This window comes from Cupressus sempervirens, chromosome 8 (assembly GCF_028749045.1).
Source record: "Cupressus sempervirens isolate cs-2001-9-10 chromosome 8, ASM2874904v1, whole genome shotgun sequence".
Taxonomy (NCBI): Eukaryota; Viridiplantae; Streptophyta; class Pinopsida; order Cupressales; family Cupressaceae; genus Cupressus; species Cupressus sempervirens.
In genome coordinates, this window is record NC_143125.1 from 242265291 (window position 1) to 242409469 (window position 144179).

Consider the following 144179-nt stretch of genomic DNA (forward strand, 5'->3'; position numbering starts at 1 on the left):
TAACTCCTGGATGCTTGCTAAATTTGATAGTGTGATCTAACCAGGCATCTTGAAGGGCTTTGTCAACAGCTTTATCTTCTGCTTTGTGGATTTTGGAAATCTGAGGGCTTGGTGTTACTTCCTTTTTCTTAGTTGTAATTTCTTGGTATGCCTGAGATGGCTTGAGTTTGGCTTTGTGAAACTTCTGTTTGGGTTTGGGTTGTTCTGACATAAATTCCTAAATCTTCTTGGCTTAGAGAGATTTTGGTTTTTTTTCTTCAACGTGTTCAACTTCTGAAATAGCTAGTGACTACGCTAAGTGTGCCCTAAGCTAGGATTGACCAAGTTTGGAAAACATTCATTCAACAAGTAAAAGATCAAGCAATAGATAGGAACAACTAGATAGAAGTTTTTGATTCTCAGAATGTGATACGTGTGCCTAGGAGTGTGTATATTCTACAAATGTTTTGATTAGTCACTTCAAACACATTAACATCCTAGATGGTTGTCTACAAGGTTGACAATTGGTTTAGCTAGGGAGTCCTCAATATACCCAAGGTACATGAGGCCCAAATCCATAGATGAAACCAAAATAATGTCATACAGCCGAGAGGAACAGTAACCCACTTCTCCTCTTTCACTTCTCAAGGGTATAAAGTTCCTTGAGGCTTAGCCCGAGTGACAGAATTTTGATCCCAAGAGATTTTTCTTTGGATTCACCTCCTGATCTTTATACTCTGCCAAAACGTTGGAGTTGAGGTCATCCCAAGGGGTGATGAAATCCCCAAGCAGGCCTCCTAAAAGCTAAGACAAGATTTTGGATCCTACTCTTATGCACCCAAGATGGTCTCAAAAGATGACAAGGGGAGAGAAGACTTGGATGATCTTGGGCTAAAAGACAGAGTTCTTTTCCAACTGACACTTAAGTTTTTCGAATCTAGACCTTGCAAACACACATGTTTAGGATGCAAATGTTCAATTCCAACTCAAAGCATTAACAAAAGTAAAATCTATTGAAGAATGAATACACCAAGAAGATTTAGGGTCAACAAAAGTAAACTCATGCGCCCGAAGGCCCTCCACGTCAAGTATCGATTGATTTTTCTTTAAGGCATTCAAGATTGAGTGTGATTTTTTTTTAAGCCCAAAATAAAGATGTGTAAAACTTGGTTTCAAGTGCATGCTCGGAGGCCCTCCACGTCAAGATTTGTTCAATTTGTATGCCCAAATGAAGTGTTAGTGAGACTAATGTGCATTCAAAAAAATTTCTATCTTAGAAAAACCAATAAAAACTCAAGTGAGTGGAATTTGATCTTTGTGGAGCACTTAACACCTTCTTAGGTAGACCCATCCCCATATATGGCACTGATATTTCAACCAATGGTTAGAATGATGGGTGATTAAATAGGGTGAGTCCAAAAAATTCACTCAAATTGTCTTTATTTGTTTTTATAACTTAGAAAGTTTCTAAAATGTAGATTCTTTTTATGCCTCAAAAGATGAAGTGTGAGATATTGTAATGATTAATTGACCTTTTGCATTCAAGATTGGATATTTTTTAAAGGATTTAGGTGTCTACAGTCAGGAAGCAGTATAAAAGCATAGGAACTGCATGGAGCATTATTGTTGGAAGTCCATGCCAAAGGAATTTTCAAATTTACAAGGCATATAACCCACACAATTGAAGAGGGAAGTTGGTAGTGGAAGTAGAGTTCCACACTTGAGAAGAAGATAACAAAGGAAGTAGCTTTAGAAGTGGTTGTCTTAGAAATTCAGTCAAAGGTAATTGAAGACTCCATCTATAGTAGGGCAGCCTACGTGGAGGGGTAGAGACATTTGAAAAAATAAAACACATACAAGGCAAATCACCAGTCAAAGAAATCTCCATGCATTGATTAAAGAAAAAGAGTTGCCAATCAAAAGAGAGGTGGTCATCAGCAAAGCCAGTTAGAGGAGCTTGAAGAGCTGACTAAAAAAAATCCCATGCATGTTAGAGAAGAAGTCATGCAATGGAAAAGAGAAAACTTGTGCATTAAAGGGCTACTGTAGTTAAAGATACACATGAGCAAGGAAGACAACAATGAGCATCAAGAAAAGGGGTAGTCTAGGGCATGAAAGTTGACCATGGCTTGGAAAAGCCATAGAATGTAACACCTCATGCATAAAGATAGGGGAAGTATAGCCCCATGCTAAGAAAAAATCTATAGGTTATTACAAAGGGAAGAAAAAATGCACTCAACCATGTGGAAAGAAGGCAACATCTAATCAAAGAAGACCATGGTAGGAAAACACAAAGAAGAAGTCTTCACACTTGAAGAAAAGGGGAGCTCCATGGCATTAGGAAATAATGGAATAAAAGAACATAACTAGCACCATCAGTGAAAGGATCATCCATGCATTTTAAAAGAGGAAGCCAGTCCACGTTTCAAGGCAAGGAATTACACACTATTGAAAGAGAGAGCAGCAATTTATGTGCCTCTAGTTTCTTTTGACTTCCTCCAGATATTGTGCTTTGCAAAATGGAAGCATGGGTTTAGGTTCTTAATCCCACATTCATGAATCAGAAAGTTTTTCAAATGATTAAATATGAAAGCAGACGTCATGTATTGTGTCTCAAGACACCAAATTTTTTAAGCCACACACTCATGCATGAGGACCCCACCTTGCAGCTGACCTAGACATGACAGCTGGCACAAAATGTAAGCCAAAATTTAGATGAAGATACAGGCTTGCTGATGTGGCAATGCAGTTCTGAATGATGACACATGGCTGCATCAGATGGCAGGGGCATACCTGCAATAATAAGATGTACACATGATAAAGAATGCGGGAATCTGGGATGCCACCATGTGGAAGTGAGTCTCGCACACGGTGACATTGAAATTAAGGGTAGTTTAAGATGGAGCCATTAGATCTCAACACGTGTCATGATTTGATGGTCAACGCATGCCTACTTTCTGTAGGTGCCCAAAGTTTAAGCAATGCAGGTAAGTGAGCTACTGACACATGTCAGTGGGCCCACTCAAATGATGATGCGGAACTCAATGAAAGGAGTGGATGAATCACGGATCAAAATGTGCCATCAGGTCTAGGTAGATGGTGACATGGCAGATGATGTAGATCAAGTAGCCAGTCAAGAAGTGCCACATGGCACTTGGTCAATAGAGGGTTGACCACGAATTTGAAGCAAAGGGAAATTTTTAAGGTCATAAAATTTTATTATTATACCTTTTCAAGTGGGTGACATGTAGATCTCTTTTAATTCAAATGACTTTTAAACTAAAGTTTAAACTTTAGTTTAATTTAAATTTTCAAATTTTAAATTCAAAAGATGTTGCAGACCAGGTTCTTATAACTAAAGAGGGTCATTTTTTCAAATTGACTTTAGAGGGGTTTCTGGTAGGCAAATATAGCAATGTTATATATCGCCAAAATTGGGATGAGACAAACTTTCCAAATCTGATGTCAATTTTTGCATAGGTCCTCACTAGTTCACATTATAGGCCAATTTGTAAAATTTGTGGCACTGGTGGCAGAACAAGCAAGTTTGATCACTAAGTGTCACGGTTTGTTGAAGAGCATATTTGAAGATCTTTTGAATTTTGAATGTGGTAAAAGTAAGCTAGGAAAGATTATCTTGCATTCTTGAGGCCACTTTCAACTAATTTGTTACTTTTACCTTGTGAATTTATTTTAACATCAGAATTAGTTATGATCTTTCATCATGATGTTTTTGAGATATTTGATGCCTCTGAAAGAAAATTGAAAAGGGATCCGATAGAAAATTGAGGAGAGAGATTAGAGAGAGTCTTTTCATGGAAAAGAGAGGTAATTTCATGTAGACAGATGTTAATTGCAGATTCAATCTGGGAATTCCTTGCTCTATATCAATCTCATTATTTCTCATTATACAGGTTCAAGTCTTTTTGAAAAAAATTGCACATTACTATGATACCAAGGTTTTGGTTCTAGTCTTGATGCATTCCCAATACTAAGACACTATATTTTTCAGCATAATTATCTCATGTGAATAGCTATAGGAAGGAATATACAGATAGTTTAGATCTATTAGGTTGTTTCATGTTTTTCATTTCATGCATATGACTATATAATTTCAAGGAAATAATACAAAGAGCAGTAGCAGGTTGAGTTTCATCTTGAATCTTGTCTCCTATCTTAGTGAACTTCAATGTTTTATGATCTTTGAACAAAGAGCCTAGATTGTAGTTGTCGTCCCTTGAGGCTATATGTTGTCTTATTGTTTTTTGTAACTCAAGGGGTTATGTAAATGCTTTAGTGAATCAGCATGGTTGTAGGTTTATTGAGAAGGATATCATGTAAGAATGAGGTTTGGATTGAGCACTAATGTTTATTTACAAGGAAAATAGATGGATCCTATATTTAAATATATACATAAGTATCAGATATCCATATGTATGCATTTGATTCATGGATTTGCCCAATGGATTAGGCACTGGTCAGCTATAGGATCATTAATGTCTTACTACTGCATATTTGAGGGTTTGTTGAATTCAACATTATTAATCAAATGTTCTTTCCCTTTTATGTTGAATAGCTATCAAAGTTTAACCCTCACTCAGCTTGTGGATTTTGTAGAGTTGCAATTAGCTACTGTACAAGGCTTTAGGAGATATAAGGGGTTTTCATCTACTTTAATAGATTAAGGGATATGTTTTTGCACTAGTATGGTATCAATTGAATCTGAGGTCTACCTGCCTAGGTTTAGCAGAGCCTAAAGTAGAAGAAGGGTCATGCCTTATAGTTGGCCTGTTGTTAGAAATTGCATCTTGAAAATGGGAGCTAGCTGCCCCTAGATATGTCAGTTTCTCAGTGGGATAACTGAAAACCCTCCAGCATTTTCAAATAGCCAATAATATGAATACCCACCATCAATAATCCATATACCATTTTTTCTAACATGAGAGATAAGTACCATTTTATCTCCTTCATCATTAGATTCATCTTTTACTACAATATATACCATTTCATCTTCACTCTTATGAAAATATTTAGCCATAAAACAAGATTTCTTACCTTTTCCCTTGTAGTACTTGTAGTTCTTGGAATTTTTCTTGCCTTATTTCTTATTTCTTTTCTTTTCATCTTTGTTTTCTTTATTTGGACATCTTGTAGCAATGTGACCAACTTCTTTGCAAGAAAAATAGATCAGAGGAACTTTACCTTTGTCCTTTCCTCTACCTTTGGAATACTTTCTTGCAAGTAGGGCTTCAACAACTTCAAGATCACTATCTAAGCTTTCCTCTATTTCTTCTTCACTTCCTAATTAACTAGACTTTGATTTCTTATTCTTTTTCTTAAGTGAGACTTTAGCTTCAAATGCAGGCTCAATACCTTTTGAGCTAGGAACATAGTTATCAAAGTTATCTAACTCAAAAGCTATCAATATTCCAACTAGAGCACCCAAAGATATTTTATTATTTGGATCACATCTCATCTCTTGAATAGTAGGAACTCTAACTACATAAATCAGGAGAAGAGTTCTAAGTACCTTGCTTACAAATATTTTTTCTTGAATGTCTGCTCTAGATGCTTTGATTGCGCTTACACTTGCTTTGATTCTTTCTACATATTTTGCAATGTTCTCACCTTCTCTCATGTTCATTTGATCGAAATGACCTCTAAGACTTTCAGCCTTAGCTCTTCTTACATTGTCATCTCCTCTATAGATGTTTTTTAGCTTGATCCACATTTCATGAGCAGTTTTACAATCTTTAACTTCATCAAATTCATCATAATTGATAGTAGATGTAATATCAATCATCATGATATTATGATTTTTCTTTTTAGCAATATCTTCAATTGATCATGTTCTAGTGGGAGTCTTGTATTCAAGATCAAGATATTTGCAAGCTAAATCATTGATGGTAGCCAAATGTAGCCTCATAAGTCCTTGTCATGCTATAAAATTGTCTATATTCAACTTGGGAATTTCTCTTCTAAAAGACATCCTAATCTTTAGCTTAGGTCCTTGAAACCTTCTCTATAAGTACTGAAAGCTTTGATACTAATTGTTGTAAATATAAGAGGAGTAACTAAGAGGGGAGTGAAAAATTAGTTACCACAAAAATAAATCTTAGATCCCTTAGATGTCAGTACAAAACAAACTCTGAAAACTATTGGTGCTTAACAAACATACATAAAATGTTGTAACTTGGAAAATACTTAATATGAAAATCTTATATGTTATCTATGATTACCATTATCTTAATTTAAATACAAGGACATAATAGAAAATAGCATGAACACATTTGGAACAAATATTTAACATGAAAACCCATTTTGGGAAAAACTGCCAATTGAAACTAGTTATTGTTTTCACTCTTCTGAAGTGAGCTTTGTTAGGAGCCAGCCCTGTTAAAGGTTACAAAACAAATTGTTAGGTGTGACCTTATTAAATTATTTAATCACCCTATTATGAGTGGCCTTTTTAGAGGTCTTTAGAAAATTCAATAGAACTACCACCTTATTAGAGGTTTTATAAATAGTTGTTAAACCAACTCTGTTGAGAGATTTAGATCATTGCTATAATGGTTAGAGAGTAACAATAAGATGACCTAATTTTTGATGTGAATAAATTGCTAATTACTAATATCTATTATGGCTTGTACTTGATCCTTCCTAATTGAATATATCTTTTTAGCTTCAGAAGGATATTATGCGTATCCTTTTTATTTTCTTCATTACTGCATCATTGGATCTTCAAAATCTTCCATGCATTCACATTCTTACATACTTTCAAATTCTCAACTTGACTTTATTCTTATATCATTAATATAGTCATGTCAACTCATATACAACTTAGAATAATTAATATTCATCTCTTCAGTTAGCTAGAGCCAATAGATAAATCAATTGAACTCAATATGCCAAAATAAGAAAATTATTTGATAGCTAAACTCGCTTGGTAGACACTAACTCAAAAACAATTTTCCTGTGTTAACAAGGTGAACTTGGTTAATACTGCATATTTGTGAAGATCCTTTGGTAACCAATTGAGCTTAGTTAACATTGGTTTCATCCAACATTTTCTTCATTAACTGATTGAGTTCAGTTAACACTCATCTTCTACAAACTTTCCTTTAACACCCAAGTGAACTTGGTAGACACTACCTTCTAAACTAGGAAAACACAAGAATGCTTGGTAGGCATAGAAAACTCTCTTCATTGCGTGAGTGAGCTCAGAATGCACTAAGTGATAATGACATGAATTTTTTTTAATCATCAAGGACAATACACAATTAGTTAATTGTATCCAACAAGGAATTGGTCCCCAAACTAATAGACAAGAATGTGATAGGAAAAAAATGGGTATTCAGGAGCAAGATGAATTAACAAGGTGAAGTTGTAAGGATCAAAGAAAGATTGGTATGTAAAGATTACTCATAACAAGAAGGAATAGAGTATGAAAAAACCTATGCTCCTGTGGGAAGAATACAAACAATAAGGTTATTCTTGGCCTATGCAACACATAAGAAATTTAAAGTGTATCAAATGGATGTCAAATTAGCATTTCTGAATGGAGAACTTGAAGAAGAGGTATACATAGAATAGTCTAAAGGTTTTGCTTTAACAGATGACAATGACATAGTATGCAGATTGAAGAAAGCATTGTATGGCTTAAAGAAAGCACCCAGAACTTGGTATGCAAGGTTGGACAAGCATTTAACAAAGCTTGGATTTAGCAAAGGCATGGTAGACAATAATCTATATTGGAAATAAATAGATGATGGATTGTTGATTTTGGTAATATTTGTTGATGATATCATATTTGGATAAAATGATCATGAAAGTGAAAAATTTATAGAAGAAATGAAGAAGTAATTTGAAATGAGCATGATAGGAGAGATGAAATACTTCCTAGGATTATAGATTATGCAAGATAAAAATGGAATCTTTATTTCTTAGACTAATTATTTGAAAGATCTACTAAAAAGGTTTGGTTTGGAAATGTGTAAACTGGTTGGAACACCTATGGTTACTAGACAAAAGTTATCTACAAAATATGGGACACCTAATGTTGAGTAGAAGAAGTATAGATCTATGATTGGAGTGTTGCAATAGCTAACTCACACAAGGCTGGATATTGAAAATGTGGTTGGAATTGTTACAATATTTTAAGCTAATCCCAAAGAAGCACATTATGTAGTATCCAAAAGAATATTTAGATACCTAAAAGGAACACTAGAGTTTGGATTGTCATATGAAAAATCTAATGATTTAACTTTATATGCTTATACTTGTTGGTGCTCAAAATTGTAGCCCCGATTTTGAATACCATTGATAAACTAAGCCCTATAAATACTTTTTGATGCCTATGTACCTGAATGTACTTGAAAAGCTTATAAGGTGTTTAATGCTTCTAACACCTTCCATCAATGCAATCTATATGTTTCATAAAGTTAAATTGACATTCTGAGCTATTTCATGGTCTTGTTTTGACTAGTTTCCAATTTTTCATTTTTACTCAAGTGTCAAACAGTGGCGGGAGGCTATGTTTGCAACTAAATATCTTACACCCAATAATGTTTCATTACTTGCTGCTTTGGGAGTGTTTAGTATCCATACTTGAGAGCCTATATTTCAGATTTTGAGTCATTTCAAATACATTTGACTAGGTTTTGAATTCCTCAAAGTTGGTTATTTACTGATGTCATGATGATGCAAAATGTTCTAAATTTTGGGAAGCCCTATTTGATGAGTTATAACTTTTGACCAATTGACCCAAATGAGAAAATTCCCATTGCATTGAATTTTAGAGGTTAGAGACCTTCTATGTTTCAATTTTCAGCTTATGAAAAATTTGTTTGATTAGTTTTCAAACATGATTCCAATTGCAATTTTTAACTTTTTAGTGGTGTCAGCACATGTAGATTTGTCAGTACCCCTGTTCATGATGTCATATTTCAAAATCCATGATAGATGAGATTGAATGGATTTTACCACTATGTTTTACTCTAAAAATACCTTAAGTGTGTCAATTTTCAAGTCTTGACGAATCTATTTGCACACTTTCCTAGGTCAATTCCATTCGCAATAAATGTTTTCTTTCATTATTTCTAGTCTACAAAATTCTGAGTAGCCCACTTTGACCACTTGCAAAATATGCCCTGATATTCATCATGAGCCCAAATCCTAGATTTATACTCTCATCGTGATAGTGAACGAACATCCCAGTTTTTGTCTTCCCAAGTGTTAGTTTGCCAAATTTTTGAAGCCAAATCTGAATGCAATTTATTGTTTTCTGACATGTTTTCTTCCAGGTAGTTCTGAGAGGTCAAATTTGATGGTCAATATATTTTGACACCAAAATTTTCATGAGACAAGATTCAACATGGTACAAGTGTTCAGAACAAAGAATCAATGTGCCAATTTTTGGAGCCTAGTCTGATGTTTAGGTTAGTTTTTAAAGCCAGCCAACAGGCCCTATTAGTAGAAATTTGAAATTTGCAGATAAGTGATAAATGAGTTTTAATGATTTTTTAGTGATGTATGTCAATTCAAATATGTGTTAGATGTTCTATGGATCAGTTTGGTACTTTAGTCATTTGAAAACAAATTTTTTTTAGCTAGACCCACCTAGGGCCTGATAGATCTCATCATAACAATGCAATTATGTGTGGACTCAAGATTCTCAAAGGGTTTTAAAGTAGGCATGAGATATAAATAGGGACTTAAAGGTTACCAAATCCTCCATTGATTTCAAGGAAGAAAACTCAAACAATGAAGGGACAGTGCATGCCTTTGTGGTAGGGAATGAAGCATAGCTTTAAATAGAGCAATTTGTGAACATGTTTTGATCCCAAATGTCGATGCTCAAAATGTAGACACAATTAAATTTAAAAGGGAAACTTTCATAGGCACAATCTAATGCAAGTCGAGGACATCAAAATTCAAAGTCAGATTTAGGGTGTTTTCTAAGAAACCAAACTTTGAACATATAGAGAATGTGCTCCCACCTTCCACAGAATGATTACACTTGGTTTTTGGATGTATAGGCTTAGCCTATCATCTATATGTTTGGAGTGTTTCCTCTAGATCTTATGTAAACTTTTGGAAGGCTTAAATATTCAGAGGAGAGAAATCACTAAAAATATTTAAATGATGTCAAATGTTACAACATAAAGAATTGTTATGCCCCCAGGTGAAAGTGCATGGAGCAAGAATAGAACAGAGCATCTCACTTACGGTGAGAAGAAATGATGTGTTTGAGCTGCATGGCATGCTCCTCATGAGTAATATGTAACACTTCTCTAATATTTGTAAGAAGAACTTCAATTTCCCAAGAATGATTTCCTTGAAGATACAATGCCTCTAGAAGTGAATAATATGCATGAAGCTCAATCTTTTTCAAATTTGCATTTGTACTTGTCTCTGGAATATTAGTAGGATTCTCAATAGTTATATCCATATCCTCAAAAAAAAATTATCCTATCATCTATCTATGTTCTTTGATGAAGATAGGAGAGCTACCAAGTTTAGTCAGAGAGCTGGTTATAGGTGGAAGTCCCAATTTGTCTGTGCTCCCCAATTTTTCACAATTAATTTCTCATAGTGATTTTAATTGTAGAGAATTGGAGGTGCCATGTGTAGAGAGTGTGGAGTGCATGGAATGACTAAGGATGGTGAAAATCACAGCAATGACAAAATTAGTTGACGAAGGTCGCATTTGGAGCTTCAAGAAAGTAATTTACATGTTGAGTGAAGCAGTCAAAGTAGTTGAAACCCTCATGGCACTTACTATACAAGTTGTACAATGCTAAAGGTAGAGCAATAGGGGAAGGAGATCCCAAAAAGCACAACATAATAGAGGAACCCATGTGGTTGGAAAGAGTAGGTAGAGTAACACGCAATGTATAGAAAAGGAGCCACAATTTTTGAAAGAGACTTGCACCAGAAAGGGAGAGAAGCCATGGCATGATAGTAAGAGTGGTAGTATCACATAAAGGAGAAGAGTAGTTGGGAAAGGGAGTCCACAGCAAAGCATGGAATAAGGCCTCCCATCCATCATATAGGGTAGACCAATGATGAAGAAGGTAGACTCACATACACATAGAAGAAAGAAGTTGACTATGTAATAGAGGAATGCATCAGAAAAATAGGAATAGGGGAATAAGTTGCAGAAACATGGAGGAGTCTACTAGAAAACCATGTTGGAGAGTAAAATGGTTGGAGGGAGAGACTAGCATATAAAGAGCAATAAAAGACCAAGCCATAAGGGAGGGGTCATAGTTCATATGCAAGGAATGGGTGTGAGCATGGGAGATGTCATGGCTACTCTACCTTTGTAGTTAACACTCATGATGGTAATCTCTGGGGATTCATGTGAAAAGAATGAAGAGGAACAGGATTAAGAGAATGCCTTTAGATGCACCATGTGATTAAATAGCCATCAAACACATGAAAAAGGAGAAAAACCATTAAGGGTTTAGTTCCACATTGAGTGGGCAATGATTTCATTAACCTTTTAAATACTAAAACACTCAACATGCATGGTGTCTAAGGACACATGGTTTTTTTCGGCTAAGGAGGTGATGAGTTTCCTGTTTGGATGCCTAGCTAGCATGATAAATAAGGAGAATTTTAAACAAAGGCCCTCATACATTGATGTGGGGAGATGCACCTAGATTGTGATATGTGTCTGCATTGGAGGGCTGGTGCATGCCCATAAAAGGAAGCTACTCACCAATTAACAAATGCAAGCATGTGGAAATGTGACACATGGCAGTGGGTCTCAGTGCATGGTGACATAACAAAGGCACTAGATGATGACACGTGGCCTGAATCAATGGCCTATGGATTCACACTTTGAGAAGTTGCAAGATGGTTAAGAAATATGGTTAAGTAGGAAAGTACCATGTGGCAATGAGGTGGCAAGAGTGCAAAGATGAACCAATCATGAAGTGCCATGTATCATAGAGGTCAAACCAAGTTTGACCTAAATTCAAAGGGTAGGGGAAAATTTGAAAGAAATAAAAATAATTTTTAATTATTTTTGAAAAGGAATTGCACATTCAAACACTTTTAAATCAAAAGTGGTTTTATTCTAAAGTTTATACTTTAGAATATTTTAAATTTTTGAAAAATGAGTTGTAGACCTAAGTCTTATAACAAGGGGGGAAATTTTTTCAAACTAATATTTTGGAGGTTTCTGAGAGGCAAATATAGGCATATTATATATCATTGGAATTAAGAGAAGATGAAATTTTTGATTATGGAGTTCATTTTTGCACAAGAATTTACTGGTTTGAGTTATAGGCAAAAGCATAAAATTTGGGGCCTTCTCAGTGAAAAGAGCTAAAATTGAAAATGCAGTTATAGGCATGGTAAAAACACTTGGTAAAAGGCCTATTGGATTAATTTTGAGGATATTATGTCATTCTAGTATAATTTGGCTCCAATTTTCAGTTAGAAAACAAAAATGATCAAGGATTTGATTGCTCAGTTGTAGAGAGAGATTAGAGAGATTCTTTTCATTGCTAGGAGAGGGAATTTCAAGTGGACACATGTCAGATGTAGATCAAATCTAAGAATTCCTTCCTCTATATCATTCCTTCTCTCTTTCATTGTCAGGGTTGGTAATTTTTTCTGTGATACCAATAGGGTTCCAGTGTTCTACTGTGAAACTAGGATTTTTGATAGTTTTTCTTCCTGTCTATTGAGTTGTACTCTAGTAGTGAAGGCTAGACATTTACCCTTGTGTAGATTTTCCTTTCATTTTCATGTTTTGCATCTAAGATAATGGAAATTGATGTGTGATCTAGTAATATATCTTCAGTTGCATTTAGTATTACTAGTTTAATGTATTTAGTCTTTCTAAGGATAAATCCAAAAGGGGATTTACAATTAATTATCTGGGTTTTCTTATTCTATCTCCTGATTCTTCATATGCCATTAACTTTGTAATTGAGGGAATAAGGTTTATTTGATTTAAGACATCTTGGATGAGTTGTGTGTCAGATCTGTTGTTCCTTTTGACTCAAGGAGTGAAGTAAATTCTTCAATGTTTTGATAGGGTTTCTTGGTGTATGGAGGTGATATTTCATAAGAATGGAATGTGTGAATTTCAATTGACAAACTTAATTGCAAGGCAATTAAGTTAGGTCATCTTGTTGGTAATGACTCTGTAGTGCCAACCCCTAGTTCACATTTCTGTTATCATTGTCAAATTCCTTAGGCTGATTTTATGCATTGATTAGTTTTAGAGATACTAGATTTATAATATTACAATATTATTTCATGTCTTGAATTACAAATATATCGGTTATAATTGTTTAGTTGATTTTATTTCACATGACGTTAATGATGTTTTCATGATTCCTAGTTAGTAAATGTGGTTTCTTTCATAAAAATGTTAACATGATGTCTTTAATGATGATTATGTTGTATTGATAGATATGCATTATTATGTGTATGCATTTGATGTTAGACTTGTGATTTTTACGATACTTACCCCATACTTGCATGTGTATGGTGTGCATGTTTATTTTATCTTTCTATTTGACATGTTTGATGTGGTTAAGGGAGGGAGTCGTAGTCACTTGCTAGTCAAGATCTACACAATGAACCACTCCCTGCCATTGTCTATTTAGTTTAGATATAACTATATACATGTACATGCTCGTCTTTTATGCAGGATGTAGGTATCGGACATCAACTTCCCTGAATTGCTAGGATGAGCATGCCCTATTACATATACTCAAATGGTGAGAATGGGAAGATAATGATCAGGTCCAATCCTAGCCATAGCCTAAAATACTTGTCCTACAAGGAGGACTCGTAACAAACTGTCTACCCTTTTTAAAACTCATGAGTATTTTGTGCGTATGTTGTTTTGTGAGTCTTTGATGAATTTTTTATTAATTAAGTCTAATTTAAAGATTTAATTAATGATTTAATTTAATAGAGAATTATTATAACATTTTAATATTTAATTATATTTAATTAATTGAGAAATTAAATAAATAAAAAGAATTGAATTTGAGATAAAACTTGTAAGATTAAATTTAGAACGTGATGATATTTATTCAATTTAATAATAATATATTTAGAGTTCATTTCTAAGCAAATGCTAAATATTATTGTTATGTAAGTTAATAAATATTTATCAAATTAAAACGTTCAAAAATAAATTAAGAAGTTCAAAGATATTAGTTTACGGAAAAGATCTAAGTTCACATGATGCCTACATGAGACTATAATATAGGAAATTAATCAAGAGATAAAATATGTGAATTTAATAAAGATATGTGAACTTGATTAAGATATTTTAATAAAATGTGCATGAGATTAAAGTTATAAATTTATTAAAGTCAAGTCAAGTGGAAAATTAAATACAGTAATTTAATAATTCATTTGTCTTAATTAAAAGAAAATTAATTGTGCGTTAAAGAATTAATTAAATTAAATAATTATAATTTTAGAAGTGGTGATGACAAAAACCCTAAAAGGTAATTAGATTCTATATTAGAGGGTTTTTGGGTCATTATTATGGACATGAGTTATAGATGCAAGTTTTAAAAAGATACAGGTTTGAAGAGAAAATTAGAGGGTTTGAAAAAGAAGGGAAGTTTTTCGTAGCTTGAAGGATTTCGCTTGTAGTAGGAATCTTTACCTAGCTGCTAGAGTTTAGCATCAGATCCGGGTAGGATCTTGTGGTTTAATTGTATATTAGTTTTTGCTCTCCAAACTTTTGTCTACTTCGTGTCTGTTGCATGTGTTGTCTTTTTTCTAGTATGCAAATAATTGTTCTTGATTGAAAAATATCTGTACATGGCTTAGATGGATACTTCATTGAGTTTATTTTAGAGTATTGTATTTGAATAAGAAATTAATTAAATATGAGAATCTATTGGATATTGAAATCAAGCTTGAGATTTAAAAGATAAACGTCCTCTTTCAATAGATTTTAAGAACGAAAATTAATTTGGGAAAAAGTTTGAAATGAAAAGAAAATTTGAATGGTCAAACTTAGTTTTCCTATCAGACTAACAATGTATATATATATATATATATATATATATATATATATATATATATATATATATATATATATATATATATATATATATATATATATATATAATAATTCTATTGTAAAGTTTGTTTGAAATGGATATCATAAATTTTAATGAAATAGGAATTTATCAAATTATAAAATAGTTGTTAAATTTTCAAATATAATAATTTGAAAAAAATCTATCGTTGGACGTTGGCGATTTAATTATTATAAAAATACATACATACATACATACATATATATATATATATATATATATATATATATATATATATATATATATATATATATATATATATATATATATATATATATATAAAATAGGGAGGGGCAAGTTTTACCCACCCCCTACCCCCGTGTCCTTCATAATATGGTGGTTAGCCACTATCACAGTAGTGATTGCTGCAACAGAAGCAATACTATGTACTGCTGCTGCGGCAGCAGCCTACTACGGCAGAGCTGGTACAAATTATAATAAGGGTGTGGCCAGTTTTAATAGCCGACGGGCTATACATGTTTTTTTTAATATATGTTTTTAATTTTATTTGAATTATAATTTAGTTTTATTATATTTTAATTATATTAAAATTTTAAATTATTAAATTTAAATTATATTAAATTTTTAATAATACTAAATTTATATTATCATTTATTGATAATTTTGCGATTAAATAAATTATTTATAAATATAAAATAGATTTATAAGAAAAATATTAATTAGTTTAATTAAAATTTGATTAAATTGAGAAAGGAAGTTGTTTAAATTAAGGTTAAAGATTTATTAAATTATTATAATACCAATTTTGATGAAAACGTAGATTATTATATCGATAGATCAATAAGTGTTATTAATAATTTAAATATTACCCTTGAGTTGTTTTGGGGATGTAACTTGAAATCAATTATGGGTAATTGTGTGTTTCATTTGGATATAGGAAAAAGATATTTTTGTAAGGGTAAAATTATGAGATTTATCTGATTTAAACATACGTTCAACTAGAAATGGAAATCTTAGATTAACTCAAAAGTATATTATTAAACAATTGAACTATGAGACTAGTCAGATAAACACAAACTTTGAAAAACTAAATCTTTACTTGTAACCCGATTATGAATTTTTAAATCAAACCCAACTATGAACTGTACTATATTGTTTTGCATATATTGTCTATGCTTTTAAATTTTGGAGTCAATTAGATGTTGACCAGTCTAGGATGTACACCAGAGGCTTTGTCGGATTTTATTTATACCATTTATGTGGCTGGATGTCATGATGTGTTTTGTGATTCATATTGGAGATTATATTTATGAGGTTTACTTTTAGAAGCATTTATGTGTTCTTGGATGGGAGAACCATCTTATTATTAGATTTCCTATTGAGGAACTGAGTTTGATCTTTATGGGTGTTGTGGTATGGGACACAACTATTTTTTATGTGCTTAGGAGAGGTTGTCTAGGTACGTGACTTGGGAGTGGCTTGCATAGGGGTCCGGGACCCAAAGTGGTCAATTCCAGGGTAACCTAATGCAAGTTATGTAATAAGTGATAATCTAGTAAGTAAAATTTATGGGGCGAAACACACTAAAAAATATAAGTTAGAGATATTTGACCCAACCATGCCTTGAGTGCTTGTATAGACTAAGGATGGGAATGGGATGAGTGCCTCGTCTTCTTGAGAGGGCTTTTTGGTTTCCACATGTGTGATGTTGAAGGTTCGGGGTTCAGAGTAACTAGTCCAAGGTAACTCAATGCTTGAGGGTCTAGGGTCTATTAAGAGACCAGTCCAGGGTAACTCAAGCAGCCATGTGATGACACTCCCTAGTATATAGCCTGAGTCTCCTCTGTAGATTTGTGTACCTCTGGTGGTGTATTTATTGTTGGATGTGTTTATTGTGGTTATTACTTTCATTGAGGATGATTGGTGATTCATGGATGACGTACTTTTGACATGTGGTTACTGACTTGAGGAGGATATCTTTTGTTGACTTTATCTTATAATCTTGGTATTTGGTTTATACTTGGTTCATGTATGATGTTTGGTTATGTGGAGTTGGTATTGGATTGAATGTTCTTACTTTTGGATTATTTTATCTTCTTGAGTAGCATGTGTTACCTTTGAGGTATTTTTGGCTATTAGAGGTACCTTGCCTAGGAATGTTTTATGTTTGATAGCCATTTGTGGATCGTTCATTATCTTCCCTGCACAGTGGTAGTGGAAGCCTGACTAGGTAACCACGTGGTTGAGAGGTAGTGTCTTCTTACCATTTGGGTTCCCCTCACATTGCCAGTTGTTGGATTTTCATTGTAGAAGATGTACCTTTATCATTCTTATTTCTAATCTCAGAGGCTTCTTTTTAGATGATGTATATATGTTATCATGTATTCTGATGTATTGTATCTATTTTCACATACCCTGCGACATGTGTAGTGGATGTTATTTGGTGGATGTACTATCATTGTATTAGATATACTTATGCTTTGCTTAAGTGATTATGTATCTGGTATTTCTTTACGATCTTGAGACATTGTACTTGGAACTTAAACTAATTAATTTTAAATTATTAAATGTGACTCAACATAAAGGAACCCTTGAGGAATTGAAATTGTATCTGTAATTGCAAATGTGTATCTGATGTGTATGTTCATGTTGGTTCCGCATTAATGTTATCTTGATGTTGTTTAAATTCTTTTTTTTTAAATAGTTTAGTAAACATTGTAACATGTTAGGTTTATTTCTCTTGCATTCTCGAGCAAGGCATTACATCTGGTATCAGAGCCTGAGTTTCAACATTGGGAACTATGGGCATTATGTGCGCCATCACTTGAGAAATTAGTAAACTTGCAACTTATTTAAATGAAAAACTTATATTGACATCAAACTTGAAACCAAACTGTTGAACAAAAAACTTTGAAATGATACAAATTCTGAACATGGAACTAGAAAACTTATAAAACTTTTCAAATTATTGCTTTATGTTAGTTAGTTATGACCCTATGGTTATGATGGATTCTTAGATGTTGTTGTTGTGTTTGGGTGTTGTAGGAGAGATGACTTCTAGTTCTAGATCCATTGCTAGGGGTCGTAGCTCAGGATGTGGTAGAAGTCATGGGAGAGTTAGTCACTGTATTCCTTCCTTGGTCCATTCAGGAGACCCTATTCAGGAAGAGGCTAGAGAGGATGATAGTGTTAAACATCATGCTAAGACAGAAGGACCGGTCACTAGAGACTTGGTCAAGGAGATCCTAGCACGCCTACCCTTGCAGGATAGAGCTCATCATTCAGAGCATGGAGATAGAGATAGGTCCATTAGTCCTAGAGGGAGGAACCTAGAGAGCATAAGGTGGTCTAGCTAGTCCATCTAGATGAAGGACCTATTATGGGTCAAGATCAAACCTTTTAATGGAGAAGGTACTGGATATGATGCTGAGAATTGGTTGATTGCACTAGATAGATGTTTTTCCATGCAAGACTTTGATTCCAACATCAAAGAAAGATATGCCATCACCCACTTAGAGCTCTTTGCAGCAAATTGGTGGAATATAGAGGAGAAGAAACTTAGGATAAATATGCAGACTGTCACACGGGAGTTGTTCCACGAACACTTACATGAGCGATTTCTATCAGAGCAGTGGCAACTTTTGAGGGCATATGAGTTTCATGACTAGAGACAGGGTTCTAAGACTGTGGTGGCGTATGAGCGTAAGTTCTTCGAGCTTATGTCTTATGCAGGAGTTAGTGATAGCTCGCCATTGATGGTCCAACGTTTCATTAAAGGACTTAATGTTAACATCATTGGGGGTGTTAAGGTTTTTCAACCTAAAACCCTTAAGGATGCAATTTTGTGAGCTACTTTGGTTGAGATGAGTGTGACTTTGGGTCAAGGTGGCCTACCAAGTGTTCAGGCTAGAGGGGCACTTTATTCAGGAGCATTGAGGGATAACCAGTCTCAAGGGGCTAGAAGTTTTAGAAATTCTCCTAACTTCTCTAAAGGTAATCAGGAGAAGCCAAGAAGAAAGTTCTTCCATGGTAATAGTGGTGGTTCGCAGTTAGGGAACTATCGCAACTAGAAGCGTAGTATGCGCAATAGGTTGGATTGAGTTCCTCAAGATTATAGTCAGGATGCTAGTGTTGGTAGTTTTGATCAGTCGCGTGCACTTGGAGCTCAGGGAGGCTTTAGTGGAGATTGCTACTTTTGTGGACAATATGGTCATAGAGCGACCAATTGCCCCGATCATGGACCTTAGTTTTGAGTTTTTTGAGTTTGATTCATGTCTCTTAGTAATGGGCTTCTAGGAGTAAGCCTAATTCTAGGGGGGGTGGATGTAGTGCCTGCCCCTAGTTCGCATTTCTGTTATCATTGTCAAATTCCTTAGGCTGATTTTATGCATTGATTAGTTTTAGAGATACTAGATTTACAATATTACGATATTATTTCACGTCTTGAATTACAAATATATCGGTTATAATTGTTTAGTTGATTTCATTTCACATGATGTTAATGATGTTTTGATGATTCCTAGTTAGTAAATGTGGTTTCTTTCATAAAAATGTTAACATGATGTCTTTAATGATGATTATGTTGTATTGATAGAGATGCATTATTATATGAACGCATTTGATGTTAGACTTGTGATTTTTATGATACTTACCCCATACTTGCATGTGTATGGTGTGCGTATTTATTTTATCTTTATGTCTGACATGTTTGATGTGGTTAAGGGAGGGAGTCATAGTCACCTGCTAGTCGGGATCTAGACGATGAACCACTCCCTACCATTGCCTATTTAGTTTAGATATAATTATATACATGTACATGGTCGTCTTTTATGCAGGATGTAGGTACCAGGCATTGACTTCCCTGAATTGCCAGGATGAGCATGCCCTATTACATATACTCAAATGGTGAGAATGGGAAGATAATGATCAGGTCCAATCCTAGCCATAGCCTAAAATACTTGTCCTGGAAGGAGGACTCGTAACAGACTGTCTACCCTTTTTAAAACCCTTGAGTATTTTGTGTGTATGTTGTTTTGTGAGTCTTTGACGAATTTTCTATTAATTAAGTCTAATTTAGAGATTAAATTAATGATTTAATTTAATGGAGAATTATTATAACATTTTAATATTTAATTATATTTAATTAATTGAAAAATTAATTAAATAAAAAGAATTGAATTTGAAGATAAAACTTATAAGATTAAATTTAGAACGTGATGATATTTATTCAATTTAATATTAATATATTTAGAGTTCATTTCTAAGTAAATGCTAAATATTATTGTTATGTAAGTTAATAAATATTTATCAAATTAAAATATTCAAAAATAAATTAAGAAGTTAAAAGATATTAATTTATGGAAGAGATCTATGTTCGCATGATGCCTACATGAGACTATAATATAGGAAATTAATCAAGAGATAAAAAATGTGAATTTAATAAAGATATGTGAACTTGATTAAGATATTTTAATAAAGTGTGCATGAGATTAAAGTTATAAATTTATTAAAGTGAAGTCAAGTGGAAAATTAAATAAAGTAATTTAATAATTCATTTGTCTTAATTAAAAGAAAATTAATTGTGCGTTAAAGAATTAATTAAATAAAATAATTATAATTTTAGAAGTGGTGGTGACAGAAACCCTAAAAGGTAATTAGATTCTATATTAGAGGGTTTTTGGGTCATTATTATGGACACGAGTTACAGACGCAAGTTTTAAAAAGGCACAGGTTTGAAGAGAAAATTAGAGGGTTTGAAAAAGAAGGGAAGTTTTTTGTAGCTTGAAGGATTTTGCTTGCAATAGGAATCTTTATCTAGCTGCTAGAGTTTAACATCAGATCCAGGTAGGATCTTGTGGTTTAATTGTATATTAGTTTTTGCTCTCCAAACTTCTGTCTGCTTCATGTCTATTACATGTGTTGTTTTTTTTTTTGGTATGCAAATAATTGTTCTTGATTGAGAAATATATGTACATGGCTTAGATGGATACTTCATTGAGTTTATTTTAGAGGATTGTATTTGAATAAGAAATTAATTAAATACGAGAATCTATTGGATATTGAAATCAAGCTTGAGATTTAAAAGATAAATGTCCTCTTTCAATATATTTTAAGAACGAAAATTAATTTGGGAAAAAGTTTGAAATGAAAAGAAAATTTGAATTAGAAATTTGAATGGTCAAACTTAGTTTTCCTATCAGACTAATAATGTAAAGCTTATTATATATATATATTTAAAATAATTCTATTGTAAAGCTTGTTTGAAATGGATATCATAAATTTTAATGAAATAGGAATTCATCAAATTATAAAATAGTTGTTGAATTTTCAAATATAATAATTTGAAAAAAATCTATCGCTGGATGTTGGTGATTTAATTATTATAAAATATATATATATATAAAACATGGGGAGGGGCAGGTTTTACCCATCCCCTACCCCCATGTCCTCCATAATACGACAGTTAGCCACTATTGTAGCAGTGACTGTTGCAACAATAGTAGCTTGCTACGGCAGAGCTGCTATAGATTTTAATGAGGCTACGGCTAGTTTTAATAGCTGACGGGCTATAAACGTGTTTTTTTTAATATATGTTTTTAATTTTATTTGAATTATAATTTAGTTTTATTGTATTTTAATTATATTAAAATTTTAAATTATTAAATTTAAATTATATTAAATTTTTAATAATACTGAATTTATATTATCATTTATTAATAATTTTGTGATTAAATAAATTATTTATAAATATAATACAGATTTATAAGAAAAATATTAATTAGTTTAATTAAAATTTAATTAAATTGAGAAAGGAAGTTGTTTAAATTAAGGTTAAAGATTTATTAAATTGTTATAATATCAATTTTGATGAAAATGTAGATTATTATATCAATCGATCAATAAGTGTTATTAATAACTTAATTATTACCCTTGAGTTGTTTAGGGGATGTAACTTGAAATCAATTACGAGTAATTGTGTGTTTCATTTGGATATAGGAACAAGATATTTTTGCAAGGGTAAAACTATAAGATTTATCTAATTTAAACATACATTCAACTAGAAATGGAAATCTTAGATTAACTCATAAGTATATTATCAAACAATTGAACTATGAGACTAGTCACGTAAACACAAACTTTGAAAAACTAAATCTTTACTTGTAACCCAATTATGAATTTTTAAATCAAACCAACTATGAATTGTACTATATTGTTTTGCATGTATTGTCTATGCTTTTGAATTTTGGAGTCAATTAAATGTTGACCAATCTAGGATGTACACCAGAGGCTTTGTCGAATTTTATTTATACCATTTATGTGGCTGGATGTCATGATGTGTTTTGTGATTCATATTGGAGATTATATTTATGATGTTTACTTTTAGAAGCATTTATGTGTTCTTAGATGGGAGAACCATCTTATTATTAGGTTTCCTATTGAGGAACTCAGTTTGATCTTTATGGGTGTTGTGGTATGGGACACGACTACGTTTTTATGTGCTTAGGAGAGGTTGTCTAGGTAGGTGACTTGGGAGTGGCTTGCATAGGGGTCCGGGACCCAAAGTGGTCAGTGCCAGTGTAACCTAATGCAAGTTATGTAATAAGTGATAATCTAGTAAGTAAAATTTATGGGGGGAAACACACTAAAAAAGATAAGTTAGAGATATTTGACCCAACCATGCCTTGAGTGCTTGTATAGACTAAGGTTGGGAATGGGATGAGTGCCTCGTCTTCTTGAGAGGGTTTTTTGGTTTCCACATGTGTGATGTTGAGGGTCTAGGGTTCAAAGTAACTAGTCCAGGGTAACTCAACGCTTGAGGGTCTCGGGTCTATTAAGAGACCAGTCTAGGGTAACTCAAGCGGCCATATGATGACACTCCCTAGTATGTAGCCTAAGTCTCCTCTATAGATTTGTGTACCTCTGGTGCTGTATTTATTGTTGGATGTGTTTATTGTGGTTATTACTTTCATTGAGGATGATTGGTGATTCATGGATGATGTACTTTTGACATGTGGTTATTGACTTGAGGAGGATATCTTTCATTGACTTTATCTTATAATCTTGGTATTTCGTTTATACTTGGTTTGTGTATGATGTTTGGTTATGTGGAGTTGGTATTGGATTGAGTGTTCTTACTTTTGGATTATTTTATCTTCTTGAGTAGCATGTGTTACCTTTGAGGTAGTTTTGGCTATTAGGGGTACCTTGCCTAGGAATGTTTTATGTTTGATAGCCATTTGTGGATCATTCATTATCTTCCCTACATGGTGGGAGTGGAAGCCTGACTAGGTAGCCATGCAATTGGGAGGTAGTGTCTTCTTACCATTTGGGTTCCCCTCACATTGCCAGTTGTTGGATGTTCATTGCAAAAGATGTACCTTTATCATTCTTATTTCTTATCTCAGAGGCTTCTTTTCAGATGATGTATATATGTTATCATGTATTCTGATGTATTGTATCTATTTTTACATACCCTGCGACATGTGCAGTGGATGTTATTTGGTGGATGTACTATCATTGTATTAGATATACTTATGCTTTGCTTAGGTGATTATGTATCTAGTATTTCTTTACAATCTTGAGACATTGTACTTGGAACTTAAACTAATTAATTTTAAATTATTAAATGTGACTCAATGTAAAGGAACCCTTGAGGAATTGAAACTGTATCTGTAATTGCAAATGTGTATCTGATGTGTATGTTCATGTTGCTTTCACATTAATGTTATCTTGTTTTTTTTTAAATATTTTTTTTAAAAATAGTTCAGTAAACATTGGAACATGTTAGGTTTATTTCTCTTAGGTTCCCGTGCAGGGCATTACAGACTCTATGTTTCAATGGATAAGGCACTGATCACTAAATCAAATGCAAGCTGATATGAAGCTCAATTGCACAAATCTTTTAATCAAAATCAATTCAATTTTTCATGTTTTGTACTGGGTTGAAAAGAATTAACCCTCACTTAGCTTATGGATTCATGGGATATGATTTGTAGCTATCTCATTCCTATGTCATTGCATAAGTATTAGAAGATAAAAAGAGTTGCATTTGCTATTAATAGGTTCAGATTTATGTTTTAATTGCATTGGTACCATATATTAGAACATCAAGGTTAACCCACCTAGGTCTTGCAGATCCTGAAGCAAAGAAAGATGTCATGCCCAATTTTTACGAGGTAAAACACTGCCAATTTTTTTTAAATTTAAAATTTAATATTATTAATATATAGAACTTTATCCATTTACATGAGACATTATTCATAGCCCATTTGATCAAAGGAACTTTTCACATAACATTAGTGAAAGAACAAAATTGAATTTGAATTACTTAATTCTCTTAGCCTTTGAAATCTATTACATTACATTTCATTTCTAGCAATGATGGTTACACATCATACCCAATTTATTTTATTCACGATATTGATACCAATCAATTTTCAAATCCAACTACTACCATATAACTACTTGCTTACAATTACCTTTGTGAACGTTAGAATACTAATGACTTCAATATTTTGCCTAAATCCCAAGTCAATTCATTACGTCATAGTTACTTGATTAGTACAATATATATCTCCGATAATTCCAAGCAAATGACATGCCTTACAATTATTTATTAATGGTGACTAAATACTTTTGTCATGTATTTGATTTGTATACATGTGTTGGCTTTCTATAGATGATTTTCTAGATTATTTACCAAAACATATTTATTACATACCTATATTATTACTATTATTATTGTTGTTGTTGTTGTTACTATTGTTATAAGTATTCTCATAAATTTAGTTATTAATTAAAAACCTTACTAGCCTACTTGATTTCATCACCCTTAAAGCTAATTGAAAACTCTTCCCCAACCTATGCTTTAATCCACTCCAGTAAAATAAATTATATATATATATATATATATATTCAATGGTACATACTCTATATTCTTTCAATTCATTATCCTAATCAAATAGTAACTTTAACCATTTTAATCCTTTGCTTATGAATACATATTTAAAAAAATAAGAATTTAAAACTTCACCCATATTGCTCCTATCCCACTATCCTAAGTCCTAAGCTCTATAGGCTTCTACCCATTTCCTACCTATATTTATTCCTTTTACATCTATTAACATTCATAATATAACATCCCTCTACCCACAACTTCTGCTCATGATGAAATCTAAAAATAAATAAATAAAGTAAAATACTTTACTTCATACTTGTACGTGATCCCATAACAATTAATCTCTCCATTCCTCATAAATAGCAAGTGGGTGGCTAAATGGCTTTCGTTTCTCCCTAGGTACATGCATGTCTATAGCTCTGAATGGCCACATGAAAGGTGACAAGGCCTCATCATATTCCAAGGTACCTTGATCTGACTCGGGTCTTACCAAAATCTAATCCTGTCCCTCCTTAGAATTTGTATGCTCTCCTCCCTAGTCGAGATGGAAGGGATGTAAATCTATTTTTTCTTTTAAAATTAGAATCATTCTTTTTATATGATTACTATTGGAGGAATATATTGACTTTTTTTATTATTTTATCCATTAATGTCTTTTCTGATTAATATTCAATCCTTGTATAGAATTAGACTTATTTATTGTTTGTGACAAGGAAATCAAATCATAGAGGATTTGTTTTCTTTTGAAAACAAGACATATCTTATTATTTGAATGTAGGTTAATTTTTCTTCAATTATTTTATTCAAGTGTATTATTTGAGAATTTATTTCCACATCCCATACAAATTCCAGAGTGTAGAAATTTCATCTACAGCAAGTCTATTTTTCTCACACAATATACTTCTTTGTTCTCTATGGATTTCTTACTTCTAAGTCTGTAATATTCTTATAGGATATTACTATGCAAATTTGGAGTAATTTTTTTGAATAATTGTACAGTTTAAGTTGATGAACAATTAACCATTAAACTCAATGCATTGAATATACTTTTCATGACAAGGTTTAATAAGAAACCATTAGAATTGTTCTTGTAGGACAAGAAAAATGGGCTAAAAGCATAACATACTATGAGCAAATCACAAACTCAATAATCATACGTTAGCACCCACTAGTCTACCATGAAAGCCAAACTAAACAAAAGAAAGAAAACATAATCAAAAACTCCCTTTTCCATTTGTAGCTCCCATGTCCTTCTTTCTTCTCCAAATGATTGTAGCTCCAAAGTTGCCTATAGTGCACACAAAATTGAAGCAAAAGCCTATGATAGTGATAATGCCATGAGATACTTGAAGTGTGATTTTATGTGAGAGCGATAATGCAAAATGCAAATTAGTAGAGACTCAAAAACTCAAAGATTCAAGGACTCAAGACTTAAGCATTCTAGATTCAAGAGACCCAAAATGAGAGAAAGAGTGTTCATTTTATAATTTTCATGTAGGGTGAGAGCATTGGATTTATCACCCACAGACATGTGATGTGGCAAGAGATTCCTATAACGCATATGATAGAATATGCCAAATGTAAGATTCTATGACACATGCAAGTCAAATTGGCTAAATGTGGAAGAGAATCTATGACGTGTCATAAGTTTCCTCAACCCACTTAAAGCCAAGAATCTATGATGAATAAGCCAAATAGGGACATGTGTAAGAGGTAATAATAATTCCTATGACGAATATGATAGAATATGCCAATTTTAAGATTCTATGACACATGCAAGTCAAATTTGGAAGAGAATCTATGACGCATCATAAGATTTCTCAACCCACTTAAAGCCAAGAATCTATGATGTATAAAGCCAAATAGGGACATGCGTAAGAGGTAATAATATTTGATTATGAAAAATCTCAGCCAAGTGTCAAAGGAGAATCCACGAGGTGTCATAGCCAAGTGTCATGATGATGGAATATTTTATGGAATATTTGAATTAAAAATCCTCTTATTCCACAAAATAAGAATTAATAGAAAATGAAATTAATGATGGAAAATGGAACTTAGGAAATTGTAAATTTCCATGGTTTGCAGATAATGAATCAATTAATTAATAAAATTAATTAATTGAGGATGATAATTTGGAAGAAAAATTAGAAAGAATAGGATTAAATTATGGGTTATTTAATCCTATAGAGAAATTAGTAGATGATTGGCTAAATTGATTAAATGAATGCGACCATATCTTTTGATGAAAATGTGATGATGATGGATATTGAATAAGATGATGAAAAGGTAGACCAAATCCATGGTCAAATTAATTGATAGATCAAAATTGATAACATGCCAAGGACACATGACATGAATTAATTGATATGTAACATTTAACCAACATTGTAAATGCTACAGGATTGAAATTGATTGATAAGGTTTGATCATAATAACACTGACGGACACTGTCAATATTATTAAAGTGGTTGATGATGCCATGATCTAACATTGAAAGCCTCAACAACATCAAATATTGAATGACATGAATGATAGTTCGACCTAGCACTGAGAGCCACGACAGTACTAAGGTCAAATTGATAAGATTGATAGGTTGATAGGTTTCCAAGGCACTAAAAGCCACAAAAATGCCTAGGAGTGGATAAATGATGATTGATTTGGGATGTTTGATATGTTTTGGGTTGATTAGGACCAATTTTGAGTGATTCTAAGTTGATTTGAAATGGTTTCGAGTTGATATGAAATTGATGTGAAAGGGGATACAAATGACGAAATATGGTCAATCTGGTCAAAAGATCAAAGTTAGTAGAATGAGAAAATGAGACAAATTAGTATGAAGAAGTGATGAAATTGTAGATGTGAACCATTTTTGAGTGTCTACAGTTCCTAACTATGGATTACAAAATTTACAAATTCATTTGCCCAAGGATTAACATTATATTCTCATGCAGGTTTCAATTTGAATGTACTCTCACAACTCTTATGCAATTAACTAAATTGATAATAATACTCAACAAGGATTATCCTTTCTATCAAAATAATTTCTTTCATGACATCAAATTTGGATTTGGTACTTTTTGCATACCACTCAAGAACATCAGTCTTTTAAATCCTTAATAGATATTCCTATCTAGGACAGTGAAGCTACAATATCATTACATTAAGATCCTCTTCAATGATACTCTCTTGCAACACCAAAAGGTGATGGAATCAATATTAAATTTACGCAATAGACATACCTTCCACAAAACAAGGATACCACCTTTCCAATCAATAACATTTCATTTACAATTCATTTAGACTCACAAACAAAATGAGGTTTGCTCTTTATCTCAACTCAAACACAATAACATCTCCTTCACCTATGTACATGGGGAGACAACACAAAAAGAATCTCCAAGTTTCCAAGCTCCTCCACAAGAACTTGCAAAAGAGGGAGAACCATGGAGGCTCACCTCCCAACCTAGGCCTCAAAGAGACCACCCCCGTGCTAGGGGAAACAAGGCTCAATGGGGATACATTCAAACATCATCATAATAACAAGAATCCAACATGAAAATCACAATTTAACAACACATTTACAATTCCCAACCAAGGCTTGCACAATGATTCAAAAATGGAATCATAAACATTGGGTGAAGGTGGAAACACAAGGAGGTTTACCATTTCATATCATATCTACCATAAAAATCATGCCCTTTTGGGGCTAAATCAACAAAATACAAGGCCCTTTTGGGGCTTCATAATATCATGCCCTTTTAGGACTTCATAAACATCTTCCACCACACACACTACCAACACAACATCCTCCACCACACACAACCAATAGCTTTAGCTTCCTACAAACCCATACTTTAGTTATTTCCTTCCTCACCATTTCTCCTTTTCTTTTTTCTCCCCCAAGGCAAAATATGAATATGAAAATGGCATACAATGGAGCCCATACTCCAGGGTCCTCAACTATGCAATCCAACTACTGCCCATTCACCTTGGACTCCTCTTCCCTTCCCACAAGGGTGAGTGCAAGTCCCACACCCATAACAACACTCAAGCACAAAGAAGAAAACAAAACCAAGTAGAAATAAAACAAGAAATTTTCAAGAGTACATCACATTATCACAACACAAGAATACCAAGAACACTCCTACCAAAGGCACTCTTACAATTTTCCATTTCAGCTATAAGATATAAAGAAAGCATGGCATGAAGGACTAACCTACTTACAAGCTATGGCAATGGAATGAAGACCTCTTCCTGCTTGGATTTCAAACTTCTCCTTTCCATTCCTTGGTTGTCTCTAAAATTAGAGAGTGGGTGAATGATCCCAAAGGTTGGAACAAGCTCCCTATAAAGACCTCCACTTTCATCCTCACCTACCCCTCTTTACTTCCTTGTATCTTTCCACCAATGAGAACTTAACCAAGTGGTGTAATCAGGGAAGAAGTCATGTGATAATATGATTTTCGAATTGGCTTGGAAATGACTTTTTTTGAGGGTCTCCTAGGTCCCCTAGACCCACTTATGATTATATTTAAACCCCTAACCCATACTATTACCATGTGGGTAACTTATTTTCAAAAAATTAACACTTAGGACTCACTTTAGGCTCTCTAAAGTTCCTGTCATCTTATAACTTGAATCCCGTCAAGAAGGTGACTCTTCCTAACACTTCTCCAAGGTGGTTTAATTGATTTCAAAATGAGGATTAGGCTTAGGTTAAGTAACTTCATGCCAAAGAATCCTATCTGACATGTCATTTACACACAAACAACACAAGTGTCAAATGACACACACACTCACACATGTTAAAACACTTTTCACATCACGATGACATGTCTCTAATTAATCATGCTCTTTAACTATAACACTCGTGCACAATCACATTATGAAGGAAACACAATACAACAAGGTTTAGAATCTTCCAAATATTCACCTTGGCTTAACTGTGTTCACATAAGGTTGAACCTTGTTTCCCCATTAATCTCCATGGTTCCACTTTCCTGCACACTCAACTTAAACATCAGTAACACAATAAAATAGTATAGATTACATGTAACACGTACAACATAAATCCACTATCTCATACTTCTCATTAACGTATACAAGTATCATCTAATCATGTTTGTTCTAAGTACTATCAATAAAACATTGCAATATCATATTCCATTTAATTTTCATCTAAGTGTGTATTCAAAACATTACATTCTCATAAAATATTTAAAACACTGAAATATCAAACATTTGTAACTACAGTAGTCTTTCTTAACATAAATCATTTTCAATTAGAGTATCATCACAACACTTCCTCACATAATAATGAAACTCTAAGTCATCTTTAGTAAATTTAAAAAAAACAATATAAAATGGATATGTACAGATCGGTTAATTGGTAACTTGAATCAAGTTAAACATAAAGGTCAAACATAGTGATGTTCTGAGCAATATCCCCTTATCAGATTATGAAGGGTTTGTGTGATTTTCCAAGTTTAACTCCACAGACTGTTAGAATGTTTCAGTAATTATGTCATAATAATTTAAAACCAATTTTCAAACATATCCATGTATCTGATTAGCATCATAATCTATACTCATAGTTGTTCTTAGTAGGCTGAATGTTATTTTATCCTTCCTAACTACCCAGAAGATCATCCCTAGTGTCTCATGGTCAGGTTCTTGTCTCGAATATTTTAAATCTCGTTTCCATGTGGTCTTATCTTATCGACCTAATGTTACTCGATAAAGTATCAAAACCTATATTAGTCTCCTATAGGATCCCAAAATGTAAATCATAACTCAATTAACTCCTAAACATAATTAGTTCATCCGGACCTAAAAGAGAGTAATAGTGGGGCCTTACAGAAGAGTTATGCCTTATAGTTGGTCCAAGACTACAATTGAGTGTACCCATCATAGGAATTTTCTAGCCTTAAATGCATTGGTCTAGTTTCTTGGTTAATTTCAAAACTATTAAATCAGGAGCCAACAAAATGGCGACTCTACTGGGGAATTGTGTTGAGATTCATGATAGACAAACCTTGAGAATTTAAAGGGATTCAACACAAAAGAAGGGAATCTTTGAAGAAATTCTAGTATAAGAAGCAATGTCATGAAGTGTTTTCCATTTCTTTGCTGAAGATTTATGTTCCCCAGTTAAGTTTTATCCATTTGCAGCAGTAACTTTGAGGTTGAATATAAATTGTATTGCTAAAAGGTGTTCATCTTTAATCAATTCAGCTAGTTGATGTTTTCAAAGTCCTGTTGTAGTTTCAAAGTCAAAATAGATCAAAAGTGTTTTCTCTCTTCCAAGTGTTTAAATATTTGCAAAGTTCTACAAGTTGAAAATCTAGTTCAAATTTGTCATGTTACAAATTATGTTTTAAATCTTTCTCACAATTGTGAGTGGTGACTCTCTAAAGGATCTCTGTACCAGTGTAGATTGGTTATGTATAAGTGTTTTCAAAGAGTTTTCAGCTTGGTAATGTAAACCTGAAGGTTAAGCTTAAGCAAGAAGAGAGATATAATGAGTTTCTAACTAATAAGTTTCAAAGTGTTGTTTGATCTATTGTCGTAAGAGTTTTTAAATGTTAAATTAATTCATAACAGTGATTTCATTTTTTTCTCCTCAAAGAGATGGCAGCTCTATAAGGATTCTTTTAGTGGTGTGAGGAATTGAGATCAGCACCAGTGCCAAATCAGCAGATCAAAGGTTTTATTCAGCAACACTAAAAGTATTTTTCCACTTTCATGAGGTTTCATTTCCATGAAAGTAAGCTCTACAAAAGTTTCTTTGTCAAGTGGTGATTGTAGCACTAAGTAGGAGATTGGTTTAATTCATCTCAACATACTTTGTGAAGAATAGATTTAACAACTATTCTCATATTTTTACTATACTTCCACTTTACTCAGATTCTATTGGAGTTTTCCAACTCGGCATCAGTTATCAGCTCGATTGCTGTTGGGAGCTTGGCATCTATTTTAACTCAGCATCCAAAGACAGCTCGGCAAAAATATTTAGTTTTTGTCTTGACATCTTGTTTCATGTGGATTTATACCTTGCTTAGCTTCTTTGTCTTGAGACTGATGTGTGATATAGCTTTATATATCAGTCCTATGTTCTTCTCATGCTTAGTTTGATGAAGTGTGATCACTTGACCCATTGGGTGAAGTGATCCCTCCACTTGATGTGTTGCACTCATCTTTCTTTTTCCAAGTCTTATTCGTTTGCCCCCTTATCTTTTCGATGTCAATCTTTTGTTTTCCTTTGTTATCTTTAGTCTTCAGTGCCTTTGATCTTGTAGGACAGTTTTTGCTAATATGACCAGTTTTCAAACAACTGAAGCATGTAGTTTGATTCAACCATCTTTTGTAGTTCCCTTTGAAATGTGTTCTTATACAGTTCTATGGTATATGTCCATATTCTTGGCAATAGTGACAACTATACCTAGTGTTGTAATCCTAATGATAATGACTTTCATTCCCTTCTATTTTTGCTGGATGATTTGATGTCGACATAGGTTTTGCTCTACATTCAAATGCCCTATGTTCATACTTTTTGCAATTATAACAATGTCCATCAAATCTCTGAGTCCTTGTGACATTGGATCTGCAATTTTGTGTCATATGTCCTTGCATGTTGCACTTGTGACAAAAACTTTTGGGTATGTTTGATTGATTGAATCTTCTACTCCTGCACACATTAGCTGTATGCCCCTTCTTATTATAGTAATGACAAGTGGGTTTTGAATTCTTACCTTTGTCACTTCTTTGTTCAGCACTTTTTGATGATTCTCCAACTTCAATGCTATTGTATCCTAGTCCTAATGTATCATGGGAAGATTTTGGTGACTTCAGCAACTGTTCAAAATACTTGATGGCTTCACTTGATTTATTGAGATTCTCTGCTACCTCTTTTTCTCTATTCAATTCATTTTGTATTTGTTCATTCTGCATCTTCAAGGTGGAGATCTCAATATCTTTTACATTGAGTTCATGATGAAGGTTCATCATTTGGGCAAGTGTATCCATCTGCATGTTTGAGATCCTTGTCAGTTCAATACATTTTTCTTCAAGTCTATTTGCAAGATTTCTTTTATCATTTTCCAACATCACTTTGTCTTCAACTACTCTTTTCTTGTGTTCAATAATTTCACATATCATTATGGCCTGTGATTCATGTTCCATCTTGAGAGATCTTATCTCATCTACTTGAATTTTATTTTTCTCCATCAGTTATGCTATTGCTGCATCAAGCTCTTTAGTGTCTCCACTAGAAAATATGTTGGTGGTATCAATCTCCTTGTAGTGTATATCATTTTCAGCTATGGCTAGATCCTTCTTCTTTTTTAATGAGTTTCTCAATTTGTTTCTGAATTCCTCCAAGCTATGTAGAGCAAGTTGCACATCTATTACCTGATTTTCAATGATCTTTCCAAGTTTGAAAGCTTCCATCTTTAGATCTTTTCCTCCAAGCTGTTAGGCTTTTCTTTGTGAGAACCTGGATTAGCTCTGATACCAATTGTTGGAATATTCAAATATGGAAAGAGTACTTATGAGAGGGGGGGGGGGTGTGAATCATAAGTATCACACTTTAGCCAATAAAAATTTTAACTAAAAGTAAACTGCATGCATGTAAATACATCAAATAAACTTGAAACTAAACACATGCATCAATAACTCATAACACTGGAATTTTGGTAACCTAGAAACTCTCCAGGAATAAGAAGGTAAAACTAGGGTGGGGATGATACCCACAAAAATTACTGCAGCAATATTGTTCAACTACTTCTAATGGTCTGCCTTGTTAAAGGCTTTACACTATGTCAATAGTGACCTGGTTAGAGGATTTCAAACACTTAACATGAAGTGTCACCCTGTTAAAGGATTTAATCACCTAATTAAGGATTTACAAAATAGTTGTTAAGCTAACCTATCACCATAGGACTTTCATTCTAATACAATTGCTAGAAAGTATTAGGTATCATGAACCTGATTGATTACAATCCTTGATTGCTGAATGCAGACACCTATTCTACTTTCTCTAATCTTGATCCTTTTTGTGATCTGATAATCCTCACTTCTGAAAATAAAATTCCTTGCAAACCCTTGTATGTCTTCTCATACCTCTCACCTACTTTACAATGAAATTTCATCTTCCTTATAAAGACATTTGAGAATTTAGGGTTAGGTATGATCTACGATCCACATTCAATCTTCATTTTCCACTCAATACTTATCTTTTGCTAATTGGTTGCATGCCTTCATCATTTTTCTTATTGGCTGCATGTAAATTGCATAGGAAAAATAAAAGATTTGATCTCATCATTAAATCCTTGGAGATTTACCTTGTGTTAGCTATAAAAACTATTTGCATCATAGTTTGTGCAATTTTAAACTCTTATGCTGATCTACTGAGTTACTCGGCTCCTGAAGTGTGTTGGCACTCAATTGTCAAAAACCATTATGAGGTTAACAAGCAATGACGAAAGTGAGTGCTCTTATAGAAGTAAAGGTATGAGTACTTTTTCTAAATTTGAAAGTGGAATTCCATTTCAGAATTGTGGAAATCAGTTTGAGGTTGAAAGTTGTGAAGAAAACTTGTCTATACAATATGAAGATAAAGGGATTATCTATAAGAATAGATTACCTAATTGTGTAGATTAATGACTTGAGGAGGTATGCAGTAGTAACCAACAATATGAAAATGATTTTAAGGTTAATGCATCAACACTTAACAATGTTTGGTCTGTAAGACATTTGAATCACCTTGATGAAGACAATGAGAAAAATATGAATCTAATTTCTACATGCTTCATTGATGGAGTGGATGTTGAGTCTTCATATGGTTCTGATTTTTCTTCTTCATATGTTGAAAGTGTCCATGACAATGATGTAGGAAATGGTTTTAAAGTTTTCACTAATCCATTATATGGTGAGAAGTTTGATGTTGATCAGCACATCACTTGTCATAATGTCTACAAAGGCACTTTGCATGGAGTTATCAATCCTCTTTTTGAAGAACACATGGATAGTTCAGATTTAGTTGGGGTTGATCTTAACAATGATACTTTATCCTACTACTGTGAGAGATCAGAATTTTTCTTCTTCTGAGTTTGAAAGTGAAAATGATGATTATGTTGCTTCTCATGATATGAATAACAAGGTGTTTGATGAGGTTGTTAATGAAAATCATCATGCACCTTGCAATGAGTTTTATGATGAACTTTCTAATGTGAAGACTAATCTATTTGCTGATTGTGAAAAACCATTTGAAGATTATGGATTAGTTTTAGATTTTGACATTGATGACATGTGTGAGTACTAATCAGATTGTTCATTTGAGTATAATCCAGTTATGCATAAGGATACACATTTTCAAGGTATGTGTGATCCCTTTCCCTATGTTGAATATGATGCCTTCATATTCGAGACTAGTAGCATGCATGATTTATTTGTTAGAGAAGATCTTTAGTTTAAGTCTGATATTTTTGAGCATGTTGATTAGTAATTTCATAATGGGCAAGTTGTTGAAGAAAGAGAATCAAATTTTTATATGCATTGTGAAAGTCAAGGTTTAGATTCAGTTTTGGTAAGTGAGTTGATTCAAAATAATATTCTAACTAGTGAAGTTGATAAGTGTGAGGCCTCACCCCAACCCTTCGTAGCCTTAGTTATTACACTATTATTTTGATACTCACGACTTGAGATGTCGAGACATTATTTGATGATTAGAACATATTATATTATTTCATGCTATGTGATGTTACTTCCAAATATTTGATGTTTGTCATTTAAGGTTTTAGGTATATGTATGTTGATGAATTAAGTAAAATATAGGATTAACACATTGATTTTGGAATCTTTATGATTAAGGATATAAGTAGGATGAAAGAAACCTTGATTGATGTATGTTTCAATTTATGTGAATTTTTGATACGTATGTACATATGTACATGTGATTTTATGGGGCTACTAATGTGTGCAATGAATGTGTAGGATATTTAGCTGAGAAACTTGACAGAGGAACAAAACTGATCTCTATGTGCTAAATTTTGGAAACCTTGTTGTTCGTAATTAAATTGAGATGTATGTATAAATGTTAATGTTCGTAACTATGGTTTTTAGTGTCACTTGACACTCATGAATTTTTTATGTTCTTCATCGTGCTAGCTAGGGTTAGCTATGTAACCTTTGGACCTAAGTTGGACTAAGTTAGTGTCTCTTTGCTAATTTGGTTCTTAATCGAGTTTAGTCACCCTTAATCCGTATTAATGCTTAATTTGTATTTTAGAGTTGTTAGTTGGTCATTATTATTTCCTAGGCTTTGTTTGGCTCTAAACCTATTCCTAAGGCTTTAAAACTTGAAATATTTATACCCAAGGGGTATGGGTATGGGTTGTGGGTCTTTTCCAACCCCTAAGCCCCTTTTATTGACTTTTGAGATCACTCAAAAAGTCTCTTTTTGCCTTTGTGCGAAAATTGACTATGGCTGCCATGAGTTGCATCACCTCACCTCCACTTAGTGATTTAACCATAGTGTGGGTTGAGTTAGGAGCTTCTAGATTTTTAGGTGGGTGGAAGAAGTTATTGATCCTTTTGTTGGTTGAGTTGGAGGCTTATTTAGAGGCCCTTCTTAGAGTAGTTTAGGTTGTTACCCAATCTCTACATTTAGAGAGGAGTCTTGGAAGATTGAAGCAAGGAAGGGAAAAGCTCTACTCAAACTTGTTCATTTTCCATTACCTCTTTGTGAAGGTAGGAATTTTCATCTCTCTTGTTCAAATTTCACTCTTGTTTCATGTTTATGCTACCTTGTTTTTGTTTGAATGTTTGTATGTTTGTGGGTATGTTGGGAAGATTTGAAAGCCATATCATTTTGAGTGATTTCCTTTCATGTTTATTTTTGAATTTTGAGATTTTCTTGCATGGGTGTTTTGGTATTACTCACCCTTGGATAGGGTAGAAGTGACCAATTTTGGGAAAGGTCTTTTTAGTTGGACTCCAACCAATGTAGAGTCTCTTTTCAAGATGATAAGAGGGAGAGAGGGTATGGTGTTATGGGCCCCTATTTATCAGCACAAACCTCGTATGAGTATGGCATGTTTAAATGGAAGAACAAAAGTTCTTGGTTAATAGCCCCGATTGGGCATCTATTTTGGTGTTGTGCCTGACTTCTTCTATTGGAAGAATCCACCTTTCTCTAGTTTTGATTCATTGTGAATTCTATTGTGAAAACTTTGTATGAATATGCATGTTTGAACTGTTTCTTGGTCATGTCTGTTGTCACCTGATCAGATTCTGTTCTCTCCACGATTCTGGAAATGTATTGCAAAAATTGTTATGAATCCCTTGATGAGGGTCACGAAGAAAATTCAATTAAATTGTTGAATTTTGGGATCGAAATCCTATGTAATCGTATTTCAAAACTTTGTTGTAATGGCAATGATATCGAGTTTTCTTCCTGGTTCTTTCCCGGTTGAGCCTTTGAATCAGGTTTGCCAATAAAATTGGTGATTGAGTATAATTGTTTATCATGTGATTTAATTGTAATTTTAAATTAGATGGATGCACATCAAAAATAGGATGGAAATGATGTTGATTCAATTAGGAAAATTTTAAATTTTCTTATATGTTGGAAACGAAAATCATATTATGAATGCAAATTCAGTTTGCATTTTTATTAGAATCAAACAATTCTTGCATTATTGATTTAAAATAGATAATTCAAATTCTTGGTATATTAAGTTTCTAACAATTCCTTATAGATTTTCTTTAAAAATAAAAATGTAATCCCCTCTTGGTAATATATCAACTATAAAATTTATACTTAGAAAAAAATATGATAAAAAAAAATGCACTCCCAGGAGCAAATTGCTCACTAGAATTTGTAAGGGAGACCAATTTAATTTGCAATAGACAACAAAGTATATCCTCAAAAAGATTCTCCAAAATATATATATATATATATTTCATGAAATAATTCCCTTTAAAGCTTCTTAATAATTAAAAAAAAAGAGACAAAGTAATTTCTATGACTAAATATTTATTTTAAACAATAAACATAGTCCTTTCAAAAAGTCAGCCAACAACAAAACTTTATGGGTTTAATGCATTTCCATCTCCCTTGGTGGACATTAGTTTGAAGCTATACTTTAAAAGGTTTTAAAAAAAAAGTTTGTTTAGCAAAGTCAATACTGTCATCATGGAAGATGACGTCACTTGCAACTATCCCATCCCATCCCTTCTCTCCCACTGGGCACTCACATGAAGGAATGCAATAAAGTTGGTTTTGAAACAAAGTTTGCAAGAAAATTTTATTACTTTACTCCCCCTTCCATCCACCTTGGTTTCCTATTTTGGGGGACTGTCAGCACATACCCCACTGGGCAGCACGCTATCCCAAGTACAACGCTTGGGAACCACAGTTGGATTGTGTTGGGGATTTGGAGAAAGAGTCAATTTGACCTTGGGAGTAGGGGGTGTATGGGGTGTACGGGGAAAAGGGTAGAGTAGGGTGTGGTTAGTAAGTAGAGTTAGGTGTTAGGTGTTAGTGGTGTAGTTAGTATAGGTGTTTTGTGTTAGTAGTTAGTTTAGTTTTTTTTTTAAATTGTAAATTAGTTTAGTTTATTAAAATTGTTTTTAGTTAATAGTATGTAGTATGTTTTGTAGTTATTCATGTTGTTTTTTAATAATTTTAATTAGTTAGTTTAATTATTTATGTTGTTTAAAATTGTTATTGTTGAAAAGTTATTTGGTTTTTAAATGCTAATATATATTTTATAGTAATAGTTCAATTATATGTATTGAAGTTAAGTTTTATTTAAAGTTTAGTCACTATTTTGTATATAGTTAGATCAGAATTTAGAATTAGTTAGTTGTTAGTCAATTTAGTTTATGTCTAGTTTAAGCTTCACATTAATAACTTTAATTTAAATATTGGTATAGTGTTTTGTTTCTTATTATTATAATTTTTTTAGTGCTTAGATTTTAAGATGAAGTTAGAAGATTAGTCCTAATTTAGTAAAATCCTTTTATCAATTTATTTGATAATGTTCGTTTAGTTAAAATCTAGGGCAGGTTGCATTGTCAATCATTTAATCTCTTTATATTGTGATAAATCTTAATCTAATAACGAGAGTTTCAAAATCTTAACGATGTATTCCTCCACAAGAGTTTATAAACTTAAGACATAATGTAGAGAACCTTTACTTAAAATGTTATCACAATCATTTCAAACTTAGAGCATTTTAATTATTAATTTAAAAAACAAAATTTGTGTTCTTGCCCTCGTAGTTTTGGCATGACAATAAGGGAAATATTTCTAGTTTACCTCATGAAAGTTTAGATGAGAATTAGATTTACGATAGAGGTAAACAGTTTTGTTGAAGTTTGGTGGCTCGGAGCCATCATTTGTACATAAGTAGGTGGTAGTTTCTTTTCTTTCAATAAAGCTATGAAAGAGGAAGTTTTTGTTGTCAAGTGTTTGGTTTGCTTCTACTAGAGGTCAAAATCCTTTCCATGCCAACAAGGGACATGAATCCCCAGACAAAGCCACTGTTGGCACTAAAAATTGTAGCCCCGATTTTGAATACCATTGATAATTTTTTAACTTTTGCTTCTGGATTTGATTGTGTTTATTTTTTTAGCATCAATGTTTAGGATCACACTCTGTGATCCATCATCAGGATGAGAGAATGCAAGAATGAAAAAATGTGATCCATTGATAAACTAAGCCCTATAAATGCTTTTTGATGCTTATGTACTTGGCTATAATTGAGAAGCTTATAAGGTGTTTAATGCTTCTAAAACCTTCCATTTAGTGTGTCTATATATTTCAACTTTGATGGTCAATATCTTTTGACCCCAAATTTTTCATGAGATGATATTTTACATGGTATAAGTGTACAGAACAAAGAATTAGTGTGCAAGTTTTTGGAGCTCGATCATATGTTTGGGTCAGTTTTTAAAGTCAACCAATAGGCCCTATTAGTATAAAGTCAAAATTTGTAGATAATTGATCAATGAGTTGTAATGATGTTTTAGTGATGGATTTTGATTCAAATCAGTTAGATGTTCTATGGATCAGTTTGCCACTTTAGTCGTTTGAAAATGACAATTTTTTTAGTTGGACCTGCCTAGGGCCTAACAAATCTCATGATAAAAATGCAATTTTGTGTGCACTCAAGATTCTTAAAGGGTTTTAAAGAAGGCATGAGATATAAATACAGACTTAAAGGTTAACAAAGCCTCCATTGATTTCAACGAAGAAAACTTAACCGACGAAGGGATAGTGCATGTCTTTGTGGTAGGGGATGAAGCATAGCTTTAAATGGAGCAATTTGTGAACATGTTGTGATCCCAAATGTCAATGCTCAAAAAAATAATTTAATTAAAAAGAGAAACTTGCATAGGCACAATCCAATGCAAGTCGAGGACATGAGAATTAGAAGTCAAATTTTAGGGTGCTTTTTGAGAAACCAAACTTTAAGCATATAGAGAATGTGCTCCCACCTTCCATAGAATGATTACCCTTGATTTTGGATGTATAGTCTTATCCTATCATCTATATGTTTGGAGTGTTTCCTCTAGATCTTATGTTAACTTTTGGAAGGTTTAAATGTTCAGAGGAGAGAAATCACTAAAAATATTTAAATGTCATCAAATGTTACAACATAAAGAATCGTTATGGCCCTAGGTGAAACTAGATGGAGCAAGAATAGAACAAAGCATCTCATTAATAGTGAGAAGAAATGATGTGTTTGAGCTGGGTGGCATGCTCCTCAATTTTCCAAGAATGATTTCCCTAAGGATACAATGAGTTTAGAAGTGAATAATATGCATGAAGCTCAATCTTTTTCAAATTTTCATTTGCACTTGTCTCTAGACTATTAGAAGGATGCTCAATATTTTTCTCCATATCCTTATAAAGTGTTTATCCTATCATCTATCTATGATCTCTAATGAAGATAAGAGAGCTGCCAAGTTCAGTCAGAGAACTGGTTAGAGGTGGAAGTCCCAATTTGTTTGTGCTCCCCAATTTTTCACAATTAATTTCTTACAGTGATTTTAATCGTAGAGAATTGGAGGTGCCATGTGCACTGAGTGCGGAGTGCATGGAAATATTGAGGATGGTGCAAATCACAAAAATGAGGAAATCAGTTGATGAAGATCACATTCGAAGCTTCAAGAAAGTAATTTGCATGGTGTGTAAAGTAGTCAAAGTAGTTGAAACCCTCACAGTAGTTACTATACAAGTTCTACAATGTTGAAGGTAGAGCAATAGGGGAAGGAGCTCCCACCAAGTGCAACATAATAGAGGAACCCACGTGGTTAGAAGGAGTAGGCAGAATAACACTCAATGTATAGAAAAAGAGCCACAATTTTTGAAAGAGACTTGTGTCATAAAAGGGAGAGAAGCCATGGCATGATAGTAAGAGCGACAATCTAATGCAAAGGAGAAGAGTAGTTGGGCATAGGAGTCCATGACTAAGCATGGAACAGAGCCTCCCATGCATCATATAGGGAAAACCAATTATGAAGAAGGTAGACCCACATATGCATGGAAGAAAGAGGCTGACTATGTAATAGAGGAATGCATTAGCAAAATAGGAACATGGGAATAAGTTGTAGATGCATGGAGGAATCCACTAGAAAACCATGTAGGAGAGTAAAATGGTTGGAGGGAGAGACCAGTGTATAAAGAGCAACAAAAGACCAAGTTGCAAGAGAGGGGTCATAGTTCATACACAAGGAATGGCTGTGATCATGGGAGATGTCATGGCTACTCTGCCTTTGCAATTAACACTCATCATGGAAATCTCAAGGGATCCATGTGAAAAGAAATAAGAGGAGTAGGATTAAGAGAATGTCTTCAGGTGCAACATGTGATTAAAGAGCCATCCACCATGTGAAAAAGGAGGAAAACCATTAAAGGTTTAGGCCCACATTGAGTGGGCAATGATTTCCTTAGCCTTTTAAATACTAAAACACTCAACATGCATGGTGTCTAAGGACACACAAATTTTTTTAGCTAAGGAGGTTATGAGGGGCCGTTTGGATGCGTAGCTAGTGCAAGAAATAAGGATAATTTTAAACAAAGGTGCTCATACACTAATGTGGCAAGATGCACCTAGATCACATCGAAGGGCTGGCACATGCCTGCAAAAGGAAGTTTCTCACTAGTTAAGAAATTTGGGCATGCAAAAATGTCACATGTAGCAATGGGTCTCGGTGCATGGTGATATGGCAAGATTAAAGCAGAGGCACCAGATGATGACACGTGGCTTGGATCAATGGCTAGCGCATTCCTACTTTGAGAAGTTGCAAGGTGTTTAAGAAATGTGGGTAAGCAAGAGATCACCACGTGGAGGTGACAAGGCAATGTTGATTAAGTGCTAATGTGGCATTCTAGGTGGTGATGTGGTGATCAGACGAGCCAATCACAAAGTACCACGTGGTGCTTGATCAAACTAGGTTTGAACCCGAGATTCAAGGGAAGGAAAAAATTTTAAAATGATAAAAAAATTTATTCTCAGAGCATGCTATGTGCATCCTTTTAAATTTCAAAAGGATGTTTAATGAAGTTTCAACATTAGAGAAATTTTAAACTTTTGGAAAATTTAAAATTGCAAGCCAAAGTCTTATAGTAGGGGACTATTTTTCAAAATGGCTTTCTAGGGGTTTTTAGTAGGAAAAATATGCACTCTAATATACCATCAGAACTAGGAAGTGACGAACTATCCAAATATGAAGGTCATTTTTGCATAGAATGTCACTGGTGGGTGCTACATGAGGTTTTCTCTCTTAGATTGATTTGCATGTTTTATCAGGTGTTTTAAGTTGCCAGTTGCAAAATTTAGTGGGAAAACACCTTAAATATGTCTAGTGACCCTTGTGTTTGATCATTTTGAGTTTTTTTTGGTGTTTTGGCTTCAATTTAATCAATTGGCACATATCCAGGTTTAGTTAGCAGATTTTTGTCTTTTGTTGAGATATTGTGCATTTGGAAAGGCAAAATAGAAAGGATATGATTAGTAGTTGATGGGAGAAGGTAAAGAGAGGTTATTTAGTTGCAAGGGATAGAATTCCAAGTGGACAACTGTCAGATACAAAACAAATTTAGGAATTCTTTCTCTTCTATATCATTCTTTCTTTCTTTCATTATAGGGGTTGGCAGTTTTCTCTAGGGAAACTAGGAGGTTTCCAATGTTCTACTATGAAACCAAGATTGTTGATGGTTCTGCTTCCTATCTATTAAGTTGTGCTCTAGCAGTGAAGGCCACACATCCACTCTTGTGCAGATTTTTAATTCATTTCATGTATTGCTATTCTAAGATAATGGAAATTGATGCTAGATCATGTGAATTGTCTAGAGATTCATTCAATTTTACCAGTTTATGTATTCAATCTTTCCATGGATGAATATAAAAGGGGATTTACAATGAACTATCTTGGTTTTCTTATTTTTTCTCATGATTCTTCATATGCTATTGACTTTGTAATTGAATGAATAATGTTTATTAAATTTAAGGCATCTTGGATGAGTTGTGTATCAGATTTGTTGTTGCTTCTAATTCAAGGAATTAAGTAAATGGTTCAGTGTTCTAATAAGGTTTCTAGGTGTATGAAGGAGATATTTCATAAGAATGGGATTTGGGGATCTCAGTTGACAAACTTAATTGCAAGGTTGTCAAGTTAGGTCATCCTACTGGTAATGACTCTTTATTTCAATGGATAAAGCACTGATCACTAAATCGAATGTAGGTTGATATGAAGGTTATTTGTACAAATCATTTTTATCAAATAAATTCAATATTCCATGTTTTGTACTAGGCTAAAAATAATTAACTGTTACTTAGCTTATGGTTTCATAGGTTATGATTTGTAGCTATCTCATTTCTATGTCATTGCAGGAGTATTAGAAGATAAAAGGGTTATGTTTGCAGTTAATAGGTTCAGATTTATGTTTTAACTGCACTGGTACCATATATCAAAACCTCAAGGTTAACCCACCTATGTCTTGTAGAGCCTGAAGTGAAGAAGGAGTTATGCCTTATAGTTGGCCCATGAGTGCAGTTAAGTGTATCCATCATAGGAATTTGCTAGCCTTAGATTCATTGGTCTAGTTTCTTGGTTATTTTTAAAACTATTAAATCAGGAGCCAACAATAGTAATTCTGATTGTGAAGGTAGTACAGATGATAGAAAGAGCACCAGTAGTGGAGCCTTCTTTCTTGAAGGAAGAATGGTTTCTTGGTGAAGCAAGAAGTAGGATTGTACCTCACAAAGTATAGTAGAAGAAAAATATATTGTAGCAATAAAAAATTGTAATCAAGTTGTTTGTATGAAGTAGATGTTGAAGCATATAAGGATAGAATTTGGTGAACCTGTTGTCATACATTTTGATAATACAAGCATAGTGAATATTTCTAAGAATCTAGTGTTGCATTCTAATACTAAGCACATTTCTATAAAATATCACATGTTGAGAGAGAAAATTGTAGAAAAGAAAATTAGATTGTAGTATGTAAGCACTAAAAAGAAGATTGTAAATATTTTCACCAAGCCTCTTCCCAAAGAGACTTTTGAGTATTTGTGAGATATGCTAGGGGTTATGCCCCTTTCTATATTAGAGTAGATGATGCAAGAGTGCAGTAGTCTAGTGTTGTAGAGCACTATTATTTATATGGACTGAATGCTAATTCTTCTTGTATGTGGGAGTATCTATGATGGATAGAGTCATCTAAGACTCTTTTTGGATGTTATTTTGAATAATTTATTTGGACACTTAAGCAAGTCAAGGATGACTATTACAGAGGTTGATGGTTACTGAAATCTCTAACATTGATTTCAATGGGGGAGAGATTAGAGAATGAAAAATAGTTTGAAATAGAGTACATTAAAGAGATATTATAGTTTGATACTAAGCACATTGAGGCATATCAATGGGGAGAATGATTGATGAAGATGATTTGGGAACTAGATTTTTTTTATCTATGTTGCCATCAATGCCAAAGGGGGAGATTGTTGGAAACATGAATGCTGGTGATTCTTCTATGGGGGAGTATTATAAAAACATAATTAGATCATTATCATGATGATATGTTAAATCATGACTGTGCTTGTCATTGATATCAACATAGCAATTTTCTATGGTATTTGATAGAAGAACAATGATAAAGATCAATTTGGTACAATTCGATCATTGAGCATTTTCACTAAGAGATGTTAAAGCAACATAATTTTAAGTTTTTAATATATGTAGCTAACCTTAGAATTATAATATATTAAGCCTCAAAGAATTTATGAATTTTTTGGTGAAGAATATTCTGAGATAGATTTTATGGAGAAGGTGTAATAGCCAATTGAAGGAATTATTTTATGTATTCAATATAAAGGAAGGACATTTTGCTTTATCATGTATGGAATGTATGAGTGATTTCAAGAAGCATGAAGAGAAAAATGCAAAGATAGGCATAGTAGAGCGAAGGTGGAGAAAAGTTCATTGCTGAGGTTTTATTGTGAGATTCAAGGTTTGATATTTGGATTTGAGGTTTATGACCTAGTCTATAACATCTAACAGTGATTGATCTAGTTGAAAAGACAAAGGAAAGAGGTTAAAGTATAGTACAGACAATTATTCTATAAGGAATAGGTGAGATATTAGCTAGGAATTGATTTTAATGGTCTTTCCCTAGAACCTATTTGGATAGTGGGTCCTTCTACCTTCTACAACTCCTAACAAGGATTCAAAGTGTCCTAACAGGGATTCAAATGTAGTAAATATTGTAATAGAATCCTAATAGGGTCCATCCTCTAACAAGGAATATTTATATTAGTACATCATCTTGTGGGCATCATTCACACTAGGGTTTTCCCTTTGATCAAGGGTTTCCCTAGTTAACAAATCTAGTGAAATTGTGCATGTGCATCTTGGTTCAAGATTTCAAGCTGATCCTATAGAAGCACATTATGCAAAAATCAAAACAATATTTAGATACCTTAAAGGAACACCAAAGTTCAAATTGTGGTATGAAAGATATGATAATCTCACTTTATATGCTTATATTGATGTTGATTGGGCAGGTAGTATGGATGACAAAAAGAGTACTGGTGGTGGAACCTTCTTTCTTAGAGGAAGATTGGTTTCTTGGTTAAGAAATAAGTAGGACTATTCCTCAAAAAGTACAATAGAAGCATAATATGTTTTAGTAACAAATTTTTTTAATCAACTTGTCTAGATGAAGTGGATGCTAAAGGATATAAGGATAAAATTAAGTAAACATGTTGTCATACATTGTGATAACACAAGCATAGTGAGCATATCTAAGAATCCAATGTTGCATTCTAAGACTAAGCAAATTTCTATCAAATATAACATGTTAATATCAAATGTGCTCTATATCACATGTGATGGAAAAATTCATCTAAGACTCTTGATTGGATGTTATTTTGAATAGTGTCTTTAGACACTTGAACAAGTCAAAGATAGTTGTTGTAGAGATTGATGGTTGCTCAAACCTTTGACATTCATGTGAATGGGGGAGGAAATATAGCATTAAAAATAGTTTGATATAGACTACATTAAAGGGAGAGATTATAGTTGATATAGAGAACATTGAGGTATATCAATGGGGGATAATCAATGATGAAGAGGATTTGAAAAGAAAGGTCAATAGTCTTTTACAATTGGTATTTTTGGAACTAGATGTTTTTCATCTATGTTGTCATCAATGCCAAAGGGGAAGATTGTTGGAAGCATGAATTCTAATGATAATTCTATGGGGGAGTATTGTAGGAACATGATTATATCATTATCATGATGATATGTTATATTCATGACTGTGTTTTTCATTAATGTCAACATAGCAATTTTTTGTGGAATCTAATAGAAGAATAGTTGTAAAGATCAAGTTGGTACAAATAGATAGTTAATCATTTTCACTAAGCAAGGTTAAAGAGAGATAATACTAGGTGTCTAGTATGTGCATCTAACCTCAGAAGCATAACATAATAAGTCTAGAAGAAATTATGCAAGTTTTGGTGAAAATTGTTCTAAGATAGAGTTTACAGAAACATGTTCGGGTAAACTTGTTATATCTCTTAGGAGATTTGTTATTCTAAGATGCCAAAGTTAAAAATGTGAAGAAGAAATTCTAAAGATAATGCAACTAAGATCACTCAACATAATGTTACATGTATGGAAAGTTATTCAAGTTACAAGGTGAAAGATTAATGTTATCACAAAGTGTAATGTGTTCTTATGATGTCCTATAATAATTAATTAAGAAGTTGTAATAGCTAACTCAGAGAATGTTTTTATGGTTTTGGTATAAAGGAAGGGAATTTTTCTTTATCATGTATGGAATTTATGAATGATTGAAAGAAGCACAAAGAGCGAAATCCAAAGATAAGCATAGTGGAGTAGAGGTGAAGAAAACTTCAATGCCAAGGTTTTATTATGAGATCCAAAGTTTGATATTTGGATCTAAGTTTTATGACCTAGTCTACAAGGTCTAACAATGATTATTCTAGTTGAAATGATAGAGGAAATAAGTTAAAGTATAGTACAAACAATTATTCTACAAGGAAGAGTTGAAAGATCAGTTGGACAATGAGTTCAGTGGTCTTTCCCTAGAAGTTTTTCGGATAGTGGATCCTCTTGCCTTCTATAACTCCCAACAAGGTTGGCACAACTACTAACAAGCTTGGAATCTCCTAATAGGGAATCATATGTACTAAATTTTTCAATAGGCTCCTAATAGGGTCCATCCTCTAACAAGTAATATTTATATTAGTACATCATCTTGTGGGCATAATTCCCACTAGGATTTTCCCTTTGATCAAGGGTTTCCCTAGTTAATAAATTTGGTGTAATTATATATCTACATTTTATTATGGTTTTTTTTTACTTCCATTGAATGGTTAAGATTATTTAAGGTTGATAATTATTAGATAACTGATTCACCCCCCCTCCCCCTTATAAGTTATCTTAGTGGACTATTGTTTCTAAAACATTCAATATTGTTCAACATTGCGCATCATATTCTCAAAATAGAAACACATAAACATGAACAACTATCCAAATTGTAAATATTTTCTTTTGTTTCCATTGATCCATTATAGGTTCTCCATCATTGTGTTCTCAACGCTTCTAACAACCCAAATTTTTAACTTTATTTAATCATCAAGTTAGAATTATGAACTACTCCCACTAGTATATTATTATCTTTAATACAGTTAAAAATATTAGAGACAATAATCAATGAATCCAATCTCAACTCTCATCTTAATTTTTTAAATTAAAATCATTCCATGTCCATCTCATCTTGATCTAGTCAATATTTCCACTTTCTTTTAATGTGAATTATTGAAAATTAGCACTTCAACAATTGTATTAAGACTGGATACCTTATGAATAATCTCTTTTTTGATTTCATCATGAGATTATTTTAGCCATAAGTGGTGACCATGAAATCTAATAAGGAAAATCTGAAACTATTCTTCCTCAAATTCATAAATAAAATCAACTAAGTGATGAAACCCTTTCTTGGTCATTCTCATATGTTCTTCTTTTACTATAACTTTATCCTCACTACACAATTATCAAACTATTCATAAATTGCATTTGATCCAACAAATTTGTAGTGTATAACTACAATTATTTCTCCCATGTGTGATACACCATAGGGAAATAAGGATAGGGCTCCCATAGAATATTTTACTTTGAATTTTCTAATATATATCTTAGGCTTTTGACAATTTATTTTAGAACATTTACCTATCCTAGGTACATTTGGCTCAAATTTAACAATTTACTTGAATTCACAAACATTACAAGGATCCTTAGCTATTGAGATGTGGGGGTGAATAAGTAAAAATAAATAATTTTAAAATTAAATTACCAGTCTACATAACTAAAATAAGTTTCCAAACCATAAAGCATGTAATTGATGCAAGTAAATACAATATAATAATATGAAACCACCATAGAGTAATCACAAATAACATAGTAATTTTTGTATCATGAAAAACCTTGTGAGAGGGTAAAAACTATGGTGGGGATTGTTGGTGTTTTTTTTTACTATTGAACAACAAAGGCTCAATGCCAAGATAATAATACTCACAAATCTAAGGATTAGCTACGGCCCATTAACAATTATGTTTGCATATCATTTGGAACCAACTTCAACAAAACCAAGACTAGATTTCTACCCTTTATGCTCTACAAAACCAAGGTGGGTATACCTAAGGGATGATTCAAAATGAATGTTGTTGTATGAGAATTTTATTAGTTTCATTCTAATTCTCATCTTCTATCCCTAACATATATATATATATATATATATATATATATATATATATATATAGTTTATCCACTTCTTAACACTTTCAGATGATATGCACCCCTTATAAATAGATTTGCAAGTATTTCCAGCAATAGTAGCTAGTAAAGCTTAAAGGTTACATGCAAAAAAGTGTTGTCCATCCATGAAACTCTTCAAACATTAAAATAAAGTTGATTTTGATTTTAGAATTAATGCTTATTCATGATCTACCTATTTGCAAATTGGATTAACTAGACCAGTGCCTATTTCATTGGGATTCAGAGCATGTTGTAATTTATAGATCTGATTTGTAATTTATAGATCTGATTTGTTGCATTACAAAAAATATTATCAGCAATTCTTACTAGAATTCATTCTTATAGACACCATTTCTACCACCATAGCAATCCCATCAAATTCACTAAAGAATTTACTTAATTCATTGAATTAATAGCAATAATGAATTGACATACAACCTAAGTGAATTTCATTCAAGTGGACAAGCTTTGCCCATACAATATCAGAACAATCAAGTGATAACAAAGGAGACAAAATTCAGTGAGAATAGATATGGGGATAGTTTGATTTTGTATTAATCTCATTTTGAAGATTTGCATACTATTGTAATAAAACTCTGAATGACTATAGACAAGACACTAGACCCCTGTAATGTCAATATATTCCAAGTATTTGCAAAGAGAATACATCATAATTTTGCATTCATTAAACTAGACCGAACCATACTCAATATAGATTCAAATTGTATTAGAAATTAGACCCTTCTCTAGCCTTGGAATCTCACTTATATAGTGTGAGATGCAACAAGCTTCAGGCATAGCGAATTGATAGGCGTCCTTTTACAAAAGGGTATTTACATACTACTTAACAAGAAAAGACAAAAATTTGTGTAACATAAAGGTAATACATCATATTATTCTCTTGGTAGGCCCCATTTCTGTTACATCTTCAAATGCTACAAATCCCATAATTGGCCTTTATTCATTCTAAATCCTCAGCATATGTAGCTATCAAATTTGCCAGTAATGTGTCGAGCTCTGATTCTTGCAAATTCACCTTTACTCTGGCATTTCCACTCATATCATCGTGTACTACCAAGGTGAAAGATATATTTGGTTTTGTTTCTACCACATCATCCATATGGTCCATTGTATCTTTTACACGAGATAACTACCCTTCTTTATCTTCTTATTTCCTAGGTAATAGCAAAAGTGAATCGATGATCTATATTTCATCTTCATGTGTCTCATCATCATCATTTTCAACTTCTTCTAACTATTTCTCAGAAGAAATATCTATCATCCACTTGTCAAAAAGTGTGTCATTTGGCCAATTAAATTACAAAATATCTCGTTGCTTCTCAATAATATATTCACCTTCTTTTTCAATATCAACAAAATCTTGTTTCAAAGAATCAAAGAATATTTGGACCTTTACCATTTCTTCTATTGCGTTGGCCCACCATGCATGTCCTATCTCATTAATGACTTTCTTCATTCTTAGACAAAAAAATTCATCTAATTCTTTAGCCCATTCATCTTTAGTTTTCAATTTATTTTTCCCACCCAAAGCATGTTGAAATAAATCAAATTTCAGGCTCTTATACTTATCCAAGTAGCCAACTATTCTTCTTTGTAGTTGAACTCTTTTATCATCAAATTCTGGAAGATCATTAACAATATCATAGTTTTTTTCAATATGGTCAAGAGAAGACCTTATGGCAGAATAACACAAAAATATAATTTATTTTCTTCTCTTTCCCCACTTATTCACAATAGGCTTCAAGGCCTCATCACTTATTTTTATTTCATCCCATATGTTTATTGTTCTTGTTAATTGATCATAAAATAGTAGCCATTTAATTTTTTTTACCAGATACATGAGAACTTTTCTCAATTTGTCTTCATATTACACATTTAGCTCTACATGTAAAGCCCACAATTTGCTCTTTTCTTCTTCAAAATCTTCAGCTATGTAATATTGTGGCCTTTGTGGGGTAGTTGGGATTTCTATGAGAGCAGTGGATTTAAAAGGTTCCACTGGTGGGTGAGGATATGTGATTCTTGGTTTGGAAGACCTCCTCGTTACCTTATTTTCAAGTTCAATTCTTTTTTGATTTTCTTTATTATAGGCCTCCAAAACTCTCTCATACTTATTATGTAGTTCAAACATTGTCTTTTCTTCCTTTTTTTTAGTGACCAAAACAAACTAAGATGTTCCAACACCTATGTGAGTTGCCTCCACATGGGAGATATCTGCTACTCTTTTTACAATAATATTTCCCATTAATCCAGAGTCATTTGGCTATGGTGAAAAAACCCTTGATCCCTTCCTTAATGACCATATAACCAAAGCAACATGGTCCTCACTGAAAGTAGTACCTTTAAATTCTTTCTTATTTTGATCTTCTAAGTCCAATTTATTTGAAATAGAATTAAAAATTAGAGCATCTGCTATGTCCCAATTGGGTAGCAGTAAAATATTTTATGCCTTCACCATCTACCTACCCTCTTTAGGAGTTATGCTTTGGAATTCCTGCGCTATCTTTTCTTTTATTTGGTCTTGTAAGGCTACCTCCTCTAGCTCTGGATACTTTGTTCTTAACTTATTACATCGTTCTTCATACTTTCCTATGTTAGTTCTCCATGCAAACTGGTGGAAAGCTTTGGACCTAGAAAAACTATCATCTGACAAAAATTGTTGACTAGCTTGCTCTATTTTAGGGTTTAATTCCCTTCCTTTAAAATTTTCTACTATCAACTCTAGGCTGGGCATAGGAGGTTCCTGAGGTTTCCTTCATCTATTTCTACCTAGGTGATAAAAACTCCTCCTTGTGACCCCAACTATTCAATTTTCTCCCTAGTGAGTTGTTCCTTTCCAATCTACAAAGGGGACTATGTAGGTGAATATTCCTCAATGTGAGGACCTTGTTCTTTCATTATTCATTGCCTCTTAGGAGCGGTTTCATTAGGTCTCTCTTCTCACACAACACTAGTGGATCCAATTATTTTTTTGCCTTTGTCTGCAGTGGTCTTCTTATTTTGAATTATATTGTAACCAAATCTTTTATGGATAGTCAATTGTCCTACCTATAGATTAGGAGTGAATCCTAGTCTCCTCATCACCTCCTTAGCATTATCTAGGCAAGAATTAATTAAAAAATTCTTTTTCTCATTCATAGTTCCATTATTTCAGGAAAAGTAATCATGAGCTTATTTATTCTATCTGCCTCTGTAATAGCATTACCCAAATGACTATAATTTTCATCAAAACAATGAATAAAATCCAAAACCCTTGAGAACACTCTCCATTTTTCTTTCTTAGTTTCTTGTTCTTGCAAGGAGAATTCATTTCTTATTATGTCTTTAGGAAAATATGACTCATGATCAATTTTTTCAAGCTTGACCCTATGCCTAAAGCCCAAGTTATATAATCCCTTAGTGTCACAAAAATGAGGATGAGAAACAACAATCTTGGATTGATCTAATATTTTATGCAGAGAAAGCCAACCCCCTTTTGTGATCACAAATTGGTGAGCAATAGTGCAAATTGGGAATATTGACCCTCTTTTCCTTTTCAACAAATAAGTTTCCTCTGATCCTCCTAACTACCACAAAAATTCAGCTACCCCTAACTTCAATGGCACCTAGTAAGGTAGTACATGAGGAGTACCTCTAAAACCATAAATCCTAAAGATAATAGAAACTAAGTATGGGATGATATCTCCCCAATTATGTGAAACTTTTAAACAAATAGGATTGTCCAAGGGCCTAATATGACTTACCAATGCCTTAGGTACTCTAGGATTGTCATGTAATAATAGGCACCTTAACTTTGAAGCAAAGTACCTATCAAACTTGACAAAACTAGCCCTCTTTGCTTCCCAGGTCATTTTGGCACTCCAAAACTATACTAGCAGTGCTACCCCATCTTGTTCTCTATTCAATTTCATTTCTTTACCAAAATATGTTACTCGTTTGAACAAAAATTTATGCATTAACAAGGAATAGTGATAAAAAATCTTCTCCACCTTACCTCATGCAATCTCAACCAAGCCATTGTGAATTTCTTCTACTAAATAGGAGGCAAAATCAAAAATAATGTCCACACCAAAAGAGTAAATTTGAGTAATCATATACACAAAACCTATGGGCATAAATTCCTCTTTATCTTTACCAAAAACTCTACATAGAGTTCTGTATGCCTCCACAGCTCTAGTATTGAAATATGCCCTTTTGAAGGGTTCCCTAGAGGATGTTGTAATTGCTAGAAAATTTCCAATTTTTCCTATATGTGCCTTCAATGCACTCTACCTAATTGCATCCTTGTTTGACACATATTCTTTCTCTAATTCTTGTAGGTCAATGGGCACATGATAGCCTATCAGGGGCCCTAAACCAAATACCTATCAAATTCCCTCTGGGCTGATTGTGATCAAAATTTCACCATCAATTCTTCTCACCACTCTAACTGCTTGATCATAATTTTATGCAATAGCTTCTAGAAGGTCGTAATCCATAAAAACACTTAGAACTACTAACTTTCCTAAGTCAAAGTTTTAGATATTGGCATGTGGGGCAAATAAATTCCTTTCTGAAAACCATTTCTTAAATAAAGAAAGACCGGTTTGAGAAGTTTTAGCATCCTAGACCCAATTTTTCTTATCATATAACCCATCTATGATTTTGAGCCTAGGGTTTAATGAGGTTAACTTTTTCACTTGCATAGTTTCATTGGTAGACTCGGGGAGCAATTCAAGCAAGTCATCATGGATATTCCTAGCCAAATAATCCTCTTGCCTAGAGAAAACCTTATTGGGAGGCATACTAGCTATAGTTTGTAGAAAACTTACTTGATTTTCTTGCTTGCTCTGTAATCCTACAGTGTCTCATGAACAAATGGGAAACTACTTCCCATTCTGATCAAGCCCAAATTCTCACTAATTTCTCCTACTCACCAAGCTTGAAATATTGTTTGTGTGGGATGAAAATGGCAAGATCTTCTGCAATATACTCTAATTTTTGACTGCACGTGAAGCTTTCATTCCTCATAAATGAACTGTAAGGGAAAAAAAGTGGCACCACCTTCTACATTTAAATTTAGACCATTGATCTCAAAAAATCCTATGATCCAGGAGTGAAAATAGGGATGACTCACTTTCCACTTGACATGCTAGCAATCAAACCAATGAAAATTCTCCATCTATACCTTTTCTTCATTGCTAGCATTTCAAACCAGACCCACTAATCCTTGAAGACACATGTCATGGAGTCATTATCTCACTATACATAAAGGGTGAGCATATTGCCTATGTGATATAGCGACAACCATTGATTTCATCTTGATTGAGTGGAGGACATTTGATTTAGTACTTAATACAAATGTGGTGGGTCCCCTATCCATTTACCTTATTCACTATGTCAGTATCCTTAAACCTTGAGCAACTCTCCATAGCAACAAAGAGACAACCATAGATCTAAGCTTGATCTAAAGGTGAGGAAAAATGCATTAGAGTTATATAAAATATGGTGGCTCCCTTAGTCACCATGTCATGTTGGGTAAATTGTGCCCAACTTCTCATAGCAACTTGGCAATGATTGTTGATCTAATCTTAATCCAACAATCACAATCTTTCATTTGAGTTCTGACTTGGGTGTGGGTCTATGTTACTGATGACATGGGAACATCCTATCAATATAGCATATAACTTAATATTCTAATCTTTGTTTTAATACCACATGATTTGGGTCCCATCGTATGCACATTTTTAGGCTAGGCACTATGTCACTCCCAGTAAGACACAAAAACTTTTTGGTCATGACATAGCAACCTCCAGTGTTCTTAAAACTTCTAGTGCATACATATTTCTAGTAGGATGCCACCATGTCTAGAAGATTACATGGCTCATTTTTGATGAAGCATATGTTGAGACCCACCTCTTTGAATTGTTGTCGAAATTTCATTTTCCACCATCATTACCACAATCAATGCTTCTAAGAAAGAAATAAAGTCACATGACCAAATTTAATGATAGGAATTTTGGTGCTCATCTATTTCATAATCTCCTATCTTTCTCAATTTCCAACAAGGTGCTATGTCACTACTAGTGAGATCCATTATTTTTCTAGTCACAACATAGTGACCTCATGAATATAATTGAAATCTGGTGCAAGGAAAATCTCTACTTTTCAAACATGATTACCGTAATCAATACCAATGATAGAGTAATAAAAGCACACATCCATAATATCAACTGGGACTTTCATGATCACTGGATTTTTCAAAAGCCATCGTCTATTATATTTTCCATTAAGGTGCTATGTTGCTACCAGTAGGATGTAAACTTTTTCTTATTGTGACATAGCGACTCATTAAAAAAACTAGATTTTGGTAATGCCACTTGTACTTCATTTCATTTGGTTCCTTTTCTAGTTCTAACAATTCTTACATGAAGCATGTGACTAAAACTTTTTGAAAAAATGCAATTTTCCAATTGCTGAGCCTCCACTTTATGACACTGTCAGTCAATTTCACAGCTGTCACTATGTCACTCTCATTAAAACACTTGCATTTTTACGTAGCAATGACATGATAGATGGTGGAAACAAAAAAGGGTAAAAGACAGTTGGGGGCATGAAATATTTAAACAGGTAAAGGAATATTCAAAATTTGAAAAGCTTTGTACTTGAATAAATTCAAAAAGAATGCAAGACTTAGGGTTTGACAAAAAAAATTTAGAGGTTATTAAAAATGAAAGGTCAAAGAACCAAAAACCCTAGTAGGCAAACAATGGATTCAATTTTGATTTTTTTAAAACCAAGACTAGAAGAAATTTACTTTGTAAAAAATCAAACCAATAGGGATGATACCCACAAGATATCTATTGTGATAAATGAGTTCCCCTATTTGGAGCATACAATCACCTATTTTGAGGATTCACTTTATTAGAAGTGATTTCTACCTTGTTATAAGCACAAATAAATCTACTAAGATCCACTTTATTAGATGATTTGAAATACTCTCTTAAGAGCTTACATGGTTAAGAGATTTAGAAGTATAATACTTTTGGGTTCACCCGATTCAAGATTTTTCTCATGTTAGAATATATAGTCCACTGATATGACTAAGTGGGGGGAGGCTAGTGATTTAGTTATATAACTATTATAGAAAATATTAACTTTAAAAAATCTTAACCATATGAGTAATTTTAATTGAAACCATAACAAGATACTCATACACCTTTAACACTAGATATGTTAACTAGGGAAACCCTTGATTAGAGGGAAAACCCCTGTGGGGATGGTACCCACAAGATGATGTACTAATATAAATATTCCTTGTTAGAGGATATACCCTGTTAGGAGTGTGTTATAACATTTAGTACATAAGAGTCCCTATTAGGAACTTTGGGAGATGCCAACGCTATTAGGAGTTGTGAAAAACAGCTAGACCCACGTCCCAAATAGATTCAAGGTTAATATCAAAGAATCCACTACACAAATGATCTTTGTATTATTCCTTGTAGAATAATAGAACTAATATTTACTCCTTCCTTTATGTTTTTCCTATCAACCAAACCTTTTCTCCCTTAGATCTTGTAACCAGATCTCATACTACACATCTAATGATCCCTTGGATTAGTTACATGCATTTAGAGAGCATTATGCTCCTTCTTGCACTATGCACTAATATGTCACATTCCACTTGATCCTCTAAATCAAAATACATTACAAATAAGGAAAACAACTTTCCTTTGCACCATATCTTCATAATAATTCCTTGAGTTAGGATTGAGACTTTCCCAATTGATTAAAATAAGATAATTAATTAATTTACAATTACAACAACATTGTTGGCTCGCAGTCTATACAAAAATTCACACATGCAAAACCACATCTTGCACACACACTAGCATCATCATACAACTATCCTCTATTACTGTGTGATTGTACATCTCTTCATTTTATCTTAGATGAATGATAGTGATAGATCATCAAAAGTCTATTTTCCAATGCTCTGATTTTGGACTACTTCTAGTAGATCAAGTGTAACTTTCGTACACCATTGACTCAGACTTATTCCTCTTAACCACATCATTAGGAAAACCTTAGGAACATGTCCACCACAATGCATTATCTAAAATATCCTCAAATTTTTCACATCATAAGATTACTGGCTATTATTCTTCTAGTCTTTATAGAATTACTACTATGTTGACATCAATGAAAAATGCAGTCATGAATGCAACATATCAATACTCTCCAATGGTTAGGATACTTCCCCATTGTAGTATCATTAGTATTTATTATAAAATTCTCTCCCTTTGGCATTTATGGAAACATAAATGAAAAATATCTAAGTTCCAAGAATACTAAGCTATAATCTATTGATGTTGCCACTATCATCTTCTCAAATCCTCTTCATCAATCTGAAATGTTCTAGCTAATGTCATTAGTTTTTTATGGTAAATTACTTCCAACACTTTTATGGCTGCATACCTTTCCTATAGATATATCCTTATGCACACTTACATATTCTTCTACACATCAACATATTGTTCTATGCAATCTCATATTCTTCAGCACTTACATGAATCTTTCTAAATCTCCCTAAAGAGATAACATTCCTCCGTTGACAACTCTATAGGTGCCTCTTTCATATTTTCTCTCCCCATTTCCTAGGAGATGTTTTTCATGTAAAAATTATCTCCACCATTGACATCGATGACAAAGGTATCAATACAAGTACATAATACTAATTATTAATATAGTTCTTCCAACTCTTTCAATCAGCTTAAGTTTCCAAAGACATTATTTAATATAACAAGAGTCCTCAATGACCCAGTACATACCAGATACTCCCCTATATAAAAAACATCAACATTTAGTCCAGTCTAACCATAGTGCTCTATACCACTAGACTGATGCACTCCTTGCATTATCTACTCTGAAGTAGGTAGGGGCATAACCCCTAGCATACCTCTTAGGTATAAAAAAGTATGTTTAAGAAAAGAATTTATAAATATATTTGCAATCTAATATTTAGTAATTACATACTCCAACCTTATTTCCTTTTCAACTACCTTTTCTGTCAAAAAATGATAATTTATGGATATGTGATTTGTTGTAGAATGCAATATTGGATTCTTAGACATACTTGTACTTGTGTTATCACAATAAATGATAATAGGTTCTTTGAACTCAAACCCAATATCCTTCAACAATTGTTTCATCCACATAAATTTATTACAGACATTTTCTATTGTAATATACTCTACCTCAGCTATACTATTGAAAATATGTCCAATCAACCAAATAAGGTAAGTAATATGGTTGTCATTTATGGCAACATATTTTTTTTGCAAATTAGTCATTTTTATTTGTGAATGAAAATTGTTTAAGTATTAGACAACATTGCAACAACATGAAAGATTTGAAGATAGTAGAATATTCCCTTGGAATATTCTCTTGTGTAGTTAACCAGAGATGCATGACATCATACTTATGATGTATACGGTATGCATGTCCATATGACCAACCGAGTTTGAGATATGAAGGAATTAGTGATGTAGTGATGTTGCATCGTAGAACAGAGCATATCAATAGAATGTGTTAAATGACTTGATTAATTATTTTAATTATTATTTCTCTGTGAGCCAACTCTAAGGATGTTATGTGAGCTGACTAAAGGAAGAATTTACCAATATGTTTGGTATAAGTTAAGAACTTCATTTGTGAAGTTAATGCAAAGAAATTTGATTGCTAATTTGATTCAATCTTGTGAAATAAGAGTAACAAGTGAGTGTGATGTTATGAGTTATGATGTGAAGCAATACTATGCAAGATCTAATGCAAATTGATATGTACATTGTCATTCTTCTTATAAAAATTTGATAATCAGAAGCTTTGTGAAATACAAAAAATAATCTAGTATTGTATGTATACCTATCCTCTTGAAGAAATTATTGTATAGCTATATGTTAGGGTAGTGGGCTCTTCTTACACACATTTATATATGATCTAGCAACTCCTAACAGGGTTGAGGCTTCTAACAAGGCCTAGTCTCCTAATAGGGATTTGAGACACTATACATGCTTTATAGACTCCTAACAAGGTCAACATCCTTAACTAGATACTTTATATAGTGAATCATCTTGTGGGTTCCATCCCCACTAGGGTTTTCCCTTGGCCAGGGTTTCCCTAGTTAACAATATATGGTGTTATGAGTTTTCTTCTTGTATGGTTGTTCATATTTGTTTATCACTATTGGTTCTCCTTCTCATGCATATGGAAAAGTAATTAATAAGATTTAGTTGTGGGTAAGATTGAAAATAATGATTCACCCCAACACCACCCCCCACCCCCCTGCCCTCTACCCCCTACCCCCCTCAATATTATCTATTTCTAACAATTGGTATCAAACCTTACTTATTCAAAAGAGGCTTAATAACTTGAATAAGATCCCTATGGTATGGAACAATTGAAGAAGAATCTTGAATAGATTGATCTACTTACATATGAAAGAGATGGTCTTAAAGATAGATACAAATATGCAAAAGCCTACATTGGTGAATTAAAAGACAAGATAGACAACTTGAAGAAAAAAGGACCTAGTAAGCAAACCAATGATGATGATATTGAAGATATAAAGAAATAAAATGAGATACTAAAACATGAGTTAAAGATAGTTGAACTTAAAGCTAAGTCTTAAGAAAAATGGAGGAAAGGATGACTCTAAAATCAAAGTTGAAAACATAGATCTAAGATCCCAGTTAAGCAAGGTAACATCTAAATTAGAATATATCAAGTTAGAGTATGAAGAATTAGATATATACCACATTATTTTGAAAGGTGAGTTGGCACAAACCAAACAACAACTTGAGAAATTATATACTAGCATTGAAAAGATTGAAGAACAAATATGTGCACAAAGACCCAGTTATGATAAGATTGGACTTGGATTCTTCCTTGGACAATCTATTGAGAAACCTATTGAGAGAGAAGAACTTGATACTCCTAGATTCAAGAAGGATCTGAGAAAAATAGATGATACATCCAAAGAGAATGTTGTGTACACTTTGAAAAAGTTAAAGAATATAATCAAAATAAGGATAACAAAAGAAATGAATCTCATGCTTAGTGTGATGAACCTGAAGATGATTGTAAAGGTAAGTCTTTCAAACCTATCTCTAATTTTTATTGTCATAATTGTCATGGATATGGTCATTATGTAGTAGATTGTAAGAAACCTAAATTTGATAGTAGTAATGCAAATAGTAGAATGTTTAGGAATACTAACCATGCAGGAAATAAAAGAAGATCTCATAGAAATGAAAGTGGAGAAAGAAGACAAATTTTTTGTTACAGATGTAATAGTCTTGGATGCATTGAAAGAAATTGTAGAGCACCTGAAAACCAGCAAAGTGACCAAAAGAGAAATGTACCTATATTCCAATTATGTAATAATTTTGGATACACAACAAAGTTTTGCAAAATGGATAGAAGAGGCCTAAAAAATAAATTAGAATTACAAAAGGAACAATAGAAGAAATGATAATAGTCTAAAGGAAGAAATGAAGGAGCAGACAAAAGAACTTAAGGAAATATTTGTAAAGGAAAAGGAACTTGAAAGCTCTCATATAGCTCTAGAAGATGTACCTAACAAGACAATGAAGTATGTGACTCATCATACTAGAATTAAGCATTCTTAGTGAAACTGAGTGTCAATTATTGATAACTAATGTCATGAGGAATATTAGAGGTTGCATTGTTAACAATATGATCTAGACATTGAAAAGAGTCTATAGTGAAGTGTGCATTAATTAACATAATTAGGATAAGGATATATAAGAAGAATAACCTTTCTGTTATATAGAGACACTATACTAAGCTAGTGGTAGAAATACATTTAATGCAAAGTATAGATTGTGAAAGATTTAAAAGGATGTGAATTGATTTGCATACATCATTTGTTTGTGCAAATTTTGGGTATGAGATTGAAGCAAGATTTGAAGAATTAAAGAGGTTTTTAGTTACATGAAGTCACTAGAAAGCCTAATACGTGAAACTAAGGTATTTTCTAAATTTTTTGAGCATAATATTTTAGAAATGGCAAGATAAGAGGTCTTTAATGTCAGCAATAGACCCAGATACAATTTCAAGAAACACCCATTTTTTTCTTTGCTTGATGACCCAATTGGAACATTTTTGCAAGTTTCAAAAATGGTTCTTCACATCAAGGATATAAGAGGTTATATCCATTACAAAATTGAAAGCATAGGTGACATACAAATTCATAAGGAATTGGAGAAGATGTGCAAGAATGACTTGTCGATGAAACCTCAATATGGATATCTAGAGCAACTTAACCTAGTTAAGAATATATTCTACAAGGACTTTCACAATCATGAATGGACACAGATAACTATAAGTAGAGTCCATGATGATCTTTCATGGTTTGGATACTCTATCATATGTATTGATAATTACCTAATTCACAAGGTCACAAGTCTAAGTAATGAAGGAAGTAATCCAGTGAACATAAAAAATGTGCCCAAAATAGTTGAGACAAATCTCAATATATGTTTTGATGGTAGAAACATGAAGGTCAAAAATATTTAGAATGATGGAGTAAGATTAATTTGCAAAATTTTGGGATACAAATTCAATCATGGATCTAGGATAGATTCAGTCCTTGCAAGATTTCTTCATGCAGCCTACCTGGTAGTAAGAGGTGAAGATGTTAATTTATGTGACATTATCTGAACACAGTTGTTAGATAATATATCAAGAATCAAGAATTTTCAGAGAGTAATCTTTAGGTTTGAATTCCTACTGACACATATATTCTTCTACGTAACTAAGAAGTTTCCTGGTATCATGAATTGGGATGTAAGCGAGTGTGTAATGTAGACAATCACTCACGCATATAGATCAAGAAATGAAATAGTTTGAGGTAATGAAATTGATAGAATGATGAAGTCTTTCCAAGTAGAAATGAAGCAAAGGTATTGGATACCTCCTGTGCTAGTGGAAAAATACAAGGATGAATTGTTCTTCATGGTAGAGACAAATTTCACTTGTATGGAAGTTGTAATTCCTCTAGTCGAATTAATTGAACCTATGGGCTATGAAATGAGTGAGGAATTGATTGAAGGATATGTGCAGATAATCCTTCACATAGAAGTTGATTCTGAATGTTCTAGATAGGGGACATATGCTAAGAAAATGAGAGAAGTTAAAATGAGTCAGATAATAAAGGACTTCAAGAAGAAGGTGGAAAAGGTGATTGATTTTATTTTGAAAGAATCAAGAATGTTAAGAAAAGAATTTGATGAGGTAAAAGGGATAGCCATGGAAATGAAGGATAGTGGTCAACTTGAGCTATTGAACCCTACACCCATTATAGTGGTAGGACCTACTAAAGAGGTAATAGTTTCTTAGACTAGTGCACAAGTACCTAATGTACCATATGTAGTATTTATGTAGCAACAACCACTAAGGAATCTAGTAAAAATTGAGGAAATGCCTGAACCCAGGAAGTCTACAAGACTTGAAAGGACCATAACCAATCCTAAGAAGAAAGTCAAGAAAATAACAAATGGTCCTAGAAAGAAGAGAAGAACTTTACAAATTAGTTGTTCTAAATCTAAAGAAGAAAATGGTGAAAGACTAGTAGAGCCAACTGACCAAGAAGCTAAAACCCTAGTTGGATGAAAAGCATGGAAAACTAAGGTAGAAAATCTCAACATGCAAATTATTAATGACAAAAATTTTGTGCAATTAAATAAATAATATGATTTGTATAATAATATGGATAGAAGATAGCTAGAGAATGTTGTAGTTAGAAATATGATTCTTAAAGATAAAAGGTTTGATAGTATAAGAGGATAGATACTTGAAGACTTGTATAACAGATTGAGAAATAGAAAAAATAGAGTAATAGAGGAAGATAAGAAAATAAGAATTAGTATGGTAAAAAAGCTATGCATTGTAAATAATGAGGAAGATATAATAGAAGTTTTGAAAGGTATAGCACCTCTATTGAGAAAGAAAAAAGAGATTCATTCTTCTCATGGGAGGAAATTATGAAGAAGTGAACAAGGAAATTGAAAAGGCTATAGTTACATATATGTCTACTATGCCAAAGAAGAGTGTGCAAACAAAAAAGGAAAGCACTATATCAGATTAGAGTGCATAGAAGGTAAGCCCTATGCCTAAAAAGTTTGAGGTGTGTTTGTAGAAAGAGGGAGGTAGTCCTACAGTAGGAAGTCCACCTCACAATTTTGAACAATCTACAACAACACCAATCTCTAGTGATTCACTGCATATCACCATTTGTAGTGAGTCTATGCAAGTAAATAACACCAATGTGACCATTGATAAAACTAAGGACCTATTCAAAGATTTAGGTATAAGCATTGTTGCCAATATTGTTGACTATAGTAGCTCATCTGATTAAAAAAAAGATTAGGAGCCTAAGAAAGAAGATTGAGCCAAGCATTGAAGCAACTACTTCAAGCATGCCCTTAGTAGTAGCAACAACACCCTCTACACCACGTACTCATGCAATAGTGTTCACAACATTAGTAGGCTAGTCAGATGAAGAAGATGAAGCACAAAATCTTATATCTTCTTTAGGTAAATTTCTTAAGAAGAAAAAATCAATCAAATCTGTTGAAAAGACTTTGACTTCAATTTTGGACAAAATGGAAAAGACAATAAGCCCTGTTGACACCCCTACAAATATTCAACAATGCACAACCATTCTATGTAAAGCTTTTGATGATGAGTTTTCACCACTCTATAGTGTAGCTACAATTCAAGCACAAACATAGCATGATGGTAAACTCCTTAATCTCATGTGTACTAATATGAGTAATGATATAGAAACCTTGAATGCATGCATTAAGGCATTGATTCAATGTATAAAAGAAGGAAAGGAAGCTTATGCTAAGTGTAGCTTGGCATATATCCATATTTAAGAATTTGATGATCAAATCAAGGAAAAGGTAACTGAGGTTCAGATGCTCACTGACAACTTTTTGAAGTAGAATTATAAGTTAAATACCATTGAGCATACAATGCAAATACTTCATGATAGTGTAAGGGAAATTCAAGTAGAGAAAGAGAAATCTCTAAAGAGATTAACTCTTCTGAGAGAACACTTGTTCCCACAAGTAACATTGCTAGAGAATTGGTTGGAGGAATACTCATCAACAAAATCTTCATATGAGAAGTTTGTGGCTATAGACATGAATGCAATAGAGTTAGTCACATATTCTTTATGTGCACTAATCAGTGTATTTGATGCATGGAAAGAAAGTTGGAAGAAAAACTTTGCATAGTTGAAAACCAACTTTAGTGATTGCTTTTCCAAGTTTTGATGTAGCTACCATATTTAGACCAAAAAAAATTGTTGTGGCACCTTTGTCATTGATGTCAAAGGAGGAGAAGTATGGAAAATTATAATTGATTAATTGTAATTTTTGTAATTGCAAGGGGGAGAAATAAGGAAAAGTGTAGTAGTAAGTAAGTTTTCTCTAACTTTGTAATCAGAGTCATAAGGGATGTAATCTTTTCAAAACATGAATACAATGTTCTACTATGTTATGGTTATCTTTTTTTTTTTGGTATGACAACATGTTTGGGACTTAGTTAAATTTCCCAAAAATGTTGCCATCAATGCCAAAGGGGGAGATTGTAGGCAATATGTTGAATCAACCAAATAACGTAAGTAATATGGATGTCATTTATGGCAACATATTTGTTTTGGAAATTAGTCATGTTTATTTGTGAAAGAAAATTGTCTATGCATTAGACAGCATTACAACAACACGACATATTTGATGATAGAAAAATATTCCCTTGGAATATTCTCTTGCACAGTTAACCAAAGATGCATGGCATCATACTGATGATGTATACTAGTGTGCATGCCCATATGACCAATCGAGTTCAAGTTATGAAGGAATTAGTGATGCAGTGATGTTACATCATAGAATAGAGCATATCAGCAAAATGTGTTAAATAACTTGATTAATTTTTAATTATTATTTCTCTATGAGATGACTCTAAGGATGTTATGTGAGCCAACTAAAGGAAGAATTTATCAATATGTTTGGTATAAGTAAAGAACCTCATTTGTAAAGTTAATGTGAAGCAACCTGATTGTGAAGTTGATACAATCTAGTGAAATAAGAGTAATAAGTGAGTGCGATGTTATGAGTTATGATGCGAAGCAATACTATGTGATATCTAATGTGAAATAATATATACATATTTATTCTTCTTATAAAAAAATTATAATCAAAAGATTTTTGAAATAAAACAAATAATCTAGTATTGTATGTATACCTATTCTCTTGAAGAACTTATTGTGCAGTTGCATGTTAGGGTAGTGGGCTCTTCTTGCACACATTTGTATATGATCTAGAAAATCCTAATAGGGTTGAGGCTTCTAACAAGGCCTAGTCTCCTAACAGGAACTTGAGACACTATACATGCTTCATAGACTCCTAACAAGGTCAACATCCTTAACAGGATACTTTATATAGTGAATCATCTTGTGGGTTCCATCCCCACTAGGATTTTCCCTTGGCCAAGGTTTCCCTAGTTAACAAAATATGGTGTTATGAGTTCTCTTCTTTTATGGTTGTTCATATTTTTTATTACTATTGGATCTCTTTCTCATGCATATGGAAAAGTAATTAATAAGATTCAATTGTGGGTAAAAAGATTGAAAATACTGATTCACCTCCCCACCCCTCTCAGTATTATCTATTTCTAACATGTACTCTAAGATATAAAAACCTATTTCTTTCTTAACCAAGAAACAAATCTTCCTCCAATAAGGAATGCTCCACCACTATTGCTTTTTTTTTCATCCATACTGCCTACCCAATCTATATTAGATATGCACACAAAGTTAAGTCACTTGATCTATCATACAAAATTCCATAATCACATGCACCCTTCACATATCTAAATATCTTCTTTATTTCTACATAATAATACTCTTTTGAATCAGCTTCGAGTCTTTCCATAATCCCAACCACATTTATATATTTAGTCTAGTGTGAGAAAGCTATTGCCATCCTCCAATCATAGATATATGTTTTTTCTACTCAACTGTAGGTGTTTCATCTTTACTAGATAACTTGTGACTAGGTTTCATGGGTATACCAATAGGTTTGCAACTTTCTAAACCAAATCTTTTCAATAGATCTTTTAGATACTTGGTTTATGAAATAAATATCCTATCTTTTCTCTACGCAATCTTCAATCTTAGGAAAACATTCATTTCTACTATCATGCTCATTTCAAATTCATTTTTTATCTCTTTAGCAAACTTATCACTTTCTTTATCATTTCCTCAAAATATTATGCCATCCACAAATATTACAATGATAAATAAACCATCGTCAATTTTCCTCAAATATAAATTACCATCTCCCATTACTTTGATAAATCTAAGCTTAGATAAATACCTAACCAACCTTTAATACTAGGTTTTAGGTGCTTTCTTTAGACCATACAATTATTTCTTTTGTCTACATACAAAATCTTTATCTTCTATCAGAAGGAATTCATTAGGTTTCTCAATGTAGACTTCTTCTTCAAGTTCTCCATTAAGAAAAGCTAACATCCATCTGATAAACCTTGAAATTCTTGCTCACTGCATAAGCTAAGAACATCCTTATTTCTTCTATTCTTGCCATGAGTTCATATGTTTCTTCATAATCTATGCCTTCTTGCTGTGAGTAACCATTACAAATAAGTCTGACATCGTTTCTCAAAAATTATCCTTACTCATTCATCTTATATCTAAATACCCACTTTGTTCCTATAACATTCTTGTCTTTAGGTCTATGAACTAATTCCAATGTCTCATTCTTCAACTTTGATCTAAATATTCTTTCATCACTTGCTTCTAGTGATCATCCTTACGTGCCTCATCTATTCTTTTAGGTTCCACTTGAGAAATTGGACATAATTCCTCATTCACTATGTTCCTTTTCATCACACCTTTATCCTTGCTCCCAATTATCTACTATGGAGGGTAATTCTTTGTTATGTGCCGACTAGAAGTAGGAGTTGACATCTCAACTCTTATCTCTTCCCTAGGTTTAGATCTTTGATCTTCTTTATACTCAATAGATACATCATTATGCAAGTCATTGTTAGTCTCAAAATGAACTTTAGAATTCTATCTAAAAAATCTAGAATTATCCTCTTCTTTATCAAAATTATAATCTATCATCTTCTCTTTAGTACCAAACTTTTCATCAATCCTTACATTTGTGCACTCAACTATTGTCTTAGTTATATAGTTGAAACATCTATATACTTTTCTTTTCACTGAGTAACCAAGAAACATACATTCATCACTTCTTGGATCAAACTTACCAATATCATCATCTCTCTTTATCTAACACTTCAAAATATTTGAAAATACTTGACTAATGGTGAGTGACCAAACCATAACTAATAAGGTGTCTTGCTCATGCCTTTTCTAACCTATTCTCTATTTAGAGCATATACTAAAGTGTTAATTGCTTCTCTCCACAATGACTTTGAGACATCATTCTCAAATAACATCCATCTTGTTGCTTTTTCCACTGACTTGTTCCTTCTTTCAACAATCTCATTATGTTTAGGTATTATAGGTGAAGATAATTGTCTTTTGATTCCATTATCTTCATAGAACATGTTAAACTCTCTAGAGGTGAACTCTCCTCATCGATCTTATCTCAAACATTTAATCTTTACACCTGACTCATTTTCAAATCTATTCTTAAACATCTTAAATTTCTCAAAAGCTTTAGACTTCTCTTTAAGAAATGCTACCCACATCATCCTAGTGAAATCATCAACAAAAATCATAAAGTACCTTTCACCATAGAATCCTCTAGTTCTTGCAGGACCACTCAAATCTATGTGAACAATCTCCAATTTCTCTACAGTAGAGAAATTCTTTCTAGGAAAAGACACTTTTCTCTTCTTAGCCAAAATACATTACTTATAGATAACATTAGTAGGCTTAATAATCTTAGGTAGATCTCTCACTAAAAATGTACTACTAACTTTCACAATATTATCAAAGTTTTTATGGAAAAAAACTTCTATACCATAATCAACTATTGTCAACCTTTCCAACCAAGCATGTTATTTCAGTAGGATTCACCTAAAATACATTACCTCTAGATTTTGTTCTAGTACCAATCATCTTACTATAATTTTCTTTTATAATGCAAGTCTTCTCTATGAACTGCAATAGATATCCCTTGTCTACCAACTATCCAACACCTAGAAAATTATGTTTCAAACCATAAATATAGTAAAAATCATGAATTATAGTTTATAATAGATCCAATCCCTATTATATAACAAGTTTCATTGTTACCAACTCTAATAATACCTCCATTATGATTTCTGAACTTGACAAAAAATTTCATACGACTAGTCATGTGATGTGAACATCCACTATCAACTATCCAATCTGATTTTTTCTCAACTTGGGTAACTAGAATTATCTCTTCTCTCATTTCCCTATCAAGATCATCTTCTTTGATAGCCACAAATCCTAATTCACCATCACTTTCACTCTGATATTTTTCATCAAATTATTTTTCCTCATTAGCATATAAATAATTTCTATCCTTATCTCTTCTAGGCTTAAAATTTTTCCTCTAATTTTTTTCTCTCTTTTAGGAAGTTTAGATGCATAATGACCATATTCATCACAAGTACAACATTTAAATATTTTCTTACCATCTTTCTCTCTTCTTACTAGAAGGGCTATTCCTTCTTTAATCTTTTTATCTTCTTTAGTTCCTCTAGTACTGCCAAATTCTCCTCTTGCTCTTGCACTTACTAATAGATTAGGTTGAATTTATAGAGCACTAAAAGTTGTCTCAACTCTAGCTAGTTCTCCAAAATGTCACAATTTTACTTCTATAGACTCTAACCTTAAAAGAAATTTTTCCTTTGTGAAATCTTGGGTGTAGGGAATTACTAGTTGAATCATCTGAGTTGTCTACTTGAATGGTGGTGTTAAAATTTTCAAGATCTTGAATATAACAACATCATCTTGTTTAGTTCAACCAAGAGACCAAATACCTACAATAGTTTTTGATTTTCTAATGACATAACTTCTTATAGATTCAAATGTGCAAATCCAATTTTGTAATCCCATTCTTTTTGCATGATCATCACCTTCAATAGTAACTTCTAGTGCTTTCTAAATTTTGTGAGAAGTTTGAAATGTATTTACCTAAATATATTCATTCTTTGGAAGAGCTAATAGTAGGGCTTCCCTGGCTCATATGTTACATATGGATAGATCTCTTTCTCCCTCACTACATTTCTCTTACTTTGATTCTTCAACAATTGCCTTCTTAGCTTTTGTCAAAAGTCAAAATCTTGGACCCATGCATAGCAGGTGAGTCTTCATATTTTCCTTCAAACTATCATAGTTGGTCCCATAGAATCTTGGACTATCCTTCCTGAACATATTCACCATCAATCTCCCAAAGTTGTTGAGCCTTATCTTCAAGTACCTTATGCTTTGATACCAATTGTTAGAGTATATAGTCCATTGCTATAACTATGGGTGGGGAGGTGAATTATATATATATATATATATATATATATATATATATATATATATATATATATATATATGTATGTATGTATATATATATATATATATATATATATACATACATACATATATATATATATATATACATACATATATATATATATATATATACATACATATATATATATATACATACATATATATATACATACATATATATATACATACATATATATATATACATACATATATATATATACATACATATATATATATATACATACATATATATATATATATATTATATATAAAACATTAACTTTAAACAATCTTAACCATATGCATGATGTTAACTAAAACCATAAAAAGAAAATCGTACACAATTAACACTAGATGTGTTAAATAGGGAAACCCTTAATCAAAAGGAAAACCTTAGTGGAGATGCTACCCACAAGATGATCTACTAATATAAATATTCCTTGTTAAAAGGATAGACCTTGTTAGGAGTCTATTACAACATTCAATAAATAAGAGTCCTTGTTAGGAGACATTGAATCCCTATTAGGAGATTCCAACCCTATTAGGAGTTGTAGAAGATAGCTAAACCCATTGCCCAAATAGCTTCAAGGTCAAGATCAAAGAACCCACTATCCAAATGATCTCTGTATTATTCCTTGTAGAATAACAAAACTGAAATGTACTTCTTCCTCTATCTTTGTCCTATTAATTGGACCTTTTCTCCTTCAGATCTTGCAACCAAATCTCATACTATGCATCTAATGATCCCTTGGATCACTTACATGCATTTGACAAGCATTATGCTCCTTCTCATATTGTGCACTAATACTTCATATTCCACTTGATCCTCTAAATCAAGATACATTACAAATAAGAAAAACAACTTTCATTTATACCTTATCTTCATAATAATTCCTTGAGTTGACCTTGAGGCTTTCCTAATTAATTAAAATAAGATAATTAATTAATTAGCAATTAAAACAACAGTGTTGTCTCACAGTCTATAGAAAAATTCACACATGTGAAACCATGTCTTGTGCACACATTTGCATCATCATATGACTATCCTCTATCACTATGTGACTACGCATCTCTTCATTACATCTCAAATGAAAGATAGTGATAGATCGTTCGAACTTTATTTTCCAATGCTCTATTTTTGCATTGATTCTAGTAGATCAAGTGTAACTTCCATACACCATTGACTTAGACTTATTCCTTGTAACCTCATTATCAAGAAAACCTCAGGAACATTTCCTCTAGTATGCATTTCCTCAAACTTCCTCAGCTTCTATGCATTGTAAGATTACTGACTGCTATTGTTCTAGTCTTTACATAATTACTGCTATATTGACATCAATGAAAAATGCATTCATGAATGAAACATATCAATACTCTCTAATGCTTAGGATACTCCCCCAATGTAGTATCATTAGAATTCATGCTAGCATCTTATTGTGACTATTAGGAATTAACTATATCTCTAATCTAGTTAAGACCCTCTGTTCCTATCATATTTGATTCACTCTTTTCATTTTTTTAGCTATTCTTTGATATTCTTTTCTTTTTATCTTTTTAACAACATTATAACTTCACAAATTATCTCTCTTCTCTTCATTAAAAACCTTATTTTTAAGTGTTTTTCTAGACACAAATTTTAGCTCTTAATCTTGACCATTCACTCAAACCTTAAGTTTCCCACTCAATCTCCTTAAGAATTTCACATATCTCCATATCTGAATATAATTTATCTCTTTGCATTTTCCTTCAAGAAAATCTCTTTTTTATCTTGATCCAATGATCCACTGATTCCAACTCAACATATCATAACTTTCACTCTTTATCATCACATAATCCAATAGGATCTCTCATACTATACCTTTCAATAATCTTAGATCTTCTAACTTTCTTTAAGTGTTCATCCTTTTCTTGAAATCTGAAGTAGTTTAAACTCTTTACACCAGTCAACCAATTAGGTTGTGGTCATAACTATGAAATGGGATACTAGCTTGTATTCTATATATGTGATCACATATGTTGATTTGTCTTCTATTTTGACCTTTATGAAGGTTCTTTATATACTATCACTAATCTACTACAGTCACTTATCATAGTCTTATTCACCAATCATATCCCATCTTCTATCAACCTTTGTTGATCATTTCCTTTCTTCATTGATCATGTACTTGTTCTAAATTTATGACTTGATTTTCTACCATATTTTCCATCAATTAAAACTAAGCATATGGATCATATGTTTTCTAATTCATCATAACATCAACAATCTCCTTGTTTAGTTTTCCTTAGGACTCTTTCTTTCTTCTTGATTTTTCCTTTTTCTCTCATAGCTTTTCTCTTTAATTATTCTAAATACTCAAATATTTCATTCTACTTTCCTAAATCCTCTTCTTCTTCATTCATAGGTTCTAAATCAATTTGTCCATTTTCCATGTACCTAAATAAAGACTTAACTTTCTTTTCACATGATACTCTTCTTCAACCTTTTCTTGTCATTCACCTTGCTAAATCTCCATAAACTTCTCTTCCTTCTTCTTAGTTAACATGTCTTATTATTGATTATGGTTTACTAATTCTATTAACACTTTATCTTTAGTTCCACTAATGGTGTGATCTCTATACTTTGAGCTTATATTTCCTATTACTATTCTAGAACATCATGGATAACATCATGAGTTATCTATTTAACTATAGACGTGTCATCCAATTGAATAGGCAATAATTGATCCTTTATCTCCTCCTTAATCTTCAAAAAAAAAAAAAATTCACGTATCAATTATTTCACTATGTAGACTTCATGTAATATCAATAAGATTTCTTATTTCTCTATTTTTCACACCAAACTACTTCTTTTGTGCTTCATACATTGCTTTAGCATCCTAAACTCTTAGCTAAGTTTCTACCTCAATTGGTTCTTTCTTTATAATTTCTTTATCCATCTATAGGTCTGATGACTAGCTAGAATCAATTAGTTATTAAAATTCACCAAAAATGAATGAATGTATCTCCAAGGCTATTTTACTAAACTTATGGAGATGTTGTACTATTGTATCCTCTAACTTTGTTTTGTCTTGTTCACTCCAAAACATGTATTTTCTCCCAACTATTTATAATCCACTAGCTTCTATGACACCTCTTGAATCATCAATGGTAGGAATTTTAATTTTTACAACTTTCTTCTTTAGTTCTAATTCTTCTTTATTTTATTAAATTCTTTCAACTTCTTCTTTATCCTCTTGTCATTTATCACTCATTTTCTTTTTAGGGATCTCCATTATAAAGGAGGTATCTTTCCCTCTCCTTTTCATTGGTTAATTCTTTATTTCTTTGGTCATCAATCTAGTCTAATTTATGTTTAGTCTTCCATATGTTAAAGGGATTGCAACTGTAGTAGCACCTGATGTACCTACTAGGTTGCCACTAATTTGACTAGCTAGCATTCTTCTTATTTTCATTCTTATCACTATTGGATTCAATTTTTTCTATAGTCCTACATGATATTCATCAAATATTCAAAATATCATTGTCTTGTTATACAAGAGATTGGACAATAATGTATCAACATGTTGTCTAGCATAGTCATCTTCAACCTCATATCCTATAGGTGAAAGCCAATGGGTTCTAGGTTTTATAGCCTACATAATAAACGAGTCTATGTATACTGAGAAATAAATGTCATTATTATACTTTTTCACAAAATTAAGGTTTCTTTCACATTTTTGAATGTTAGATTGAAATTATTTAAATTAATCTATATTAGGCTATTAAAAATCTCACCTAACACCTTTATGAATTCACCAATTTTTGTGATTACCAATCTATCCTTATACCATGTAGCTTTAACTCTAGTTAGAAAATAATTTTTGAAATAGAAAAAGATACATACTAGAAAGGCTCTATGTTTGAATGATTATTTCTTATCTGATTTATCCTCTTCATATTCAACATTATTTGGGTCTTGATCATTTCAGATATATTATAAACAATATCATTCTTAATAATTTGGTAAGTAGCATGAATGACATTGCTAGGTACACTATTTGTTCTAATCAATTGGGAGACATTGTATCTTATCACCTTTGAAGTCAAATTTACTTCCTTGTATTTAATTTCTTCAATTTTCATAGCTCTCCCATCATATCTAGACTTGGTTAAGTTAGTAACTAAGCTTGTTGGTTTTTTCCTAAAAGTGTACTCTTCACTTTGTGATCCAAAAATTATTACTTTGTGGATTGTATTCTTTTTTATTTTATGCAGTTTATCTAATGGCATACATTGATCATGTACTATTATCATCACATATCATATCAAATATAGATTAAATTCTATAGGAATTTCCACCACATAAGCTAAATCCTTAGTCAAGACATGTTTGTGCTCTATGGATTAATTTTTCTCTCAATTCTTTAATTTTGTAATGAATATATGCTTGAAAGTATCTTAATAAAATTAATCCTAGTTGGATCATAGATAATGTGTTAGACATGTCTATTGTTGGATACAATTTATTAATTGTGTGTTGTCTTTGATTTCACACAAATGCCATATCAATTGTCAGTCAGTGCATGCTGAGCTTACTTGGACAGTGAAGACAATTTTCCTTATCTACCAAGCACTTCTGATTCTTCTTTGTATAGAAGGCAATATCTATTGAGCTCACTCAAGATTTGAAGGAATTTATGTATAAAAGAGTGTTAACCAAGCTCAATCAGTTAATAAAGGGAAAAGTGAACAGAGCTAGTATTAACTGAGTTCACACGGTTACCAAAGAATTCTTGTAAGTTTGTAGTGTTAACTAAGCTTCTATTGGTTAACATAGGAAATCACTTTAAAATTAGTTTCTAACTAGTTGGGTCATCTACCAAAGGATTTTATTATTTTGGAATGAAAAGATTAATTATTTTACCTACTAATTCTAGCTAACTATGGTAATGAATATTGGTTATTCTAATTTATATTTGAGCCAACTTGACAATCTGGAAGGTATAAGTAAGAGGTCAATTTGTGATCTCAAAGTATGGAAGTTGAATGAATTAAAAAAAAGAGATAAGAAGAGAGCAAGCAAACTTGAAGGATAAGTAGGTATCCTTGTGGAGTAGAAAAGTATTATTTGATTAGGACGGATCAAGTATAAGCTAGAATAGAGATTTGTAATCAATAATTTAGCTGCATCACAATCAGGTCATTTCATTGTTACTCTCTAATCATTGTAGCAATGATCTAAAATCTCTTAATAGAGTTGGTTTAATAGCCATTTGTAAATCCTCTAACAAGGTGGAAATTCCATTGAATTGTTGCAAGATCTCTTACATGACCACTCCTAACAGGGTGATCAAATCCTTTAATAAGGTCACACCTAACAGTGTGTTTTATAACCTTTAACAGGGTTGGCTCCTAACATGGCTCACTTTAGAAGAGTGAAAAATAGTAACTAGTTACAATTCGCAGTTTTTCTCAAATTTATTTTTCATGTTAAATGATGGTGTCATTTGTGTTCATTTTATTTATTTCATGCTTGCAATTAAATTACTAATAATATCTTAAGATCTACTAAGTTAAACACACTCTACATTTACCAAGTTACTGTAATTTTTGTATGCTTACTGAGTATCAACAATAATCAATTTTATCAATTTGAATATCATTTGACATCTAAGGGATCTAGGATTTATTTTAGTAGTAATTGATTTACCCCTCCCCTCTCATTTACTCTTATATTTCCAACAATTGGTATCAGAGCTTTTGGTTCTTGTAGAGAAGGTTTCAAGGACCTGAGCTAAAGATTAGGATGTCTTAGAAAAGAGTGATTCCAAAATTGAACAGAGACAACTTTGTAGCATGGCAAGGACTTATGAGGCTTCATCTAGCTACCATCAATTATTTAGGCTACAAGTATCTTGATGAAGAATACAAAAATCCCATTGGAACATTATTAGTTGAAGATATTGCTAAGAAAAAGAATCATAACATCATGATGATTGATATTGTATCCACTTTCAGTTATTTTGAATTTGATGAGATCAAAGACTATAAAACTACTTTTGATACATGGAACAAACTAAAAGAAATATATGGAGGAGATTATAATGTAAGAAGAGCCAAAGCAGAAAGCCTTAGAGGACAATTTTATCAAATGAGAATGAGAGAAGATGAAAACATTGCAAATTATGTGAAAAGAATTAAGGCTAGCGTCAGTGCAATCAAAGCATTTGGAGGAGAAATCAAAGAGAAAACTATTGTAAGAAAAATACTCAAAACTCTGCTTTTCATATATGAAATCAAAGTGTCTACTATTCAGGAAAAGAGATGTGATCTAAATAACAAGATAGGCTTGGATGCCCTAATAGGAAGATTGACAGCTTTTGAACTAGACAACTTTGACAACAATGTTCCTACTTCTAAGAATATTCAGTCTGCATTTGAAGCTAAACTCTCACTCAAAGAAAAGGAAAAAAAAAAAAAACATAATCAATCGGGAAGTGAGGAAGAAATTGAAGAAATTTTTGAAAATGATCTTGAAATTGTTGAAGCCCTACACACAAAGAAATATTCTAGGAGTAGAGAAAAGTATAAAGGTAAAATCCCTCCAAAAAAATAAAGCAAGGAAAAAAAGAAAAGCCATAAGTACAAAGGAAAGAAGGAATTCAAAAATCATAAATCATACAAAGAAAAAGGTAAGAAAACATTTTTTATAGCTAAAGATTCTAATAATAGTGATGAAATAGTATATATTGCTATAAAAGTTGAATTTGATGATGAAGGAGATAAGATGGCACTTGTATTTCATGTTAGTAAAAATGATACATGGATCATAGATAGTGGATGTTCTCACCATATGACTAGAGATAAAACTAAGTTTGAACATTTTGAATACTATGATGGAGGTAGTGTAAGGTTTGGAAACAATGAATCTTGTTGCATAAAAGGAAAAGGTCATATCTCATTAACCAATGAACTTGTATGTGATAATGCCTATTGGGTCGAAGGACTAAAACATAATTTACTAAGTGTGGCATAGCTGAACAACATTGGATTCAAGGTAGAGTTTATGAATGGCAAGGAAAGACTACTAGATAATAAAGGAAATCTAATTGGATTAGGAAAGAAAACAGTGGGTAACCTATTTTATCTTGATCTTTGTGATTGGTCATGTTTTATTGCTCAAATAAAAGAAAGAGGGTTATGGCACAAAAGACTATGTCATAAAAACTTTGATAATATGGTCAAGATAAGAAAACTCAGAAGAGTAAGAGGTATCCCTAGTTTGAAGAAACCTAATGTTGGATTATGCAAATATTGCCAAATTGGTAAAACAGGAAAGACTAGTTTTAAGAGCAAAAACTCTCAGTTAGAAGATGTCTTGGAAATTGTGCATACTGATTTATGTGGACCCATTGGAATAGAAAGTTATAGTGGAGAATTTTTTTAAATTCTTTTTGTTGATGACTATTATGTATTTGAAAGAAAAATCAGAAGCTTTTGAAAATTTCAAATGGTATCTGGCTAGAGTAAAAAAAAAAAACTAGAAAAGGATTGAAATGCTTAAGATTAGATAGAGGTGATGAATTCTTCTCAAATGAATTCAGCAATTTCTACATTCAAAGAGGGATCAAAAGACAAGTATCAGTCCCTAGTACTCCTGAGCAGAATGAGATAGCTAAAAGAAGAAATAGATCCATCATGGATTGTGTAAGAAAACTAATGATTGAGAAGAATGTTGCTATAAAATACTAGAAGGAAGCTATCAACATAGAAGTTCATACTTTTAACCAAGTTCAATTGAAGAAGGACTCAAACAAAACTCCCTATGAACTATGGTATGGCTACAAACCTAATGTAAGTGACTTGAAAGTATTTGGGAGAAAATGTTATATCTTGAGAAAATCTAGAAAAGGAAAATTTGATGTAAAAGGTGATGAAGGAATATTTCTAGGATATTCTTGTAGAAGTAAAGCATACAAATGTTTGAATTTGTCCACTCAAAAAATCATAGAAAGTGCACATGTGAGAATTGATGAATTTGTAGAAAAGAGTGAAGAAGAAAGAAAAAAGGAACCAAAAGATTATAGAAGATTTTTTTACTAAAAACCTAATACATTTCCAAAAATATTTGACAAAAAGGAGACTTCATCTCCCAAGATCTCCAAGTCTCCAACAGTTACCGAGTTGTAGGAAGTGCAAACTGAGTCACATTCAGAGGCTACTAAGTTAGTGCATACTGAGTCTAAAGGACCCAAGAAATAGATAGAAGGACCCAAGCTTGAAGTTGAGATTCAAAATGAAGTTAGTAAAATTCATTAAAAAGTCAAAAGACATGTATTGGCTAAATATGTTAGAAGGCATCATGCACCTAATCAGATCATTGGAGACAAATTAAATGGAACAATGACAAGAAGAAAAATAAAAGGTACATGTTTACTTGTTGAATTTGAAGCTATAATTGTTAAGGATGCATTGGAAAATGAAAGTTGTACTGAGGCTATGAATGAAGAAATAGAACAGATAGAAAAGAATACAACATGGACTCTTGTTCCTAGGCTCAAAGATAAAAATGTGATTGGTACAAAATGGGTATTTAGAAATAAGTTGAATGAAGATGGAAAAGTGTCAAGAAACAAAGAAAGGTTGGTATGTAAAGGCTATTCTCAACAAGAAGGTATTGATTATAGTGAGACTTTTGCCCCTGTTGGAAGATTAGAAGGTGTTAGAACTTTATTGGCATATGTAGCTTATAGAGGATTCAAAGTATATCGGATGGATGTTAAATCTGCATTCTTGATGAGGAAGTCTACATTAAATAGCTAGAAGGTATTGTTGATCTTGACAAAAGAGACATGGTCTACCAATTACACAAAGCCTTATATGGTCTAAAATAAGCTCCTAGAGCTTGGTATGAAAGTTTACATAACTATTTGATATATATTAGTTTTCAAAGAAAAAATGATAACAATAGCCTATATATCAAGGAAGGACTAGATAAGAAGATTGTGTTGGCAAAAATATTTGTGGATGATACTCTATTTACAGGAAATGATGGCTTATGCAAAGCATTTTCAAAGAAAATGAATAAATAATTTGAGATGTCCATGTTTGGTGAAATAAAATTCTTTGTTGGATTATAGATACAATAGAACAAAAATGGTATCTATATCACACAATCTAAGTACATCAAAGATATACTCAAGAAATTTGTAATGGAAGATTCAAAACCAGTTGGAACCCCCATGTGTACTGGACTTAAGCTTACCAAAGATGATGACTCAAAAGAAGTAGATCAAACCTTATACAAATCAATGATTGGGAAATTAAAGTATGTAGTACATACAAGACCTAATATTGCCTTAGTAGTTGGGATAGTGGCAAGATTCTCAACAAAACCAAGAGAAAACCACATGAGAGAAATAAAAAGAATCTTGAGATATCTAAAAGGTACTAAAGACTATGGCTTGTGTTACAAACTTGGAGGCAATCTTGAATTAAAACTATTTACTGATGCTAATTGGGTAGAAAATCTTGATGAAGAAAAACCACTAGTGGTGGAGGATTCTTTCTTGGTAAAAGGTTGGTATCTTGGACAAGCAAGAAGCAAAATTGCACATCTTAATCCATAGCAAAAGAAAAATACGTGGTTGTAGTAGTGAATTGCTCTAACATTATTTGGTTCAAACAATTGTTCGAAGGAATGAAGTTTGAAATCAAAGAGCCAATAGTCATGTATTGTGATAACACTAGTGCAATCAACATATCAAAGAATCTAGTGATGTATTCCAAAACAAAGCACATTGCTATAAAATATCACTTTGTAAGAGAATTAGTGTAGAACAAGGAAATCAAATTGGAATATGTGTATACAAAAGAAAAAATTGCAGGTATATTCACCAAGCCATTACCTAAGGATACGTTTTTGTATCTAAGAGGTAAGCTAGGGATCATTCCCCTATCTAAAGCTCACTAAATAAAGTTTAGTGATGCATTAATAGGAACTAAGTTGAAGATCAATTAGTTGATGTAGTATTAACAAGGACATATTATAGATGAATCAGTACTCAAGGTACATTGACACTAATTAGAATTTGTTAGAGTAATTATTTGTTCTAACTTATTAATTAAATCACTTTGATTTAATTAATTAAGTTGCCTATTACTCTAGTTTTCTTAAGCTATCTTGTAGGTGCATATAATTAATATTTTATTAATTATATTGTGCAACCCTAGCTTTTTAGGCTTTAGTTTCCCTTTTCGGGTTTCGTGATTCCTTTATAAGGATTCACCTCTTTGTATTTTATACATTCACTTATTGGATTATATGAGATATTGCTCTTTGCATGTCCATAAGATGGATCTGGCTTTTTGGCCTCCTTGATTTTTCCTTGCCTCTGTTCTTTGCTTCATCCATGTGACAGGTTTATGCATGCAGGTGTTCTTGGGAGATTAGTTTTTCACCTAATCTAACATGGTATCAGAGCTTTTCTATGTGCAAGAGTAGATTTTAGTTTCCTTATTTGAGAGATTCGGGGGGGGGCAAATAAACTTTATTCTAGTTTTTTGAAAAATGAAGTATGCTCTTCTCTTGCATCTTTGGATGATCTTGAGAATCAGAAAAGTTTTGACAGAAACAGTTTTTCTCTGGGGTTTCAATCTCAAATCTGACAACCAACTTGCATATTTGGAGTTTTCAATCAGTTTTGCAGGTTCCAGCATGCCATTGATGGACTTGGGAAGCTGATCCAACATTTGCATGTCAAATTTTGGTTGCTGGGGTCGTTTTCTGATTTTTGGAGCCGTTTTTTTTTGTTAAAGGCGTCTGATTTACACTACAGCAACATCTTTTGTTCATCAGCAAGAAAAACTCTTTCTGGGTTTTGTTTGTAGCCCCGAAAAACCATCTGGGTATCTTTTAGATTTTGCATACAAGATGTATATTTTTCAGAATCGAGCATGCAAAGCTACAGCCATACCCCTCTCCGTTGGCAGCCGCAGATTTGAATGCAGTTTTCAAATGTCTCGTTCTTGCTCATACGGACTCCGATTTTGATGATTCTTGTTATGAACTTGGCTATTTTTTTGTGCTCTATCCACTATTGGAGTTATTTTTTGATTTTCATGCATGAATTCTTCAGAAATTGCAGATTCTCAGCCGTGACTGTGCACAGTTCTTGTTTTGGAAACTTCGAAGGATCATAACTTTCTCATACGACCTCGTATCGAGGCGATTCTTTTTTTGAAAGTGCATGATTTTTCGACTAGATCGCAGTGGTGCTATTCGTTTCCTTGATTATTGTGCCCAAGTTTCACTTTTAACATATGCTCTTCATGAGGGTTTGTAATGCATTGAAATCAAGACCTACTTGTGGTTTTTTGGCCATAACTTTTGCATATGGAGGTATTTTTCCGATCCGAAAGAAGCGTCGAAAAGCTGGTTCCGAGACGGAGATATTAGTGTAGGCTTTTTTGAGTATTGATGCAGTTTGGTTACCTATTTTGGCAGTCAAAGATGGATGTTTTATTTTGCACTCCGGGAGGCGTATCTTGAGCATCCGATCTCCAATTTTGGACTTCTTTATATCGCCAGAAATCTCTTTCTGTGCTCTTTCTAGTGATGCTAGTGGTTGTTCTAGATTCTGTTCCAGGCACATCCTATTCAGTCTTTTGCGTTTTAGCATTCTGGTGGATATCCTGTTTGTTTCAGGTCTGGGGATCGATTTTGTTGCTTCAGTTGCTTCGTTTTGGGCTCTACCTTCTGTTGTTTCAGCCTTATGTCTTTTTTGATCATTGTTGATATTCATTGTAAGCATTTTTATGCAACGCACTGAGATAAAGTGCCACTCTTGCATTTCGGGATCCTTTTCATCATTGTGATTCGTTGTACTCGCACTATTTTATAAAGTGCCATGGGGGGGATAGTTGTTTGCTGCTTATAGGCCCTCTTTCTCTAATTCCTCATGTAGTGTCGATGACACGTGCCTTTATTTGTGTTTGTACCTCACTCTCGATGTGTTTGGCTCCTGTGTTGTAGGAGATTTTTGGCCCATCTTTTCAGCTGCCTGTCACCTCACCTGCCTTAAGGGGAGGTTATATTGCTGTTCTATGCTTCTTTGGTTGATGGTTCGTGCCTTCTATTTCCATGGAGGTTCTACAGATCAGCATTTTGATAGAGTTTTGCGGTTCTTCATGCTTCAATGATTCTCTTCTGATCTCTTTGTTCCTTCTTCTGGAACATTCTTTGCTATCTCTTTTTGGAGTAGGGTTTTTCCCATGTGGTTTTCTCTATTTCTCCTCTTTATAGAGATTTTGTTGTGATTAGGTACCTGATCTGGCCTTGTTGCCGGGACCCAATTCTCTTTCATAGCCGTGCTAGGTTAGCTTCCTCCCAAGCTTCGCTTAAGGGGGGGTGTTAGAGTAATTATTTGTTCTAACTTATTAATTAAATCACTTTGATTTAATTAATTAAGTTGCCTATTACTCTAGTTTTCTTAAGCTATCTTGTAGGTGCATATAATTAATATTTTATTAATTATATTGTGCAACCCTAGCTTTTTAGGCTTTAGTTTCCCTTTTCGGGTTTCGTGATTCCTTTATAAGGATTCACCTCTTTGTATTTTATACATTCACTTATTGGATTATATGAGATATTGCTCTTTGCATGTCCATAAGATGGATCTGGCTTTTTGGCCTCCTTGATTTTTCCTTGCCTCTGTTCTTTGCTTCATCCATGTGACAGGTTTATGCATGCAGGTGTTCTTGGGAGATTAGTTTTTCACCTAATCTAACAGAATTGTCTTTGGAATGTGTTGTGAAAGAGGGAGAAGTTTACTATCATAGCTTCCTAAAATTTTATAATTTAATGAAGGTGAAGTGAAGTAGTTCCTTCACAGAGGGAGAATACTATAGGAGAATTGTTTTGTGTAAAAACAAAGAGGGAGAAACTTTTTGACAGAGGGAGTCTTGTTCTCTAAATTTCATTGTGCTATGACATGTTGTATTTCCATCAATGCCAAAGAGGGATATTTTTGGATACAATTGATTAATTGTGTGTTGTCTTTGATGTCACATAAATGTCATATCAATTGTTAGTCAATGCATGACGAGCTTACTTGGTCAGTGAGACAATTTTCCTTGTCTAATGAGCACTCCTAAATCTACTCTGTATAAAAGGCAGTATTTACTAAGCTCACTCAGATGTCAAAGGAAATTATGCATAAAAGAATGTTAATAGAGCTTAGTTAGTTAACAAAGGGAAAAGTGAATAGGGCTAGTATTAACCAAATTCACTCAGCTACCAAAGGATTCTTGTAAGTTCACAGTGTTAACCGAGCTCCTATTGGTTAACATAGGAAATCACTTCAGAATTAGTTTCTACCGAGCTGGGTCAGCTACTAAAGGATTTTCTTATTTTGGCATGAAAAGCTTAATTGTTTTACCTACTGATTCTAGCTAACTATGGTAATGAATATTGGTTATTCTAATTTGTATTTGAGCTAACATGACAATCTAGAAGGTATAAATAAAAGGTCAATTTGTGATCTCAAAGTATGCAAGTTGAATGAATTGAAAAAAGAGATAAGAAGAGAGGAAGTGAACATGAAAGATAAGTAGGTATCCTTGTGGAATATAAAAGTATTATTTGATCAAGAAGGATCAAGTATAAGCTAGAACAAAGATCTTTAGTTAGCAATTCAATTTCATCACAATCAAGTCATTTCATTGTTACTCTCTAACCATTATAGTAGTGATCTAAAATATCTTAATAGAGTTGGTTTGATAGCCATTTTTAAATCCTCCAACAAGATGAAAATTCCATTGAATTATTTCAAGACCTCTTACAAGGCCACTCCTAATAGGGTGATCAAATCCTTTAACAAGGTCACACTTAACAGTGTTTTTTGTAACCTTATAGGGCTCACTTCAGAAGAGTGAAAAATACTAACTAGTTACAATTGGTGGTTTTTCCCAAATTGGGTTTCCACATTAAATCCTAGTGTCATATATGTTCATGTTAGTTCTTTCATGCTTGCAAGTAAATCACTTACAATATCTTAAGATCTGCTAAGTCAAACACAATTTGTGTTTACCAAGTTACAACAATTTTTGTATGCTTACCAAGTATCAACAGTAATTAGTTTTATTAGTCTGAATATTATTTGACATCTAAGGGATCTAGGTTTTATTTTAGTAGTAACTAATTCACCCCTACCCTCTTAGTTACTCATCTTATATTTCCAATAGTCTACTTCAACCATTTTGATTAGTTTGAATTTGTATTCTAATCATCGTTCCTTTGCATTTCTTACTAGGGAAAGTGATTCAATGTTCTCTCCCATTTTTCTCTGCTATAACGATGTAAGAATCAAAAAAAGGAATTGAACTAATGACTCATGATGCACAATTAGGGTTTATGATAAGTTGATCAAATCTTAATTCAATTGTAATAATTGCTTGATAATTCTCAAATGATCAAATGAAAGTAAAGATGCAAAATAAAATGATTCTTCTTTATTTATCATGGTAAAATAGACATTATGGTCATCAATGGTTTTAACATAGTTTCTTGTTTTCAATTAATGAATACTCACCAGTTAGTGCTTCACCAAAGATAATGACTAATGATATCTAGATGAGATTTCTAAAGTGGTCATCACAACATTATTATTTTTCTCAAAATCTTTACAGAAACAAAAATAATGAAATATAACATCATAACATGAAAATTCATCATGCAACTCTTGAATATAAGAGATTGATAGATAATTTTCCTTTATGTTCCACTCTTAAGAAAATATTATGCCTAGTTTGAAGATGAATCGTCTACACTAGAGAATGTTGTATTCCCTTTATATGAATTGACCTATTTCTATTTCTCATCTTTTTTAACCCATGTCATCTTCATTTTATTTCTAATCTCATCAAGACTTACATAATTCTTCATTTTGCCTTTCTATGGATAGTTAGGAGACTAGCCCTATATCTATAATCTCTAGCAATGTGAAAAACATTGTTGGACTAGAAAAAAATTATTAGAAGATAATCTCTATCATTACCTATTTGTGCTCTAAATTTTTTATTCTCTATTATATTCCTAGGATTACCATATACTAATCATGTAGGGTTGAAGTGTCACTCTCTTCTATAAGAGTTCACTAGTTGGACAAGTGATCTAGGGGATTTCACCTAAGATCTATATTCCTTAGATTTGTGTCCATAGTTTTTGCATGTTTAACAATATCCATTGAAAGTAATATTACTTGGTCAATTAATAGGTCTAGATCTACAATCATATTGGCCATGGCTATACTTATAAAAATTATAATAGAGACCTTCAAATGAATTGGACATATTAATCAGTTTGATTCTACAAATATTTGTAGTATGACCAATATTTTGACACTTAAATCAAGTTGGTTTGTTAGAACTCTTACCTAGTTTGTGTGTGGCTCCCTTCTAGATGTGTTTTTGCTTCTTGTATCAATGTGTCTCCTCTAGTTCTTCAATTTATCACCAAGTTTTTGTAAGATATCATTGTATAACTACAACTTTGCATTTGTATCTTTTTTAATTTGAAACTCTTTCAACTTATTATTATCTCTTTTTAGCCTTTGATTATTAGTCACAATCTATTGATTCTCTATAGTTTTTGCATTAATATTTTCATGTATGATTGCATTCTGTTGGGATATATTAAAAATTTAATCATCCTTTTCCTATAATGCATTCTCAAAAGTTCTCTTTATATATTCAATAGATTTCCAAGCTTCATTAGGTACCCTCTTCCTTCAAGGCCTTCACACATACCAAAAGACTATCCTTTTAGTTCTCTCTTCAAGTGTTCCACCTTCTCTTTGATCTTTTGATTCTTTCCATCAATTTTGCATTTACTTCTTTAAATTTCTTCGACATGGCTCTTTTGCACAATTGATCAATGCACTCTTGATTTTCATTCAAATTTTTGGTAACCTCTCTCCTTATGTATATGGACTTTATAATATTTTCCTATAGCTCTTGATTCATCTACTTTGTATTTTCAAGTTGTACTCATACCTATAACTCTCCATGATTGTGAATCTTTCCTTTAAGTTGGTAGGCTTGTTATTAATAAGACTAGTACTATGATGTTGATTGTTAGGAGTGTTAGGTAGAGGGGGGATGTGAATCAATAGAAACCAATAATGTAAAAATTTAATAAATGACCTACTAAAATGAAATACTAACTTTTGAAATAGTAAAGCATACAACTAATGCAAGAAAATAAAATATACAAATTTTAAACCACCACACAATCATCACACATAAGATAGTGATTTTGGTATCATGTAATCTATTGTGAGAGGGTCAAAACCTTGAAGGGTATGATACTCATAAGCTCACTACTTTAGTAAATAAGTTTCCATATTAAGAGAATATAATTACCCTTTCTAAGGTTTTAGCATATTTGTAGTGATTTTTACCTTGTTAGAAGTAAAAAAATTCTACTAAGATCTTTGTTGATAGAGGATTTCAAATACTCTTTTAAGAGATTACCTAGTTAAGGAATTTACAACTAAAATCTATTAGGGTTCACTTGATTTAAAGATTTTCCTATTGTAACTATTAGAAAACTGATTAATCTCAGATATGTTTATGGAACTCCTTTCCTATTATATTCAATTCACTCTCTATGGTTCTTCAATTTTTACATGACCTTCTTTACTTTTTATTTTGTTCACAACCTTAGCACTTGGAAATTCCTCACTACTTTATTCATTATAAAGCCTCTTTTTGAACTATTATGTTAAACATAACTTTTTCTTCTTAATATTGACCATTCATTCAAATCTTAATCTTCACACTCAATCTCCTTAAGAATTTCACATATCTTTTTATCTAAATTTGATTCATCCTAATCATGTTAGCCTTGAACAAGATATTTCATGTTCATTGCTTAAGAAAGTAAAAATGTATCAACTTTCCCTGTAGACACCTAAATCTAATTACATCACTTAAGTAATCATATTTAATCATCTCCCAAGGCATCATTGATTAAGTATTTAATAATTAATTAATTCAATGTTATGCCTAGCTAATTAATTTAGTTAATCAATTAAATCACAATTGATAAAATCAAATGACAAACCCAAAGTATAGTTATTAATTAAATCCCTACTCTCCTGTTAAATTAAATAAATTCATAATATCTATTTTATTTAATTCTTTAAATCTCATTTCATTTAATATAATTAATAAATCAATCCCAAACCTCTAACTATCCCTAAATCCTGATCATTATCCAAATCCAACCCATTCACATATGCTAACCTTGCTTATCCAACTAACTAACCCACCTCATAAGTGCTAGCCCACATGCATCCCTCTAACATGCCACTTGCATTGTAGTTCCCTCCCAAGTTGAGCTTAATCCCTTCCCTAAGAATGTGCACAACTTTAACCAAGGATTAAGAAGTCCTAAACAAAACCAAATTCAAACTTCTATTATATCCTTCTTACATTCCTATCCAAAAGACTTTAAGCTCTTACATGGCTTAATGTCTCTTTAAAGCCTCTTACATCCCTCTTCCACCCTCCTCCTCCATCATAACTCCATTTGATCCTTCACTTTGACCATCTCCTCACATCCAATCCCCTTGTGACACTTATCACATGGTTATAAATGAAACCGTCTCCCTTCACAATATAATCATCAACTTTCATGCAAAATCATAATGCCCCTTTGAAGAACAGATCACTTAATCATAACCTTACCATGTAGGAATCCTCACTCATCCTATACACCATGTTTTACACTTTGAAGGATCCCATCCATTGAAGGTTTGAAGCACACTTGAACATACATCCTCATCATTCGAAACATCTACACCATCAAAGGAGGCTTGTTGGGTGCTCTCCCTTCAGTTTGCACTCTATTTTGCACCTTATTTTGTCTAATCTATATGTGAGTTTAGTTTTTGTCTTATGAATGTTACAATATTTGTTAAATGTTCTTTGCATGCTCACTTCCATAGAACTACATTTTGGCACGTTCGGTAGGACCCCACAAATGGGTCATTCATTCATTTAATCTACCCTTTTCTTTTCTTGCAAGCTAATAATCTAAGTTTTGTTGATTTCTAGTGTTTTGTGAGTATTTTTGTTACTTTTTAAGGCTTAGAAATATGCTTAGAAGATGGATGACTATGTCAAAATTTTCAAAAATAGCTTGAAAACCCTTCAAATAGCCCAAGAAGATTTCCTTTTCTACCATTGTAGCACATTTACCACTTCTTGAAGCACATTTGTTACTTTTTTTGGTGCATTTACAGTTTCTAGTAGATCCTAGTGAGAAATTTCATTGTACATCTATTGGTTTCAATAGTCCATTTAAAATATGACAACACATTTAAAAGATATAATAGCTCATTTGAATCTTGTAATAGAGCATCTAGATGCATTCCTATAGCACATAAATTATTAAATGTTGTAGTGCATTTGCATATTATGCACTTTTCTCACTCACTATTGCATCATAAGACCTAAAGATTATTTCTGCACATTTAACTATACTTTTAGCACATCTAACTATTCTTTTAGTGCATTTGATTGTTCATTCAATGCATTTGACTATTCTTTTAGTGCATTTGACTTTATCTATAGCACATTTGATAAACCCTACTGCGCATTTGAGAGTTTTTGTAGCACATTTAATAAATCCTATAGTGTATTTGAAATATTCGGTAGTGCATATAATTTTTTCTATAGTGCATTTACAAAACTAAAAAATCCTATAGGTTTCAATTTGCATTTAATCTTTTTGTAGGTGGAGTAGTTTAGGAAATTGATATTTTACTAAAATTGTGCTTGTAGGTTTTGGTTAAGTTTTTAAGGTTGTGTTAAAATAATTCAATTGAATGTTTAAATATTGGTTTGATAAAATCACACTTCAATTCGGGCCTACTGAAATTATCAATCAGATCTTGAATGCAAAAGGCTAAAACTCAACCAAAATTAAATCTTGAATATTTTAAAGAAATCAAAAAACACTTTTTTGGGATGAATGTGTTAAAATTAAATAATTCGTGTATACTTGAAAGGATAAAAGAACCATACATTTCATTTTGGGCTCAAAATGAACATTCCAAACACTTCAATTTAGGGCTTAAAAACAAAAATCACAAATTCTCAAATGCTCTAAAGGAAAAATTGCTCTTATTCCCATCATTTTCAATGCTTTCACATGAATTGTTTGTTATGTTGACTCATTTTATTTTTTTGACCTTTGTTGTCAAGTTGGAATATACCTTTCATGCTAATCATAAGTGATTTTAAGTCATGGATAGTAAAAAAACTAAAAGCTTCAAGATTTGAATGAACATGAGACATGAGACATGTAACAAAATTTCAAGTGTAACAAAGTAGAACCCTTTAAATACATGAGACATGTAACAAAATTTGTTATCAAGATCATTTGCAACAACCTAGGAGTGCTTCTAGTGAGTTTATCATCCCCTAGGAAGTGTGTTCCCTTTGGATAGAAGCTTGAACTAGTGAAAGCCTTTGACTAGTATATAAATGAGAAGGATCATAATCTTTATTCTCAACCCATGCAAGTTTGGGCGATGCATTTCTGATGGTAGTTTGAGGTGGAAAAACTTTCCCATGATTTCAATATGGTTAGAATAGAATCTTAACTAGGGTATGCACGTAACAACCATTTGGGTGGACTCCATGGATCTAATCACAAACCAACTAGTAGCTACCCCTTTTTAGGCTTAAATAAAATCCAAATTGGCTATAGGGATAAATTATTCTTGAGCTATCTCATTTTTGAAATGACCTTGTGGAAAATATTTGTTGAACATACACATCTATTGAAGTTGGTTATCAAATGTCTTTTTTGCCAAAAAAGAGATCCATTATTTATCTCCCTAAAAGATTTTTTATCGTATAGGGATTGCTTCTTCACTTAATCTAAAAACATTATCGCAAAGTCAAACTAGGGAATACTTATAGTAATCACTTCCTCATCAAATATTCATCCAATCTTTCAAAAACATTATCATCCTAATCACATCTATTTTGTTATCCTATTTTTTTTTACTCTAGTTTTATCATTTTAAAAATCATTCATCAAGTCCTCATTTTCTTCATATCCTAACTAGCCAATTTTTCTTTATTTCCCACCCCATTTCCATCTTTCTTGGAATTAGTCCTTCTTCCTATTATGAGCTTCATCCAAATCCCATTCCAAGCATACTTTTTGTCTTGATTTGAGCTTTAGTGTTCACACATATTCATCATTGATCTCTATCCAAATCATCATCAAAACATGATTTCACAACTTTATGATGATGATTTTGGTTGTCCCATCTATTCTCCCACTCCATCCCATTCTAATGAGTATGAAGGTTTTTTTGACCATGATGGGTATATTGAAAGTCTTAGAGAAATTTCTCCAAACATCCTCCAAATTACTCCATCATGCCTTCATGCATACCCCAAGTACTCCTTATCATACCTTTGACAAAGTGTTAGGATTAAACCACAAATAGAAATAAAAATTACATGAAAATATAACCAATAATAGAAAATAATAGATCACACAAAAAAGAACACAAGACACCAAGATTTAATGTGGTTCACCTAATCCTTGGGCTACATCCACCAAACAACAAGTCCAATATTATTACAATCTAGTGATTACAACCTGATTACAATCGATAATCCCTTATAGCTCAATACCACTACAAGAACTAATTTTTGAATCACAACTTAATGAAAATACCTAACCCTAAGCTCTTTTATACAAGTAATTTTATGCCACTTTAGGATTACAACATGTCAGCCATATATTGTCCATATGTTAGCCACAATGTTGGCCATGACCCAAAAAAAGATTTTTGGGGTGCTACCTTGAACCCTAAAGAATTTATGAAGTATATACAGTACTTCCCTAATAAATCAAAACAAACTAACAATCTCCCACTTGGGGACTAATCAAACTCCACATTAGTTAACAATCTCCGACTTGGAGACTAATCCTATAGCAAGATTGCTACCACATGGGGCTCCCACTAGAGAAAACCACCCTAGACTCTATTGTTCTTGTAATCATGTTCAGTCTAGAAGACCAACCAAAGTTGAAAAGGAATTCAACTTCTCCCTTGTCACAACCTTTGTAAACATATCTATTGGATTTTCATCTGTATGTATCTTGTCTAGCTTTAACTATCCATCCTCCAAAATAGATCGAATGAAATGGTACCACAACTGAATGTGCCTTGTATTTGAATGTAGAGCTGAATTATTGGCAAGATAAATGGCACTTTGACTATTTGTAAAAAAATAATTATCCTTTTGAGGATGTCCCAATTCTTCTAAGAAGAACTGAATCCATATCATCTCCTTGGCTGCCTCTGTAGTAGCAACATACTCTACCTTTATAGTGGATAAAGCATTAACCTTCTATAACCTAGAAACCCAGCTCACCACTACCCCACCAATAGTACAAACATAACCTATAGTACTCCACCTGGTATTAATATCCCCTACCAAATCTGAGTCAACATAGCCCTATAAATTAGTAGTAGAGCCTCCAAAGTATAAACACTTATTGGATGTTCCTCTCAAATATCTAAGAATCCATTTTATTGCATTCCAATGCTCAATTCTTGGATGACTCATATACCTGCTAATGACTCCCACTGCATGTGCAATATTTGGCCTAGTACATACCAAAACATACATCAAGCTTTCTACAAGTGAAGTGTAGGGTACCGTGGACATCTTATCCTCCTCTTCTTGTGTCTTGGTACACATCTCCTTAGTCAACTTAAAATGAATAGGTAGAGGTGTGCTAATAGTTTTAGCATTCTCCATAGAGGAACATTGCAACACCTTCTCAACATAATTAGCTTGAGATAGCATCAATTTCCTATTCTTCTTAGAAAATGCATGGGCTAACTGACTTTTTAGCCATTTAATATGATCCGTGTTAGACCCAGCTACAAGCATATCTTCAACATATAAACATAAAATAATGTAGTTGTCATCATCCAACCTCTTAAAATAAACACAATGATCTGAATGACACCTATTGTATCAATGCCCATGCATAAAACTATAAAATTTTAGATACCATTTTTGAGGTGCTTGCTTCAAGCCATATAAACTTTTCTTCAATTTTCACACTAAGTTCAACTTACCTTTGACCTCAAATTCCTATGGCTGAGCCATATATATCTCTTCATCTAAATCACTATGAAGAAAAGTTGTTTTAACATCAAGTTTCTCTAAATGAAAATTTATAGTAGCCACAATACTTAAAATAGTGTAGATAGAAGTCATTTTAACAACAGGAGAAAATATCTCATCAAAATTGATTCCTTTTTTCTATGCAAATCCTTTTACAACTAACCTGGCTTTAAATCTTTGCTTACCTCCTTGCTCTTCTTTCAACCTATAAAATGACTTATTCTGTAAAGCCTTTTTACCTACAAGCAACTTGCATAAATCCCATGTCTTATTCTTCTACAAAGAGTCCATTTTCTCTTTCATTGTAGACTCCCACTCAATCTTAGAATCCACCTGTTGGCCTAGTTTTTTCACCATTTCTATTTTGTGCATTCAACAGTGAAAAACCTTGACTATTTGTGTTGAAATTTTGAAATTAGGTTAAGAACTTGGCTAAAATTCATAAAAAACCCTAGTCCTTTATCTTGTTTTACCCTAGCTTTTGAAAGCTTTAGAAAATACCTTTTCAAAATGATTTTAGGTAAGACATTTTACCCTAAGTTTTAAACTTATGCAAGGATGACTTCATAAATTTTTGTTATACCTTTTAAATCCTTGTTTTTGATTGCATTTATTGCTAATGTTTTATTGAAACATTAGCTACAATACCTTTTTATCGACCATCAATCTTGGTCAAATCGACGAATGGCGCTTCCCCACAAAATTGAAATGTAAGGTTTTTAACGAAAGTAGGCAACCACCTTTGTACCACATAGCCCTTGCTCATGATGGAACTTCAGTGCACCACAAAGTTTATGGTTTGTTAGAGTAGGTTAGAACCTTTTTGTAGAACTATCAGTACCTTTAATGCATGTTTTAAAAATTCTTACAATGTCATTGGTTGGTCTTTTAATGAAGGTATTAGTTTTGATGCACTATTGATCTTGTCAAGATCAAAGGCCAACACTTACCCACAATTTCAAAATACAAGAAGATTAAGCAATGCAGGGAAGCACAAAGAAGACACAAATAATAGTGTGACATCATGGGCCTACCTTTTCTGAGGATAATAATGTCATATCATTTTTGGCAATTGTCAGATGAGCTGAACTAAAAGGAAGTATCTCATTGGTCATTCCAACTAACTTGATGTGGCTAGGGTGCCAAATTTTTTTATCATTGATTTATGTAAGATCTATGGTTAGTGCATGCCCACTTTATGAAGTTGCATGAATGTTAAGCAATGTAGGGAAGCACAAATCTAATGTGTGGCAAGGTGGGACCAACTGTGCAGGGTATGTATTGAGTCATGCTAAGTTGTACAAAGGGATGTTGAGGTGTAATGCTAGTTGGGCCATTCATAAAGGTTGTTTGTCAAAGATGAATTGAACATTCACAATCATAGATCTTTTAAAGATGAGTGGCCAATTCTTACCCACAATAAGAGACTGCTAGACTTTTAAAGAATGCAGGCAAGTGCCCTTGTGCCACATTGCACAGTGGGACTAGGTTTTGGGAAAATTGTTGAGTTGTGTCATGTTGTAAAATGGTGATAATTCAAGTGCATCCATTAGTAGAATATGAAACGTGTGACTAGTTGGAAGTGATGATATCATGGGCATAGAAACTCTAACAATTAATGTAGTAGTCAGACTTGTCAGAACAGTATGGTTAAAAGGCATTATATTTATTGGTCAAATTGGGTGATTGGACCACAAAGGACAATGATTTTGACCCACCATAAATCTTAGTTAGATCGACGAAGGGCACTTACCCACATTAAGAATCTGCAAGAAATTCAAACAAAGCAGGAAAGCAATGTAATACCCCAAAATTGGCTCATTGCCATCTCAACCAATTCTGGTCTATTTCTAATTGATTCTTAAGACCTATTCTAATAGGAAATTCTCATTCTGCTACTCACTACTTGACTTAATTGTCAGATACAGAAAACCCTAATCTGTATTCATCATACTCATTATTTAATCCCTATAGTATGCACTCATATTAGCCACATTATACCTATTTGATTTCAATTTAATTTAATCTAAAGTATTCATACTTTATTCAATTAAATTATCTCCTAAGGCTAATGCACTATGGAATTAAATTTATTTAATTTAATAAATATGCCTATTCTAATTAATTAAAATAAATTATTTAATTAAATGGAGAAGCTACTTCTAAATTAATTAAACAAAGTTATTTAATTAAATGGGAAGTTATTCCTAAATTAAATGGAGTTATTTAATTAAATAGAAAAAGGTAATTATGAGAGCATATCTTATTTTATTAAATTAAATATCTCTCCTAATTTTCTCTTCAGTTCAAGAATGGAAATTCCTAGTTCACTGCTGATCAAATTAGAAGTGACCTAGATCACTTGCTCTCACACTGAAGTCTATCTGAGTTGATTGACTCTTACACTCAAATCTAAGCCAGTTAACTCCCTCTAATTTGGGAATCTTCCACCTTAACTAAACCTCATCTTCAATCCTGATCGTTGATTGAAATCAATCTCAACTATTGATGGATTCCAGGAAAGTCTATTTAAGAGACCCTCATTTTCTCATTACAGTGGTTGAACTTTCATGCTATTGAATTTCTGTCAAATTGAGTACTCACCTTATTTTCTATTTTTCACATTACTATCATTTTAGATTCGCATCTAGCTTAATAATGCAAACATCTATTTTAATGTCTTTTATTGTTTAATAGAATAAATTGCATCCCTCATATAGAATAATTTTCACATTCATTTAGATCAATTGTATTTCTTTAAATCCTTCATTCTTAGAGGGTTTGGTTGCTTACACCTTGAATCTAAGGATATTAACAAGAAAAAACCCTTTAGATAGGAGACAACAGGTTGCACTATTGGGTGTCTTGGGTAAACAATACCATGTTTATCCTAGGATGACTTCGCAGACCTAATGACCATGTTGAAGTTTATATGAGGTTTAGAGGCCCAAAATTCATAGGTTCAAGCACCATGTAGACACATGTCCATGGTGATGTCAGCGCCTCCATCTCAGACTATCAAAAGGGTTTAAGTTGTGTCATCATTGATCTTACAGTGATCGATGGTTGGCGCTTGCCTACATCATGAAAATACTCACTGGTTACATAAAGTTGGGAAGCGCCAACCTCACATGTGGCAAAGGTGACATCAAGGACCACTATCTCAGAAGATAAAATGAGACTCGCTTGCATGGAGGTTTGTTAGAAGGCAGTGATACACATGGAGAGTTCCTATTGGTCAACATAGCTGACTAGGTATCATCAAAGTACAATAATCTATGATCGTTGATTAATCTATAATCAAGGGTTAGTACTTGCTTGCAATTTCAAGATGCAAGAAGTTTAAACAATGCAAGAAAGTGCTAACATGACATCTAGCAAAGTGGGACCAATCATGACCAAAGTGGGATATTGTTTACAAGGTTGAAATATATTTTAAGTCAGTTATATTACGTTTTTACATAAAAGTGTGTTATTTCTCTTGGCCGTTGATTTGGAGGAAGATCAACAGCTAGTGCTTGCTCACAATTTCCAAATACAAGAAGTTTAGGTAATGTGGGGAAGCACCTATTTGACACATGGCCAAATTTTTTAAGCAATAAAGCAAGTCTACTTTTTTTTGAATTGGGATCGTCTAATGTACCAAAATCAATGAATAAGATTCAAATTTGATTGCAATATGAAAATAACACCTAATGGAAATTAATACTACTCAGAGTTCATTCATGTGATCTCAATGCATAAAACTCACAATTACACCATTATTGAACTACCAAATTATAAAAAGTTATCAGAGCACAAAGAACTCTCCAAGCTAGGGCACAAAATTTTTGTTAGGTGACTCAGTGAGTTGTAGCAAAAATTACACATAAGAGAAGCATAAATTTAGTGGGTAAGTACTCTACAACTTCTAAAAATCAAGAATTTGGTGTTGTGAAAGTTTAAATTTTTTTTAAATGCCTCCATGAAAGGAATTCTCGAGAAAAACTAATTACCTTAAAATGGCTGCGCATGATGATTTCCTTGAACAACCCCCACTATCATTAAAAGAGATAACTAAGGGGAGAGAGCTTATTCCAAAGAACCAAAGGGTAGTTGTAGCAAAGGGTTTTTATGACAACACCAATTCGGTAAGAGACACCCAAGTTTCTATGGGAGGATTGGAATTGTATAAGAAGTAGTTTGCTAAGAAAAACCTAGACACCACTTTGAGCAATATTTGGGAATTTGACATTGGGAAACTAGTAGTACCTGGAGTTTTCTTTGATAGTGATCTACTTACTAATTTAGCCAAGAAATATGATCATATTACTGGGTTTCTAAAAAAATATGCTAAACGTTATCTTTTTAAGGTTTCTCTTGAATTGATTAGTGAAGTTTTCAATCTAAACCCTAACTGTGCTATTCATGAGACAATTGACATGGATGACCTTTAGGAAAGGTGTGATGCATAAAGAATGTACCTGAGGATAGTGCCTCTATAACAACATTGTGCTAGGATTGGTACATTGCCTTTGGTTACAACCCATTCACTAGAACCATTAATGAGAAAATATTTCAATCCTAGGGCTCAAGCATTATATTTCACCCTATTTAGAATTTTTGGGATGGGTGAGGAGGATCATATTAAAAGCTCTATTGTCCTTATCATGGCTCAGACCCTGCAATTTGGAATGAGCAATTTTCTTGATTTTGCTACTTTTTCTTTCACAAGAAATTCATAATGGATTGGTGGGAATATCACAAGGAAAGGTAAACAAATCCTTTTTGTTTGTATTCATTGCTTATGCATATATGTCTATTTAAGGGAGTTAGATTTTTCTCTAAGGGTATGGAGTTGGAAGTAATAAGGGATGGAGAAAGGAATCCAGTCTAGTTGTGGAGTGTTGAGATGACTTCAGAGGCTAGAGATGCCAATTTTGTAAGATTTGATAGATATTTTGCATCTAGGCTTAGACTGCTTTTGAGAGGAGATAGCCCTAGAATTCCACAATCATTGCTAGAATTGGTCAGACCCAAGGACCACGCAAAAGGGATTTTGGTTAGTCATAACTAGGGGAATATAATCCCATACAATGTTTCTATAGTGATTAGAGTATATGGTTTTCTAGGAATGCCTCATGTGTTACCTTTCCATGTGCTTCTAAAGATAGGGATACCAGAGTTGTTATGGAAAATTGGGACTATTGATGAAAGGCATTTTCCTAAGAAAGGTACTTTCTTCCTAGTTGTTGTTGTGACACATGATTTTTTTCCTTAAAAGGGGGATGGAAACATCTTAGTTTATTTTTGGATAGATACAACATGCTAGAGTCCAATGCAAGATTTATTGATCCAGAGGGATTTTATGAACTTTTAAGAGAAAGGAAAAAAGTTGCCTACTTGACACATCAGGTGTATTTTCCTGAGGATGTTATTAAGAATATTTTTTCTTTACAAGAGCTAGAAGTTAGGAAAGAAAAATGGATAGTGTTTAGCAAAGTGTTGGAATTCATCAATGCTTTTGACTCTACCTATGATCTTTTGAAGGATAAAAAATACTAGGGAGCCAAAATGCATGTGTTGATGAAAAATTTTGCTACAATAATGCAAATGATGAATAAGAAAAAGGCTACATATGCCAAAACCTATCTAGACAAAGTTGTAAAAGTACAGAGAAGAATAAATAGTAGAAACATAGTAGCTCCTAGTTAATATACTTTGTAGAAGAGACCAAGATATGTGATGGTGCAGCATATACAATAGGTTCCCCCTTAGGGAAGTCCAAGGCCAAAAAGCCTATCTATAGCTAGTGCCCCAAAGAGGAAAAATTTGGAACAAGGATCCTCTTCTTGTGTAGAAGAGTACTCCCCAAGCCAAACCCCAATCTAGATAGATGATGAAGCATCCTTAAGGGAGAAGCTCAAACAGATTGGTGGAGAAGGGGATGTCATTTTTACCACCACAAACCTAGAAAGTGGAGAACCACAAGAGCCTCCTATACCCTTTTTGGACCTTACAATTACTATTGGAAAATGAAGATGGGGTAACTAAGAGGGGAGGGGTGAATCAATTACCACAAAAAAAAATTCAACAGTCCCAAAGATGCCTTAAACTTAGTTGTTGCTGCTACTCGATAAACACATAAATTACTGCTTAAAACTTGATAGATGTTTAGTTAATTTATTAAGCATTTACTGAAATAAGTGAACATGCAAGAGAAAGTAATCATGAACACAGTAGACACCAGATTTACATGGAAACCCAATATGGGAAAAACCACCAGCAACTAGTCACCAATTTTCACTCTTCTGAAGTGAGCCCTGTTAGGAGCCAACCCTGTTAAAGGTTACAAAACACACTGTTAGGTGTGACCGTATTAGAGGATTTAATCACCCTATTAGGAGTGGCCTTGTAAGAGGTCTTTAGAACAATTCAACTGAATTGCCACCCTGTTAAAGGATTTATGGAATGGTTGTTAAACCAACTCTGTTAGGAGATTTTGGAATCACTGTTACAATGGTTAGAAAGCAACAATGAATGATCTAAAAATACATGCAACTTATCTTGCTGAATATAGATCTCAGTTTAGCTCCACAAGATCCTTACTGATTAAATATATCTTTGCAGCTCCAAGATTTCCCTCTGCTCAACTCTGCTTAGGCACACACAAGTCTCTTCCTTTCACTTCCTTGCACTATCCGTATACACTCTTTATTCCACACTTTTCTGCATCTTGAGCACCTCTTTATATACTATACATAATACCAGGTCAGCCCAACCAACTTGACAAAACATATTCCAAAGTCGGATTGAACTAACAATCAAAACAAAATTCTTCACTGGCCGACGCTGCTCGGTCAATACAGAAAAAAAAAAACTGCTTCCTGTGTTAACTGGCAGAACTCGGTAAAAACTACAATTACCGAGGAATTTGGTAAACCTGTCACTTCCTTTGGAAACCGACTAGACTCGGTAAAAGCTGTCTTCGACTACCAAGTGAGCTCGGTGAAAACTAAGCTTTCCTTAGCTTACCGTGCGAACTCGGTTAACACTAACCATTCGCTACAAAATTCTTTGATACCCGAGTGATCTCGGTAAGAACTAAACTTTCCTTAGCTTACCGTGTGAACTCGGTTAACACTAACTCACCGCATGACATACAGGAACGCTCGGTATACACTGCAAAAGGCTTTACTGACCGACTGAGCTCGGTAGACTCTGTAAACTATTTTCTTGACCGACAGAACTCGGTAGACTCTGTCTAATAACTGATATGGCATTTGTGTAACATCAAAGACAATACACAATTATTTAATTGTATCCAACAATCTCCCTTTTTGGCATTGATGGCAACACAACATATCATAGCAGAAATGAAATTTGAAAGCAAGTCTATAGCAACACAACACAATTAACAATTCTCCCTCTAAGATAGAGAACTCTCCCTCTTACAGTAATCTCCCTCTGTGAAGGAATTACATAATCAAATTTTAGAAAGATATGACAGTAAAACTCTCCCTCTTTGACAACACATGCCAAAGACAATCCAATTTCAATGAATTTCATTGTACCTTTAGTACTGATTCATATGCAATATTTCCTTGATTTGCTGCATCAACTGATGATTGTTCAATTTTGTAAGAGCTGATGCATCACTAAAACTTATTTTTAGTGAACTTCAGATAGGGGAATGACCCCTAACTTACCTCTGAGATACAAAAATGCATCCTTAGGTAAAGGCTTTGTGAATATGTCAGTAATCTGTTCCTTTGTATGGACATATTCCAATCTGATTTCCTTGTCCTGCACCAATTCTATGACAAAGTGATACTTGATTGCAATGTGCTTAGTCTTAGAATGCATTACTGGATTCTTAGATATGTTGATTGCACTTGTATTATCACAAAACATGACAACTGGTTCCTTGATTTCCATCTTCATGCCTTGTAGCAATTGCTTGAACCAAACAATATTAGAACAGTTTACTGCTGCAGCAACATACTCTGCCTCTGCTGTTGATTGAGATGTACAATTTTGCTTTTTGCTTGTCCAAGAAACCAACCTCTTTCCAAGAAAGAATGTACCTCCACTTGTGTTTTTTCTGTCGTCAAGGTTTCCTGCCCAATCAGCATCAGTAAACACTTTTAAGTCTAGGTTTCCTCCAAATTTATACCATAATCCATAATCTTCAGTTCCTTTCAGATATCTCATTATCCTCTTGATTGCCATCATGTGATTTTCTCTTGGTTTGGCTGAAAATCTTGCCACAATTCCAACTGCAAGAGCAATATCTGGCCCAGTATGAACTACATATTGCAACTTTCCAATCATAGATCTGTACAATGTCTGATCTATTTCCTTTGAATCATCTTCTTTGGTAAGTTTTAGTCCAGTACACATGGGAGTTCCAACTGGTTTACAGTCTTCCATACCAAACTTTTTCAATATCTCTTTGATGTATTTTGCTTGAGTGATGTAGATGCCATTCTTGTTCTACTGAATTTGAAGTCCAACAAAGAATTTGATTTCACTGAACATTGACATTTCAAATTCCTTACTCATTTGTTCTGAAAATTCTTTGCAAAGATCATCATTCCCTATGAAAACAGTATCATCTACAAATATTTTTGCCAGGATAATCTTATTTTTTGGTCCTTCCTTGATATACAAACTACTGTTATCATTATTTCTTTGAAATCCAATTTGAATAAGATAGCTATGCAATCTTTCATACCATGCTCTAGGGGCTTGTTTCAGACCATACAGTGCCTTGTGCAATTTGCAAACCATGTTCTTTTTATCTGGATCTATAAAACCTTTAGGTTGTTCAATGTAGACCTCTTCATCCGGTATACTATTTAGAAATGCTGACTTGACATCCATCTAATAAACTTTAAATCCTTTGTAAGCAGCATATGCTGATAAGGTTTTAACACCTTCCAATCTAGCAATGAGATCAAAAGTTTCTCCATAATCTATGCCTTCCTCTTGAGAATATCCTTTGCACACTAATCTAGCTTTGTTTCTTGATACTTTACCATTTTCATCCAACTTATTTCTGAAAACCCACTTTGTACCGATTACATTTTTGTCTTTAGGCCTGGGTACAAGAGTCCATGTCTTTTTTTTCTCTATCTGCTCTATTTCTTCATTCATTGCTTCAATCCAATTATCATTTTCTAATGCATCTTTGACAGTTCTAGGTTCAAAATCAGCAAATAAACAAGTACCTTTCAACTTACTTCTTGTGATGGTTCCTTTAGATTTATTTCCAATGATCTGATCTGCTGAATGATGTCTCCTAACATACTTGGCTAGAACAGGTTTTTTTCCTTTTGGATGAATCTTGTCATTATCTTCTTGCATTTCTCCTTCATGCTCGGTTTGGTCTGGCTCAGTATCAACTGGCTCGGTATGCACATGCTCAGTTACCTCTGGCTCGGTAATCTCTAACTCAGTATTCTCTGACTTGGTAGACGTTGGCTTGGTAGATGTTGGCTCGGTAGATGTTTCCTGCAACTCGGTTAGTGATGACTCAGTAGAAGAAGGTTTTTGATTCTCAGATGCAGTTGATATTATATCCGGTTCACTGAAGACGAATCTTTTGTAATCTTCTGGTTCTCTTCTGCTTTCTTCTTCAGTCTTTTCTGCAAACTCATCAACTTTCACATGTATACTTTCTATGACTTTGTGAGTAGATAAGTTCAAGCATCTATATGCTTTACTCTTGCATGAGTATCCAAGAAATATACCTTCATCACCTTTTACATCAAATTTACCTTTTCTAGATTCTTTCAAGATATAACATTTTCTTCCAAATACTTTCAGATAACTTACATTGGGTTTATAGCCATACCATAATTCATAGGGAGTTTTGAATGAGTCTTTTTTCAACTGTACTCGGTTTAAGGTATGAACTGCTGTATTGATAGCCTCCTTCCAGTATTTGATAGCAACATTCTTTTCTATCATCAAGGTTCTTGCACAATCCATGATGGATCTGTTCCTTCTTTCAGCTATGCCATTTTGTTCAGGAGTACCTGGTGCTGAAACCTGTCTTTTGATTCCTCTTTCAATACAAAAGTTATTGAATTCATGTGAAATAAATTCACCACCTCTGTCTGACCTTAGGCATTTCAATCTTTTCCCTGTTTCTTTTTCTACTCTTGCCAAATACCATTTGAACTTTTCAAATGCTTCTGATTTGTTCCTTAGGTACATGACGGTCATCATTCTTGAATAATCATCAACAAAAAGAATAAAATATTTTTCACCAGTATAGCTTTCAGTTCCAATAAGTCCACATAAGTCAGTATGCACAATTTCTAATAAATCTTTAGACTGATAATTTGTGCTTTTGAAACTAGACTTACCCATCTTTCCAATTTGACAATTCTTGCATAAACCGACCTCTAGTTTCTTTAAATCAGGAATGCCTCTCACTTTCTTGAATTTTCTTATCTTTACCAAATTGTCAAAATTCACATGACATAACCTTTTATGCCATAACCAACTCTCTTCTACTTGAGCAATAAAACATGAATGTTCACCAAGTTCAAGATAGAACAAGTTACCTTTAGTTTGAGTACCAGATCCAATAAGCTTTCCTTTACTGTTTAGCAGTCTTGCTTTGGCTTGGATGAATCCTACTTTGAGTCCATTGTTGAGTAACTGTGCCACACTCAACAAATTATGCTTTAGGCCTTCTACCCAATAAGCATTATCACATACAAGTTCCTGGGTTAGAGTGATTCTTCCTTTTCCTTTGATGCAACAAGGTTCATTGTTTCCAAATCTTACACTGCCACCATCATACTCTTCAAATTGATCAAACTTTGTTTTATCTCCAGTCATATGATGTGAGCAGCCACTATCAATGATCCATGTATCATTCTTACTTATGTGAGAGATGAGTGCCATTTCTTCATTGTCAGATTCATCTTTTACAGCAATGTAAACAATCTCATCCTCTTCTTCATCATTAGAATCATTAGAATCTTTAGCCATAAAACATGATTTCTTAATTTTATCCTTAAATGATTTGAGATCTTTCTTACTGTTCCATTTATTATCTTTCTTTTCATCTTTATCTTTCTTTTTTGGACACCTTGCAGCAATATGACCGACTTCTTCACATGAAAAGTAGATTAGGGGTACTTTACCTTTGTATTTACCTCTTTCTCTTGAATATTTTCTTGCAAGTAGAGCTTCAATTACTTCAAGGTCGCTGTCAGAACTCTGATCTGATTGATCTTCACTCTCTGACTGAGATTCCTTCTTCTTCTTGCCTTTGTCCTTGAGTGAAAGCTTGGCTTCAAATGCAGACTCAATGTTCTTTGCAGCTGGAACATAATTATCAAAATTATGTAGTTCAAATGTTGTCAATCTTCCAACTATGGCCTCTAGGTTTATCTTGTGATTGGCCTCACACCTTCTTTCTTGAATGGCTGATACCTTGATGGCATAAACTGGAAGTAGAGTTCTAAGAACTTTACTTATGACTGTCTCTTCACTGATACTTCCTCTAGAAGCTTTGATAGCACTGACACATGCTTTAATTCTTTCAACATATTTGGCAATGTTTTCATCTTCTTTCATTTTCATCTGATCGAACTGTCCTCTCAGACTTTCAGCTTTGGCTCTTCTGACATTTTCATCTCCACCATAGATCTCTTTCAGTCTTTCCCACATTTCATAGGCAGTAGTGCAGTCCTTGACATCATCAAACTCTTCATAACTCAAGGCAGATGCAATATCAATCATCATAATATTATGAGTCTTCTTTATAGCAATGTCATTGACTGATAATGTACCTGATGGTTCTACATATTCCTCATCAAGATATTTCAGACCAATGTCACCAATGGAAGCTAGATGAAGTCTCATTAATCCCTGCCATGCTGAGAAGTTGTTTTGGTTAAGCCTTGGGATTTCCCTCTTGTAAGACATCTTGATCTTTGGCTTAGATCTTTGAAATCTCCTCTTGCAAGCACCAAAAGCTCTGATACCAATTGTTGGAAAATGAAGATGGGGTAACTGAGAGGGGAGGGGTGAATCAGTTACCACAAAAACAAATTCAACAGTCCCAAAGATGCCTTAAACTTAGTTGCTGCTGCTACTCGATAAACACATAAATTACTGCTTAAAACTTGATAGATGTTTAGTTAATTTATTAAGCATTTACTGAAATAAGCGACCATGCAAAAGAAAGTAATCATGAACACAGTAGACACCAGATTTACATGAAAACCCAATATGGGAAAAACCACCAGCAACTAGTCACCAATTTTCACTCTTTTGAAGTGAGCCCTGTTAGGAGCCAACCTTGTTAAAGGTTACAAAACACACTGTTAGGTGTGACCCTGTTAGAGGATTTAATCACCCTATTAGGAGTGGCCTTGTAAGAGGTCTTTAGAACAATTCAACTGAATTGCCACCCTGTTAAAGGATTTATGGAATGGCTGTTAAACCAACTCTGTTAGGAGATTTCGGAATCACTGTTACAATGGTTAGAAAGCAACAATGAATGATCTGAAAATACATGCAACTTATCTTGCTAAATACAGATCTCAGTTTAGCTCCACAAGATCCTTACTGATTAAATATATCTTTGCAGCTCCAAGATTTCCCTCTGCTCAACTCTACTTAGGCACACACAAGTCTCTTCCTTGCACTTCCTTGCACTATCTGTATACACTCTCTATTCCACACTTTTCCACATCTTGAGCACCTCTTTATATACTATACATAATACCATGTCGACCCAACCAACTTGACAAAACATATTCCAAAGTCGGCTTGAACTAACAATCAAAACAAAATTCTTCACTGGCCGACACTGCTCGGTCAATACAGAACAAAAAAAACTGCTTCTTGTGTTAACCGACAGAACTCGGTAAAAACTACAATTACCGGGGAATTCGGTAAACCTGTCACTTCCTTTGGAAACTGACTAGACTCGATAAAAGCTGTCTTCGACTACCGAGTGAGCTCGGTGAAAACTAAGCTTTCCTTAGCTTACCGTGCAAACTCGGTTAACACTAACCGTCCGCTACAAAATCCTTTGATACCTGAGTGATCTCGATAAGAACTAAACTTTCCTTAGCTTACCGTGCAAAATCAGTTAACACTAACTCACCGTGTGATATACAGGAACGCTCGATATACACTGCGAAAGGCTTTACTAACCGACTGAGCTTGGTAGACTCTGTAAACTATTTTCCTGACCGACAGAACTCGGTAGACTCTGTCTGATAACTGATATGGCATTTGTGTAACATCAAAGACAATACACAATTATTTAATTGTATCCAACAATTACTGGTTATCAATTTAAGGAGATAGATCTAATAATTTCCTAGGCTTCTAAGAAATTTATTAATGATGAAAATTTTGTTAAATCTAGAGCTTTTGCACAATTTTTGTGTAGGAAGAATATAGAAAATTTTGAGAAAAAAAGTGAGAAAATAAAAGCAGAGCAACCTAGCAAGCTGGACTCTATTATTTAGGAAGAGGTGAAAGCCAAGTTTTTGAGTGACTTTTCCTATTTCACACCTAAGGCTGGGAGATAATTAGTCAAGGAGTCAAGGCTCTTAATTTTGCTAGAGTGGGACATAGCTAATGCTATAATTTTTAACTGAATATGAAAGGAGAAAGATGTACAATACAAAATAGAGGAATCAATATTGCAAGCTCATAGTGGAGTCAAATTTAGTAATGACCATCAGGCCCTGGTGATTTGGTCAATTGAAAAGAGAGACAAAACTAGCATGCATGAAATTTCTACTATAGAGTAGACTAGTGCACTAATAGATTCAAGGCTGTTGAGGTTGGTAGCAAACAAATTTTTGGAATGGTTGTAGAAATGATGAAATTCAACAATGTGGTGTTTGGACACGAAGACAATAAATTTGCGCAATTTAATGGTAGGTTTGAAGAAGTTTTGAAAGCATATCAAGATAGGGGTAAATGAATACTATCATTAGAGAATCAAGTATCTCAAATGGAAAAGAAACTTGGGAAAAGAAAAGTGGGAGAGTCTAGTAGACCCAAAATTGTATACCCCCTCGACCACCTATTGAACCATTTAAGTCAACCCCTATTATTGAGATACTAGACACCCCAAAGAGGCCTCAATTCTACACCACAAAGGAATTTGAAGAAGAAAAGAATAAATTATATGCACTGTGTTGGAGTTTAAATGGTAATGTTAACAGTACTAAAACTACTAGGCGACAAAAGGCTTAGTACCTAGATATCAGTACATACACAACCTAAAGAATAGCCAATTCTCATTATCACTTGCATATGCAAAGTATTAGGACCCAACTTCAATAAAATCTTAGACGGTTTTCTACTCTTTTGGCTCTGTAAAACCAAGGCGGGTGCACCCGGGGATGGTTCAAAGATGGAATAATTGTATGAGAATTATCCTTAGTTTCATTTTGATTCTCATCTCTAAATCCTTAAACATATAAGTAAATAACTGATAAACACATCCCTTGAACAGATATGGCCAAGAAATCTTCTATAGCTCTGCAGATGTTTCCAACAACAATGGCTAAATGAAGCTAAAACAATCTAGACAGGCAAGTGCTGGCCAACTTTGAAAATCTTACAGGAAAGATAAATGAAAATTGATTTTATAATGTATTTTGGAAAAAGCTAGTTATAATATACTTCTCTTTTGGCTGAAATATGCTCGATCAGTGCCTAATCCGTTGGGAATTCAGAGTCAAGTAAATTCTTAGATCTAATTTGTTGCCTTGCAACGAATTTTCATCAGCAATTCTTACCAGAATTTATCATTCAAGAATCCTTATTAACACCCAAGCAACCTCATCACATTTATCAAAGCCTTTACTTAATCCATTGAATTAACAGCAATAACAAATGGATGTACAGTCTTACTAAATTGCAATCAATTGTATAAGCTTTTACTCACACAACATCAAGGTAACTTAGTATTAAAAAGGAGACAAAATTCAGAGAAGAACAGATATGGGGACAGTTCATAACTTGTATTCATTTCCTTTGAAAATGATATATCCTTTACAAAAAACCCAGAAAAAACCTTCAGAGAAGAGGCACAGTCCTTTTTTTATTCATCCATTCTCTCTCAGATTTTGACAAAAAGCATACTATAAATATCTTTCCAAAATGTTTTGGACCAAAAAAGAACTAAGCCCAACACTTAGTGAAAACCAAATTCGGACCTCTCTTTAGCCTTGGGATCTCACTTAAATAATGTGAGATGCAACAAGCTTCAGGCTACAGAAGGTGACAGGTGCCCTTCTTTTAAAAAAAAAAAAAACAAGAATAACAGAAGGTTGATTACAACAGCATTTCTTGGCGGGTCCCTTTCTGTTATGCTTCTTGGTTGTTATGATCTGCTTTCGCAATCATTCTTCATCTTCAGAGTACATACCCATAAGGTCTGCAAGTGATGTATTATCTTCTGTTACATGTAAAATCACTTTAACCTGGGGATTTTCTATGTCATCATTGCTGATTACAAGAGTAACAATTACTCTTACATCTTCCTCGTCATCTTCTCCTGACATCTGTTCACTAAACTGATCTTTCCATCTGTTGAAGGTATCGTCATCTGGCCAATCAAAACTTAGGGTTTCTCTTTGTATCTTTATTAAAGAATTGGCATTTTCTTCTAATTCATCGAATTCTTTTCTTATATCAGCATAATACAGTTGTATTTTTACCAGCTCTTCATTTGTCTTTGCCCAAAACCAATAGCCAGTTTCACTGATGATGTTTGTTATTCTGTTATCAAATAATTCATCCATTTCCTTTTTCCATTTGTCCTTTTCCTTTACTGTATCAACAGATTCTAAGGCACAAGGAAATAGGGTGAATTTCTTAGCAAGATATTTTGAAAAACAGAGTGTCAATTTCCTCTGTAAAGAATCTCTTTTATTTTCAAAATTATCTAATTGATTTAATAAATCAAAAATCCTCTCAACCTGATGGTAAGGCATTTGAACTGTAGATATACAAATAATTGTAACATCATTATTCCTCTGTCTCCACTTCTGTGTAAGAGAATCTAGTCCATTCTTTTCTTTATTTAACTCATTTATGAGGGTTACAACCCTTGTCAACTGGTCATTAAAATTTGACCATTGTATTTTATCCCTCAAGTATGTTACACCCTGCCTCCATTTCTCCTCCTGCTGGTTTCTAAATTCTATCTGCCACTCATGTAATTTGGTTTTTTCTGCTTCAAACTCCTCTGCAGTATAGAATTGAGGTCTTTCAGGGGTGTCAGGTATCTCAATAATAGGGGTTAATCCCACAGATGACTGTGGGGGATATGCAATTCTTAATGTACTGGATTCTCCTATTTTTCTCTTTCCAAGTACCTTTTCTAATTGAGACACCCTATTTTCTAACTCAATTCTCCTTTTTACCTCTTGATTATAGGCTTCTACCACTACTTCATATTTATTATGCATATCCATCATTTCCCTCTCTTCTCTTTCCGCAGTAGCCAGGGAAAATTTAGAATAATCCACATTCATGTGGGCTGCCTGTACATTTGAAGTGTCAGCAACTCTTCTTACAATGATACTCCCTGTCAATCCTGAGTCATCAGGCTGTGATGAAGTAACTCTGGATCCTCTTCTCAGGGACCACATAACAAGGGCAGCTTGATCATTGCTGAATGCCGTACCCAAGAATTCCTCTTTATTTGGATCCTGAAGCCCTAAATTATTTGAAACAGAATTAAAAACTAATGCGTCAGCAATGTCCCAATTGGGCAATAATAAAACATTAGCATTTTTTACCATCTGTCTTCCCTCATCAGGGGTTATATTTTGGAACTCTTGAACCATTTGTTCTTTTATTATACTTTGAATGGAGGCCTCATCCATTTTCGGATGTTCTGCTCTCATATTACTGCACCTTTGCTCAAAAATGTGCATGTTTACTCTCCACGCAAACTGATGGAAAGCCCTAGATCTTACAAAATTGTTATCAGACAAAAAATGCTGACTGGCTTGTTCCAAAACAGGGTCCAATTCCCTTCCTCTGAAATCTGCTGTAGTTAATTCAAAACTTGGTACAGGGGTTTCCTGAGGGTTCCCTTCATCAATCTCTGCTTGTGTAACAAAAATTTCTCCTTGTGACCCCAATTGTTCGAATTGCTCACTGGTGAGTTGTTCTTCCTCAACTCTTATTGGGGTTTGAGAAGGTGAGCCACTTTCATCAGGGGATTCTTCCTCCCTTATTATTCTTCTTCTTTTGGGGAAAGGTTCAGGGGGTCTTTCTTCTAGGACAGTGCTGGAAGATCCAACAATCTGTTTTTCTTTATGCACAACGGGCACCTGCTGTCGGACAATAGTATACCCTGTTTTCTTTCGTACCACCAGTGGACCTACTCCAATGTTGGGAGTGAAACCCAACTTTCTCATAATTTCTCTGGCTTTATCTGGAAAAGAATTAATAAAATGCTGTTTCTTCTCATTCATTACCTCCATTATCTCAGAGAAATTGCTCATGAGTTTATGTACTTTGTCTGCATTGTTCGCAGCATTATTAAGAGGACTGAAATTTTTATCAAAACAATTAATGAATTCCAAAATTTTTGAATAGACTCTCCATTTTTCTTTCTTTATTTCTTGCTCATGGAGAGAGTATTCATTTCTTATTATATCTTCTGGAAAATAGAATTCATGCTGGACTGGACGCAGCTTGATTCTCAATCTAAGGGCAGAGTTAAAGAAACCTTCTGCATCACAAAAATGAGAGTGAGACACTGCCATTTTGTATTGATCCAAAAATTTATGGAGAAAGACCCATCCTTCTTTAGTTATCACAAATTGGTGGGCTATAGTACAAGTAGGAAAAATTGATCCTGTCCCCCTTTTGTGCAAAAAGGCCTCCTCCACTCCTCCCAACTGCCACAAAAATTCAGCTATCCCTACCTTCAAGGGTACTTGATAGGGTAACACATGGGGTGTTCCTTTGAAACCATAGATCCTGATGACCATTGAAACTGAATATGGGATAATATCTCCCCAATTATGTGAAACCTTCAGATTGTGGGTTTTGTCCATAGGCCTGATAAGGTGCATCAATGCCTTAGGGATTCTGGGATTGTCACTCAATAAGAGGCACCTTAGTTTGGAGGCAAAGTGCCTATCAAATCTAACGAAGCTAGCATTTTCTGCTTCCCAGGTCATGTCTGCACTCCATAATTGGACTGGTAGTGCTTCCCCTTCTTGTTCTCTATTTAAAACCATTTCCTTACCAAAATAAGTGGCCCCTTTAAAAAGAAACATATGCATCAGTAAGGAATACTGACCCCAAACCTTTTCCACCTTGCCCTGTGCAATCTCCAGCAATCCATGATGGATCTCATTTGCCAAGTAAGATGCAAAATCGAAAATTATTTCCACACCAAAAGAAGAGATTTGGGTGATCATATACATGAAGCTCACCGGAATAAAATCTTCTTCGCCCTCTCCGAAGACTCTGCACAGGGTCCTATATATCTCCACTGCCCTGGCATTAAAACATGATTTCTTGAAGGGCTCTTTAGAAGATGATGTTATGGTTGGGAGGCCTCCAATTCGGCCTATGTGGGCTTTTAGTGCACCCTGTCTAACTACATCCCTCTTGGATATATATTCCTTTTCTAAATCTATCAGATTAATGGGCACATGATACATGGTGAGGGGTCCCAGACTGAATACCTTCCTAATCTCCTCGGGACTGATGGTAACTAAAGCCTCACCATCTACTCTCCTCACTACCTTAGTGGCTTGGTCATAGTTTTTTGCTATGGCTTCAAGCAAGTCAAAATCCATGAACACGCTGGGAACAACAAGCTTCCCAAGATCAAAATTCCAAATGTTGGCATGAGGGGCATATAACTTTCTCTCTGCAAACCATTTCTTGAATAGACTCAAACCAGTCTGAGCGGTTTGAGCATCCCGGACCCAATTACCCTTATCATACAATCCATCAGCTACCCTAAGCCTAGGATTGAGTGAGGTCAACCTCTTAACTTGCACCGTTTCTACAGTGGACTCAGGAAGTAACTCAAGCAAATCATCATGCACATTTCTATCCAGGTAGTTCACTGCTCCTGTAAATCCCTTCTTAGGAGGCATCTTGAGCTATCCTCTTTAAAACTTAAAAGCTCACAAAGATGATGGCAGTTTTACTTACTTGAATTCTGTCTCAATTTTCCTTTGAATTCCTGCAAAATTTCAGCGAACAGATAACTTGACAATTTCTTATCAACCTTGGCACGCTTTTCTTTCAGTAATAGCTTCTGTACAGGAATGGCTTCAAATCTTTTCTCGCGTGAAATGAAACTGATGCAATCTCTCTGTATTATACTCTGTTTTTTCTCACGGACGAAGCTTTCTTGTCTAATTAATACAGAGAGTGGCACTACATTTTTAATTTAAAACTGCGCCGTTGATCTTCAAAGATCCTACGATCATGCGGTACAAAGAGAACAACTAGGAGTTACACTTGCCATGTCAGTCATATTACCCAATGAGAGCTTGCCATGTACATAATTCTTTCTTTTGATGGCGCTTACCTTTAAACCTACTGACGACGGAGAACACGTGTCAGCATGTCGCTACTTCGTTATGCATAAAGAACAAGCACCTTGTCATAACGAGGCGGCGACAACCGTTGATCGGATCAAGAAATGATCGAAAGATACGCTACAGGGCTTCTTAAGAAAGAAGGCGGTGGGCCCATCTCGCTATGTCGCTATAATTATCTTCCTTGCAACTCTTCATAACGAGATAGCGAGCTCCGTTGATTCACTTCAAACTGACGTTCCAGATTTCTTGTACATTTAGTCAGGTAAGCATTAATGAGAATCGGATTTCTGCACAGCTAGCACATGTCAAATTTTATCAGTCACCTGTCATTACACGTCATCAAAGATCTTGCCGATCTTTTACCATTTCACGGGGCCTCGCTAACTCGCTAACGGTGAAGCACCTTAACTTTCCGATAGCGAGGTAGCGAGCTTCGGCACTTTAAAGGATTCCGTGCCGGAAAAAGCAAGGGGGTACCCAGTAACTACTCCCGTTAATTAAAACTGATTCTGACAACAGTATTCATGATAGGTCATGCCACCTGGTGTAATTATGATACAAGCGAGATGCAATGTCATCATTTTAAGATTTTCACGTGGCCTCGCTACTTCGCTAACGGTGAAGCACCTCAACTTTCCGATAGCGAAATGGCGGAACTTCCGGAAAAAATCAACATTCCGGCTCTGATGTCAGATATTCTAGTGGGTCCTTCTTCCCCTTTTTATGGCGAATTGCAAAGTATACCTGCACAATAAAGTAATTAATAAGCAAATCTTCGATTGCCGCACATTCATTTCATGGTCCCACCGCTTAAAAACTCGACACTCGCTATCTCGCTATACTTAATGAGCATGCAACTTTCAATAGCGAGATAACGCCAGCGGTAGATCTAATCAGATCTGACGGTTGGGACAAACAGTAAGAAAGGTAACCCGGGAGAAAGGACAAGGAATAAGGAAGCATATTCGCTTCTTTTGAATTTTGAAAATTTTTGCGCCCAACCATTTATAAATAGAGATGAATGTAAGGCTTACAAGGCGAATATTTCTCAAAGATGTTTTATCCAAAACCTTATACTTCATTTAGACATAGATCATCTGACCTTTCTATGGTTTAACTGAAAAAAAATTACTGCAGAAAAAGTCAGACCAACACACTGCATGTAGAATTGAACAATCAATATGAAGACAAAATAAGGCAGAGTGTAATGTATTTGATGGATAGAATAGAGTGGCCAACATTTTTTGACTAGTTGGCAAGCATTGCAACAATCAGGGATGAATTAAAAGAAAAAAAAAATAGAATGAAACCCATTGTACAAAAATGGACTGAAAGAAATAATGATATTACTATCATGTATGTATCTATCATCCAGCTGTCATATCACCAGATAGAGAATTTTTTTGATTTGTTAGATAAATTAGATAATTTTGATGACAAACAAGATTCATTTCAAATAAGAGTGACAATTTGTTTCTCCTAATACATACCTAAAAAGTTTTATTTATTTCCTAGTGCTCTAAAAACTGTTGATAAGGTAAAGGAAAAGGAAAAGTGGAAAAGGGAACTGGATGAATTTTTTTGTCAAAGAATAAATAATGTAATAAATGAAACTAGACATTTATTATGGGCAATGACCAATGATGAATTGATTAAAGTGCAATTATTTTACAGTGCCATCAGAAAAGACTTTGTTGAAATAGAAGAAATTGGAAATTCGTTAGTAACTATACAAAGGGAGATCCTAAATTTTGATTGACCTGATGACACTATTTATTATGAATGGAAGGAACAATTTTTGTCTACAGAACATATGGTAGAAGGTCACAAAGTAGAAGAAGATGAAATTGTAATTAATATCTTAATAGTTGATGATGAAGACAAGGAGAATCCACAAGTTAAAGTAAGTTTACATTTAACTGAAGAGGACACATCGCTTTCAAACCTCATAGCTACTTATTCTAAAGATTTAGAATAAAAAGAGAATCAAATCATAGAGTTTTATAATTCCAAGAGATGTAATAGAAAAATAGCCTACCAAAGGAATGTAATGATGTATAATTTTTTCTATTACATAATTTTGTTCTTTTGTGGTAGAAAAATGTAAATATCTTTTTGTAAAAGGACACTTGTTAGCTTTCTATGTCTGAAGCTTGTTGCATCTCACATTATACAATTTCATACAATTTTGAAGGAAAATTAATACAAATTTGAGCTATCACCATATCAATTCTTGTTGAATTTTATCTCCTTTCCTATTACCTAGTTATTTTGAGATTGTGTGAGCGAAGCTTGTTCAATTGAATGCAATTCATCTAAGTTGTATGTAAATTCATTATTGCTATTAATTCAATGAATTAAGTAAAGGATTTGATGAATTTGATGGGATTTCTATTGTAATAGAAAGGATCTCTGTAAGATGGAATTCTAGTAAGAATTGCTGATAATATTTGTTGTAATGCAACAAATTAGATCTATAAATTTGAATAGACTCTAAATCCAAATGGAATAGGCACTGATCAAATTAATTTAGTCTGCAAATAGGTATATCATGAATAAGTATCAAATCTAAAATCACAATCAGCTTTATTCTACTTTTCTTGAAGATTTTCAAAGATGGTCAACACTTGTTTGCATGGAATGTTTTAGCCTTAGTTAGCCACTATTGTTGGGGATACTTGCAAATCTATAGAAGAATTGTGACCAAATCTGCTATATGGGATGTATTTTATGTAAAATGTCAAAATCATGTATGTGTTTGAGGATATAAGATGAGAATCAAAATGAAACTAATATAATTCTCATACAATAATATCCAATCTAAATCATCCCCTGGGTATACCCACCTTGGTTTTGCAGAGCCTAAAGAGTAGAAAACCATCCTTGGTTTTTTTGAAGTTGGGTCCAAATGGTTTGCACATGTAATTGCTAATAGGAATTGGATAATCCTTAGGTTGTGTGATTAATATCAATTTAGTATTGAGAATTTTGTTGATTCAGTAGTTTTAAAACACCAACAAAATGATGACTCTACTAGGGATTTGTCCAACACATATGTGAAAAGTACTATAGTTTCTTTGGTCCTATTGTGTATGTCTATGTCAGATCATTTAGTACTACTGGTGGTAGTAATTGGTATGTTGTAGTAACAAACCTTGAGAATTTTTTTTTAAAAAGAGAGAGAAAAGAAAAACAAATACCACAAAGATGCACTAACGTATTCTGCCCTCCCAGGTGTCTTATCTGTCAAGCAAGAGTTGCAATCTTATGATCTTAGTGATTGGTCCATTTATGTCAAATGTTTCCATATTAGCTTGTGCCTTTTCTTTTAAGTCAAGATTAATTGTAGTTGTGTATTTTCCCAAGAATAGGGTGGTGACTCAGTCAAGTTTTTGAAGCTAGTGCTTATTTGATAAATATTAAAATGGCTGACAAAAGAAAAAACATGATAGCCTACACAAGAGCCAATCCTAATGTACCAATGTATACTGATTTGCCTAAAGGTGGTAAGAAGAACTTAAATAAGGAAAAGGCAGACCTAAATCTCTCCTAGAAGCCAAGAGGTAGTGTATTAGTCAGTTCTCAATATCAAACAATGGTAGGGAGAGAGGCTTCTTCACTCAGCTTTGAATCAGAAACCACAAGACTTTTAGGAGGGATATTTAGTACCCCAGTACTAGATGAAAGAACATATCAAGACAAGGATATGTCATTGGTAGGGAATGTATCCCCCTAGACCAGATATAGTAATTGAGATGAATCATAGGCTAGGACTCAAAATTTCATTTCAAGATCCTTTTAATCCTAGGGTGGTCCCATACCTAGAACCTAATCTTATAGACCTAGATGATCCTACTGATTTAGAAGCCACTTCTATAGATCCTAAAGAATTATGGTTAGAGATAGGAGTTTTGAAGAAATGGATTGCTAAGGAAGAATCCAAGTGTATTCACCTAGAAAAGGAAAGAGAGCAAGTCACCCTAGATGCTATAGTAGAAAGAGGCAATCTGCTTAGAAGGATGTCTACCTTAAAAGAACAAAACAAGAATTTAGAAGAAAGAATGACAACCCTTCATGCTAATATATTTGGAGATGTAGATAGTTTGAGAACTAAATTTTAGGAACAAGAAAAACTCCTTAGTCAAAAGTAAGAACTAGTCACTACTCAAGTCCAAGCTTATAAGCATGTCCAAGTAGATCCTGTAGAGTCTACTATGAAAGTTATAGATAAAGGAAAGGGCAAAGCCATAGGAATCCAAATAAATGAACCTCAAGCTCTACCAAGAAAATCCATAAAACCTTTCATGTCAAAATTAGATCTAGATCTAGAGAAGGCCAGAAAGGAGAAGGAAGATCTTGCAAAGAGCTTGAGAAGGTGGAGAATGAAGCTCAAGTCATAGAAACTAGGAGGAAAATTTAGTTCATAACGTCTAATTTTGCATTGGCTTCATGGCCAAATTTTTCTACCCCATCTACAACTTCTATACCAATTAGTGGTCCAATGATTTCAACTTAGGGAATATCTCAATCTACCCCTACCTCATCATCCACCATTAGCACTCAACTTCCCTTTGTCCAACTTTAACAATCCTAAAATGTTTTTCTTAATCAAACCAACATAGTAGGCACCTCTAATGTTCCTAGTTTTTAGAAGAAACCTATATACATGGAAAAATATAAACAAATTTCATTTTTAGGTATCCCTAGTGCCCCACATCCCATATCTTTTGATTTAAGAGATAGAGTTATCAAGTTCTCTAGAAACAATGTTGTTACTAGTAAGGAGCACCTAAGAATTTTCATAGATATGCTAAATGATTATAAAGTTGAGCATGAAGATGTGGTAATGAATTTGTTTTTTCATTCACTAACTGAGGATGCAAGGGATTGGTTTAGAAGGTTACCCAATGACAATATTACCTCATGGAGTGACTTGGAGAAATTGTCCAAAGAGCAGTATGGAGATAATACCAATGCAGGGTTCATGTTAAATAAATTCAATAACATCAAGAAAAACCCTAATGAGTCTACATTTGATTTCAATGTAAGATTCTAGAAAGGTATGTACAAACTATTTCAAGTTATGAGGTTGAATGAGGATGTTTGTCTTACAACATATTTAAATGCTTTTGATAGCAAAATGGCTTATTAGTTGAGGGATAAAGATCCTAAAATGTTGAGGGATGCTTATAAGGTTGCAATAAATATTGAGTATAGTAGGAAGGTGATTGGTAAGCTTGGTAGGAGAGATTATCCAAAGCTATTTAATCCCAAGAATAACAAAAAAAGGTAGGTTGATAAAACTCTTGCAGGAAAGAAGCCAAAAGAATCCACAATAGGTTAGGTGTTGGAATTGCTAAAAAAGATGAATCCTACTAGTTTCAATACCTAGAAGCCAAATGTTGCTGATAAGACCCCTATGAACAATAGAAATTTCAATAGAAAACCTAGAATATAGAACTACCCTTATACCACCCAATCGAAGGATGGCAAGCCAATCCCTAACTAGTCCCAAAATGTGAAAGATAAGGGTACACCAGATCCTTTGCAAAGAAGTTTTGTTAACATGAATGGTAATGTACCATGGTCTATTATTTGTCAATCACCTCACTCTATAGAATATTGTGTAGTTTCTCAATCATTTGTTTTAGATCATAGCAAACAAAATGAGGAGGAAGAAGAAAAAAACCATGATGATGTAAGTTGTAATATGGTGAGCATGTGAAATGATTGTATGGATTCTGATTTGGATGAAACAAAAAGTGATCTTGAGAATAATAAAATTACTTATCAGTTAAATCATCAACAAGTGTTCTCAGACAATGAAGGGTATGACAAAGATTATGTATGTGTTACATCTTCTAAAGTTTCATGTGAATTTGAGAATGCCTCCTAAAGAGGAAATTGATAGGATCATTGCAGAAATGATCTCCCAAGTACATAGTAGCTACAATTTGAGAAACTGAATAGTTAACAATGATGTTGGAAAGCCTTCTGGTATATTTATAAAAGATATTACCCATAAGATGAAAGATGATCAAGATCTAATACTACTAAGAAAATAATAGTCCCTGATGCTCAAAAGGTTCCTACTCTAGGTATGATTGTGAAACACACTGTATCTAATCCTATTGACATGATATCTATGTTGTCACAAATTACTATTAATTTACCCTTCTCTAAACTATTTAGAATTGAAGAGCATAAGAGAAAAGCTTTGTCATGGTTGGGAGGCATAGGAAATAATAACAACAATTTAGAAAAAAATTCCATTCAAAAGACCCCCTTAGTAATAAAAGATAGTTGTATTATGTCCCAAATTCCCTAAATATTCTTAGATGATTCATCAATAGCATGCATATAAGATATTGACCCATTTTTCTTAGTTTGATTATAAAAGGAAAGACCCTAAAAGATTGCATGATAGATTCAGGAGCTTCTAATACCATCATGCCTTTCAAAGTAATGGAAGCCCTAGGATTGAAAGTAGATACTAAACAAGCCAAAGTAGAGGTATGGATGCTAGAGAAGTCCTAGTCATATGTATTATAAATGATTTACCATTTAAGCTAGGTACATACCCTAAGGTAGAATTGATTGTGTCAATCCTTATACTTGATATTCCTCCACATTATGGAATGTTGCTTTCTAGACAATGGAGTGTTGCTATGGGAGGTAGTCTACAATGTGACCTAACCTATACAACTTTTCACATAGGTGAAAAAGATTTTAAAGTAGATAGAGAGCCAAAGGTTAGTCATATTTTGGAGGAGAAAATTGACAAAGATGCTATGTGCTTTTTAGATACTAATGTGAATGAATTCAGAGCTAAGTTAATTATCCAAGAAGTTGAGAATTTCCCTATTGTGATTGAACATGAAGTTGAGTGTTGTATGGACTCACCTATATTATAGAAAATGTTTTTTGATGGGGCTAGTTATAAAGAAGGTGTAGGGGTAGGGGTATTTTATGTTTCTCTAGAGAAAAACACTTTTAAATATTCCTTTTACCCTAAACTTTTCATGCACTAACAATATAGCTGAATATGAAGCCTTGTTGTTAGGATTGAAAGTTGCTACCCACAATCGAATCAAAAAGTTGTAGGCTATAGGTGATTATGAATTGATTATCTCACAGATAAGGGGAACATATGCTTCTAAGAATAGAAGGTTTAAATAGTATAAATATGTTTTTTGGGATCAGATTGAATTTTTTGGTGCATTTGGTATATCATGGAGAGATAGAACTCAGAATAAGATGGCTAACTTATTAGAAAATGTAGCAATTAAACACTAGGAGATATCATTTGTAGGAATTTCACATATTGAAGTTCAAAATAGGCCATCAATACCTAACAATATTGAAAATTGGCAAGTCTTTGAAGATGACAAAGATATTGTGAATTTTTTGCTAAATGAAGATAAATATCATGGTCAAGAGTTGGACTATAGTGATTTGGTTCAAACCATAGATGGGAAGGAAACAATTTTTGGTCAAGAGGTTATACAATTAACTAATAAAGTACCTAAAGCTTTGGTTCTTTTGGAGAAAATGTTTGATAACCAAGATAGGATAAGGCCTAAGGCTAAATATTGTAAACCTCAAGAGCTAGAAGAGATAAATTTGGGTACTACTGAGGCTCCTAGGAAAGTTTATATTGGCCAAAATTTGTCAGCTAAAATTAGAAAGTCTTTGATTGATTTACTAAGAAAATATAGACATGTTTTTGCATGGTCATATGATGATCTAAAGGCTTATAGAGAAGATCTTTTTCAACATGTCATACCATTGAAGGATAATGTAAAACCTTTTAGGTAGAAACAAAGACTAGTTAATCCCACTCTAGCCCCTAAAATGCAAGAGGACTTAATGAATTTAATGGATGGGGGAATAATTAAACCTATTAGACATTCCACTTGGGTCTCAAATCTAGTACTTGTCAGAAAAAAGAATGGAGACATCAGATTATGTGTAGATTTCATAAACTTGAACATTGCTTCCTTGAAAGATAATTATGGATTACCAAACATGGAAGCTATGTCGTAGTAGGTAACTAGGTCTGAACTTATGTCTATGATGGATGGGTTCTCAGGATATAACAAGGTCTTGGAGAAAGAAGAAGAGTAATTTAAGACAACATTTAAAACTCCTTGGGGAACTTATGTATATGTTAGAATGCCTTTTGGATTGATTAATGTTGGGGCCACTTTTCAAAGAGCCATGGATGTGGCTTTCAATGAGTACATCAATAAGTTTATCATTGTGTACCAAGATGACCTCACAACTTATTCTAAAAAGGCTAAAGACCATTATAGGCACTTAAGGAAGATATTTATCAAAGCCTTGGAATATGGAGTATCATCAAACCCTAAGAAATGTACATTTGGGGTAAGTAAAGGAAAATTATTGGGACATATAGTATCAAAGGATGGAGTCAAGATAGATCCTAAAAGAGTAGAAGCCATTGATAAGGTCCCTACACCAAGGAATGTGAAAGGAATCCAATCTTTCTTTGGGAAAGTTAACTTTCTAAGGAGATTTGTACAAACTTTGCTAAGATTAGTAGACCTATTTCTAAAATGCTCAAAAAAGGAGCTACTATCAACTGGGATGGTGAAACTTCATAGGCATTTCAAGATATTAAAAGTTCTATAAAAAATACTCCAGTCCTTAGGACTCCAGATTATATAAGACTAATGCACATCTTCTCTTTTGCATCTTTCCATATTGTAGTTGCAGTCTTGTTGTAGAAGAATGAAGAAGGATATGAACAACCCATTGCATTCTACAGTAAGTCACTACAACCTATTTAATTAAAATATAAGATAAATGAAAAATAGCTTTAGTAAAGGCTATTAAGGCTTTTAGATGCTACTTGATAGGTGCTCTTGTCATTGCATTTGTGCGTAGTGCTACTATAAAAGACATATTTTCTCAGCAAGAAGTGTCAAGGAGAAGATGTAGTTGGATCAACAGGATCCAAGAATTAAACATTGAAATTTAGATAAATAAATTGGTAAGAGGTCAAGGTTTGGCTAAACTCATGGCTTAATCTAATATGGATGCTAATAAGATAAATATGGTAGTCGATGACCTCATATCTAATTTATGCGACATGGATCATTGTGAGTGGTATGCTAATGTTATCCATTATCTACAATGCATGGAAGCTCCTTCCCATTTGACTAAAAACAAGAAGAGGAGTACTAAGTTACAAGCCATTAGGTATATCATTATCAAGGAGAGTTAATGGTGGAGAAATTTTGAAGGAGTGTTACTGAAATGTGTTGATCAAGAAAAGGAAAATAAAATCTTGAATGAAATGCATGCTGGAGTCTATGGAGGACATTATATGGCCAAGACTACTACACACAAGGTAATGAGAGCTAAATTATGGTGGTCATCCCTTTTTAGAGATGCTTAAATCATGGTTAGGAAATGTGATGGCTATCAAAGATTTGCTGGAAAATTGAAGTTCTCAGGTAATACTCCATTAAAGCCAGTTGAGGTTCAAACACCATTTTAGCAAGGGGATATGAATTTCATAGGTAAGGTCTCTCCTAAATCTAGCACCAACTATTCTTGGATTTTAGTTGCTACTAATTATTTCACAAAGTGGGTAGAAGAAATCCCTACAAGAAATGCAACTAGTAAAGTCATCAACAATTTCTTGTTAAATAATATCATTTGTAGATTTGGTTTCCCTTATAAAATTGTAATAGATAATGCAATGTGCTTTAGGTCTGAGGAATTCATAAAGTTTTGTGACAAATATGGAATCACAAGATCAACATCCTCTCCATATCATCCACAAGGAAATGGACAAGTTGAATCCACAAATAAAAGCCTATTAAAAGTCATTAAGAGGACCTTAGATGATGACAAGAAGGCACAAGATTCCAAGTTGCAGCTAGCATGTCATATCCCCTTAGCCAAACTATAATTGTAAATTGTTTTGAAATATTTAATATTGACATAAATTATATTTACCATTTTATCATAAGTAAATATTTAATAAATTATGAATGTAATAAATTACATATATTGTATTTAGAACTTTCATAAATTATTTTTAAAAAAATACAATTAATAAAACATACAAACATTTAATAAACAATAGAATACACGGTCATGCCTTTTCATCCATGCTAAGACCTAAGATATTAATTAGGGTTAGGGTTGACGTGAAAGGGAGGAGGTGGGAAAAAGAAAGAAATAAGAAGCGAAGAGTTTGGAATGAATTAAGGTAGTGATATACAATTTCCATCACATACAATTGGCAAAGGAATTGCGTCAGCATCCACCTACAACCCTGTGTCTTGCATCATAGAAGTACAGTGGAAGGACACTGCACAAATGTAAGTACAGTGGAAGAACACTTGCACAAAGGATTGACACGGGTATTGCCCCCATACACAGGCTTTTTTTGGTATGAGCATATAAACACCCGATCTGTACTAAGATGCATAAGATAGTTTAAATAAAATGTAATCGATAAATTTAAAGAAGGACATTGATTATTAGTTTAATTAAAATTATATGTTAAATTTATTAATTGAATCAACATGGATTAAAAAGATATACATTAAAGATTGGAAATTGAAATAATATTAATTTACATCAAGTGATAATTAAATTAAAGAAATATATATTGAGTCGATAGTTGAATTAAAGAATACACCTTAAAGTTGATAACTTGATTGATATTAAACTCTCTGTAGAAGGAACATATTACAAGGATAATAGAATAGATTAATTTCTCTGTCAAAGAAGCATTAGAATAGCAATCAAATAAATTTGGAACCTAATAAGATCATGATTCTCCAAGTCGAGATAAGGCCTGCGATGGGATGGACTGGGGGACATCACATAAGGTACCGGATAAAGCCTATGGGTACCGGGTAAGGCCTCAGTGATGGGACATCTTAGGGTACATCATACAAAGGCACCTTCTTGGAAATGATGATCGAAGGAAGATAATGATAATGAGGGAGAATGGTGAGGCCCACTGGTTGGGTAATAGGGCACCCTATTATGGTTTCTCCTCCAACATTTTAATAATAAACTAAGTTTATAATGCTATAAAGAACTATGTCTTTTGAATGTAAATAGTTTTGATAAGATTATTTTAGAATTAAATCTGTTGTATTCTCGAAAACTAAAGATATAAATACTTGGTCAGGATTTCTTATAAGAATTCCAAAAAGGGGACATTATAAGTGGTATTAGAGCATCTTTCCTACTAGCCTATGGAAATTAGTAATGCAAAAACACCAGAGGGATCAAAGAGCATTAGAAAGAGAAGGAAGGAAACATTCCACTAAAATGAACAATCAAATAAGTATGAACTAAAAGCCTTCATGGAATAAACAAACCTCCATCAAAGCCAGTGGGGTTGAGAAACTAAAACCTCAATTCTATGGACCCTTTAAAGTCAAAAATAAGATAGGTGAAGTAGCTTATGAATTAGAGCTCCCTTCAAATAGTCAAATTCATAACATATTCCATGCATCAAGACTAAAAATGGTTTTGGGGCAACATATTACTCCATGCCTAGAACTACCACTATTAGATGATGAAGGAAGATTAATCTTAGAACCAGAGACTATCCTTAGAGTATGAGAGAAAAAACTAATCAATAGAATCATTGAAGAATACCTAATTAAATGGAAAGGATTACAGATGGAAGATGCAACTTGGGAAGGATCTCAAATATTGGATCATCCCAACTTAGAGGAATTGCTTGAGGACAAGCAATTTTTGAGAGGGGATGGTTGTCATATCCCCTTAGCCATACTATAATTGTAAATTTTTTTGAAATAATTTAATATTGACATAAATTATATTTACCATTTTATCATAAATAAATATTTAATAAATTATGAATGTAATAAGAATGTAATAAATTACATATATTATATTTAGAACTTTCATAAATTATTAAAAAAAAAGACAATTAATAAAACATACAAACATTTAATAAACAATAGAATACGCAGTCATGCCTTTTCATCCATGCTAAGACCTAAGATATTAATTAGGGTTAGGGTTGATGTGAAAGGGAGGAGGTGGGAAAAAGAAAGAAACAAGAAGCGAAGAGTTTGGAATGAATTAAGGTAGTAATATACAATTTCCATCACATATGATTGGCAAAGGAATTGCATTAGCATCCACCTATAGCCCTATGTCCTGCATCATAGAAGTACAGTGGAAGGACACTGCATAAATGTAAGTACAATGGAAGAACACTTGCACAAAGGATTGACATGGGTATTATCCCCATACAAAGGTTTTTTTTGGTATGAGCATATAAACACCCAATCAGTACTAAGATGCATAAGATAGTTTAAATAAAAAGTAATCAATAAAGTTAAAGAGGGAGATTGATTATTGGTTTAATTAAAAGTATATGTTAAATTTATTAAATGAATCAACATGGAATAAAAAGATATACATTAAAGATTGGAAATTGAAATAATATTAATATAAATCAAGTGATAATTAAATTAAAGAAATATACATTGAGTCGATAGTTGAATTAAAGAATACACCTTAAAGTTGATAACTTGATTGATACTAAACTCTTTATAGAAGGAACATATTACAAGGATAATATAATAGATTAATTTCTCTGTCAAAGAAGTAGCAGAATAGAAATCAAATAAATCTGGAACCTAATACAATCATGATTCTCCAAGTCGAGATAAGGCCTACAGTGGAATGGACTAGGGGACATCACGCGAGGTACCAAATAAAGCTTATGGGTACTGGGTAAGGCCTAGGTGATGGGACATCTCAGGGTACATCATACAAAGGAACCTTCTTGGAAATAATGATCGGATGAAGGTAATGATAATGAGGGAGAATGGTGAGGCCCACTAGTTGGGTAACAGGGCACCCTATTATGGTTTCTCCTCCAACATTTTAATAATAAACTAAGTTTATAATGCTATAAAGAACTATGTCTTTTGAATGTAAATAGTTTTGATAAGATTATTTTAGAGTTAAATATGTTGTATTCTCTAAAACTAAAGATATAAATACTTGGTCAGGATTTCTTATAAGAATTCCAAAAAGGGGACATTACATAGCAATATGGGCTGACAAGGTGATTGTGTACAAAGCTATTGGAGTAGCCCCATTGTATATGGTGTATGGAATTTAGGCAAGGATGCCTCAAAATAACCTAATGAGCTTGTATAACTACATTCAAATGTATGATGAGGATATCATTGATGACATGCAAGAAAGGATGGATGAGCTTGTAGGATTAGCAGAAACTAGGAGAGAAGCATCTCTCAAGAACCAAAAGTTGCAACTACAAGTCAAGGCATTATATGACAAAAGGATAGTAAGAAAAAAGTTTGAAGATGGAGATTTAGTCCTTATGTGTAATGCTAGAATTGAGAATAAAGGAAAACATGTTAAGTTTGATTCTATCTGGTTAGGTCCCTATTTGATTGAAAATACATGGGAAGAAGACTCTTATATTCTCAAAGATTTCTCAAATAACATTCTTGAACTACCAGTTCATGGATAGTTCTTGAAGAGGTATTTTTCTTGAAAAGATACTTGTTTCTTCCATGAACAGTAGTTTAGGGTTTTTTTGTACATTTGTAAATCCTTTTGTCTTTGTGTAGTTTCCTATACATAGTTTTTCCCTATGTTTGTTGCTCTCTCAAAGTTGTCAGATTTTAAGAAATCTTTGTTTTGTGATCTTCTTCTCTCAAAAATTCTGAGCCCTCATTTGAATCTAGAGAATTCAATGTCCCCAGATAGAGCCACTATTGGCCTGGCTTTTTCACCATTTCTATTTTGTGCATTCAATAGTGAAAAACCCTAACAATGTGTGTTGACATTTTGAAATTAGGTTAAGACCCTAGGTAAAATTCATGAAAAACCCTAGTCCTTTATCTTGTTTTACCCTAGCTTTTGAAAGCCTTTAAAAATACTTTTTGAAAATGATTTTAGGTAGGACATTTTACCCTACGTTTTAAACTTACACAAGGATAACTTCATAAATTTTTGTTGAACCTTTTATATCCCCGATTTTGGTTGTAGTTAATGCATATGTTTTATTGAAAACATTAACTTCAACACCTTTTTATCAACCATCAATCTTGGTTAGATCAATAGATGTCACTTATCTATAAAATTGAAATGTAAGGTTTTAACCAAAGTAAGCAAGGGCCTTTGTGCCACATAGACCTTGCTCGTGATGGAACTTCAGTGCACCACAAAATTTATGGTTTGTCAGAGTTTGTCAAAACCTTTGTGTAAAATTGTCAATACCTTTAATGCACATTCTAAAAATTCTTGCGATGTCATTGGTTGGTCTTTTAATGAAAGTATTAGTTTATGTTTGGTTTTGGTGCATCATTGATCTTGTTAAGATCAAAGGCCAATGCTTTCCCACAATTTCAAAATACAAGAAGATTAAGCAATGCAAGGAAGCACAAATAAGATACGTAGCATGGTGTGATGTCATGAGCCTACATTTTTAGAGGATAATAATGACATATCTTCCATGGCAATTTTCAGATGAGTTGGACCACAAGGAAGTATCTCATTGGTCATTGAAACTGACTTGATGTGGTCAAGGTGCAAGATTTTTGATCATTGATCTATGTAAGATCTATGGTTAGCACATGCCCACTTTATGAAGTTTCATGAATGTTAAGTAATGTGGGGAAGTGCAAATCTGATGCATGGCAAGGTGGGACCAATTGCTCAAGGTATGTTTTGAGTCATGTTAAGATGTACAAAGGGATGTTGAGGTGTAATGCTAGTTGGGTCATTCATAAAGGTTGTTTGTCAAAGATGAACTAAAAATTCACAACCATAGATCTTTTAAAGATGAGTGGCCAATGCTTACCCACAATAAGAGTTTGGTAGAATTTTAAAGAATGTGGGCAAGCACCCTTGTGCCACATGGCACAATGTGACTAGATTTTGGCAAAATTGTTGAGTCATGCAGTATTGTAAAATGGTGATAATTCAAGTACGTTCATTGGTAGAATATGACACATGTGCCTAGCTGGAAATGATGATGTCATGGTCACAAAAAATATAACAATTAATGTAGCAATTAGACTTTTCAGAACATGATGGTTAAAAGGCATTATATTATTCGTCAAATTGAGTGATTGGACCATAGAGGACAAAGATTTTGACCCACTATCAATCTTGGTTAGATTGATGAAGGGTGCTTGCTTGCATTAATAATCTGCAAGAAATTTTTAAAAAGTGGGTAAGCACCATGTGGACATGTGTCCATGGTGATGTCAGCATCTCCATCTCAAAATCTCAAAAGGGGTTAAGTTGTGCTACCATTGATCTTATAGTGATTGACAATTGGCACTTCCCTGCATCATGAAAATATTCACTAGTTACATAAAGTGGGGAAGTACTAGCTTGATGTGTGGCAAAGGTGATGTTAAGGACCATTATCTCAGAAGAGAAAATGGAACCCACTTGTGTGGATGTTTTTTAGAAGGCACTAATACACATGGAGAGTTCATTTTGGTTAACACAGCTGACTAGGTATCATCAAACTACAATAATTTGTGATCATCAATTCATCTATAATCAAGGGTTAGCACTTCCCCATACTTTCAAGATGCAAGAAGTTTAAAAAATGCTAACATAACATCTGGCAAAGTGGGACCAATCACAACCAAAGTGGGATACTGCGTGCCAAGTTGGAATATTTATTAAGCTAGTCATATTACATTTTCCACTTGTTGCTATAAAAGTGTGTTATTTCTCTTTTTCATTGATCTGGAGAAAGATCAACAGTTGACACTTACCTATAATTTCAAAATACAATAAGTTTAGGCAATGTGGGGAAGCACCTATTTGACATGTGGTAAAATTTTTAAAGCAATAAAGCAAGTCTACATTTTTTGAATTGGAACCATCTGATCTACCAAAATCAATGAATAAGATTCAAATCTAAGTACAATATGCAAATAATGGCTAATGGAAATTAATACTACTCAGAGTTCATTTATGTGAGCTCAATGCATGAATAAAACTCATGATTATACCATTATTGAACTAGCAAAGTGAAAAAATTTATCAGAGCACAAAGAACTCTTGGAGCTAGGGCATAGAAATTTTGTCACATGATTCAATGAATTGTAATGAAAATGACACAGAAGAGAAGTGAAAATTTAGTGGGTAAGTACTCTGCAACTTCTAAAAATCAAGAATTTGGTGTTCTGAAAGTTTAAAATCTTTAAAAATACCTCCACAAAATGAATTCTCAGGACAAACTGATTACCTTAATAGGGTTGTGCATGATGATTTCCTTGAAAAACTCCCACTATCAGTAAATGAGATAACTAAGGGGAGAGATCTTATTCCAAAGAACCCTAGGGTAGCTATAGCAGAGGTTTTTTATGACAGAGCCAATTGGGTAAGAGATGCCCAAGTTTGTATGTGAGGATTAGAATTATTTAAGAAGTGCTTTACTAACAGAAACCTAGACACCCCTTTGAGCAATGTTTGGGAATTTGACATTGGGTAACTAGTAGGACCTAGGGTTTTCTTTGATAGTGATCTACTTACTGATTTAGCCAAGAAGTATGATCATATTACTGGGTTTTTGAAAAATTATTATGGAGAAAATATTTTTAAGGTTTCTCCTAAATTGATTAGTGAACTTTTTGATCTAAACCCTAACCATGTTGTTCATGAGACAATTGACATGGATGACCTTTAGGAAAGGTATGATGCAAAAAGAACATACCTGAGGATAGTGCCATTGCAACAACATTTTTTTGCTAGGATTGGTACATTGCCCTTGGTTAAAGCCCATACACTAGAACCATTAATGAGAAAACATTTCAATTCCAAGGCTCAAGCATTATATTTCACCCTGTGCAAAATTTTTGGGATGGACAAGGAGGATCATATTAAAGGGTGTATTGTCCTATTATGGCTTAGACACTATAATTTGGAATGAGTAGTATTCTTGATTTTTCCACTTTTCACTCACAATAAATTCATAATGGTTTGGTGGGAATATCACAAGGAAAGGTAACTAGACCCTTTTGTCAGTATTCATTACTTATGCATATATGTCTATTTAAGGGAGTTACCTTTCTCTCTAAGGGTATGGAGTTGGAAGTAACAAGGGACGGAGAAAGGAATCCAATCTAGTTGTGGGGTGTTGACATGACTTCAGAGGCCAAAGATGCTAGTTTTGTAAGATTTGACAGATATTTTGCATCTAGGCTTAAACTACTTTTGAGAGGAGATAGCCCTAGAATTCCACAATCACTACTAGAATTGGTTAGACCCAAGGACCATGCAAAAGGGCTTTTAGTTAGTCATAATTAGGGGGATATAATCCCATACAATGTTTCTATAATGATTAGAGTATATGGTTTTCTAGGGAAGACTCATGTGCTACCTTTCCATGTGCCTCTAAAGATAGGGATAGCAGAGTTGTTATGGAAAATTGGGACTTTTGATGAAAGGGATTTTCCTAAGAAAGGTACTTTCTTCCCATTTTTTACTATGGAACATGATATTGTTTTTGTAAAAAAGGGATGGAAACATATCAGTTTATTTCTAGATAGATACAACATGGTAGAGTCCCATGCGTGATTTATTGATCCAGAAGGATTTTATGATCTTTTAAGAGAAAGGACAAAAGCTACCTACCTAACATATAGGTGTTTTTTCCTGATGATGTTATAAGGAATATTTTTTATTTACAAGAGTAGGAAGTTAGGAAAGAAAAATGGATAGTTTTTAGCAAAGTGTTGGAATTCATTAATGCTTTTGACTCTACCTATGATCTTTTGAAGGATAAAAAATACTAGGGGACCAAAATTCATGTGTTGATGAACAATTTTTCTATAGTAATGAAAATTATGAATGAGAAAAAGGCTACATATGCCAAAACCTATCCAAATAGAGCTGAAGAAGTACAAAGAAGAATAAATAGTAGAAACATATTAGCTCCTGGTCAATATACTTTGTAGAAGAGGGCAAGATATGTGATTGTGCAACATACACAATAGGTTCCCCCTTAGGGATGGTGAAGGCCATAATGCCCATCTACAACTAGTACCCCAAAGAGGAAAAGGTTGTAACAAGGATCCTCTTCTCATGTAGAATAGTACTCCCCAAGCCAAACCCCAATCTAGATAGATGATGAAGCATCCTTAAGGGAGTAGCTCAAATAGATTGGTGGAGAAGGGGATGTCATTATTACCACCATAGGCCTAGAATGTGGATAACCACAAGAGCCTCATGTACCCTCCTTGGACCTTACAATTGCTGATCATCAAGGTAAGGAGATAGATCCAATAATTGCCTAGGATTCTGATAAATTTATTAATGATGAAAATTTTCTTAAATCTAGAGCTTTTGCACATTTTTTGTGGAGGAAGAATATAGGAAATTTTGAGAAAAAAATGTGAGAAAATAAAAGTAGAGCAACCTGATAACCTAGACTCTATTATTTAGGAAGAGATGAAACCCAAGTTTTTGAGTGAATTTGCCTAATTCACACTTGAGGTTGGGAGACAATTAGTCAAGGAGTCAAGGATCTTAATTTTTTCAGAGTAGGACATAGGTAATGCTATGATTTTTGATTCAATTAGAAAGGAGAAAGATGTATAGTACAAAATAGAGGAAGAAATATTAAAAGCCCATACGGGAGTCAAATTCAGTGATGACCATTATGCCTTGGTGATTTGGTCAATTGAAAAGAGAGACAAAACTAGAATGCAAGAAATTTCTACTATAGAGCATACTAGTGCACTAATAGTATTCAGGGCTGGTGAGGTTGGTAGCAAACAAATTTTTTGAATGGCTTCATAAATTGTGAAATTTGGCAATGTGGTGTCTAGACAAGAAGAATATAAGTTTGTGCAACTTAATGCTAGGTTTGAAGAAGTTTTGAAAGCATATCAAGATAGGGGTAAACATATACAATCATTGGAAAATCAAGTATCTCAAATGGAAAAGCAACTTGGGAAAAGAAAGGTCAAAGAATCTAGTAGACCCAGAATTGTATACCCCCCCTGGCCACCTATTGAACCATTTAAGTCAACCCCTATTATTGAGATACTAGACACACCAAAGAGGCCTCAATTCTACACTACAAAGGAATTTGAAGAAGAAAAGAATAAATTATATGCACTACATGTAGAATTGAACAATCAATATGAAGACAAAATAAGGTAGGGTTTAATGTATTTGATGGATAGAATAGAATGGCCAACATTTTGTTACCATTTGGCAAGGACTGTTGCAATTAGGGATGAATTAACAAGAAATGAAAATAGAATGAAACCCATTGTACATAAATGGACTGAAATAAATAATGATATTAATATCATCTATGTATCTGTCATCCAACTATCATGTCGCCAGATAGAGAAGATTTTTGATTTGTTAGATAAATTAGAGAATTTTGATGACAAATAGGATTCATTTCAAATAAGAGGGACAATTTTTTTCTCCAAATACATAGCTGAAAAGTTTGATTTATTTCCTAGTGCTCTAAAAATTGTTGATAAGGTAAAGGAAAAGGAAGAGTGGAAAAGGGAACTAGATTAAATTTTTTATCAAAGAATAAATAATGTAATAAATGAAACAAGACATTTATTATGGGCAATGAAGAATGAGGAATTGGTTAAAGTGCAGTTATTTTATAGTGCTATCAGAAAAGACTTTGTTGAAATAGAAGCAATTGGAAATTCTTTAGTAACTATACAAAGGGAGATCTTAAATTTTGATTGGCTTGATGACACTATTTAGAATGAATGGAAGGAACAATTTTTGTCTATAGAACTGATGGTAGAAGGTGATGAGGCAAAAGAAGATGAAAATGTAACTGTTACCTTAATAGTTAATAATGAAGACAAGGAGAATCTACAAGTTAAAGTAAGTTTATAGGTAGTTGAAGAGGACACATCACTTTCAAGCCTCATAGCTACTTATTCTAAGGATTCAGAATAAAATGAGAATCAAATCATAGATTTTTATCATTCCAAGAGATGTAAAAGAAAAAGATCCTACCAAAGGAATGTAATGATGTGTAAGTTTTTTTGTTACTCACAATTTTGTCTTTTTGTGATAGAAAAATGTAAATATATTTTGTAAAAGGACACTTATCAACTATCTATGCTTGAAGCTTGTTGCTTCTCACATTATATAAGTGAGATTCCAAGGCTAGGGAAGGGTCTGATTTCTAATGGATTTTTAGTTTTATACTTATGATGTTTTTGGTCTAGTCTTTGAGAAAACTTTATGATGTATCTTCTCTGCAAATTTGAGCTGCCCCCATATCAATTCTTATTGAATTTTGTCTCCTTCCCTATTATCTAGTTATTTTGAGATTGTGTGAGCAAAGCTTGTTCAATTGAATGCAATTCATCTAGGCTATATGTCAATTCATTATCGCTATTAATTTAATGAATTAAGTAAAGGCTTTGATGAATTTGATGGGATTGTTATGGTAATAGAAAGGATGTCTGTAAGGATGAATTTCGGTAAGAATTCCTGATAATATTTGTTGTAATGCAATAAATTGGATCTATAAATTGGAATAGACTCTAAATCCCAATGGAATAGGCACTGATCAAATTAATTCAGTCTGTAGATAGGTATATCATGAATAAGCATCAAATCTAAAATCACAATCAGCTTTATTCTACTTTTCTTGAAGATTTTCAAAGATGGTCAGCACTTAGCCACTATTGCTAGGGATACTTGCAAATCTATAGAAGAATTGTGACCAAATATGCTATATGGGATGTATTTTATCTAAAATTTCAAAATTATATATGTTTCTGAGGATATAAGATGAGAATCAAAATGAAACTTAATTCTCATACAATAGCATCTAGTCTGAATCATCCCCTGGGCATACCCACCTTGGTTTTGTAGAGCCTAAAGAGTAGAAAACCATCCTTGGTTTTGTTGAAGTTGGGTCCAAATGGTTTGCACATGTAATTGCTAATAGGAATTGGCTAATCCTTAGGTTATGTGAGTAATATCAATTTGGTATTGAGCATTTTGTTGATTTAGTAGTTTTAAAACACCAAGACCACCTACACTATTTCATCATAACATTCAAGTTCACTAGCATTAGTAAGTAAAATAGAATACAAAGAGGGAGAAAATCTTAATGGAGCTCTAGTTTACCTTGTTGACCATCCAACATGCACTAGTGTATATGGTATTTGTTGTTGTAGTTGTTTCACATCATGAGGAATGTCTAGAACATCATATTTTGTAGTATCATCTAGCACTACATAATCATCTTTTTTCTTCTCATGTTGTTGCGACAAATCTTTGTACAACACTTTCTCATTGAATATGACATCTCTGCTTCTTACAATTTTATGATTTTCAAAACCCCAAAGCCTATAACCAAATTCATTAATGTCATATCAAAAAAATACACATTTCTTTGACTTAGCTTCTAGCTTGGTTCTATTTTCAGAATCTATGTGAGAAAATGCTTCAGAACTGAATATTTTGAGAACATAATAACTCACCTTCTTACCAGTCCATGCTTCCTCTAGAATACCACAACCCAAAGGAGTAGAGGGGCCTCTATTAATCAAATATATAGTGGTATTGATAGCCTATGCCCACATGTGTAAGGACAACCTGACATGCAACCTCATGCTCCTTGCATGCTCCATTATAGTCATGTTCATGCATTCAACCAATCCATTTTCCTATGGAGTCCTTGGAATAGTTTTATGTCTATGAATACAATTAGTGGAGCAATAATCTTCAAATTCATGACTGCAATACTCACCACCATTATTAGATCTAAGACATTTTAATTTCTTAACAGTATCATTTTCAACTAAGCATTTCCATTTCTTAAAAGTTTAAAATACATTAGATTTCTATCTTAGGAAATAAACCTATACCTTTCTTGTTGCATCATCAATAAATGTAACATAATAATGAGAGCCTCCAAGAGGAGATACCTAACTCAATTCCCATACATCGGTATGCACAAGCTCTAGTTTTTGCTTTTTGTTTTCCTTCCTAGTCTTCACAAAACTTGCTCTCTTTTGTTTTCCATACACACAACTTTCATAGAAATCCATATTAACAAATTTTAGACCTAGTAAAACATTCTTTGAAAGTACTTTCATACCTTTCTCACTCATGTTCCCAAATCTATTGTGCCATAGTACTATATCAAAATTTACAACAACTGTTTGTTCTCCCTACTCAATTATAGCAATTATTCTTGAACATTCAACTTTCTCTGAAACAATTAAAGTAGAAGGAACAATATAAATTGTGCAAAGATATAAGGTGCCTACTTTTAGACCTTTTGCTACTACAAGGGAACCTTTTAAACCTTTGAATTTGTATCATTAAAAGTAACTACACAATGCTCATCACCGAGTTTCCCTACTAGAATTAAAGTCCTACTCAACCTTGGAACATGTCTAACCTCATGTAGTAGCCAATGATTCCCATTCTGCAACTTAATCTTAACTTTTTCCTTTCTAACAATCTAATAGGGTTCATTATCTCCCAAATAAACAAGCACAAAATCCCCTTGGACATAATTAATGAAATAACCTCTATGAGGTGTAGTATGAAATGAAGCACTAGATTCTAAAGCCATGAATCATCAACTGTCATGTCCCCTTTTCAAATAATTAAAAATAATAACTTTTTCTAAGGTAGATTGGTTCAAAAAGTGAAGTTTCAAGAAAAGGGGCTAATATTTGGGAACTAATGGATTAATAAATGAAAATTATTATTATGATATGTGTTATTGGCCCCTATTGGTCATGAGTTAGGGTTATGCCTTCTTTAAAAGGGGTTTGGAGGCATTTTGGGCTCATTCTAGAATTTGATTTTTACTCATTACTTTGTTGTTCTTTAGAGGCTACTGAACTTGTGGAGAAGGAGATCCAAGTATGGGAGTTTGTAGGTTTATAATAAGGCTAAGGATGGGAGTTTAAGGCCATTCCATGTGCCAGCTCATGCAGAGTTTTCCCTTGTGCTGAATAGTGTAAATTTGTATGTTTTTGGATGTGTTTCTTGTAAGAGTTTGGTGTTCTGATTGAGTATTTCATATTAGTTTTTTTTTCTACTATATTGAAGAAAATTAGATGTTAAAATAGAGCTAAACATATGTATTGGGTTGTGGTTATTATTTTGTGATAGATTATTACTATTTTGTGGTGTTTCCAAGCTACTTTGTGTTGTTTTTGGGAGCTTGATGAGCATTGTTTTTGTCCTCCATTTGAGAGCTATTGTGTAAACTCTATATAGATCTGAAAATTCCATTTTTAAGGATGTTATGCTAGAAATATTTTTTTCAAAATGTCTACTTTCAGATTTATTAGTAATATGTGAAGTTGTGAAATTTTTGGCACTATTTTGGGCATACCTGATTTGGATTTTATTAAGAAATTGGTTGATCTTTGAAATATTAGTTGTTTGATTTTAAAATCTAATTAGAGGCTTTACATATCATATAAAATTAGAAAGGGGACATTGCAATGGTATCAGAGCTATGATCTTGCTAGCCTGAGGGTTTGTAGAAGTTTGTATGCAACTAAGTGAAAGAGAAAAGAGATATTTACAACAAGAAAAGAATAAATAAATTTTGATCAATCCTCTAGTTAAAAATAAAAGTACAAAATCCAAGCAAGGAAAAACTATGGCTGAATCTGATGAGATGGCAAAGAAATTCTTGCAAGACATCCAGAATACTTAGAAGCAAATAGTGGATAGTTTGGCAGAAACTAGAGAGGCTTTGTGAATATTGATATAAAAACTACGAGTTATATCTACTAATGAGAAAGGGAGCACTTTAGAGGAGCCAAGAAATCTGAAACCTACACCCTCTAAATAAAAAAAACTATTTTCTTGCCTACACATGAGCCACCAATACCAAATTTAACCCTTAGTCCTATGGAAGAGGTTAAAGGTAACTTATTTGCATTAAGAGCTACTTACAATGGCTTAGATGATGACTTTCACAATTAGGTTCCTTTTAGAGAATATGTGGACATGTTGAACACTTTGATGCCCAAGAAAGAGTATAGGAGGGAGCATGACATAAGTGGAAGAGAGCTCAAAAATAAAATAAGCAAGTTTACAACACCTATTTTTGATGGAAAAAATAAAATTTCAGCTAGAGCATGGCTACAAAATTTACAAACCTTCTTCACACTTAACCCCATGAAGGAGAGTGATTTCATTCAATTTGCAAGTCTACACTTGGAAGATGTAGCCTATGATTAGTGGTATCATGGAATGACTACTCAAGGTCATGATTAGGTAACTACATTTGATGATTTTAGTCAAAGAGTGATAGATAGATTTGACCTCAAGGATGATGAAGAGTATTTTAAAGAATTGTCAAAGTTGAAGCAAACCAAATCAGTTAATGAGCATATAGAAGAGTTTCAAAAAGTGGCTATTATGGTACTCAATATGAGTGAAAAGAGGATTGTTTATGTTTTTCTTGATGGTTTGGAAGATTCTATTAAGGGTTTGGTTAAGGCTTTCTCACCCTCAACCTTACAGGAAGCTATCAAAAGAAGCTTGCAATTTGAAACTTGTGTGCCTATGAAACTAGTCACTAATCAAAAACCCTTAAATATTTGGCAACATAATGGGAATTTTCAAAAAAGGATTTTTCCAAAATCACCATCAAAGAATTTGATAAATGTAGCAAAAAAAAAGGTAGATAAATAGACTAGGACTAAATTATGAAGGCAAAAGATCTATTTCACTTGTAGAGAACCATGGATTCTAGGACACAAATGTTTGGGGAAAGGTCAAGTGCACTATATTGAAGTTGCTTTAGAATCTGATTTAGATGAGCATGAGGAATTTTATGACACTAAGGAGGAATAAGAAGAAGAGAAATAAAAATAAATTAGCAAGGATGGCACTTTAGTAGCATTATTAGGAGTCCCAAGATACCATCTCTTTTGAATTTGAGGGGTACTAGTAGGGAAAAGGTTGATAGTTCTTCTTGATAGTGGGGCAACTCACAATTCTATTAATGAGGAATTTGTCATAAAAAGAGGGATTAAAGAAGAATATTTTGAGGGACTGATGGATTCATTATGACTTGCACATAGGTGGTGAAAAAACTCAAGATCACCTTAGAAGATTATGAGTTATGTTATGTCTTCTATGTTGTTGGCATTGGGGAGACAAATTTTGTATTGAGTGTTCAATGGTTGCACTCTATTGGAGGCTATTACATGAACCATCAAACTATGGAGTTTAAATTTCATTCCAATGGGAAAGAAGTCTTATTGAGAGGCTTATCAAATGGATCACCTAAGGTGGTCACTATAAAGAGGATGGAGAGGACTTTTTGAAGAGGACAAGTAGCATGGGCAATAGGAGTCATAATCCATCCAACAAGCTCTACAAAGAATCAATGTAATTTCCATTTTGAAATTAAAAACATTCTTGATAAGAATAATATAGTTTTCAATGATTTTCCTTTGGGGTTACCACCAAATAGAGGTTTTGAGCATGTTATAGAGTTAGAACAAGGTGCCAAACTAGTTATAACAACTGCATACCATCATCCAAGAGGTCATAAGGAAGAAATAAAAAAAACTATTAAGGAACTCCTAGACATGGGATTCATAAGGCCTAGCTCTAGTCTATTTGCATCATTTGTGGTACTTGTCAAGAAAAAGGATGGTACAATGAGAATGTGTATAGACTACAAGGCTCTAATCAAGAAAATCATAAAAAATAGGTATCCCATACCACGCATAGATGAACTCATTGATGAGTTACATGGTGTTGTATACTTCTCAAAAATTGACTTAAGATCAGGGTACCATCAAATCGACATGAGGAGGGGAGATGTGGAAAAGACCACTTTCAGATGTGACTATGGGCACTTTGAATTTTTTGTTATGCCATTTGGCTTCACTCATGCACTAACAACATTCCAATCTTGTATGAATAAGATATTCAGCAAGCATCTTCAAAAAAAAAAATTTGGTATTTTTTGATGATATCTTGATTTATAGTAAAACATGGGAAGAGCATCTAAAGCACATAGACACTATTTTGGGATTCTTGGAACAGAAATCCTTCTATACTAAGCTATCTAAATATCAGTTTGGTTTGATAGAGATCCTATATTTGGGACATATTATAATTTCTAAAGGAGTACAGGTTGATCAACAAAAAATCCAAGCAATTTTGGATTGGCCTCCACCCACTAATTTTGCACAATTGAAAGGTTTCTTTGGGTTGTGTAGCTACTATAGGAGATTTCCCAAGGAATTTTCTCAACTTGGTGCCCCCTTGACTGATTTGACAAAGAAAGGAGCTTTTGTTTGGACTGAAGAAGCACAAAAAATATTTGATAAGCTTAAGGAGGTAATGAGTTCATGTCCTATGCTTGCAATTCTAGATTTCTCTTTACCTTTTTTGTTGAATGTGATGCTTTTGGAGAAGGTATAGGGGCTGTCATAACTCAAAGGGGACATCCAATAGAAATTGAGAGTAGAAAATTAAATCAATTAGAGAAAGGCTAATCCACCTATGATAAGGAAATTTTGGCAATCATGCATGCATTCCATAAGTTTAGACAATATTTGGTATGTGGGAGATTCATTGTAAAGATAGACCATAATAGCCTCAAGTTTTTCTTGAACCAAAGGGATTTGAATGATTGTCAACAAAAACGGGTAAAAAAAATTTAAGCTTATGATTTTGATATTGAATATATGAAAGGAAAGAATAATGTGGTTCCTGATACTCTCTCAAGAAAGCCCACTTTGTGTTCCTTAACATCTATCTTTGTTGATTAGAAAGTCTCCATAATTTTAGAGTATGGAAAGATTCCTTTACCACCAAGATTTTGGATAAGTAGTGGATGATAGTAGGTACAAGCTTGTTGATGAATTGATTTATTACAAGAACAAGATCTTCTTAGTGCCAGGATCAAGAATTAAGGAGTGGATATTAAGGGTCTTTCATGACACACCTTTGGCTGGTCATCAAGGATACTTTAAGACATACAAACAACTTTGAGAATATTTTTCATGGAAGGGTATGAAGTAGGATGTCCTTAAACACATTAATGAATGTATAGTATGCCAACAAAATAAGAGTGAGAAAATTTTTCCTCTAGGGTTGTTGCAGCCACTTCCTATTCCTAAACAAAAATGAGAAAGTATTTCCATGGACTTCATCACTGGGTTTCCCAAGGTTCAAGTAAAGATTGCATATATGTGGTGGTAGATAGACTAACTAAGTATGCACATTTCTTTCCCATCACATTTGATTTCAAGGCATCACAAGTGGTCGAATTGTTCTTCAAGAAAATTTGTAGGTTACATGGCTTTCCTAGAAACATTGTCAATGATCAAGATAGTAGATTCTTTAGCTCTTTTTGGAAGGAGCTCTTTCATTTGGTAGGAACTGAACTCACTCCTAGTACTAGCTATCACCGTAAAACAAATGGAAAAATAGAGAGAGTTAATAAATAGATGGAGTGATATTTGAGAAACTATGTTTCAAATCAACAACATGCTTGTGTGAAATGGTTGCACTAGGGGATTTTTGTTAGAATACATCTCATCAAATGTCTATTTGTATGCCTCCTTTTCATGCTCTTTAGGTTTATGATGCATTTTCATTTGTTGATCTAGTATTTTTAGATAGCAGAGTACCTATAGCAAGTAATTTCATCAGGCAAAGTCAACACATAATATGGTCCCTCAAGAATAATCTACAACATGCACAGAACTAGCAAAAGTTTTATGCTGATAGGAAAAAGATTGAAAGATATTTTGAGGTGGTAGATTTGGTATTTGTTAGCTTGAAAGCATATAAGAAAAGCATCTTGAAGAAGAGTGGGGCAGAGAAGCTCAAGCCAAGGTTTTATGGGCCTTATAAGATCATCAAGAAGGTAGGAGAGGTAGCTTATGAGTTGGAGCTCCCACCAAATAGAAAAATACATAATATTTTTCATATCTCTTTCTTGAAGAAGGTTTTAGGCCATAAAACCATACTATCTATAGAATTACAACCTCTTGATGATGAAGGGAAATTAGTTTTGATACCAAAAGAGGTTTTGGATACAAGAGAGAAAAGATTGAAAAATAGGAGCATCATAGAGCATTTGGTCAAATGGAAAGGATTACTATTGGAGGATGAAACTTGGGAAGGAGCACATATTCTTGAGCATCCAAACCTTCATTGCTTGAGGAAAAGCAATATTTTTGATGGGGGACTTGTCATGTCCCCTTTTCAAATAATTAAAAATAATAACTTTTGCTAAGGCAGGCATGCTCAAAAAGTGAAGTTTTGGGAAAAGGGGCTAATCTTCGATAAAAAATGGATTAATAAATGAAAATTATTATTATAATGTGTATTATTCACCCCTCTTGTTTGTGAGTTAGGGTTATGCCCTCTTTAAAAGGGGCTTGGAGGCATTTTGGTCTCATTCAAGAACTTGATTTTTGCTCATTGCTTTGTTGTTCTTCAAAGGCTGCCAAAGTTGTGGAGAAGGAGACCCAAGGATGGTATATTTTAGGTTTATAGGAAGGATAAGGATGGGATTTTGAGGCCATTCCATCTTCCAGCTCATGCACAATTTTTCTTGTGCTTAACAATGCAAATTTGTGAGTTTTCGAGTGTGTTTCTTGTAAGAGTTTGGTGTTCCAGTTGAGTATTTCATATCAGTTTGGTTTGATCTTTTATTTCAGGAAATTAGATGTTAAAATAGAGCTAAAATTATTTATTGGCTTGTGGTTATAATTTTGTGATATATTATTAGTGTTTTGTGGTGTTTATGGGCTATTTTGTGTTGTTTTCGAGAGCTCGATGAACATTGTTTTTGTCCTCCATTTGGGAGCTGTTGTGTAAACTCTATATAGATGTCATTTTGTAGGCCATTATGCTGGAAAATTTTCTATATAAATTTCTACTTTCAAATTTATTAATAATATGTGAAGTTGTGAAGTTTTTGGCACTATTTCAGGCATACCCAATTTAGGTTTTATTGAGAAATTGGTTGATCTTTGAAATATTGGTTGTTTGATTTTAAAATCTGATTAGAGGCTTTAAATATCATATAAAATTAGAAAGGGGACATTGCATCAACACTTTCTAAAGATAGAAGCAAAGCATCCTCTTCAGATTTGTTACTTACCACATTTGCCTCCTTGTCTCCATCTGGTTTATCTCCTTTATTTTTTGTTTGAGTCCAACAATCTTTCTTTTTATGCCCTAGTTTCCCATAGTACTAGTAGTCATCTAGTCCTCTCAATTGAGACCTCCTCCCCTTTGACTTTCCTCTTGATTTTCCATGATTTCTAGAATTACTTCCTCTCTCAGTCATTCTACCTCAACTTTATGCATTAAAAGCACTTCTAGATGTAGATCCACCTAAGGATTTCCTACAAGTTTCCTCACTCAAAATAACATCAATCACATCATCATATTTTAGGGTACTAGATTGAGGAACAAAATTAGTCACAGCCATTACCAAGCCATTCCAACTTTTAGGCAAAGAACACAAAATCAAGAGAGCCCTAATTTCTTCATCACAATTGATATCCACAGAAGATAACTGACTAGTAATAGTATTAAACTCATTTAAATGATATGTAATAGATCAACCTTTTTCCATTTTTATATCAAATAACATGATAAATACCTTGTTTGAAGTGGAGGGCTTTTCATACAGTGTCGCTAGGGTTTTTATCAACTCTTCTGTTATCTTTTCTTTTGTAATATTAAATGCCATTGATGGTGCCAAGCATAATTGAATGCTTCCAAGTTCCTTTCTATCTAAAAAATCCTAGTCTTCATTTGACATAGATCCTTGATTCTTGGTTTTTCCTTCCAACAACTTCCATAAATCCTTCTGATAAAGATAGTCTTTCATTTGCATCTTTTGTAACTGAAAGTTTTGCCCATTAAACCTATAAACCCTCAGCTTACCCTCATCTGCCATCGCTCCCACTCAACTGTGAGACTTTCCTATAGAGAATAACTGAAAGAAACCACACATTGATACCACTTGTTTGGAATAAACCATAGACATAAATAACAATTACATGAAAATATACCCAATAACAAAAAATAATAGATCACACAGAAAAGAACACAAGACACCAAAATTTAACGTGGTTCACTCAATCTCTAGGCTACATCCACCAAACAACAAGTCCAATATTATTATGATCTAGTGATTACAACTTGATTACAATCTATAATCCCTTATAGCTCAATACCACTACAAGAACCAATTTTTGCATCACAACTTAATGAAAATACCTAACCCTTAGCCCTTTTATACAAGTAATTTTATGCCACTTTAGAGTTACAACATGTTGGCCATATGTCAGCCATACCCCAAACCCCAAAGAATTTATGAAGTATGTACAATACTTCCCTAATTAGTGACCACAAACTAACACAAAGGAAATCCATTATTGCACTCATCCACACCTCCTTCCTATATCACACCCATATATTGCCTTCATACATCAGCCATGTCTCCATCTTCCTCCACCTTCATATCCCAATCTCCACCATTCTTGAACAAAGCTACTAGCTACATCCTAATCCAATTCCACTATCTCAATATCCTCCAAACCACTTTCCAAGTCCTCCAACCATTCCTAGTTATACAATGCATCACTTAATCCCCTTACTCTTCCTAATCCAACATACATGTCTCCAAGGAGTTTTACAAGAAAAATGAAAGAAACCTCATATCCAACACCTAGCATTCCCCTTCCCCTATCCCATTTCTATCATCCCTATTTCATCCACCCTAGTTATTGATTCCATTCCATCTCCTACCTCCCATCTATCAAATCCCTCCAAATCCCATCCATATCTCCTCCTCCTAGCATTACCAAAATCCCATGTAATAAACTTAATGAGTCCCTCCCCCAATAACTCATCCCCATCAAAGAACCTCTCACCCATCCATCTACCTCACTTAAAGAAACCATCGATACATCTCCTACTACATCACACACTCCAAGCCAATCCTATCAACATCTTGTTCAAAATCATGTTGAAATATCCCACAACACAAAAGAAGATCCCACCATGCAATGCACTATATCTCAAGATCTCATCATCCCACTTATTCCCCTAAATGAACCACTTTTACTATTCACTCCATCTAAAGAGAAGTCTTTATCCCCTTCATATCTAAATCCTACCATTATATCTAGTACATCTCAAAAGGTATTATCCTCCCTCCATACAAATCAAGATTTTATCTTGCCATGCCCTCCACTTCATGATCATGCATCTAATATTCTCCATGGTAAAATATCTACAGAAGAAGAACTAACTATCATACCCAAAGCTTTTGCTCCACCTCCTAATGGACTCACATTTTGTGTTCCAAATAAGGAACATCGTATTGAAGAAAGAAATTAAAGTGTATCTCTAGGTGTTGGTATCCCTTCTCTCCCTTCATGGTCCCAACTCCTCCCATCTTTGTCCCAATGTTCCCATCTATCTTATTCCACATCTATTTTGGGCCCTTATCCTACTACTTCTTTCCAACCCTCCAATTTGGGTTGTTATATCCTATCTAAATCCTCCACCTTTTCTATTCATTTTGGTTCATTATATACCTAATTCAAATTCTTTATCTCCTCCATCTATTTTGGGACCTACTTCTTCCTCACTTATATCTATTTTAGTTCTTTATCCCTCATTCCCTCATCCACTTTGGGAAATTAGATGCATCCATATCCTATATTCCAATCCATCACTCTATCCCCTCAAATCCAAAAGCTAGATCATCAAAGGCACTCATCCTTGAATCCCTTCCAACCTTTAACCTCTATTATTCCATCCATTATCTCGCTGTACCCTCCATGCTCCCTTTTCCATACTATGTCTTATAGAAGAAAATTGGATGCCAAAATTAAAAAGAATAAATCCAAAAATACATAGAAAACCAAGTATCAATATCTACCATCTCAAATACATGTTCAAGAAGAGAAAACTTTGATAAAAAAGAAATAAATATTTTAAAATCCATAAAGGCTCAAGATGAAAAAGTCAAAAATCATGTGGATACCCAAGATACTCATAAAAAAATTCATCTCAATTGGCATCGATTCCCAAAGCCTCATCTATTCATAAATCTTCACCTACATAGCTTCCATCCACCCAATTCACTTTTAGTACCCATGCTTCTTATCCTATACTTCCACTCTTCCATGTTACAAGTTTACTTTTGGTCCTTATATTTCTCCTACTCTATTTTCTCCTTAATCTTCTCCAAAACCATTTTTCCCACTACTTCATCTCCTTTCAAGGTGTGCCAATGATGATCTTTCCAATCTCCTTGTCCATTTAACCATAAGTCTTATGCCTTCTTATCCATTGTATTTCAACTCCCACCCACCATTACACTCATTTAATTTAATATTTTTCATGCTTCCTAATCCAACCATCCTACCAACATCTATGAGTAAACATTC